We start from the raw sequence: 144,179 nt of genomic DNA, 5'->3' as shown, positions 1-144,179 counted from the left end.
ACACTTTATATAGGTAATCATTGTAATTATTTTCCTCAACTCATAGGATACCTTTACACCTCAACCCATGTAAGTGGACCTAAGTTTATTGTTTCGATGGGGTCCTTGGGGTCAATTTTGTTGAGTTTTGAGTCATTTTTGCAATATCTTTTTGTAGCGAAGGTAAAATCTCTGCGAAATGCGGAAAGCAGAGTGCGAAGCTAAGTAGAGCCAAAGGGGATTTAGTCTCTTATGTGGGTAGGTGATAGAGATGTTTTGAGACACTATAAATAGTTGAGTCATAGAAAGTCTAAGAAATAATGTTTGTCAAAGAATCATTGTAAGGGCAAGGTGCTAAGGCAAGAAAAATCTGTTTACTATACTTAGGCGAAAGGGGAATGCTCCTATAGCTGAGTGCGTGGAGACATTGGTAAGTCTGCAAGGTGAGTGCGTGGGGCCCTGTAGCTGAGTGTGAAGGGAGGAGAAGTCTGTAATTGAACACTTATTCATAATAAAGACTGTTTGGGGAACAATTTTGATACATCTGTTCCTTGTTATTTACTTCTATTTAAATTTATGTACCTTTTCTCTGTGATCCGTTTTATGTGAATTAATGCTTATTTACTACATGAAATGGGTAGATCGTAATATCTATGCATAATAAGTACAAATAAATACCTTCGTGAAGATCTGGAAGTCGTTAGATAGATATGCTATAGTTAGTTGTCTTGAAAGGGTAGATCTATGCGAAGGCAGATCTAGGCCATAAGGGCTCCAGAATACACATCACACAGACCTCTGGATGCATAAACCTGGTATTAGCATCCCCTAATACTACTTTAGGGGAGATTGTAACCTTTGCTATGTGGGTTGTTGTCGAAAGGGCCAGCAATTAGGGTTTTGTTGGTTGGTGCTGCTAAATTTGAACCTGGGTTAGGTTCCCTTAAGCCAACAAATGGTTATATTGCTTGGACGAGGATCTATCTAAGAAATGTGTGATGTTGAATAAGTGGTTTCCTATGAAGAAGGAAATTGAAAAGTGGATCAATCGATAGTTGCCCACGTTTGCAGCTCAGGAGAACAAAAACCCTTAATTATCCAAAGAGTAGTGGTTGAATAGAGACTTGTACACAGACGAGACTGAAAACATTTTCTGTTTCTTCCCTTGCGAATTGCACAAGTCGTTGTCTAGGCTAGCAAACAATCAGCATATGTGGACACTTGATGACCCTATTGTGTAGAATCCAGAGCTGGTGAGGCACTTGGAAACTTCAGAAAACAACGTCGCGTGGGTTGTTGATCACTGGATTGATCGCATAGTCAGAGGTTTTGTCACTGAACTTGCGATTGATACATCTATCAACTATAGTGAAGCAGAGAGTAGGCTCTTCAAGGGACCACGAGGTAAGTACTTAAAATCATTGAAAACTTGGATTAAGATGCTATTGTGTGAAAAATGGGTTATTACATTACCTTGATGTTTGGAACTATGCGAAGTGGAAAACCATTTATAAAGAATAGAGAATCGGGCTCTGAATACAGCCTGTTGTTGGGATCTTCTTCAAGCAACGAAAAAGGGACTATTCTGAATACACCTCGAAGTGTGTTGCAGTTGGTACGTCAAGGTATCTTGTGGGTAACTCATCCATCCACTCCACCTCCACCTCCATCTCCACCCCATACACCTACACCTTGACCTCCATCTCCACCTCCACCTTCACACCAACCATTCAACATGGTGAATGCAATGAAAATGACAATCTTTAAAGGGGTAGGGAGTGAAGACCCTGATCAATTCTAGTTCATTGCAGATGCTGTGTGGACAATGCAGCAGATTATGGATGATAGTCTAAAGAAAGCGCAGCTGGTCACAACACTGCAGGATAGAGCGCTGACCTAGTATATCAAGTTCTATCAAGATAGACCTAGCGCGACATTGGCAGAGACTCAACAATCGTTGAATGGTGAGTTTAAGAAGCCTAAGTCTTAGGTGCAATCCATAACATAGTTTAAGGAGATTCGGAAATCAGTAAATGAGTCTGTGTGGGACTTCAATTAAAGGTTGAAATTCCAGATACAACAGGCTAACATGACAATCACAAATTCTCAGCATAGGGACTGGTACATTGTGTCCCTCCTTCCACATCTAAGATTTCCATTATTGTAGCAAAAGATAGCAACGCAGGCAGAAGCGATGGATATTGCAATGGGACTGGAGGCCTCACTAGTAAAAGATACATGGAAAGCCTGCATATGGAGTTGCAGAGCTTGAAAACCGGAAAGGATGCCCAGTTTGAGGTGCGCACTGAAGTTTGGTGTATGAAATGCAAAGACAAAGGTCATGACAAAGACCACTGCCATGTGTATCAAAATTACTTGATTGGAGGAGGTCTAATGCCATTGAAGCCTAAAAACATTGTAGGACTGAGTGCGGGAGTACCATTATGGTGCATGATTAGCTAGATAACTGGAAAGCATGCTGCGGATAATTGTCACCTCTTGTAGAAGTTTGTGAAAACCCCGCAAAAATCATTTTATACATTTTGTAAGAGCGAAAATGTCGGAGCTATGAATTGATGATGGAACGAACCCCCACATATCAAATGAAGATGGAGAACCGGCCTTAGGATTAGGGTGCAGGTGCAGTGCACGATGGATTCCAAGGCCATGGAAGAGGAAGAGGGGGCGGGGCTGGCAGAGGTCGAGGAAAAATCATTTGCTATAACTGTGGTGAACCAAGACATTTTTCGTGTGATTGTTAGAACCCAACACATCCATCATGTTAGTATTGTAGGAAGTTTGATCATGTGATAGAAGATTGCCCAATGCTAATAGCTAAGATGCAAGAGAGAAAGATGCCTCATCCTACACAAAACATCCAGATGATGAGGGTGGAGCCTCATGAAGAAGACCACAACATCAATATAGTCACGCGAAGTGCTATAGATATAGGAGAAGATAAGGGAAAGCAACTTGAAGTTGAAGGATGGGTGTGCAAGGCTACCAAAAAAGGAAGTTGGATTTGACCTCAACTAAGCTAAAGATGTTGGGTTGTGTTATATTCTTTCCACGACTAACCTACATAGTGAATCGGGGGGTTAGAGGGGGGGCGGAGTCCTCCCTTCATTGTGTCGATTGTGCAGCAGCACCCCCTATCTCGGGGGTTTGAGGGGGGCGGGTAGCCCCCCTCTACGGGGTTCGAGGCAGCGCCCCAGGAAATTTTTTTTGGACCCCATATTAGGTCGGGCAAACCTACCTATGGTTTTTGGTCCATGGTATTGGATGCTTTGGCATGTATATATATGTATTGTAACATTGAAAGGAATATAATGAAAAATCAAGCTAGTAGTCCCGGTTTTAGGATCCAGGGGAAAATCTCTGTGTATATGTGTTTTATGTGTTATGCTCTCACATTGTTTATTTTTTGTGTTTTTAAGAATTCGTATGCAGGTAATTTCTGTACAGGGTTAAAACCTAGATTTGGTATCAGAGCTATTTTGGCTTTAAGGGGACGCCTTTGTTGCTGAGGGGTTTCGCTCGGGCCTGTGGTAGACCCTGTTCAGTGGGAGATCTGGGAGATCGATTTTGGTGGTGAAAGAAGATGGCGAGAAGTGGAAATATAGAGATCAAGAAATTTAATGGTCAGAGTTTTGAGTTGTGGAAGCTCAATATGGAGGATCTGCTGGTGGATAAAGATCAGTGGATCGCGGTAGATCTAGGTACTAAACCAACGGGAGTGTCTGATGAAGAATGCAAGAAGTTGGATCGGAAGGCAAAAAGCACAATACGATTGTGTGTCTCAGATTCAGTATTGCTGAATGTATCAGGGGAAGCTACGATGAAGGCTTTGTGGGACAAGTTAGGGACTTTGTACCAATCTAAGTCTCTAGTGAATAAACTGTTCCTGCAGAAAAAGTTGTATAACCTAAGGATGAAAGATGGAGACTCGGTGACAAAGCATTTGAATGCGTTTGATACTGTGGTAAGTCAGTTATTGTCTGTTGATATCAAAATTTAAGATGAAGATAAGTGCACCAATTTGTTGTGTTCTCTACCAGATTCGTGGGATAGTTTGGTTGTTGCAATAGGTAGCAATGCAACTGCCTTATAGTTTGATGAAATAGTCTCAGCCTTGCTGACGGAGGAGATGAGAGAGAAAAATATGGAGAGCCAGAATGGTGATGCCTTGTCTATATGAGGACAGTCCTAGAACATAAACAAAAATAAGTCATCGAGTGGGAGATCTAAATCTCCAGGAAAACCTGTAAAAGTGGTGTGCTGGAAATGCGAAAAGGAAGGGCACTTCAAAAGGGACTGTAAATATAAATCTCCTGATAAAGGAAAGGGATCTGATGATGCTCTTTCTATAGAGGTGAAAACCACCTCAGATGAAGGTGGGGATGTGTACTTGGCTTCTTCAAGTACACATGTAGATCATGAGGCATGGTTGATTGACTTAGGTGCATCCTTTCACTTCATTCCCCATATAAAGTGGTTCTATGAGTATGAGAAATATGATGGTGGTGATGTCTTCTTGGGGATGACAAGAAGGCTAGAATCATTGGTCGCAGAAAAGTAAAGTTGAAGTTGCAAGGTGGAAGGTTAGAACACTTCCGGGTGTTTTGCATATTCCTATATTGGCTAGAAATCTGATTTCTGTAAGCAAATTGGATGATGCAGGTGTAAAAAAAGTGTTCGAGAAGGATACCTGCAAGATGGTTCGAGGAGCACTGGTATTGATGTGGGGAGTTCGGACTGGAACTCTGTACAAGCTGCAAGGTAGCACTGTTGTTGATGGGTGCAACAGTTTTGTGGTTCCTAAAAGTGGAGCTAAAAATCTACTGGTCTCTGGAGAGAAGACCATGCTGTGGCATCAAAGGCTTGGACATATTGGAGAGAAGGGCCTTCGAATACTTCATGGTAAAGGTATGGTAGAAGGTATGAGTAATAGCTCTCTGGATTTTGATTTATGTGAAAATTGTGTATACGGGAAGCAGAATCGTGTGACTTTCCCCTTTGGTGGTAAAAGGGCGAAATAGATATTAGAGCTTGTGCACAGTGATGTGTTTGTACCTGTGAAGGTTCCATCACTGAGTAAGTCTGTGTACTATGTATCATTTATAGATGAATTCTCAAGGAATACATGGATATATTTCCTTAAGAAGAAATCTGAAGTCTTTGACAGGTTTAAAGAATTTAAGGCTCTAGTAGAAAACCAGACAGAGAAGAAGATAAAGGTGTTAAGGATAGATAACAGTGGAGAGTTTTGCAGTAAGGCATTTGAAGAATTCTGTAAGAAGTGTGGTATAGAACGACAGAAGACTACTCCATATACACCTCAGCAAAATGGAGTTGCAGAAAGAATGAACAAGACGTTGATGGAAAGGGCAAGAAGCATGCTAAGTGGTGCCAAGTTAGGACAAGAATTCTAGGCAGAGGTGGTGGAGACAGCATGTTACCTGGTCAACAGATCACCTTCATCAGTGTTGGAGGATAAGACTCCACAAGAGGTATGGACTGGTAAGAAACCCTCCCTTTCACATCTGAGGGTATTTGGATGTGATGCATATGTACATGCTCCAAAGGAGAAACGAACCAAGTTGGATAGTATATCTTAAAAGTGAATCTTTATTGGGTATAAGGATGGTTTAAAGGGTTATAAGCTTTGGAACCAAACAACAAGGAAGGTTTTGTATAGATGAGATGTGGTGTTCAGAGAGGTGAAAGATGTTATTAAACATGAAGTCCAACCAAAGGAACCTGAGAAGATAGAGTTTGAGCTAAAGGAGGAAGAATCAGACTCTACATCAGACGAGGAATCAGAAGATGAAGAGCCACAAACTTCGGGTGTAAGAAGATCAGTTTGAGAAAGAAGATAGCCAGAAAGGTACAGTCCATCTACTTTCTGTCCAAATTTTTCTTTATTTATCACTGATGATGATCCTAGAATTGTGAAGGAAGCAGTTGATTCAGAGGATCGAAAACTCTAGAAAGAGGCCGTGGTTGATGAAATGGCATCTTTACACAAAAATGAGGCTTGGGATCTGGTGGAGTTGCAGACTGGATGGAAACCCATTGGCAGCAAATGGGTGTTCAAGAAGAAGACAAATGCAGAAGGAAAGGTGGAGAAATACAAAGCTCGGTTGGTAGCAAAAGGTTATTCCCAAGTGCCGGGAATTGATTTTGGTGATCTTTTTTCTCCTATTGCCAAGGTAACTTCTATTAGGTTACTTTTATCTATTGTTGCTGCTTTTGATTTTGAGGTAGAACAGATGGATGTGAAGACAACATTTCTTCACAGGGATCTGGAAGAGTAGAACTACATGAAGCAACCTGAAGGCTTTACGGTGAAGCGTAAGAAAGAACTGGTATGCAAGTTAAAGAAGTCTTTGTATGGGTTAAAATAGTCACCAAGGATGTGGTATCAGAAATTTGATACATTTATATGGGGACTTGGCTTCACCAGAAGCAAAGCAGATCACTGTGTGTATTTTAGATTAATTGGTGACCATGTTATTTATCTAGTCTTATAGGTGGATGATATGTTGTTGGTTGGAAATGACAAAGAAATTATCCAAGATTTGAAGACCCAACTGTCCTCCAAATTCGACATGAAAGATCTTGGTGCTGCAAAATATATTTTGGGCATGGAAATTAAAAGAGATCTGGCAAAGAGGAAGCTCTGGTTAAAATAGAGGAAGTATGTCAAGAAAATACTGCAGAGGTTTAATATGCAGGATAGTAAACTAGTGAAGGTTCCTATTCCTGTAGGTGTAAAGTTATCTGCTGAACAGTGTCCCAAGACACAAGAAGAAGAAGAGGATATGTCCCGTGTTCCATATGCAAGTGCAGTTGGTAGCCTGATGTATGCAATGGTCTGTACTAGACCAGACATTGCACATGTAGTGGGAGTATTGAGCAAGTTTATGTCAAAACCAAGGAAGGAGCATTGAACAGTAGTGAAGCGGGTTTTCAGGTATTTGCGTGGCACTAGTGATTATCATTTGTGCTACCAAGGAAGACCAGGATTGGACAGAGTTTTGGATATTTGTGGCTTTGTTGATGCAAACTGGGCTGGAGATTTGGATCAAAGAAGATCTACAAGTGGGTATGTGTTTAACCTATTTGGAGGTGCAGTCAGTTGGATGATTAAGAAACAATCTGCAGTGGCACTATCAACTATAGAGGCAAAATACATGGCAGCCGCTCATGCAAGGAAGGAAGCAGTTTGGTTGCAAATATTGTGTTCAAGTATGGGGTTAGTACAGGGAGCTATAAGGATAGACTATGACAGCCAAAGTGCAATTTTCTTGGTAAAGAACCCTACTTATTATTCAAAGACAAAGCACATTGATGTTCAGTATCACTTTGTGAGGGATATGATAGAAGACAAAATGGTGTTGCTAGTAAAGGTGGACACTTTGAAGAATATTGTAGATGCATTGACAAAACCTGTGAGCTCTGAGAAGTTCTCCTAGTGTAGAGGAACAATGGAGTGTTTCAGGCCTGGAAAAATGACTAAGCTCTCCTATGGCCCCTTGTGGAAAGGAAACAAAAAGTGGGAGAATGTTGGGTTGTGTTATATTCTTTCCACGACTAACCAATGCAGTGAGCTGGGGGGCTAGAGGGGGGGGAGCCCCCTCTTCGTTGCGCTAATTGTGTAGCGGGGGAGGGGGAGGGTAGCCCCCCTCTATGGGGTCCAGGGCAACGCCCCAGGAAATTTTTTTTTGGACCCTATATTAGGTTGGGCGAACCTACCTATGGTTTTTGGTCCATGGTTTTAGACGCGATGGTTTTCGGTCCATGGCATTGGATGCTTCGGCATGCATATATATGTATTGTAACATTGAAAGGAATATAATGAAAAATCAAGCTGGTAGTCCCGGTTTTGGGATCCAGGGGAAAATCTCTGTGTATATGTGTTTTATGTGTTATGTTCTCGCATTGTTTATTTTCTGTGTTTTTTAGAATTCGTATGTAGGTAATTTTTGTACAGGGTTAAAACCTACAAAAGAGACGTTTATGGAAGCCAAAAAGAGCTTTGCTAAGGCTTCTACATCAGGAAGTCAAGAGAAAACAACTATATAAAGCGAAGTGCAAGATGTGGACCCATAACTATTAACCACCTTTATGAAAACTTGTATGAAGCAGTTGGGAGATCAGAAGGCAGTAGAAGGGTTGCAGGAACTGATAGACAATTGTACGCGTAAGAATAAGATTCCTTTAGAACAACGCTATGAGGAAACTATGTAAGCATAAGAAGTAGACAGGGCACGAGATGAGGTTGACTGCGCAGATAGGAGAATATGAAATGGACCAAGTCATCCTAGATTTGAGTTCTGATGTGAACGTGCTACCTAAGAAGACATGGGAAAGGATGGGGAGACCTGTACTGCAATGGTATCCTATATAGCTACACATGGCCAATCAGCAAAATATTATTCCTCTGGGGTGCCTATATGGGTGAAAAATGGACATTGAAGGAGCAAGCCCTTTGGCTAATTTTCAAGTAATTGAAATCGTGGATGACAATAATCCTTATCGTGCCCTACTAGGAATTGATTGGGCCTTTGATATGGAAGCAATGATCAATATAAAGAACCAAAGGATGAATTTTGAGAAGAAGGTGCTTAGGGTCATTGTGCCACTGGACCCTGCTGAAGGAGCGCACTACACTAAACCAGTATGTGACTACGAGGAGGACAATGATTTGGATCAAAGATATAATATTACTGCACGCGATGAAGATTGGGTCAATCCCACTACAGTGGACGGATCACATGGGATAGAGATAGCTCCTGTACCTCAGATTCAAATGAAGAGCTCAAACACTGGCAGAATAGGTTGCACGAATTATCTACGCTATGTTGCAATATGATGAAAAAATCATTGTGATGCATATCAACAGACATAAGAAAACTTCCACATTATGATGGCTTAAATGGTGTTAATCTCTTTTTGGATGAGTTTGAAAGGGAGGTTCCCGAGGAACATCTATTCCAGGCACTTGAATTGGCACTACACGCTACACATGCACATTGGTGGGGTACGCATAATGAAAGCTTCGTTGACTGGAAGGAATACAAGCGAATGATGACGCTGAGGTTTGGATATGCTAATACCCAAATGATCCACGTGAACACTTCACACAGTGGTCTAAATATTGGGGAGAAGGACTGCAACCAAAGTGGTTGCATATCTTCTGGCACACCTTAGATACTATTCCAATGAATTGGTATTTTGAAACAGAGCTATGTCACGGGATGACTGAATGTGACATCTTGAGGGAGAGCATCTTATTAACTTTCAGCTTTGAGGATGGATTTGAATTCATTGATGAAGCACTACAAGAGATTAAGGACACTATCTTTAGAACACCTAAAGAACGGGTGGAATGGGTACAACTAAACTTGAGTACACAAATATGCTGCACACTGGAATGTTACAATGTGACTACTGAAGAAGAAGAAGAAGATATAAGAAAAAGAAACCATCCAGAGACTGAGGGACAATGCGAGGTTGAAGGACCTAAAGTAGAGAACCCTGATATATCAGAGCCTTTGAAGACCAAGCAAGTAAATATTGGGTTCGAGGCATAGCCTAAGTTTGCGAAGATAGGCGATTACTGGGACGAAGATACAGTTGATAAGGTTGCAGAGCTACTACGCGAGTACCAGGACTTGTTTCCTACTAAGTTCTCGGACCTGAAAGGAATAGTAGGGGATCTGGGTGTCATGAAGATCACTTTAAAGCCTGATGCGAAGCCTGTGAAATAGAGACCCTACCAACTAAATCCTAAGTATAAGGAAAAGGTGTGCAAAGAGATCGATAAGATGCTGGAGGTTGGAATCATTGAACCAGTTGAAGAATCTAATTGGGTAAGCTTGATGGTGGTTCAGGAAAAGAAGTAGCAGGGTGAAATCAAAATATGCGTAGATATGAGAAATTTGAATGATGCATGTGTGCATGATCCATTTCCAACACCATTTACAGATGAAGTTTTAGAAAATGTTGGAGGACAAGAGGCTTATTCATTCACTGATGGGTTCTGAGGGTACCATCAGATTAAGATCACACCAGGAGGAGGTGCTCCAGGAGGGTTGTACCATGGAGGAGGGTGCCACGCAGCTGGATCCAAAAATAGATGTTGAGTGCACTACAACTGATTGTATGGTGAAAATCCCATTAGGAGGAGCAGGTAAGCGACTGTTATGGAGAAAATATTTGGAAATATGCCACCAAATACGCATTTATGATCTGAAATTGGAGGGAACGATCAGATTTGAATTCAAAATCAGCTATAAATATGGCGTGCTGGCCTGCAAAAGAACACTTTTCCTTCTAAAAATCATTTGTGAGCTCTACTGCCTTAAACTTATGAAACAAGAAGATAAGGAGGAACTTCTTTCACAACTAAGGTTAGTCGATTTTCCTGTGTGGAATCGAAAAAAATTCTTAGACAGTATGAGTGGAACCAATCCCGCAGAAGCTACCAATTCTGAAGTTTCTGCCTCTGATGCCAGAACTCTTGAAATTGCGTTAGCAATGGAAGCTACACTATTTATGCCTACGATGCTGAGGTCACCTAGGCGTAAACCAGATGCTGCTAAGGAAAAGCAAAAGAAACCATAGGTTGTACCAGTGAGGCAATCAAGAAGTAAGAACCTCACCGAGGTTCGACAGAAAGGAAAGATGGACAAGGAAAAACAAGCATATGAACCCCTGGATCTGGACAAAGAGAAGCTTTGTGACAGCGTTGAAGAGTTGGATGCTAAGGAGGGCGAGCTTATCACTAGGCTCCCGAATTACATCCCTTTTCGAAAGGGCAAAGAAAAGGTACCCAAAAATCTGAATTCTGGCAAGTTTATGGTCTCCACACTGCTATTGCTGGAGAAAGTCCCATTTGAAGGTGCAGTTAGGATGCATTCCCACACTCAAAATGGAGGACTGGGATCTAGCTAACCATGAGAAATTTCCACATTTGGCCACAAACAAATACATGACTAAAATCTACTATGAAGAAACTGGGGTCACAAGGCTAGAACCTATGAAGTGGGTCATGGGAGTCATGAAGGGTGGGTTGTTGAATATGTTGTACGTACCAAACTTTAGTAGAACTACAATCAATATGATATGTGTGTGCCAGCTACTCGTGCTAGTACATGATGGTTGTCTCTGGCTAGGGGAACCCATCCCCATAATAGACATGCTAATCCACTAAATTACCAGTTTTCCCTATCAAGGGGTGGATCCAGCTGAGGAATTTGGAGGTTGGAGCAAGGAGAAGCAACTCGCAAATAGAATGAATAATGAGTTTAGCTTAGTCAAGAAGTTGCACAGATACTCCATCTGCTTCATCATTGATAAAGTAGTGTAGTTCACTGCTCAAATCGCGCGGATGAAGTGCAGGTGCCAGTAATCTCATTGGCTACATATTAGCAAAGGGGGTGCAGTATAACTGGGCACAATACCTATGCAAATAATTCATGTTGAACTGTCACGAAGCATAAGATGATGCCAAGGATTTTCACTATGCTTGGATTTTCTTATGGATTTTTCTCGTCGCATGGAGACTTCCGGAGGATAGCCAATTCCCTCCACAGGATGAGGATTTACTAGAAGTAGCGAAGTTCGCTTCATTGTGGGCAATGAAGGACCCATAAAGGGTCATGGAAATGAAGGTATTCTAGGTGCTGATGGAGATGGACCTTCACACTGTGATCAATCAGAGGCCAAGGTTGTCACCAACATTGTTTGGACAATTGGAGGCCTACGCGGAGTTTAAAGCCAATTTTCATAATGTATCCATTTGCACGAGGTGAGACCCTAAGAAAATATGGTACAAGTTACCATACCTAGTAATGGACACAGATGTCCAGGAAGTCGTAGGCAAATGGCCAGCTGTGTGGAGGTAGCCATCAGATTTCAGTGCAGGAACAAGCACGACTGAGGAGAGTTCCTCCACGTACGCCACAATAGAATAGAAAAAGAAATAGGTTGAGTAGGTTACAACTCGAGAGAAAGCAGCACAAAAAAAGGAAGTTTCTGCTAAGGCAACTGCTGACAAAGAGTGTACCATGAAGGAAGCTGCTGACAAGGAGCGCACTGCAAGGGAGGCGACATTGGAAGTTGAGGAGTCTTCTTCTAAGTAGATTGTTGCCAAGGAAGGGTTTGCGGAGAAGGAAGGATGTGGTGGCGAGGATAAAAGCACCCTCTTCAAATTGTAGAAGAGGACCAGGGAGACCACTTCCGAGTCCAGAAAGAAGCAAAATTCTGATAAGCAGGCACACGCGGATCCAATGGTCCTCACTAAGGGGGGCTTGGATGAGATCGAAGATAAGTTCCGTGGCACAATGACAGAGTTGTGGGCACAGTTTGAGCAACAATACATGCAGACGTTGGGAAGCATCCAGAAGGATCTATGCGAGTTGTAGATTCAAACAACTAGAATTCAGGTGAGCATGGGACAAGCGAGCGAGATTCAAACGAGCCTATAGCAAGTCAACACATTGGTACTAGACATAGAAAAGACTCTGGACCTCAGAGTCATTCCATTACCAGAGGGATCACTGTGTACAAACACAGATGAAGAAAATGCCTAGCTCAGACAAATCAAGGACGTGTGTATCAACTTAGCTGCGGTGCCTATTCAGACCCTCCATGCACTTCATCAGGGGGTCTTAGATGAGCTTAGGATCAAAGAGCAACACCCATTATCAATCATAAGTGAGGTCAAGATGAAAAATAAGAATATCCTTGCATAAAAGGCGTAGGCACTGAAAGAAAAGGAAGCACTGGCCATGTGAAGCCAGATATTGGAGGCAACAATTACACAGGCATGCAAGACGCCGCAAGAACTTCACATTCCAGAGGATGCAGAAGCAACAACAAAGATTCAGAAGTTGGTTACTGTAGTCAGAGAATCAAAGCATGATATTTTCCAAGTAACCTTTGAATTCCAAATGAATATCATAGAGTTGCAGTTGAAATTTTAGCCAACCACTCCACCAGAGGTCCCGGAGCAACGATTAGGGAGAGCGTGGGAACTTTCGATACAACAGTCATAGGCTGCACATTGATATTTGAATAGGACATGGAGCTATGGATGACTCTGCAGGATGACCCAAACCTACAGAAACTTGGCACAAACCTTCGGCAGACACAATGAAAGTTTGATGAAATTAGGGTGACTACGTGCACTTTGGTGCTAGTCCAGCACCTCGCTCATATGCAGGAAGGAAAACAGCTGTAATTACAAATGGAAGAGCTACATAGGGAATAGTTCATTCTAAAGGCCATAATATAGCCATGGACAGAGGACCCAAGTCATCTTACTTTGTCAGTCCAAGAAAAGTTAAAGACACTTCAATAGACACAAAGAACAATGCGCCTAGTGGTGGAAGGCTAGACTACAGAAAATATGGTAGAGGAAGTATAGTAGGCCACAGTATAGGGTTATTTTGACATAGAAGCATTAGAGGTCAATTTCAGTAAACTACACATCAAGATTGAGGTGCCAGCTGAGTGACTCAAGGGCGAGTCACCGTATTTGTTTTGGGGGCCTGTTAGAATGGGGTCCCTGTGGTCAATTTTGCTGAGTCTTGAGTCATTTTTGCAATATATTTTTGTAGCAAAGGTAAAGTCTCCACGAAATGTGGAAAGTGGAGTGTGAAGCTAAGTAGAGTAAAAGGGGCTTTAGTCCCTTAGGTGGGTAGGCAATAGAGCTGTTTTGAGACCCGCCCATGGTCCGCGGACCATGGTATTGTAAATAAAATGCTATAAATAGTTGAGTCATAGCAAGTCTAATAAATAACCTTTGTCGATGAATTATTGTAAGGGCAAGGTGCTAAGGTAGGAAAATTTTGTTTCCTGTACTTAGGCGAAAGGGGGAGGTTCCTACAGCTGAGTGCATGGAGACCTTTCTAAGTCTGAAAGCTAAGTGCGTGGGCCCCTAAAGTTGAGTGCACAAGGAGGAGAAGTCTATAATTGAATGCTTATTCATAATAAAGACTGTTTGGGGAACAATTCTGATGCATTTGTGCCTTGTTATTTACTTCTATTTAAGTCTATGTATCTTCACTCTACGATATGTTTTATGTGAATTAATGCTTATTTACTGCGTGAAACGGGTAGATATGTAATATCTATGCATAATAACTACAACTAAATACCTTCGTGAAGATCTGGAAGAAGTTAGATAGATCTGTTGTGGTTAGCTGTCCAGAAAGGGTAGATTTGCATGAAGGAAGATCTAGGCCATAAGGGCTTCATAATACACATCACACAGGACCCTCGATGCAGAAACTTGGTTCTAGCATCCCCCAATACTGCTTTGGGTGAGACTGCAACTTGTGCTACGCAGGTTGTTGCCATAAGGGCCAACAGTTAGGGTTTTGTTGGTTGGTGCTGCTAAGTCTGAACCTAGGTCAGGACCCCTTAAGTCAACATTCATGGCACAACCCATCACACTCTAAGATGGTTCCGTTTTCCTCCTCAAAACTAAGGCATAACAAACCTTACGATGTCAAATGGTTAAGTCATCTCTAGCTTGTGGGATCTTTGCCTTCACTAAACACATTCTAGCTAGTGCTCATTAAACACAATGCACTAACTCCACTAACACACACCAAAAGTCCAAGATACCATTAAGATATGGCATGCACCCAAGTGCTTAGACTACACTGCCATAAAATGCACCTTCAACTTTGGATATCCCAAAATAGTAATATCCTAACCCAATATGGCCTATTTGTTGGATTTGTATAATTTTCTCCTTATCAGATCCTTGCACCTGCTTGGAACTCCATGAAAAATCTACTCCAATGGTCACCTTCCAAGTTCCAACACCTCCTTTTGAAACATGACATAACCATCTATATATGTTGCAACAACCTTGCCAACTTCTTTAGTGGGTCACACATGTATTTCACATTTCTTCTTCATCTTGCAAAATGGTTGTGCCAAGGAGAGGGTATCAACATTGATAAAGGAATGTTCACTTAATACCAGTGCCAAGTTGCCTTCATGCAACTCGTCAAATATCTTAAGTTTGCTTCACAACTATTCCACCTCTTCAACCCTTGTTAGAGTCTTCCTAGACATGCACTCTTGCCTCAAGTATAACATAACACTAGCATCCCAAATGTGCATGTTCGTTTCATCTGTTAATGCCTTGCTAAAACTATATTATCACACTGCTTAAAATGAAATGTTCACATCTTAAGGAAAATAACCTATTTTTCTTATGATAGCATAAAATATACGAGTGACTAGGAGAGGACTCCATTTTCTCAAGATGAAACCAAAGGGTCTTACAACCCCACTCACACAAAAATTTGAATTTATCTAACATATAAAAGGATACATACCCTACCCCTTCCAAGTTTGTCCTATGAATTTTAAGAAACTAACACTTTTTTTAACTATTAAATCCACTTACTATATGCTCTCTTTTGTTTGCACCCACCTAATATGAAAGAATACATAAATGTTTTCAGTACAACCAAGTTAAAAGCACTTGTTTCCTTTGAGAGATTTCAAATTCTTCCTAGTAAACTTTAACAACAAAATCATTGCATATAAACCCCAACCTTAAAATTAGATAATTATTGTTATTATGATAAATACCCCTATATGATAAATGTTTTCAATCATAAAACAAAAAATATGTAAGAGTAAGAGTAGTTAGTTTCTCAAATACAACTAAAATTGTATCTATTGTTTTTTGGTGAGGGAAAATTTCAACATTTTTGAAAAAGCTAAGCGCTAATTCATTTATGTTCCAGGACTGAGGATTTGTTTATTTTTCGAAAGGAAAGAGCCAAATGAGATTGTTTTGTAGCTATCATATATTTGTATGAATTCTACATGGTAGTAATGCACTATGGAGTTGCAGCTTGACCAGTTATCACATGTAGGGAAGCAATTACTATGTGCAGAGTTTTGGAGAATATTGATAATTGTTGAGGCCTTTGAGGGATGTGGGTTTTCCCAATTAAGGAAAAATTATTGGAAATATGAGGAAAAATTTGTGTTTAAATAGGGTTTTGAAACCATTAATTCATATATTTAATGCATGTGACAATGATTTGAAGATGGCTTTCAAGAAAAGAGCCAAACGAGATTGCAGAGAGTTGTGAATGAGGGTTTTAACAATAGTAGACTTGGTATCAAACCCCACCATCGGATCTTTAGTCTATTGATGGTGCCAAGGTATGTTCCATTTGTAAACTTCAATGAATTTTCAACCCCCACATTTAGTATTCCACACAGACAGTACATGCATGTCAGGTTTCTAATTCGAAATCTATTGTTTTTTTGTATCCACGCTTATATGTTTATCTCACTTAGCCTATTCATGTCCTGAAGTTGTCGGCCTTCATATAAGAGATGCATAAGGCAAAGGGGGATCTTGGTCCATTATTGAATCATGGCTGCAAGGGAGGAGACTAGATCCCTAGCTTGCGCTTGAAAACATAATATCCCCCTAAAATGGGTCTCACAATAACTAAGAAAATCGAAAGAATTGAATCCTTGATTACAACTTGGGGGAAGGGTGGATTCGACTTCATACAACTCCCCAAAACTACCTGCCACTCACGATTACTAGAGAGAGGGTGACCCTACACCAAGCCTTTTAAATGGGGGTTGTTGATCACTATAACATTGGTAGGACCATGTACAAAGGTCAACCCAACATATATTGCAACATATCCAACCTGAGTGGTGGCTCTCTCATTCGAATTTTGAGTCAAAGTTTTGCAGCATCCCAAGATTTCTTTGGAAACATCAGTCAACAAGGAGACCACTGCTCCATTCTTTATTTTATTTTTTTGATCCCTTCCTATGGTCCCCAACAAATTTATCTCCAAGAATTTGTCTTCTGAGAAGACAAAACTCTATCCCCAAAAATGATAGACAACACGATTGTGATTAAGGCTCCTCCTCCTCCTCCAGCTCACTAATCAACCTGAGAACTGACAGAGAGACCTAGAATCAAGCTAGTGATATGAATAGTCCCTGCCATGGAATTCGAACTCGGCCTGCTTTTCACTACGAAAATAATTCAAGAGTAGCACTGCAAAAAATCAGGTCTGTAGAAAATTCAGCGAGCCAGAACGCATTTCCCTGCATTCTCATTATTTTGGAAGTCACCATCTACACCTCCCCCCATTATGATGATCACTCTCGCTTGCATGAGCCATTTTGTTTGATCGACTTTCCTGATGAGGATGGATGGATGGAAATAAGGATGGAAAGAATGATCTCTACCACCCACATTATTATCCATGATACAATAAATAGTTGACCATACCATTGCAATTTCCTACAATAGCAAAAATCTTGGAAACATGATTGAATCCATTCAATCAATTGTAAATCAAAATTTATGCAATTCAAAGCTCGATACTTTTTACTTTGGTTTTCAAATCCAAATTAGGCCTCGTAATGCTTCAAAATGATGTTCGTATTTTACTAACAAGTCTTCTAGTCCCAAGCATAATTCTAGGGTTCAGAGTTGCATAGTGGCATTTCTGAGACAAAAAATGTAAGATGGTTCTTAGCTTTTGCAGAGATAACTTTTCTTCTTGATATATAGTTGTTTTTCATCAATGAAAAGATTTACCACGAGGAAATAGTATTGCAGTTTGTATTTGACTCAAACTTCATAACTATTTGTTTCCCTGTACAGAGTTATGTTTGAGACCATAGTCTCACTTGATCAAAAACAAAATCAATTGTTGCTTAGATCTCTCAAACGATGACAATGTTTTGATCTCTAATTCAATACCATCATGAGGTTCATTACAGACATCTACAAGAAATGTTATGTTTTGTGGTTTAAATCACTATAGTTTTCTTGTGTGTTATGAAATTGTTCTTAATTATCACTTTTATTTTGTTCAAGGATACAATTCTCTTAGCATTGATGTTCTTTGCATCCTTCTTGAATGAGTAATATGTATTAAATAAGCAAAGATCAGAATTACTTTCCTTTATTTACCCATCTCCATCAGAACATCGTTGCCAATGTGCCAATGAGTATCTTATATTTTTGTGAAAATTTATTTTGTAGGTCCATTGCTGCTGATAAAATCAAATGAATAGTGCTACAAAGAGATACCTTTTCATAAACTGTTATGAAACTTTTATTAATTATCACTTTTATTTTATTCAAGGATATGATTATCTCAACATTAGTGTTCTATGTATCCTTCCTGAATGATTAATATGTATAAAATAAGCAATGCACTAGAAGTCCTTGCGTTTATTTACCCATCTCCATCAGAACATCATTGCCAATGTGCCAATGAGTATCTTATATTTTTGTCAAAATTTATTTTGTAGGTACATTGTTGTTGATAAAATCAAATGAACAATGCTATGAAGAGCTACCTTTTCAAATTTCAGAAAGAAATATTGAAAACATTCAACAAAATAGTAATCTGCCATATGAGGAGCAGGATGATTTTGACGATAGTGTGTTCCTTGTTGGAGAGCCTGACTTTGATTCTGGACCACCTCAGGATGGACTTGAATATCTTCGACAAGTCAAGTATGTAAATTATAATATCTCCTTAGCTTTCTTATATATTTGTCTTAAATGGAAGTATCTCCTAAAATTGTAGAAGTATTAGCTGGTTAGTTCTTCAATCTACTCAAGGATGTTTTTCACTGACATTCTTTTCCATCTATCTTTAGCACAATTTCCTATCCATTCTGGAATTAATGAAGGAAAGGGTTAAGTTTTTCCAAATCTGAAATATGATAGTTGAAGTTAGTCATGGTTTGTAAATGTGAATGCTATTGTTTTTCAAATTTTGGTTTTGTATATCTGTTTTCTCATGCATTAATTTAGCCAAAAAGTTACATATCTTGGATTTTCTTTTATTCATATTTTGAACTAAATGGATTTTTTACAAGAGGATTTATATTTTCCACTTGAAACTTCATGTAAATTAACGAAAATTTTCTAGATAGCTACATATTAAGTTGAATCCTTTGTTGCTGAAATTGTCTAAATCATAGCACAAGCTCAAAGTTTTTTCCTCAGAAAAAATCATAATTTCTATTCAAAATAAAGAATGGAAATCATATTCTTTTTTTGCTCTAGGCATGTGTACAAAACAAGATGAACATAATTTATTTTTTTCATTTTTTCCTTTGGATAAATATGGATTGAAAAGATCACAATTTAAAGAAAATAAACCCCCCCTTACATTCTACTTTTAAGAACTTGAGATTATCTTCTAAAGATAGGTGCCAAAAGTAAGTCTCATGACTATCCTGAGAAATTTACAATGCAGAATTTGCAACAAATAACAGTGAGAATGACTCCTTAGCACTAGCTTTCAAATCAAAAGACATATGACGTTGACTACGTCAAGGCACCAGAGATAGATTCTTCTAAAATATGTAATCCACCTTCAACCTGTTGAACTTCTTTTGAAAGTGCATGAGACACCATATTGTGTTCACATTATACATGAGTGTGTGATATGGAAATGAACAAGGATGTTTCTACTTTTAATTGATTTTCCAAAATAGTCCAGCTAAATACATTGAATTTTAATCTCCCCTTTCATCCATTGAATAACTAGTTAGTTCCCATGTATATGCAGTTTCCTAATCCTTTACCCATGGATTTTTTCAAAAGAAGATGAAGGACCATTATTTCAGTGTAATTGTTTTACCCAATTGTAGACAAATATTGAATGTGATGAGGCGCTCTTCATATGGGAATAAAATACCTCTTGCATTTCTAAAATTATCTTGTCCTTGTCTAGCACCATCAAAGAAACTTCATGGAGAGGATTTGTCAATATATATGTCTCCCACCTACCATTGTTGTCTTATCTTTGAAGATGTTTTGCATTCATGAAAAATGCCATAGACCTGATTGTAAACCTTGGAAGTTTGAATTTGTTTCCCTTCAAATATTTGGGCATCACATACCAGCCAAATACCCCATTTAGCAAGACATAGAATTTCCCTAAAAACTTTTAATTCCTATTTTTGAAACCAAGATCTAAGGCATTCTTCCATTGAAGTACCTCTTCAAGCATTGTCCATTCTAGTTATTTTTTCTAGATCTTTCTACAGATATTAAGCATATGGACAATGAATAACTAAATGAGTAATTGTTTCCACATTCCTCATGTTGGGTCCTTGTCTTCCTCTTTTTTGTAAGCCTTCCCATGTTGGAACCTTATCTCTAATTGTGAGCCATAGGAAGATTATTGTTTCTTAGGTGCCTTTATTTTTTGTATTTTATTCCACCATCACATATATTCTTGACCAAAAATATCCATTAAATATATATAACCTGACTTTATAGTGTACATACGTGTAACATTATTTTTAGCCCACATCAAGGAATCCTCTGAATCCTTCCATTCTCCACCCAAATTGATAGATTATGTTGATTCCCAACCCCACTGCCAAACATTTGTAGCATTAGTATACATAATTTGATGTAAAGTAAAAAATACTTCCCTTTTTCTCGTGAAAAATGGTTTATCAGGTTAGGACCTAGAATAATTTGTTCACTAAATCCTGTAATTGGATTTAAGTCAATCCTTACATTCTTCTCATTTCCATTTTTCCATGTAAAGGAGTTTCCAATGATAGGAAAGGTTAGTGCCATGGATTTCTAGTGATTTGAAACATTCTCAATACTTTTCTAAGGAGTCCTTATCTAGTCCAATAAAGAAGCAGGGGCTACATACTTCTTGAATCTTAATACCCAAAATGAAGCCCACAATTTGGCATTTCATCTTCTAGGGTTAGGTTTTGGGATGTTAAGGGTTTTCCATTGTTTCTCAACAATAAATAGGCCTTCGAGCCTCATTGTAACATAATTTAGAGGCATTTAGCTGCCACATCTCTTCTCAGAGATAAGCTACCATCGCCCTAGCTGGTTTATTTCCATTTTTGTTTGTAAGCATATTTCAGTGTTTTACATTAATGAAATGAAGTATTATTTTTGTTGCATCTTTGTGTATAGATGCAGATGCCGTAGAGAAATGGTTAAATCTGCTAGATGGGTGTTTTTCTGTTCATGATTTTTTGAGTCGGGAAGAGATTGTTTTCGCTCTTCTCAAAGTAGCCCCCCACATCAAGGACTGGTGGCAAACCTACTGCGAGCAAAAGAATGAAAGTACGAGCTCACTATTTTCAGATGCACCCACTTGGGATTCATTTCGGGATGCCGTCAAGGATTAGTACTACCCAGTCAAAATCTATGAGGACAAATACGTCAAATGGACCACACTACGGTAGGGAAGGGACCAATATGTGCCGAAGTTCACAAACATTTTTCATACCCTTCGCACACATTTGGGTATCAAGGACTCTGAGATGCATTTGGTACTCAAATATCGCAGCTGCCTACACAGATACATCCAGGAAGAGATGGAGTTCCTGAACATATCCTCGCATGGCACAATGTACCAATATGCTATCAAAATCAAGCAAAAGTTCAAATAGAAGAAGCGAGACTTCGGATCTACAAATCCGAAGACCAAAGGACAAAGCCAAGGTGGGGTGACCCAAGACAACCCATCGAAGCCGCAAGAAAAGAAAAACACCATGAAGTCGAAGAAGGACACAGGAAAGTGGTGTGAGTTCCACAAGAGTCCCACTCATAACAAAAGTGAGTGTCGGACCAAGCAAATGCTGGTGGCTGAGTTGAAGGCTTCAGAATTAGATGCATGTTCTGACCCTGAGTCAGAACCCGACAAGGGGAATGGAAAAGGGAAGTAGATCGTTGATGCAGAGCCCAACATCACTGTTGCCACTGCCAAGATCCAGAAGAATGAGCCCGAATACCCAAAGGAGGGGGAGCGTCTTTTCCACTCACATATGTGGGTGAAGGGTTCACTGATGCAATTCATTGTTGACAATGGCAGCCAAAAGAACCTCATTTCAGCAGAGGTCATGAAGCGGTTGGGTTTACCGACTACATCACACCCGTAGTCGTACAGTATTGGGTGGCTTCATGAAGGACGAGATCTCAAAGTTCCCAGTAGTGTTGCCTTCCCTACAGCATCAAGCCCTTCACAGATGAGGTATTGTGTGATGTTACACCTATGGATGTTTGTGATGTACTATTAGGCCAGCCATACTTGTGGAGGTGACATGCTGTGTATGAGTGAAGGCCTCGTGCTGTCATTATTTCTTTGGGTAATTCATTATACAGGATACTAGAGGTATCCCCACCTCCCGCCACCTCTTTGATCACTGCCAAGAAAGGCAGCAGGCTCATCTCCCAGACTAGGGAATTCATTTTCTATCTGGTTCGCTCTTAAAGTAAGGGGAAGATCATCACCACATCCATGAACCCCGCGAAGGGTTCCTCCATGCAACAACAACAACAAAGGGATACGGTCATGACAGAACACAGGAACAACTTCTCCTCACCCACAGGGGTACCACACAAGCTTTAGGTGGCAAGCAAAGTCTGGTTGCATCTATAGAAAGAACGCCCTACAAGAGCCCATTAGAAACTCTGACCACGCCGACATGGTCCCTACACCATTACCAAGGTTGCGATAAATAATGGTTTGGAGCACAGAATTCCTCCATTCCTTCGCCTGCACCAAGTGTTCAATGTGTACCACCCTCGACCATGCTTCCCACCATTACTGGACACATCCGAGATTACAGAACAGCTCACCAGGGACCAAGTTCAGCAGATGGAGGAACTCAACGCAATGGGGACCATTGCTTCCTAAGGGGGAGGAATGATCCAAGTGGATGTTGTTGGCCACCCACCTATCCCACTTGGACCCCCAAAACTGTCTCTTTCAATTTTTCAGTTTTCGTAATTGTAGCACAATTTACTATTTTTAGTAGTTTTTCAGGTCCTGAACTTCCGGAGCCGTTTTGAGGCCCTAAACGACGTTTTTTTGGAAATCTAGGTCCATGGACTAATGTTTCTCTTCCCAAAGTTGTAGTGCTCAGATAGATCTTTCTAACGAGCTATTGTATGCGTCAAATGAAGATCAGGTGCAAAAGTTATGACCCGGGGAAGTTGATGTACCAACTTACCCAAAACGGGGCCCACAATTTGGCGTTTCATCTTCTAGGGTTAGGTTTTGGGATGTTAAGGGTTTTCCATTGTTTCTCAACAATAAATAGGCCTTCCAGCCTCATTTTAACACAGTTCAGAGGCATGTAGCCACCACATCTCTTCTTAGAGATAAGCTATCATTGCCCTAGTTGGTTAATTTCCATTTCTTTTTGTAAGCATATTTTAGTATTTTACATTAATGAAATGAAGTATTATTTCCGCTGCATCTTTGTGTATATGGTTATCTTTGTATTTTGCTGCGTTCCTGTTTAAATCCGGATCATAATAATTAATAGATTTCTGAAGGCTTTCCTTTGTAACGAGATTTCAAGGATGTTTTGCAACCATAGCCTTTCCAAATACTTGTATTTGCTTCAAACCTCATATTCCTTGTTTTTGGTAACAACTATGGACTACTAACATGCCCAAGGAATCCCACCATATTCAACTTTACCACTTCATAACAATTTGCAAAAATGTTTCTAATTCTTTCAAGCACTCCAATTGCAATTCAAGCTAGAGAATGTTGTTATAGACATTTTTGTGCCTTACAACTCCAAGCATGAAATGTCCATAAACCAAAGGCTTCGAAGTCCCTAAAAGTGTTGTTCTAACTCCTAAAGGAACAAGGTCAACAGATTACAGCTTCTCCCAGAAGTTCTCCACCAGAAACTGCTCAGAATAAGTCAAAACAGGATCATTTCAGCTGCTCCACTGGCTAGGTGCGTTGCATTTCAAAAGTCCCTTCTGTGGGGTGCGATGGGCGAGAAATGACAAATGGCAGTGTCATTCTGCGAAGTGGAGAGACAATGGAAGCTTCCAGAATCTTCTCCTGTGACACTTGCCTCACTGAATTCGACCAAGGATGAGTAAGAGGCCTTCAGTCTCCAAGTGGAAGCAAGAACTGATAGAGAGAAGACACTAATCAAATCACAAGCTGACTCATCCTCCTTACAGATATCTATATATGGATCCCTCATCCCAGAGATCCAGAGGCTGGAATTTTGCATATTGTAAGGAATTGCTGTTGGTCTTTTGAGACAAACATCAGAGTATTGGGTGATCTATGCTTTGTTTGAGGTGAAGAGGGGCTTCTTTGCTGGGAGGTTGATGCTGGGTCAGGAACCACCGGTTGTAACTCCTCTTGGATCTTTTCTTGTTTATCAATAAAAACTATTTGAGTTTTTCCTCCATGCTTTTGTATCATTGATGCTTGTTACATTTGTATGGTTGTTATAGACATTTTTGTGCCTTACAGCTATAAGCATGAAATGTCCATAATCTAAGGGATCCAAAGTCCCTAAACATGTTGTTCCTACCCCTAGAGGAACAAGGCTAACAACCACAGCAATTCACAGAAGTTCTCCACCAGAAACTGCTCAAAAACAAGTCAATTCAGGATCAATTCAGTGGCTCCACTAGCTGTCTGCGCTGAAATGCAAAGCCAACACTGGCTACCTGCACTGCAATGCAGGTAGAAGCACTACCACGATGCGTTGAGCGAGATTTGACAAATGGCAAGTTCATTCCAAGAGGTGTCAAGACCCAGGAAGCTTCCAGAATCTTCCTCAATGACACTTGCCTCAGTGAATTCGACTGGTGATGAGTAAGAGGTTCCCAATCTCCAAGTGGAAGCAAGAACCTCCAAGTGGAATCAAAAACTAACAGAGGGAGAGGACACTAGTCAGATCTCAAGCTGACTCATCCTCTCTCCAAACATCTATATATGGATCTCTCCTCCATGAGGTTAGAGGCTGGAATTTTGTTATTGCAAAGAATTGCTGTTGGTTTGAGATTGGAATCATTGGGTGCTTAATGCTTTGAAGGGGGTGAAGATAGGAATTCCATTTGCTGGGAAGGAGATGCTGGATTGGAGCCCTCTCGGTTGTATCTCTTCCTGAACCTTGTTATTCATCAATAAAGCTATCTTGGTTTCTCCTATATACTGATGTATCTTTGATGTATGATTGCATTAGTATGTTTAGTTTATTCCTAATCCTAAACTAGTTATGAATATGAATCCATGTCTTGTGTAGTGTTCTCTTCTTGTGATCTTGCAGAAACCTCTTGAAGCTGGGTGAGCGAGAAGGAAAGTAGCTGGAAACCCTCAAAGAGAAGAGAGACCGGATCAAGGGACAAACGGAAGACACCGGTTAGTCCATCTATCTCTCTTCATTCTTAATTCATAAAGGAAGAATACTGGAATAGCTGTCTCTGTTTGTTGCTAAGGCACTGTCACACCTTAGGTGGATAGGATCGTCCTGCATAGGCATTTTTCCCCACAAAAAATTGGCGACTCCGCTGGGGAGATCTGCTTAGTCATTTTATTTGTGTCTCTATCATTGTTTGTTTCATAGACTCAAGAGCAGCAATCGAACTGCATCTGTTATTCTCAGATGCAAAGTAGACAGCAGCTGCTTTGATCCAATCACTGGATTTGTCTATGATCTGAAAAATGGACTCACAAATGATTTTATGATCCTTTGTGATAGATCTTAGCCCTCCCTCAAAGCATCCCTTTGATTGTACCTTGCTTGTTGCTTTGATTTGGCCTGAAACTGTAGATTAAATAGCAAACTGTGACCCAGAACCCAGTGAGAAACTCTCGTTTCTCCTTCAGCACAGACTCTGTGAAGAGGTTTTTCATTTCAACGTAGGTCCCGTTAAGGCTACCTGCGCTGAATGTCAAAACCTCTGTGTTAGGGGTGCGTTGATCCAGTTAGGCCTTGTGTAGCTGGGGTTCTCTGCTCTGTTTTGCCTTGTTTTGATCTCTGTTTTTTGCAGCCTGTAACCAGCATAGGTACCTGTCTGATAACTCCTTTTCTCTGCTTAAATTCCGCCTCCTTTTGTACAAAAATACTATGAGTGTCTTTATGTGTTTGTGGCGTCATTTGCAGTTTTCCTTTGCAAGAGTGAAATAGTCATCCTGTAGCCCTTGATTCAGATCTGTTGATTGTGATCTTAGGAGAGAGTTCATTGGCTGTTTACAGTTGATTATACATTTACTTTTGCTTTTGGTTTGAGTTTGTCTCTTTGAAGTGTCGAAACAAGTGTTCATTTCAAAAATCGTTAAGTGTTGTAATCTCTTCTACCCTTTCTGATTTCGAAAAAGTAAACTTGTTTGTATTTTTCATTTAAAAGCAAATTCAAAGTTGTGCAAAAAGCTTTCTTTTTAGGCATCAATATTAAGAGAGCAGAAAACAAACACCTGCATTGTGCATTTGCATCTTGATAGTTTTCATGCTTGATTTAGGAAAAGTGCATTAGAGTGTGCTGATTGCTCTTTGAGAAAAGATGGTGTCTTTCTTTTCCCTTTGTAGCTAGGATTTTCATTGTTGAAAAGATAGAAAAGCTTGCTTATCATCTTTAGACTGCATTTAGGAATTGTATCATACATCTCGTGGTGAACCTCAAAAGGCAAACTTCTAAAAAGATCAACCTAAAATAAATTGAATGAACTTAACAACGCTTTGTAACTTAACGCACAACATAGAGGTCTAGGCTAGAGACGTGTTCCGGCGTCGTAAAGCCTGGTGACTGTTGATCTTGCTGATGGTGGGTGATTCCTCCTGAGGGACGATAGCACCAGTACAGATTGTGCTCCCACGTACCGTCGAGTATATATTGGGAGACCCCTATAGGCATAAAACCTTTATCCTTAGGAAGCCGTGTCAGCCGCCCTACTGATCGCAATGCACTGAACACAACATTCAGGAAGATCGACCGCCCGTACCTTAAAAAGTATTCTGCGGTGTTGCGAAAAGTTTGGCACACCCTCTACCTAGAAATCCAGAGCAGTTCCTTTTGGCCTTTTTCAGACTCTATAATGGAAAAAGTCCATCCGAGCATTTGTCACTTCAGGTTCGTTAAAACATCGAAGGAGACTAGAGTCATCTTTAGCTTTTTCTCGACTCTTTAAAATTGAAAAAGCAAGTTGTGTCTAAAGCGTCGTTAAAATTGATTTTAAACGGAATAATCATCACCATTCCCTCATTGATCTTCGAAGTTAGTCTCTTTTCATCGTAAGTTCTTGTAGAATCGCTAGAAAATCTTTTGGATAGACTAGATATGTCTGAACAACCGTCGACATCCAGGACTGTGTCATCCGACACAGCAGCGGCAGAGCCTCCTGCTGCTACCCCAACAATGTTCGATGGTATACCATCTGTCCCGGCAAGTTATCAACAACAAGCCGGAGTCCCATCAGGGACTGCTTCGACGACATGGTTAGTTCCTATTTCTTCATCCGGATTATCATCTGGTATTTCTTATGTTGAAACTCAACAAATTGATCCAATGTGTCTTCAAAGGCCAATCTGCCCTTTAAGTACTGGATTGCCACCATATGGAGGGCAGTATGCCTTTTCATTGTTCCCTCCCGGAGAACAACCATATGGGAGTTTACAACAAAGTTCAGGCCAAACTGGAATTACATCTAGCAGTTGGGTACCAATACTGCCTCAACAACCAAGGGTTGTATATTCAATGCAACCAGTCTACCCTGTGTCGAATATTCCCACTATACCTGCTATGGTTACTGCATCGCAAGTACAAGCGCTACCTATTGTATGTCAACCCCAACAGCCTCAGGTTGCAATACAACAACCTCTTGTCTCAACGACTCAATCACAACCTCAGGTTGGTGCCTCCTTATCTGGAGCGACTCAGGATCAAACAAGTACTATGACTCCTCATCTTGGTCAATCATCCAGTATTGGTCAACAACAAATGGTTCAACAACCAGAGCTGGTTCAAACTCAACAATCCCCATTCCAGCAATCATATCAAGGACCTGAGCAACAAGTCTTTGTAAGTAATGGGCAATCGCATTTCCAAAGCGGTAATCAACAACCATATTATAATGGTTATGCCCATCAACCTTGTCAAAGTTGCCAGCATCAAATACATTATGCTGGTATGCAAAGACCCACTGCTCAGGCGACTCCATCTTATCCTGGGTATGCTTCACCTAACCTGAATCAACAGTTGCCCTTTGTAGCAACTCTAGAATTACCAGATCTAAACCAGCTGACGAATGATCCAATTGCTTATGCCCCTTGGTGGCCAGCGATTCCGCATAAATTTCCATCAGATATTCCTAAATTTAATGGAAATTCAGGTGAAGATCCGTCGAATCATGTGATGACATTTCATCTGTGGTGTTCATCAAACACCCTAAATGATGATTCGATTAGGCTTCGCCTTTTTCAGAGGACGTTAACTGGTCAAGCGGAAAAATGGTATATTGAATTACCTAGAGCTTTGTTCAACAACTTCAGTACCTTAGCCACAACTTTCTTAACCCATTTTCAATTACCGATAAGGTATGAAACAGGAACGGAACTCCTAACCAACTTCAAACAGACAACGGCCACTCACATATCTGATCATATACATGAGTGGCGACGTCGTCGTAGGATGGTAAAAACGTACGTTCCCGATCAGCTATTAGCTGAATGGTTTATCAAATCCTTACTTCCTACAATCACGGAAGATTTGGCAAAGGGGGGAGTCGTAACGGAAGAGCAAGTCATCGCTCATGTGCAATATCTGGACTTGGTCTATACTCAGTCTGGCACGCTCTACGACAAAATACCTGATGCCCCTAGACCGGAATTCTCAATTCCTCCTCCTCCTAAATCAAACAATGACTCTCATGCCATCGATGGCGTGATTGGCACGATAGACACGAAATCGACAAAGGCTACATCTAAAAGGGCCCGTAAGATTTCCAGTCAAAATGCAAATGAGGAACTTCTTGCCTCGGAAGTAAATGCCGTGTCGACCGACAAGGGCAAACAACTGAAGCAACCAGGGGGAAAGAAGAAAAAGAAAGGGAGAAAAAGGAAACCCCCTGCGGGGTGTCATATATGCGATGAGGATCATTGGACGAGAGATTGTCCACATATAGCTGAAGTTAAGAAACTCTTTAAGAGTTCAAAAACCTCAGCAGTATTGACTGATCCGTTTCCAAGCCTGGGTACCAAACTGGTTGCTAATCAAAATGCTTCCCGATCCCAAGTGCTTATGTTGTCTATCTCAAAGCAGCAAAATGATGCTTTGGCAAGGAATAAAGATTACGGGAATCCACAGGTGTCGAATAACAAGGCTAATGAACAACCTAGTAGTTCGACAACAACTTTGACCAAAGTTATGCCACCCACCATTCTTGAAAAAATGATAAAGTCGCCAAAGGGAGTAGTGTACAAGTCGACATTTAATCCTCGTGCAAAAATAGCACAGAATTATAATATAATAGAGAACCTGGCCCAATCTCCGTCTGCTATGTCGACGCTTGAGGTACCGCAAAATTGCCTCTCCCAAGAGCAAGCTTTATTATCAGCAATAGGTGAAATTGACCCAATGGACTCCAATCTTGTGTCCTTTGATCATAAAGGATATGACCCTCAGTTACCAGCTCAACTAGCTTTCCTTATTCAAGTGAAAGCCCTCAACAAAACTGTTCATCGAACAATTATTGATGAGGGGGCATCTATGTGTATTATGTCGATGAGTTGCTGGAAGAATTTAGGCTCACCACCCTTGTCGAGATCGTCAACGACGTTAAAAGCATTTGACGGACGATCATACACTCCATACGGGATTTTAAGTAACTTGCAAGTTGAACTAGGGGGCAAAACAGTAGGAATTGATGTTGAAGTAATTGATGGAAACCTCGATTACAACATCCTACTAGGAAGGCCCTGGATATATGCCATGGCCGCAGTTGTGTCGACCTACTTCAAGAAGATTGCATTTCCCTTTCAAGGAGGAATTACAGTCGTCGACCAATAAACTTTCCTCCCCGACAGTTCACAAGTTACGGGAAGCATTCCAATGATCCATGGAAGCAATCATTCGCTTCAAAATATTGGAGTAGGTCTCCTAAAAGACCTTGCCTTAATGGGTACTTTTGCCCTACCGCCTGCAAGTAATCTGGCGGAAGTGGCCACAGTGGAAACCTACAATATGAAATCTTCTATATCTAATGGATTCGGAAGATTCCTAAACATTTTGTCAGCGTGGATCATCGCCCTAATAGAAATACTGTAAATAAAGTGGGCTCCGAGGACGGTTCTAATCTCGTGTCAACCTCGTTAAAAAATGAAACAAGGAGTCATGAGGATAGTTCTTTTACTGTGTCAACCTCATTAAAAAAATGAAACAATCTCCTTTCGAAATCTCAAAGGTAAACCTTCATTCCAACCACCAAGTTGAATGCAATGAAGCTTGGGGGGCATGCACCTCGATTTGCGTTGTTATGCAGGGGGTATGAAAACTTATCATCGAGCAGTTTTAGCACACAGTTCATGCTCGTTAAAAAATAAACGCAAGATCCGAGCAGTTTTAGCGCATAGTTCATGCTCGTTAAAAAATAAACATAAGATTGAGCAAATGTTTCCACCCGCGTTTAAGCTCGTTAAAAAATGAACTATTCTGGTAAATAACCACTGTGAATGTAATATCATCAGCCATTAAAGCCTTGGTCGTGTTTGCCCATCACCTCCACTTTTCCATTGGCCGATCATTCACCTCCATATGATTGTTTACCCATTTTGAGGAACAGCTGCGAAGAGTGATTTCACCTAGCCATCCTTGTGACACTGCCGTGATTTGAAAATTCCAACCTGTACCTGGAATCAGCTACTAACCTGTTTCATCACTCATTCCTCAAAAGACGAGTCTTCTTTAAGCTATTTTCATCTGACTCGTAAAATATGAAAAGATTGCCGAGTCCTTGGCCTTCCAACTCGTTAAAGGGACAGGAAGTGCTATCCCTCCTCTAGATTTTAATCTTTTTGGACCTGAGGGATTATTGCACAAAAAGATCGAGCGCTTGTTTTATTCGGCTCGTTAAAACTATCGAAAACTCATCCCTTCTGTATTGTTTTATACTTTTTCGGACTTAAGGGATTAGATGACAAAAAAGGACTTTCGGAGTTGACTTTACGTACCTTTTCAGACTCTCTAAAAATGAAAAGGACCGAGTTATCTTTGTCATTAGACTCGTTAAATGCATTAAATAGCGACAAACTTGTCTTTAGACGAGAACGAGTTTCACTATCGCTAGGCTCGTTAAAACATAGCGATGGGCTTGCCCGAAGGGCAAGTTATAGAACAAGCATATGTTATCCTCCTCAAGCTTGACAAAAATAAAGAGGTACTGGTCAGCAATGATTGGGGAAAAATTGGGAGAAACTCAAGAAAACTTTGATGGTAGCAAGTCGCTCTTGAACATGACACTTTTCCTCCGTACCACAATCGGGTTGGGTTGTTTCATTCACCGGTCACATCACCATGGTCTCGCCATACCATCCATATTTGGGGTAATGCTATCGATCCATCGCATCAGTGTCGCCATATGTTCAAGAGAAGTCATTCAGAAAAGTCAACCGTGTCCCATCCACTGCCGTACATTATCCTTCATCCTTTCATGACCGCCACCCTGAATCATATGTCACAGATCGTTTTCACCTCCATCAAAATCATTAGCTCCGTTCCGTGTCATTGATGTGGGATTCATTAAGGCCCTCCTTTGACGGATCGCTTCTTGTCGAAATCAACTCATTATCCAAGAAGTTGATCTAGGAACACCCCCTTCAATACTTTGAAGCTTGCATGCCTCAATGGCAAGTTTCTCACTTCCGGCGACAGGTATACATCAATGACCTTCGACCGAAAGATTTTACGTGGTGTTCGACGCCAAGTCCTTTATTCACACCACGTGAATTGTACTGCAGTACCTTGAGGGTCATTATCATTATCGGTGATTCCTCTCGCGCTTGTTAACGGTTTACCTCATTGACCGGTAATCAAGCGATGTCTTTCCATGTTCGACTTCAGAACATTTCTCACATGGATCGACTTGTACTTAGAGTGAAGATCGAACGAGTTTGAAGACCCCGGATCTAGTTTCATCCATCCGGGCTGTGATATATATCCAGGAAAGATAAAGACATTGACATGTACATTATTGCAGCAGATAATCATCCTACCCAAAGGATGATAATTGCATCAAAATTATCAGTCTACCATCAGACGATTGTCTGTTCTATGTACAGGAAAATGAATTTATAAAGCTGAGCATGGGAATGGCCGCCTCAGCTAGATCATGAAAGCAGTATGAAAAATAATGTATTGTAATGTATCTTATTACAGGTCTCCTCCCAGCATTGGATGAACTTCGGATCCTCCTGATAAAGCATTTCACCCGATAAACGGCCTCATACTTTAGGGGGCAACTGTTATAGACATTTTTGTGCCTTACAGCTATAAGCATGAAATGTCCATAATCTAAGGGATCCAAATTCCCTAAACATGTTGTTCCTACCCCTAGAGGAACAAGGCTAACAAACCACAGCAATTCACAGAAGTTCTCCACCAAAAACTGCTCAAAAACAAGTCAATTCAGGATCAATTCAGTGGCTCCACTAGCTGTCTGCGCCGAAATGCAAAGCCAACACTAGCTACCTGCACTGCAACGCAGGTAGAAGCACTACCAGGGTGCGTTGAGTGAGAGTTGACAAATGGCAAGTTCATTCCAAGAGGTGTCAAGACCCAGGAAGCTTCCAGAATCTTCCTCAATGACACTTGCCTCAGTGAATTCGACTGGTGATGAGTAAGAGGTTCCCAATCTCCAAGTGGAAGCAAGAACCTCCAAGTGGAATCAAAAACTGACAGAGGGAGAGGACACTAGTCAGATCTCAAGCTGACTCATCCTCTCTCCAAACATCTATATATGGATCTCTCCTCCATGAGGTTAGAGGCTGGAATTTTGTTATTGCAAAGAATTGCTGTTGGTTTGAGATTGGAATCATTGGGTGCTTAATGCTTTGAAGGGGGTGAAGATAGGAATTCCATTTGCTGGGAAGGAGATGCTGGATTGGAGCCCTCTGGGTTGTATCTCTTCCTGAACCTTGTTATTCATCAATAAAGCTATCTTGGTTTCTCCTATATACTGATGTATCTTTGATGTATGATTGCATTAGTATGTTTAGTTTATTCCTAATCCTAAACTAGTTATGAATATGAATCCATGTCTTGTGTAGTGTTCTCTTCTTGTGATCTTGCAGAAACCTCTTGAAGCTGGGCGATCCAGAAGGCAAGTAGTTGGGAACCCTCAAAGAGAAGAGAGACCGGATCGAGGGACAAACAGAAGACACCGGTTAGTCCATCTATCTCTCTTCATTCTTAATTCATAAAGGAAGAATACTGGAATAGTTGTCTCTGTTTGTTGCTAAGGCACTGTCACACCTTAGGTGGATAGGATCATCCTGCATAGGCATTTTTCCCCACAACAATGGTTAACTTAAATCTGATCCTAAGTTGTTTATGAATATAGATCCATGTCTTTGTATAGTGTTATTCTTGTGTGATCTTACAGGTACTTTGAGAAGCTGGGCAAGTAAGGGAGCAGGTAGCTAGAGACTGTCAAAGAAGAGAGGGATTGGATCAAAGGATTAGCACAAGACACAGGTTCGTTCTTTCTATTCCTCTCTATCTATAGTTCATAAAGGAAATACAAAAGTAGTTTTTCTCTGTTTGTTTCTAAGGCAGCTGTCACAACTTAGTGGGATAGAGCAGTTCTAAATAAACACTTTTCCCTGTAACAAATGCCAATACATGGGGATGGCTTCTAGGACAACCTTGTCAAGGGTTAACTTGCACATCTTGAGAACCATCTGTTACACAAGAAATGAATCATTTTTTCTATTTTGCTCAACAACCATCCCTAATCACCTTTTATGTATCCAATTGTCTTGAGAATGAAACCTAGGTATTTTAATCTCTTTTGTAAGTCAAAGCCTAAAAGGAAACAATGCCTTCAGGAGTCCTTTTGAGTTCACATTCAAACTAGTGTTGAAAACATCCTATTGGTGAAAATATCATCGAGGGTTTGGAAAGGAAAATATTGGGAGCATTAGAAAAATATTACAAAAAAATAAATACAAAAATGACGAAAAACGTTAAAAAAAGGCACATTTATGCACCTCTGCGTGTGAGTGATATTTTTGTTTGTTGTGTGGTTATAATGTGATATTTTTGGGGATGAAAATATCATAATATTTGTGGGAGATATTATCATTTCAGTGAAAAAATTGGAACATTGTGATGTTTGCAGCAGTGATTCAAACCATTGAAACTAATGTATGACCTTTGTACATTCATCTCCATAGCCATAACCACACAATAGAGATTGAGAAGTTTCTGAATTTTCTAGCTTCCCTCTTTAAACCATCGGAGAACAATAATATATCATCGACAAATAATAAATGAGTTAGAAGCACAATTTTTTTTTTTTGACCCCTTTTAAGAATACCAATGGTTTTACTTCCAAAATTGCTTGACAGAGCCCTTCTTTGACCAACAAAAATAGAAGGGGTGAGAGTGGAAAACCCTGTTTTACACCCCTTGGAGGCGTGAAGAATGCAGATGTTGCTCCATTGATGAGCATAACAGAAGAGGCAGTTATGACACATCTCATAATTCACTTGACCGCCAGATAATTGAGCCTCATATGTATTAACATCATACTGAGATATAACTAGTTTGTCCTGTCATATGCTTTGAAAAGGTCCAACTTGATAACCAAAGTTGTCATCTTTCTAGATTGATTTTGTGTGGGCCTTTTTGAGTAAATCCTATGGCTTCATGGATTTTCTTGCCAACTAGGAATCCAAATTGTTTAGGAGAGATTACCTCTGAAAAAGGCCTCATTCAATCTCATTGTTAATACCTTGGCAATATTTTTATAAACACAATTACAAAAGGATATTCTATGTTGTGTGAGTTTCTGGAATGTTGGGGTGTTGGGAATGGGGATACAAATATCTCATATGGTTAGAAGTTTCACCCAAATTTTTAGGAAGCAATGAGTAGGGAATGGCAATAATATATATATTGATATTTTTTTTGTCAAGTTGTCTATGTCCTCCAGAGATGACTAAATAAAAACTGTGACCCAGGGGCATGTAAGCCATCAAAATCATCCAAGGATCGCATCTGGCTGGGGCCACACTACCCCTTAACATGAATAGATTTTTTCCCACAGAGCGTCAAATCGGTGATCTTCACATCACAGAGTGACTTAATAGTACACCCAATCACTGTCTATTTTATGCCCTATAGGCATATACATATTGATATGTTAAATTGAAGAAACAAAATTATATATTATAAAAATGATAAATCTATAAAGTTATATCATATATAATTTCTATTTTATGTCCACTATATATAATATAACTTATGCAGAATACTAAATATCTATGTTCCACCAAGTTTCTAGGTAGGGGAGCATGGGAGCAAGGAGACATACAAGGGGAACATGTGGGAGCATTGCCAAATTTTAGGGAAATGCAGGGGGGATGGGAGGACATAATGGTCCTATTACTCATTATTTTGTCTAGGATGAAATGGCCAGAATTGTTGGGATATCTAGGGCCTGTTGTTTGATAGATATTGTCAACATGCTACAACAATGTCATACTTCATTAATATCTAAAGTGACTAGCATTGGATTTTGATCTGAAAAAGTCTTATGACTGAGGATGGATGATCGAATAACTGCAAGTTTTTGGAGACATATTTACCCTCAAATCCAGGTCCTATTTTATGCTTAGATCAACCAAATAAGACAATGCCAAGTCTGCTCTATTTCAAGGCTAGGAATTGTTCTCCCTGGCATTCAACCAAGATTGACATATATCAGACCAAGGGTTTAGTGATTCAGGTAATGAAGGGGATGTCTCTATCTTGGAAAGCTATGGATGCAAAGGAGAGACAAAAATCTTGAAATTCATCTTGTCATTAGTTTGTGGCACTGTCACAACTTCCCAAATCAATACCTTACATCACTAGAACATAATTTATGGCCTTTGAAATTTGATGATCCTATTGTGTCTTTCCCATAGGACTGTTTCAGTGAATAACTATGCACACAAAAAGATAGTATCAGGTACTAGGTTGTAGTTTTCCATGTCAAATACTCATTTCCTATAGCAAAATTGATGTCCATAGACTTATCATTGTAGCAGTCACATACAAAGGATACTCTGTGACCATGGAAGCAGATGAGCTGAGGATAAGGAGCGCTCCACTTAAATCTCAACAGAATTATGAAATTGAAGCTACCAGCACTTGAAAACTGTCCATTAAGAGTACATAACAGGCTATCTCAAGTTTAGAGCTAGAGCCTAGTTCTGAAGCAAAGTGATTTATTATTGCAGATAGGGTGTGGCACATTAAGTCTGTAATACCTCACTACCTCAGACCTATAATAACAACATGCAATTTGCTTCAGGGTATGATTTCAGAGCTCAAATGGTGAACTTAAGTGAGTGGGTTGTTATACATATGCATATAAACTTCATACACATTAGACAGTTTCTTTTATCTGCTTCCATATATTATTGGTCAGTTCCAAATGAGAGTTGCTATGATAAGGAATTTCATGAAACAATTAGAAATTTGGCCATAATGTATTTACTTCTAATTTCAACTAACATAGACTGGATTCTTGATTTTCATTAGATGTAACCTGTTAAATGTACAAAATAAAAGTTGTTTTTATATATGGTGGAGTATAATTCGATGTTAACATTTCCTTTCCTTTGAAAATTTTGAAACTAGGAGCCTTTACCCTCTTCAAAATTACCATAAAATATTTCTTAAAACCATTATCAAACTATTCCATAGATGCTTTGGAACTAACAAATTGGCTCTACCCTACTTCACACCATCAATACTAAATATATATTTTTGGTAGGTTTTCCTTCTAGTAGCATGTTTCCAACCACCCTTTTGTCCACACTTATGAATATGAGCTTGTTATTATCTAAATTTCTTGCTTGGTTGAATCTGGCCAATTACTTTATAATTGGATATAAAGACCCTACAGGGTATTGTGTCATCTTATTTGGGTTGATGGCAGTTTTATTGTTAGAAAGAAGAAATGTACAGATGCTGGATTGATCCAGGTGGATATTGGTGGCCACCCACCTATTCCACTTGGAACCCCACCATTGTTTCTTTTAGTTTTTCAATTTCCTTATTTGTAGCACAATTTACTATTTTTGGCAGTTTTTCGGGTCCTGAACTTCCGGAGCCATTTTTAGGCCCTAAACGAAGTTTTTTGGGAAAGCCAGGACTATCATGGGTCATCGATTGATGTTGGTCATTCAAAATTTTTATTCCTCGGATATATCTTTCTAACGAGGTATTGTGCGCGTCAAACAGAGATCATATGCCAAAGTTACGACCCCGGAAGTTGATGTACCAATTTACCCAAATGGGGCCCATAGTTTGGTGCTTCATCTCCTAGGGTTAGGTTTTTGGATGTTTAGGGTTTTCCATTGTTTCTTTATAATAAATAGGTCTTTGAGCCTCATTGTAACACAGTTCAGAGGCATGTAGCCACCACATCTCTGCTCAGAGATAAGCTACCATCGCTCGAGCTAGTCTTATTTCCATTTTGTTTGTAAGCATATTTTAGTATTTGGTATTAATGAAATGAAGTGTTATTTTTACTACATCTTTGTATTTATGTTTATCTCTATAATTTTTTGTGTTCTTGTTTAAATCTGGATCAGTGGTATCAGAACGGTCTTCTCTTTCTATGCTTTTCTTTGCATGTACCCAAAAAGGTCGGGATATAAGGATTTAGGGCTCGATCTAGTTGAACCTTTGCAAGATTAGCCTCGCAAACCCTGATGGCCACCCATGGGGGAAGAAAAGAAAGATGAGGGGGCAGGAGATCCTATCAAAATATTTCTTAAGGAGGCCCTTGAAAAACAAAGGAACACAATGACGAATAATTTTGCCTAGATCCTTCAACAGTTTCCCAACGGCAGCGCATCCACATCCAGCAGCCACTCTGGAGGCTCCACTCCTTTTAAGGTACAAGTAAACTTTGGCATTCCCATATTTGAGGGCCAAATAGATGCAGACGCTATAAATAAATGGTTAAATATTCTAGAAGGATATTTTTCTGTTCATGATTTTTCTAGCCAAGAAAATATTATTACTTTTTCTTTTCTAAAAGCCACCCCCATGTCAAGGACTGGTGGGAAACCTACTGTGAGCAAAAGGATGAACGTATGACATCACTTTTTTCAGCCACACCCACTTGGAATTCATTCTGGTATGCCATCAAGGATAAGTACTACCCTGTCGGGAGCTATGAGGATAAATACATAAAGTGGACAACTCTGGAACAAGGAAGGTACCAAGATGTGCTAGAGTTTACCAATGTTTTTCATACCCTTCACACGAAGTTGGGTATCAAGGATTCTGAGAAACATTTGGTACTCAAGTACCACAGCTACCTACATAGGTACATCCAAGATGATATGGAGTTCTTGGACATCTCCTCACTTGGCATGGTGTACCAATACATCGTCAAGGTCGGGCATAAGTTTAAACAAAACAAGCGAGACTTTGGATCTGTGAATTCAAAGCAAGGGAAAGGTGCCCCCAAACCAAAAAACAAAGAACAAAGCCAAGTAGGGGCAGTCCAAGACAACTCGCCAAAGCCACAAGCAAAGAACAAGACGCAAAGCTGAAGGACACGGTAAAGTGGTGTGAGTTCCATAAGAGCTCCACTCACAACACAAGCGAGTGTCGGGCCAAGCAGTCATTGGTGACTGAGCTGAAGGCTTCGGAATTAGATGCGTGTTCCAAATCTGAGTTAGAACCCAACAAGGGGAATGATAAAGGGAAGCATATTATCGATGCAAAGCCCAACGCCACTGTTTCCACCATGAAGATCAAGAAGAAGGAACCCGAAGATCCAGAGGAGGAGGAGCGCCTCTTCCACTCCCAGATGTGGGTAAACAGTTCCCCGCTATAGTTCATTGTCGACAGTGAGAGCCAAACAAACCTCATTTTGGCAGAGGTCATGAAGCGGCTAGGCTTACTGACCACAACACACACACAACCATACACCATCAGGTGGCTTCACCAAGGACGTGATCTTCATGTGAGCCAACAATGCCATTTTCCATATAACATCAAGCCCTTCATGGATGAGGTATTATGTGTTGTTTCTCCCCTTGACGTTTGTGATGTATTATTAGTCCAACCATACCTATGGAAGAAACATGTTGTGTATGAGTCAAGGCCTCGTTTTATTATTATTACTTTGGGAAATAAGTTGTACATGATACAGGAAGTAGCACCACCTACCACCATCTCTTTGGTTACTGCAAAACAATGCAGTAAGTTCATTTCCAAAACTAGGATATTTGTTTTCTTAATGATATGCCTTTAGGGAAAGAATAAGATGGTGGCCACAACCTCCACACAGGGCCCCTCTGCACGGAAAAAACAAATGGACAAGGTTGTGGAGGAGTATGAGGACATATTCACCTCCCCCGCAGGGGTGCCTCTACACTGTCAAGTCAAGCACTCCACCGATCTGACCCCGGGTGCATCGTTTCCTAATAGACCAATCTATCAGTGCTCCATTCTAGAGAATGACGAAATCAAGAGGCAGAATCAGGAGCTGCTGCAGAAATGTCACATCTGATTGAGTTCATCGCCCTGTGGGAGCTCGATCATGTTGGTACAGAAGAAGGACGGGACTTGGAGACTCTGTATTGACTATTGGGTGCTCAACAAGATCACTATCTAGAATAGGTACCCAATCCAATAGATTGATGACCTTCTGGACCATCTCAAGGGTGAAAAATATTTGAGCAAGATCGACTTGAAGTCTGGATATCACTAGGTACCAATAGAACCCTTCGATGTGTGGAAGATTGCCTTTAAAGCCAAGGAGGCCTTTTCGAATGGTTGGTTATGCCTTTCGGGTTGACGAATGATCCTACGACCTTCATGCGGTTGATGGATGACATCTTGCGGCCATTTACAAAATAATTTGTAGTGACATCCTGACCTTCAACTAGAGTTGGGAAGCTCACCTCCACCACATCCAACAAGTTCTCCAAACACTGTGGCAACACAAGCTATGTGCCAATTTGGAGAAATGAACTTTTGGTATGACCCAGGTTCAATATCTGGGATACATTATTGTTGAATGGGGGTGCATGTGGATCCATCCAAGATCCATGTCATTCGGGATTGGCCAGCCCCAACCACTCTAACAGAGCTCCGCAACTTTCTAGGTCTTGCCAATTTATACCATAAGTTCATGTTGGGCTTCTCTCAAATCACTTGGCCCTTGAGTTAAGTCACCAAGGGAGAAGCGAAAGAAAAATTATTTTGGTCTAAATCTCAATAGAAGGCATTCACGGAGTTGAAACATCGTCTCTGCTCTGCACATGTTCTCACATTACCAGACTTGCAACAACCATTTGAGATCAAGACAGATGTCTCTAACTATGCTATTGGGGAAATCCTTACTCAACGGGGTCATCCAGTGGCATATCACAGTGAGAAACTTTCATAAACAGTCTGGAAGTATCCCATTTATGAGAAAGAGATGTATTCCATTGTGCAGGCATGTCGACAATGGAATCATTACATTTTGGGGAAGGAAACGATCATCCACACAGACCACTGACCCCTACAGTTCATACAGACGCAAGGGAAGTTGCAAAATGATCGCCATAAGAACTGGTCCACATACCTACAATAGTTCCATTTGAATATCAAGTATAAGAAGGGAAGTACCAACAATGTTGCAGACTGCCTTAGTCGACCACCAATCAAGGTGTTAACCACTGTGCTCAACTCTTGTGGGCACGAGACTTATGATTGGCCACTTCTCTACAAAAGTGGCCCAGAATTCTTCCACACATACTAGATGTTCTTGGAGGGTCAGCAAGTTCTAGATTTTCACCTATAGGATGCCCTATTATGCCACCTAGGACACATTTGTGTTCCTTCATGTGAGTGTGCCAAGATGATTAGGAAAGTGCACTACATTCAGGCTGTTGGGCATTTCTAGGTCGAGAAAATGGTGGCAGTACTGCAGAAGTATTTCTATTGGCCAAATCTTTGACAGGATGTCGAGAAGTACATCAAATCCTGCACTGCCTGTGCCATTGCCAAACTAAGCATTAAGAAGCAAGGCCTCTATACTCAGCTACCTACCCCTAGTCGCCCTTGGGAATCCATATCCATGGATTACATTTCGGGCCTTCCTTCTACTAAGCATGGAAAGGACTGCATTTTTGTGGTCGTCGACAGATTTTCGAAGATGGTCATTATGGTGGCCAACAAGAAGAATATCACAGTAGAAGCCACTGCTAAACTCTTCTTCGAACGAGTGTGGGTACACTTCGGGATCCCACAGTCTATCATCTTAGATCGAGACAATAGGTTCCTCAGCACATTTTGGTCATGTCTCTAGTCAATGCTCGACACCAAGCTCACTAAGTCCACAACTTTCCATCCTCTAACTAATGGCTAGACAAAGGTTGTCAACAGGATGATCATACACATTCTGTACATGTACAACTCAAAGATTCCACACACATGGGATGCGAGGATCCCCTATGTCCAACATAGTTGTAACCGAGATCTCCACAACTCGACTGGCCACTGTTGGAAATAATACTGAGAGGGGGCGGGGGTGAATCAGTATTTGTAAATCAATAATATTTCATTTCCATAAGAATATTTGTATACGCTACTTTAGCTAAGTGAACCAGCATGTACACGCGACTGTTATTAAAGCAACCAGCATATATGCAGATAACTTTTGATTTACCCAATTTATCATGCATTGAACTTTAACCAGTATGTCAGATATTAATTAGATAGTGCAATAAAAGCAAAATAAAGCATTACACATAAGCATCACACATGAACACCAAGATATAAGGTGGAAACCCAATGTGGGTAAAAACCACCTGCTGCTGTCGTCTCTGTCTTCTTTTAATAATAAGAAAAATCTGTTTACAATTTTGTACTGGTGTAGACTTATACTAGTATGCAGGCTTCTACCTGCAGAAGGTTGCAACCTTCTCTTGTTTTCCAGCTACTACTGGAAGGGAGCTACAACCCCCTAGCTCTTGTACTAGCCAATATGTTTACTAGTACGTAGGTGCCACCCTACAGGAAACTCCACTCTTCTACCAGGGACCACGTTTCATAAATTTTCAGACTGGATACTCTTGGAACACAACACCATAATCTGAAGGCCACGTTTCATCCAATTTTCATACTGGACCCATCAACAACATCATAGCTGCAATACAATCATCAAGTACATAAACCAATCACTGAAACTCCTAAATCTGATCATTCAGAATACTGTCACCAAAATACAATCACCAGAACAGAACCCAGATCTTTGTAATAGCAAACAAAACAACTGAAACATTCTTCACAAGGTATATGCTACTTCCCTATGTCTAACCAGCGTGTGTACGCATTTTTGTCAAAGCCAACCAGCGTATACATCTATAAATGTTAATTCATAATTTTACAGCTATACCAGACTTCAATTATACCTAGATCATACCATTTACAGAATAATATATGTGTCAGTATTCAGATCTAGAATATACATGAGCAAAAACACATAATGATAGTTCATTTTACGCCTTAAGATCCCGATCCATCATTAGATCTAATCCCTCATTATTCGCTAAGGTTCATCCTTGGTTCAGATCCAGCAATGTACCATAACCCAACAACCTGCATACTAGATCTCACACTTCATCAGATATTCGATACTTGCACTACTTGGCCTAATGATCTTCTCCTCCTTCTATAGTTTTAGGCCTTTCTCAATACCATGGACCAAAACCGCTTAGGACCAATACCTTGGACCAAATACCTAGGGTCAATACCTCAGACCAAATACCTTGGAACAAAACCATGGGTCAAAATACCTTGGACCAAATACCATGGACCAAAAGCTTAGTTTTCCAACATATGCACGCTTTTGCTTCTGTGAAAGTACGTGTGTACGTATACGCGACTTGTATACAGTGAACCTACGTGTATATGTAGCTTGGTCAAGGTGAACCTGCATATACCTCTCTTTCTTCATTCTGTGTAGTCTGATCTGCAATTATTTGATGTTAGCTTGTTGTACTATGATCTTTCATCTGAGTGAGTTGCCATCAAGGACAACACCTTTATCATAATGCCAACAATATCCCCCTTTGGACTTGATGACAACAACAACACCAAGTCACTCTCCCCCTTTGACATCAAGGGCAAAGGGTCATGCTCCCCCTGAGTAAATGTTGAATTCTCTGATATGCTGAAGTGTACTGATTGAGCTCCCATGATCAAGTCCATGCTCCCCCTAAGCACAAGCGAAGTCTGCAAATTTTTTTTCTAACGTGACTCTATGTCACCGATGACTTATACATACATCCATCTCCCAACCAAGTGGGGATATACCAATTGTTGATACATGACAAAAACAAGAAACATTACATCATCCATCCCATACATAGTGGGGTTACAAATTGGGTCGTTTCATGACCTTTACATTAAATGATATTCATGACATATATAATAGAGACCAAATAGCTAAGACAAGACCATGATAGTCATCAGCAACTATCATATGATCTGCACCATCAGCAACATCTATCAATAGCATCCAGACTAGCAACCTATATATGTCCATCATTAGTTCCCAAAGTATGTCGGCATATATCAACTCATCCTCTTGATCTCATCAAGATCAATCTTTCTTCGTTCGCTTATCATAACCTTCGATGAATCAACTAGGCATATGTCATATCTCCAAGCAGTAGCACAAAATCATTCACATCATATCATATGTATGTGAAACACCATAGACATCATTATCAAGAACTGCATGATCTTTCCACAAGAACCTTCATTATATCATCACTAGGGAACATCCCACATCATCAACCATGATAATCAACATATGTGAGTATCATCCTATCATCATAAAGTAAGAACTCATCATCATTGATTAGGTACCAAAGACTTCTAAGCATAATGCCAACAATGCTTTATTAAAAGCATAACATGTTCTCCCCCTAAACCTATTCCACCTATTCACTGTCAGATCTGATCATTGCATATGTCAGAAAGAGATATCAAAACATCATCATCAATCAGATATACATTAAGTTACCAACACCTTTATGAGGACAAATATATTTCCACATGTTACCAGTAGATTGTAACCATCATCAAACAGAGCAGATAATTGATAGAACCATAGAAGACCCCTTTTTTTCTGAGTTTGGCCTACTTCTTTTATTCAAACCCACATATACGTGATTGTGCCCTCAGCAATTTGCGTATGTATGCAACTACGCTTCATGAAACTCGCGTATAACAACCTTTCTCTAAAAAATAGTATTATAGGCAGGATGATGCATCAACTACTACCAACTTTTGTCTAAGATATTCAAATGTCTCTCTGGGCAGTGGTTTAGTGAATATACAACTACCTATTCTTTGGAGGGAACATACTCCAATTTGACCTATTTTTCAAGCACTTGTTCACGTAGAAAATTATATTTTATGGGTATGTGCTTGGTCTTGGAGTGCATGAATGGATTCTTTGAAATAATGATGGCACTTGTATTATCACATAGGATGGACATGGGTGGAGTACATGTGATCTGAATGTCTTGCAAGGTTTGCATCATCCAAAGTATTTGTGTGCAGCAAGATGCAGTAGCCACGTATTCTGCTTCAGCTGTAGATAATGCAATTGAACTTTGTTTCTTGCTAAACCAAGGCACTAACCTAGAACCCATATAGAATGCACCACCACTAGTGATTTTTCTTTCATCAACACTTCCTGCCCAATCTGCATCTGTATATGCATGAAGAGTAAGATTTGTATCTCTAGGATACCATAAATCAAAGTTCTGTGTTCCTTGAAGATATTTGAAATTCTTTTGACTGCCTGAATGTGTGATTCCTTTGGATTTTCTTGGAATCTTCCAACTATTCCTACTGCATGCATGATGTCAGGTTGGGTACCTGTTAGATAAAGCAGACTACCAATCATGGATCTGTAAGCTGGTTGATGTACTACTGTTGATTCATCATTTGAGCTGAGACTGCATCCTGTTACCATTGGGATACATACTGGTTTAGAATCTTCCATGCCGTACTTTTTCAATATCTATTTGAGATATTTGGTTTGTGAAAGAAAAACACCATCTTTATTTTATTGAACTTGTAGACCAAGAAAATAGGTAAGCTCACCAAGCAAGGGCATTTGAAATTCTTGCTACATTACTGAAGCAAAATTCTGACTCATGGATTCTTCATTGCTACCAAAGATGATATCATCAACATAAACAACAATTATTAACAATTTACTAGTGTCAATCTTTGTATATAGATTGCTATCTGCCGACCCCTTTGAAAACCCCTGTTGGTGGAGATATTTGTCAAGACGGTAATACCAGGCCCTTGGAGCTTGTTTTAGACAATAAAGAGCCTTTCTGAGTCTGCATACAAGTTTTGAATCATTTCCAAGAATGAATCCTTCTGGTTGTTCAATATAGACTTCTTCTTCTAAGTCTCCATTAAGGAAGGCAGATTTTACATCCATTTGGTATACTTTGAATTTCTGAAAACTAGAAAGAGCAAGAAACATCCTTATGGCTTCAAGTCTAGAAATAGGTGCAAAAGTTTCTTCAAAATCTATACCTTATTGTTGAGCATATCCTTTACAAACAAGTCTGGCCTTGTTTCTAATAACTTCTCCATTTTTGTTCAGCTTGTTTTTGAATATCCATTTAGTTCCTATGATATTCTTATCATGAGGTCTAGGAACTAATTCCCAAGTATTATTCTTTTCAATTTTCTCAAGTTCTTCATTCATGGCCTTGACCCAACATTCATATTTGCATGCTTCATTTACATTTTGAGGTTCGGTGGAAGATAGTAATGCTAGATAGCTTGAGGCTTTTGTAATAGTTCTTCTTGTCTACACACCTGCCTCTTTTTCCCCTAAAATTTGAGTTTCTGGATGATTTTCCTGAACATATCTAGACGGAGTATTTTCTTCTACCATTATCTCTTCTTTTGGTGCTTCATTGGTTTCTTCTTCAGAATTAGTTTGATTTGATGTGGGAAAATAATCCTCATCTTCTTCATTGCCATAATCTTTGGTTTTTATCTGTTTTGGATTTTTGCATGCTTCATCAACCACAACATCAATACTTTCAATAATTTTCCCAAGTATTTTATTATAAAATTTATATCCTTTACTTCAGGAAGAGTAACCAAGAAGAATACCTTCATCTGCTTTGGGTTCAAACTTACCAAGTTTTTCATCAGTCCTTTTGATGTAACATTTTCTTCCAAAAACTTTAAAGTATTTTACAGTAGAAGTCTTACCATACCAAAGTTCATGTGGAGTTTGAGTTCTGTTTACTCGAACATTTGCTTGGTTTAGAATAGTGACAACAGCAAATGCAGCTTCACACTAGAAGGTTGCAGGAGTTCCAGATTCATCTAGCATAGCTCAAGCCATTTGTTGAACAGTTCTGTTCATTCTTTCTACCACTCCATTTTGCTGAGGAGTCTTTGCGGTGGAGATCTACCTTTTTATTCCATGTTATTCATGAAAGTCAAAGAATTCATCTGAGGTAAATTCCCCTCCTCGATCAGATCTAAGGCATTTGATTTTGTGATCTGATTCATTTTCAACCAAAGCTTTGAAGGCTTTGAACTTTTCAAATGCTTCATCTTTACGCTTTATAAGACCTATCCAACACATTTTGGAAAAATCATCAATGAAAAATATAAAGTATTCTTCTCCACGAGGTGACTTTTACCTTGATGGTCCACATGAATTAGTATGAGCAAGTTCAAGAGGCTTACTAGTTGACCCTTCTTTTTCAATGAAGTGAGACCTAGTTTGCTTACCGAACTGACATGGTTTGCATATTGTACTTTCAGGAATGCTGATATCTAGAAGATCACAAACAACCTGGAATCTACATGCTTTTCTTATTTGAGAAAAGCTTAGATGTCCCAATATTTTGTGTCATAGCCAGTTTTCATCATTTTTTCCTAGATAGCACTGTTGTTGTCCTCCCTTGAGTATGTATAATTTGTTTGGATTTCTTGTACCTTTGATCACAGTTTCTCCTGTATCAAGCTCACGAACCACACATCGGTTTGATTGAAACACCACTTCATTTCCTTGATCACACATTTGACTGACACTCAACATGTTATGCTTTAGACCATCGACATACATAACATTCCTAGCTTTAACCTTTTCTTTCAAGAAAATAGAGCCTTTACCTTTTATGATAGCAGGAGTGTCATTTCCAAATGAGACATTCTTTTCCTTTTCTAAGGCATTATATGAGTGAAATTTTTCTTTGTCACTTGTCATGTGTTTTGAACATCCACTATCGATGTACCACTAGTTTTCTTGTACCACATCTTTCTGTTTGTGGTTCTTTCTTTCTCCATATTTTTGGATTTAATGGAGTTTGCTCCTTTTGAATATTTGCCGAAATTTACTCCTGCATTCAAATTCTTCATGGCCAAAGTTGTTACATATTGAGCATTCTATTTCATTTTCAAGAAGAGAAAAGTTACTATAGGAACTTTGACAGCAGGAGTGTCGTTTCCAAATGAGACATTCTTTTCCTTTTCTAAGGCATTAAATGAGTGAAGTTTTTCTTTGTCACCTGTCATGTGTTTTGAACATCCACTGTCGATGTACCACTAGTTTTCTTGTCCTTCTATATACATGGCTATACCACATCTTTCTGTTTGTGGTTCTTTCTTTCTCCATATTTTTGGATTTAATGGAGTTTTCTCCTTTTGATATATTTGCCGAAATTTACTCCTGCATTCAGATTCTTCATGGCCAAAGTTGTTACAGATTGAGAATTCTATTTCATTTTCAAGAAGAGAAAAGTTATTATAGGAACTTTTCTTGATCCCTGTCACATTCCTTTGATTTCGTGCTTCTCTAGTCATGATGGTTTTGTAAGCAACACATTGAGAAGCTTTGTTTCCAAAATTATGACATGAAAAACATTGACCATTAAAGAAGTTCATGCGATTATTGAATCTATTGACCTCGTGATTGTAGTTTCTATACATCTTTGAAGCAAATTGAGTATGATTTACCTAAGGTTGGTTGTGACTTCTGTTCATCCTTGAAGAAAATTGAGCCTGATTTACCTAGTGATATGATTTATGCCTTTGCTGACGATTGTCATACTGTTCACTGTTCTTTGCTACATCAAGATAACTTTTAGTGGAGGTTGATGGCTTTTGTGATTGAGATGATTCTTCAGTATATCCAAGACCTGTCTTTATCAGAGGAGAACACTGCACTTTGATAATTTCATTTAAGGTTTCTGATCCTTTAGCAAATCTAAGATTGAGAGATTTTGTTTTCTCAAGATCCCTTCTTAGACCCACAATTTCACATTCTAGTTTTTCATTGTGTTTTTCTCTTTCAGCAAGTTGTTATGTCAAGGTATCTATAATCATATTCTTTTCTTCTAAACATATTTTGAGTTTAAAGAGTTCTTCATGAAGGTCATCTTCTTCTAAAGCATCCAAAAAATTGTCATCTTCATAAGCCATTAGAATTCTATAGTCATTATTATTTTCATCTTCATCACCATTTGATAAACCATCGCTATCTTCATGAGTATAGTAACTCTTTTTACTTACACTTTGTTTTCTATTCCATTTTGCAGATTCCTTCCCTTTATCATATTTATCTTTATGAGGACATTTGGCAGCATAATGACTGACTCTACCACAAGCAAAACATTTGAAAGGTAGTTTACCTCTAAATCTTCTGGAACCCCGTTGAAGCTTCTTGACAAAGTTTACTTCATCTTCTTTTGAAATATGTCCTGATTCATTGAGTTCTTCTTTTCTTTTTGCTGAAGCTTTAAATGCGGCTTCTCTCATATCTGATGGGCCTCCTTTTCTCATCTCAAAGGCAGTTAAGATTCTGTGAAGCTGTGTCATAGTAGTAATCTATAAATCCTGTTTTTTTTCCATGGCAGATACTTTTAATTTAAATTTAACAGACAAGGATCTTAAAACTTTCTCAACTAAGGTAACTTCCTTTATCTCTTCACCTAGATCTTCATGCAATTAACAACCTCATCTATACATAAGAAGTAACTAGTTATACTTTCATCATTGTGCATCTTAAGAGTTTCATATTGAATTCTGAAAGTTTGTAGTTTAGCATGTTTTACCTGAGAGTCTCCTTTGTAGCTTAGAATGATTTTGTCCCATATTTCTTTGGTTGATTTGAGCTACATAACTTTGACAAACTCTGATTGTGATAGACTTCCCAATAATGTATTGAAAGCCCTGGCATTGGTTTCATATTGCTTTTTACCTGCCGTATCTATAGGAATTGTAGATGGAAATGTATATCCTCCTTCCACGATTTCCCAGACATCTGTTCCAAGTGATTGAAGATAGGTTGTGGTTCTTATCTTCCAATAAACAAAGTTGCTCCCATCAAAGATTGGTGGTCTGATGGATCCCCCGCTTTCTTGATTACTCATGATGATGGATCTTCCTTCAAGCGATCAAGCTTCTTCTGAAGGACCTGCTCTGATACCAGTTGTTGGAAATAATACTGAGAGGGTGGGGGGGGGGGGGGGTGAATCAGTATTTGTAAATCAATAATATTTCATTTCCATAAGTATATTTGTATACGCTACTTTAGCTAAGTGAACCAGTGTGTACATGCAACTGTTATTAAAGCAACCAACGTATATGCAGATAACTTTTGATTTACCCAATTTATCATGCATTGAACTTTAACTTGTATGTCAGATATTAATTAAACAGTGTAGTAAAAGCAGAATAAAGCATTACACATAAGCATCACACATGAACACTAAGATACAAGGTGGAAACCCAATGTGGGTAAAAACCACCTGCTACTGTCTTCTCTATCTTATTTTAATAATAAGAAAAATATGTTTACAATTTTGTACTGGTGCAGACTTATACCAGTACACGGGCTTCTACCTGCAAAAGGCTACAACCTTCTCTCATTTTCCAGCTACTACTGGAAGGGAGCTACAACCCCCTAGCTCTTGTACTAGCCAATATGTGATCCGAATGGAAAATGGCATCAACCCATGGTACTCATCCACCCATATTATTCATCGACCCATGGAATTTACCCAAGGTATTGTAAATGGCATCTGCCCGTGGTATGTAAAATCCACCCATGGTATTCATTCACCCATGGAATTTACCCATGGTATTGTAAATGGCATCTGCCCGTGGTATTGTAAAATCCACCCATTGTATTCATTCACCCATGGAATTGACCCGTGGTATTATAACTAAAAAATACTATAAGTAACAAGTCACATTTTGTAAAAGGACAGATTGTCCGCTACAATGTAGCCTTTACAGTTATTATCGGTTTTAACAAAAAGTTTCTTTGTGGTTTTTGTTTATTGGGCATTCTCCTTATTTTTCTTCTATCAATTCAAGTTTTCAGATCTTGGGGGTCTCTACCCCAAGATCCATTTCAATCTTTCAGATCTTGGCAGCCTCTCCTCCCAAGATCCGGATCAGTGGTATTAGAGCAGGTTATGATTCCATGGGAATGAGGGTTTGATGCATATTTCAGTTTCAAATTTTGCAGCAATATTCAACAAACTTCAGGCATGTGCTACAACCTCCATAGAGCACTTTCTTGGGTCAAGCAAGAAGAATTTTTCTTTTCTCATTTTTTTGCAGGAATTTTTTTTGGGCGGCGACTTTATAGATTAGATCTGAAAATTTTGGTACAAAATTTACAAAATAAAATACCAGATCTGAATTCCTCTCGAAAAATCACCCAATTTCAAAAAAAAAATCGGTCGAATCGGAGTTCGGATGTGGGAGATATCGCTGATTTAAAATCAGCTATTTTATCAGAATTTTGACGGCGGAACTATTGCAGCATGAATCTGAGATCTCAGAGTGTCCAGATAAGGATTTCCAAGTCATGGGAAGATGCAAAATGGTCCTTCTGCTTCTAAAAATAGGTTATAATAAATATTCTGAGTTATATTGACCGAGTTATGCCCATTTTAATTCTGGAGCAGCATTCGAAGTGGGTTCCCATTGGAGACGTGCCCTCCCACCCCACTTTAGTAGGCACCTGCTTCACATTCATCAGTTTCAACATAGCAGCATTCGGCTTGGGTTATTTGGAGACGTGCCCTCCCACCCCAGGCTATGTAGGCACCTGCTACTTCATCAGCAACCAACATCACGGTTATGGGTCATCCACAAACCCACACTTTATCGAAGTCCATTTGCTAGGCCGCACACTGTCAGAATCACAGTTGGTCACAAGCATTACAGGGTATCTCTATCCTCGGATCTTCGTTCATTATGGTTATGGGTTAACCACATAAAACCCTTATCTTCAGTGGCTCTTCATATTCAACAAAGGCTTCGCAGGAGGGAACTTTACGCAATGGGGACCATTGCTTCTTAAGGAGGGAGGAATGATTCGAATGGAAAATGGCATCAACCCATGGTACTCATCCACCCATATTATTCATCGACCCATGGAATTTACCCAAGGTATTGTAAATGGCATCTGCCCGTGGTATGTAAAATCCACCCATGGTATTCATTCACCCATGGAATTTACCATGGTATTGTAAATGGCATCTTCCCGTGGTATTGTAAAATCCACCCATGGTATTCATTCACCCATGGAATTGACCTGTGGTATTATAACTGAAAAATACTATAAGTAACAAGTCACATTTTGTAAAAGGACAGATTGTCCGCCACAATGTAGCCTTTACAGTTATTATTGGTTTTAATAAAAAGTTTCTTTGTGGTTTTTGTTTATTGGGCATTCTCCTTATTTTTCTTCTAGCAATTCAAGTTTTCAGATCCTGGGGGTCTCTACCCCAAGATCCATTTCAATCTTTCAGATCTTGGCAGCCTCTCCTCCCAAGATCCGGATCAATATGCTTACTAGTACATAGGTGCCACCCTACAGGAAAATCCACTCTTCTACCAGGGATCACGTTTCATAAATTTTTAGACTGGATACTCCTGGAACACAACACCATAATCTAAAGGCCACGTTTCATCCAATTTTCATATTGGACCCATCAAAAACATCATAGCTGCAATACAATCATCAAGCACATAAACCAATCACTAAAACTTCTGAATCTCATCATTCAGAATACTGTCACCAAAATACAATCACCAGAACAGAACCCAGATCTCTGTAACAGCAAACAAAACAATTGAAACATTCTTCACAAGGTATACGCTACTTCCCTCCGTCTAACCAGTGTGTGTACACACTTTTGTAAAAACCAACTAGCGTATACATCTGTAAAGGTTAATTCATAATTTTATAGCTATACCAAGCTTCAATTATACCCAGATCATACCATTTACAAAATGATATATGCATCAGTATTTAGATCTAGAATATACATGAGCAAAAACACATAATGATAGTTCATTTTATGCCTTAAGTCTAATCCCTCATCATCCGCTAAGGTTCATCCTTGGTTCAGATCCAGCAATGTACCATAACCCAATAACCTGCATACTAGATCTCACACTTCATCAGATATTCGATACTTTCACTACTTGGCCTAATGATCTTCTCCTCCTTTTATAGTTTTAGGCCTTTCTCAATACCATAGACCAAAACCACTTAGTACCAATACCTTGGACCAAATACCTAGGGTCAATACCCCAGACCAAATACCTTGGACCAAAACCATGGGTCAAAATACCTTGTGCTACCACCCTAAAATTTTTGTTTCTAAGCTTTGGAAATTTTGCCTTGTTTCTAGCCATAGTCTTATAGGTTTTGAGTCATCTCATCTCAATAAGTGTCATTCTCTTTTCCAAAAAAAGTTTCATAGTCTCATTCCATGTCCTAGAAGCCTCACCATGTGTTTTGACATCAGTTTGATTCCAAATAATTGACGTTAGTCTTGGTCTAGTCTTTCCATGGTTGTTTTAGTGTCTAAGATCTAAAAGAGAGTCTTCTTGGTATGGTCAGATAGGTTCAATACTCTGTTCTTGCCTATCACTGGTCCCACATCACACATAAGTTCCATGTATCAAACTTGTGTCAAGGTTTTCGTAGTGCAAAACTAACTCTAGGTGTTTTCGTAATGCAAAACCCAGAATTTGCACTGGCTGCGCTACGAAATCGGGGATTCTGAACTAGGAGTTTTCATAGTGTGCTACGAAACCCTTGAAGCAGCCTATTTCAGCATAAAAGACTCTGTTTTTTTCTTTTACTAGTCAAATTCCAGAACGGTTTCTGAGCAGCTAAGAACTCAATTTTGAAAACTGAAAGAGGCTTTTCTTCCTAACATACTTAAATACCAAAACCTCTTTCGGTTTCTTAAAATTATTTCTGAGGTGGGAGGAATTTATGGTTAAACTTGCGCTACGAAACTACTGAAAGTCAAGTTTTGTCTTCTAGTTTTAGCAGTCTTTTTCAAGATCATTTTCTGGTCACAGGAAAAGGTATTTTGGGATTTTGAAATAGTTTTCTCTTCATCCACTCTCCAGCTTCAATAATCTATCTCAATTTCTTCATAAGTGTTTTCAGTTGGTAGATACTAAGCTTTCTTTGAAACCCTAATTTCAGAGAACAGATTTTCCCTGTTTTACACGTGTTTTTCAAGGACAGATTCTGGATAGCTGGAGAAGTGTTTTAAAAAACCAAGAGAATTTTTTGTTCTAGACAGAATGGAATACAAAAAAATCCTTCAGTTTTGTAAAATATTTCATGGATGAGAAGATAAAGGCTCTGTCCCACGTGCCAATTTTCAAGGATCTTAAACCTAAAACAGGGAAACATATTCCCTAATTTCTAGGGTTTGTCATTAGCAGTAAGGTGACAACGTGGGAGGCTTCATCAAATTCGACTTCATGAGGTTGCAGATGTCAAAGAATGCTTTCAATGTTTAGATAAGGTTGTTTTAATCATAATAAGGAGTTACACTCCTAATTGTATTAGGACTCTAGGACTGCTAGTTAGCTGTCATTTGTATTTAATAGTTTGTTTTATGGTTAGAATAGGTGTCACTCATAGAAAATTCGAATTCTCTTGATGAGGGATGAGGGAATCCATATTTTAAATGCTATATATAAATCAAGAGGTTGAATTAGCAAAGGGTTGAAGACTTTTGGGCCACAGCTGCTACTTTATGCTATGAACTATAATCAGTAATGCAGAGAGGTTTTCCTAAACAGATCCGAGTTCTCATGGGGTTAATCCTTTCTTGATCTATATGTTATTTTAATTACTTGCAGTAGATATTATTGTTAATACTCAGAATTCATAATCTAATGCTTTGACTTCCTTTAACAATAAGATGACTGTGTTTTATATTTGAACCACCAGCACTAGATTACATTGCTATTATTAAGAATTTATTCAGAATTCACAACCATGTGCTCTATTTTCTTTTAGTAATGGAGTGATTGTGTTGAGCAGTAGATCTCATTGGTATTACTCATAATTCATAATATTATGCTCTGAGTTCCTTTAGTAATTAGATGACTGTGTTTTTTTTTAGAATCTTGTGAGTAAACCACCTTTGAACCATCAGCAGTAGATTTCATTACTATTACTCAGAATTCATAACCCTATGCTCTGACTTCCTTTAGTAATGGAATGACTCTTTTGACCTATGTTATTGAGTGAATTGTCTTTGTTTAAGAACCTTATTTGTCTCAGCTTTCATGTCAAGAAACCTTGCCACTAAATTTATTGACTTGTTGACTCCATAGCCCAATGGTAGCAAGCCTTCATCTTTTCAACCTACAAACACACAAAACCAAGATAGAGTTAGCCATCTATATTATCATTAATCAATATCATTAACCCTTGAGAGAGCCCTCTTAGGCTGAGGAGGCTAAGCCTTAGCTAAAATATTGGTTTGAAATAGTTACACCGAGATAGTCTGATCAACAGCCTATCAGGGTTCTATTTTGGTGATAACACCTTGGACTAAATACCATGGACCAAAAGCTTAGTTTTCCAACATATACGTGCTTTTTCTTTGGTGAAAGTATGTGTGTACATATACACGACTTGTATACAGTGAACCTGCATGTATACGCAGCTTGGTCAAGGTGAACTTGCGTATACCTCTCTTTCTTCATTCTGTGTAGTCTGATCTGCAATTATTTGTTGTTAACATGATGTACTATGATCTTTCATCTAAGTGAGTTGCCATCAAGGACAACGCCTTTATCATAATGCCAACAGCCACATCCCTTTTCAGGTGGGCTTGGGATTCGAGCCACTATGTCCCATTGATGTGGCCATACCATTTGCAGCTACTCAGGTAGATTCGGCTCATGTCTAGTCCAAAGTCGATAAGGAAAAAAGCTTCATTGAGCACATCCAACATATTTTCCAGTAGGTCCACGACATTCTAGAGAAATAAATTGCCAAATACAAGCAGCGACATGATCAACATCGGGTGCCACACAAGTTTCAGGTGGGTGACAAAGTTTGGTTGCATTTGCAGAAGGAATGCCTTACCGGAGCCTATTAGAAACTCAGACCACTCCAATATGGTCCTTACACCATTACCAAGGTCGTGGGAGACAATGAATTTGAGCTCAACATTCACCCATTCCTTAGCCTGCACCCAATGTTCAATGTGGACCGTCTTCGACCATACTTCCCACCATTGTTAGACACATCAGACCTTGCAGAACTCACACCTACAGAGTTAAATCTAGATTGCATGGAGCACACTACAATTGATCAGATCATGGACACACATACCAAGAAAACCTAACATAAAAGTATCCAACTATGTCAAGTTGTCAAAGCAGGTCAACTCCTTCACCAGGGCAAGTGGCTCACTAGGACCAAGTTCAGCAAAAGTTTCCTCATCTCATGGAGGAACTCAATGCAATGGGACCATTTCTTCCTAAAGAGGGATCAATTATCTAGGTGGATATTGGTGGCCACCCACCTATTCCACTTGGACCCCCACCATTGTTTCTTTCAGTTTTTTAGTTTCCTTATTTGTAGCACAATTTACTATTTTTGGCAGTTTTTCAGGTCCTGAACTTTCGGAGCTGTTTTGAGGCACTAAACGAAGTTTTTTGGGAAAACCAGGACTAGCATGGGTCATGGACCGATGTTGGTCGTTCAAAAGTTTTATTCCTCGGATATATCTTTCTAACAAGGTATTGTGCGCGTCAAACAGAGATCGTATGCCAAAGTTACAACCCTAGAAGTTGATGTACCAATTTACCCAAATGGGGCCCATAGTTTGGCGCTTCATCTCCTAGGGTTAGGTTTTTGGATGTTTAGGTTTTTCCATTGTTTCTTTATAATAAATAGGTCTTTGAGCCTCATTGTAACACAGTTCAGAGGCATGTAGCCGCCACATCTCTTCTCAGAGATAAGCTACCATCGCTCGAGCTAGTCCTATTTCCATTATGTTTGTAAGCATATTTTAGTATTTGATATTAATTAAATGAAGTGTTATTTCTACTGCATCTTTGTATTTATTGTTATATCTATAGTTTGTTGCGTTCCTGTTTAAATCTGGATCATGGATAGGCATCCCATGTTAGGCACTTTTCATAACTTTTCTAACAACTTTCTGGATTTTATGCAATAGGCTGTTACAAATGGAATGGGTTACATTTTCTAGGTTTTGCAGAGGCAAAATCACAGGACGATAAAATGGATAATGAGTTGCTTAAGCCTTAAACATATTTCTAAACAATGGAAGAATACCCATTATTCAATTTTCGGTATGTGTGCCAAAACAATTTTTAGAAATATGTTTTAAGTAGCTCTTACTCAGTAAAATTGGTAAAATGGAGATATGAGTCGGGGATTAACATTAGGTATTACTTTAATTTACAAATATGGGGACCAAAATTGGCTATTGCTTTAATTTACAAGTATATAACACAGTTTTAACTATTAAGTGCACTTGTGGCAACACTTCTTTTCATTATTCATAATTCAACTTTCATTTGTTCTAGGCTTTAATGCAACGATATGTTCTCATAGGTTATGACACATATACTTAATACTCTATACTGGGAAAACTGAACACTTCCTTAATAAAATTTTAAATGAGGTCATTTCTTCATAATGGGCCAAATTATGTTTTCAAACTATTTTGAAGAGAATTTGCTTTCTTCTACACTTATTTGATGTATGAAATCTTCTGTGATGGGCTTCAAAGCCTTCAATATTGATGCTGTTCATTACAAACATTCTATTTCATGTTGAAGTAACTGCAATGTGCTTGTAAAAGACTGAAATCATGTCATAACAAAGATTTTAACCTCTGGTCTGCAATTCTGTCAATCTAAATTAGATTGTTGCTTGTCTATGTTGGAACTCATTACTAATATGTTTCTAGAGTAAAATAACATAGCCCTATTAGTTTAAGCCTTAAGGTCGAAGTGTTCTCCCTTAGAGGCTCATAAAGTAGAAGAGAAACTGGTCAAGGAATTAATGTTGTAGGGATTAGTTGTCATGAGCCATTTTAAAGAAGTTATAATGTCCAATATTGTCTAGAATGTTGTGGTGTTTGGAAGTATTAGCTTTCCAAAAAGTACTATTCTTTTATGTGGAAAACTATTGACTGGACAAAGTGATTATTTCATTGAAATATTTATATATTCAAAGGGAAAACATCAACAATTATTTTATTTTTTTGTGAATTTTCATCAGTATTTTTATTCTCTTTGAATAATAAAATTAAGGTTTGATTCTCCTTTTTGAGGTAAGTTGTGGGCATTCTATCATTTGGCTTTCTTAAGTGAAGACATTTTGTTCAAGGATGGTTAACTGTTGAATATCTTTTCTCACATTTCTGTGGTCCATTGTTTAAATAAAATGCCTCATATGTTAATTTACTGTAGATTGAAATATGGTGGTTAATGTTTTTAATTTCTTATTGTTTTATCATATTCTTTTTTGAAAGAGAAAAATAAGTTGTCTTTTGTCTTGACAATTTTGTGTTTAGGCATTTGTCTAGCATTTATAACTAGTTTTCTTCTTGTTGCCTATTGGATATAATGGATACTTTCCAACTTTTTAATGAAGCTATACAACATATACAAAGAAAAGTAATTTCAGTACTTGAAGCTCCCATTTTACTAGAGAAATTATTGAAGTTCCATTTTAATTTTTTGTGCTTCAGAATAGTCACTTTCTGGAGTTATGTATATTTGGGAAGCCCATGCTAGTCCCATGCACAAGATCTCATGTCTACTCCAGATGTTCAATTTTTATATGAAATTTACCTACCCTGCAAGATTTTGAATCTTTATATTTAAGTTATAATGCCCATTTTCTTCGTTTATATATTACTGGATTTCTATATTAATTTTTGGAGGATTCAAAAGAGGCACATTCCAAAGGTATGTATATTCATGGAGCCCATATGAGAACCATGCATTGGATTTTGTGTTGCTTCCAACATGTTCAGTCTCTTTGTTGAATTGCCTACTCTACACGATTTTGTTATTTAATCATTATAGCAGTTATAATTCCTATTTTCATTATTTTTTGCTATAGTTGTATACAATTTTTAAGTTTTTTAGTGATTTATTTCATCTATAAACTTGTATTAGAAGAGCCATAAAATATGGGGACTTCGGGTTTGTACTTTGGTTGGTCTCAAGTTTAAACAATCAACTTTGATGGTATTATTTAGGTGGTTGAGCATATTAACCATGTGAAAGTTTCTTCCTTGTTCTAAAACAATTATGTTCTACATCTATTGGATGGTTGTTTGTGCTAGCTAAGCCAATGAAACCTAAGATACTTTACAAAGTTTTATAATTTAATTAAAGTTTTAAAATTTAGAATTTATAAAGTTTTAAGGTCTAATTATTTCAAGGGTGCTAGCTCAATGGAAGAGCACCTACTTTACAAGTAGGTGGTTGGTGGTTCGATTCCATCATGCCCTAATATTCATAGGGAATGGTGACAATCACTATATGTCCCTATATGTGTTAATAGTGATGGTCGTTAAAGGGCCATCATCAAAAGTAATTTTTTATATATGAAATGGTGACAGTTAATGAACGTCGCCATATATATGCATCAATAGTGAGGGTCATGAAAGGTCCATCACAATAAATCACTCTTATTCATATGAAATGGTGACAACCACTATCCTTCATTATAATCTTTATTTGTGACGAACCTTAAATGTCACCACAACACCTATACTTTTGGTGACACGACCTTTGGTGACGTTCAATTTTTAGTGATGGAAGCTATTTTGACCATCACCAATGAGCTTATGGTGACATTTTTCGACCCTCACCAAAATATGAAAAGGTGACGGTCAACGAATGTCACCATATATATTCATCAATAGTGAGGGGCATGCAAGGTCTATCACCATAAATCATTGTTGTTCATATGAAATGGTGACAGTCACTATCCATCATTATAGTTGTTATTCGTGATGGACCTTGAATGTCACCACAACACTTATATTTTTGGCGATGCCACCTTTGGTGATGTTCAATTTTTGGTGACAGAAGCCATTTTGACCATCACCAATGAGCTTATGGTGACATTTTTCGACCCTCAACAATCACCTTTTTTATTGTAGTGGTTTAACCATGCGGTTTTATATTAGCATACATATATTGAGTATAGATCACCTCTCTTTCCCATTATTGCTTCACTACCAACGGGTGTCCATAGCACTGACAAAGGTGTCTCAGTACCATAGAAGCATGGCCTCATTACCACCGAGTGTTCATAACCCCGACGAGTTTACTTATACTTCCCACATGTGTGTGCTTTCAACTCTCATATGCACCACCCTTTTGATCAACTTTTAAATAGAGAATTTCTTTTTGCAATTGGGTGAAGAGAGCGAGGTGATACAAGAGGTGTTGTAGTTAAAGATAATATATGCAATACTAGTTGTGGTTGACTCCATTAGTTTTCTCTTCATCTACCCGAGTATTTTAAATTGTGGAGGGGTACATGAGGGATTCAAAGGTAAAGAATGGAGACAACTCTTTCCTTTATAAAGATGAGTTTATTCCACTTGAATCATAATTCAATGTTACCCATGATCATGGTTAATGCACACGAAAATTGAAAACATAATATGGATGACAGGTAAATATAATCTCATTGTATAGAGAGAGTGAATGTTTCCACATATATTCTGACCAATGTTGGGTGAAAAAAATTCTCCATATAAAGCTTGGTAATATCATCAAAACCAATCCGAAGCAAAGGTAAAATAAACACTCCAAAAATTGAAAATAGAAGAAAGGAGATTAAAACTAAAAACAAAAGTTGAAATCGAAATAAAACTTCAACAAGACAATTTATGAAAAATATCTCAACAAAAGATAAAGTATGAAGAATAAAATTTAAGTTTTTCTTAAGTTGTGATCTTATTAAACTACCTTGCAAAGTTTTGATTGATTAAACTTTTATTCAAACAAAAAATTCTAATTCTAGATAGTAGTTATGACAAAAATTGAAGCCAAATAAGAAGTCTCTCCCCTTGAAAATTTGCTTGTTTCAAAACTAAGCCTGCATGGAAGCATCTTAACAATTTTCTAATAAAAATAGGGCTTGTGAAACAAACTAGAGGTTTAGAAACTCCTTAATTAAGTTGATTTTCCATTTGTTTGACACAATCATTGTTTTCCAAAGATCAAAAGCAAGTGAAACAAGGAGAGTGAATTCCAAATTTGAGCAAGTAGGGGTGCCAAGTTTTTTAAAGAAATTCTTGAAAGCCTGCAAAAACAGAGCTCCAGATCAACAAACATTAGAAACAAATCTGAATAAAAAAAGCATAAAGAAAATGGTAACAAATGAAAGTGAGCATATGAAACTTACGTTTAAAGAATTTTGTATAAATTTACCTAAAAGATATATAACTTCTCCAAAAAGGTAACTTATTTTTTTAATTGAGATTAACAATATGAAGAAGTTGCATTCTATGAAGTTTTCATTTGCCTAAAATCATAATCTATTGAATCTAAACTAGAGTGAGCTCTAAGATAAAAGAATAATGACTCATGTATAAATAAATAAAAATAAACGAATCATCAGATGAAAAAAAAAATGAAATTGTGCTTGGTTATGAATTGAAACAACCATTATTCCTCTTATCATTTTTAATTTAATACCAGTGCTAAGATATTCATAAAAATCCATGGAATCAAATCCACAGTCCCAACCAATTTAAGGATTCATATAAATATAGAGAGAAGACTTGATTCTTAAATGATCATTTAAATGAAGTGATACCATAAGATGAATAGAAATATGTAGAAATCATGGTGTAGATTTGCAACTACTCATGAAGTTTTAATTAAAATTAGAAGACACAAACCTACTCTACTGGTTTTCGGGATTCAATTCACAATTTAGAACATCAATCACAAACACACAATATTTTTCTGGGGAGAAGAAATATGCTAAAAAACCCTATGTCTGCTTGTATTCATCTAATGAATAGAGATGTAATACAATTTCTTTACTCAACTGAGCATAATCTGCAAGTGAATAATATCCAAGTAAATAGTCAGAGGAGTCCGATAGGTGAAGTGAAGTGAAATAATTATCAGTGGTACGAGTGGTTAGAAATGATCGTAAAAATAATAAAGCATGTAAATAGTCATTATGAGAAATGATTTACATTTCAAGATTAATAAAGAAAAATATGTCAAGGCACAATTAAGAATAATGACTACTGGCGTCAACTGATTGGACAATGTTGAAGTGATTCATTTAATGGATTTTCAACAGTCATACCAGTTTTTAGAAGTATAAACACTACTCAACAGTGGTTTCTCCCTTTGGATTAATTGAATAGGAAGTATTAGCATATTGAATAGTTGGCAATTTAAAGTAATACTCTAATACCACAGGCAGAGCCACTACTGCCAGTAAGCGTGTGTAGCCTCGACAGGGTTACCTCTAAAACCCGAAAATGAGCCAATATCCTCAATTTATGACTTTTGATTATTTACACATTCCTGCAAAGAGGCCATTGTGCTAGCATGGTAACCAGATAATCACAATGCCATTCACCAGGGCATAAAAAAGTGAATAGGTCAGCTCGTGATGAGACATCCTATCATTTGAAATTTATAATGTCTAAAATACCATTACCCTGGTGTGGTAGCCATAATGGGAATGTCACTTGTGTTAATTCCTTATAATCATGGTAGGTTGGCTTGTGATTAGACCCCCTATCCTCTTTGAGAAAAAATTATCATATATCTAAATTTACATTGTAGGTTGAGGGAGGCTCACTAACTCGTTAAGAGTCAGGGATGGTGTAAGAAGTAAAAAGAATGCCACAAAAGATATGCCTTAGTTCCTTTAATTATGTCGAAGGGAACTTCCATTTGAAAGTGTAAAAGGGAAAACCAACATGATGTTGAGATAGGTGGTGAATTAAGTGATAGTATATCCAAAAAAAAATCATACAACAAGTCATTTAACAGATGAACCATGTCAAATTTAAAATAAATATAATCAACAAAAAGTTAAAGAAAATCACAATGTAATTAATATGAATGTTTTTTTTTTAAATTTCAATGCAAATTTCCAGCCAAAAGAATGGCTGCATAGACAAAACGACAAGAGGTTTATTGAAAATACAACGTATTTTGCAAATAAAAAAAACAACTGAAATAAATGATCATGTTGTTATATCACACAAGGAACAATGGTTGTTCTATCAAAAACAAAACAACGGTTGTGAATTTAAAAAACAGAACAACAATCGCGCAAATGAGAATAGAATAGTAACTGAGAATTTAAGATGGGACAACAACTGTGCAATAGAAAATGGGACGGCAGTTGTGTGGTTTGGAAAAGAACAATAGATGCACAGTCGAAGATGGGACAACAAATGTGTAGTTGGAAACGGAACAACAACCGTTTGTTTAACAGAACAACAACCGATCTTTGAACGGAACAGTAGTTGTTCGTTTAACGACACAACAAATGTGTGTTTAATAGAACAACAACCGTTCTTTGAATGGAACAAAAGATGTTTGTTTAACGAAACAACAACTGTTCTTTGAATGAAACAACAACTATTCATTTGATAGAACAACAACTATTCATTGGCTGGAACAACCATAGTTCATTTGACAGAATAGCAACTGCACATTCGCCAACGGAATAACAATTACAACTTTGAAGGAAGCAACACCTGAAACACAAAAACATAAGAGAAATCATAAAAGAAACAACACTTTATTTAGAAATAGTAAATAAATAAATTAATTAAGTTACAATATCTATGATGTTGTTTCCTAAGGGAACATCAATTTGTTTCTAGGAACAACAATCTATCAATGGAAAAGAAAATGATCTCTTGGAAAAATGCTTTGGAAGCAGCCACATGAATCTTCAAATGGAAATCAATTTTTCATTTCTTCTGTTATGAATCTATTAGGTATTGAATTGGATCAAATTCCATTGTTTCATTAACATTTCTTTCAAGAATCACTCGTTGATAAATTGACCTCTTTTATTCTCCTAGGACTTGCAAAAAAAAGCGAGTGTCTACCTGTAATAAAAAATGAAATCGTGGAAGAAGAGAGGTGATCAGGCTCTCATAATCCAAGACATGAAAAAAAATAACAAATAGTTACTCTGTAAAACAAATCCACAAAAAGGTAAACAAATAAAAATTTATTTGTCACCTGCGGAAGAGCAGTGGTCGATCATAATAACCAACGGCATTTTAACCATAACTCCTTTGTTTTTTGTCTGCTTTGAGTGATTCCAAAGCCAAATGAGAGCTACTTCAAAGGAATATCACCAATAGAAATAGGTTTTAAAATTTTCATGATATGATATGTCAATTTTACTTAGAACAACCTGCATAATAAAGTCATTTTCGATTTCCCAACTTAGACCAACAATTGATATTTTAAGCATAATTTTTTCGTTTGATGACAGATTCAAATGATTCAAATTGGAGATTAAATTATATTTATTTATTTATCTCCAATAGAAACAGGTTTTGAAGACAAGAATAATTGATGGGTCAAATACGGAAGCGAACAGTTGGAAAACAAAGTTTTAAAAACGTTGATTTATGCTAGACAGTCAATATTTGGGTCATGACTTTCTCATACGATATCGAAATCAGATGACTCAAATTTCCTTGTAAACTATATTCATAGGGGAATATATCATATAAAAAAGTTTTAAAATAATAGTCATTTAGGCCTCTAAATACTAACTACCCCAACTCTTTTCCTGAGCTGCCTGCTAGACACCCTATCAATGTTTTGGTTATAACTTTTTCATTTCAAATCCAAATGGAGTCATTCAAATTGGGTTGGAAATTAGAAATAAAGGGATACTTAGTATAGGAACAAGTTTTAAAAATATTCTCTTTTGGTCCCTCAAAACATGACTGTCCCAACTATGTTTTTAGTAATTTTCTCAAGCCCACATGCCATAAAATATGATAAACAAACAATTTTTCAAATTGGTGATCAAAATGAATATGAGTGTCTGTAGAAACATTATTTTCTATATAAAATGTCTACATACACAAATAAATTCAATCATTTATCACCGATATTAATTTTCATAGCGTGTTGCAACAAAAACAACTATTTTTACATATAAAGAAATTTATTTATTTATGTACTTATTTATTTTATTTGCTAAACTAACCTACTCTATTTGAAAAATAAAATAGGCTTATGTATAAGATCACTTCCAGTGGAGCCATTTTTCAAAACAAGGCCTCAAGTATTTACATACCCGAATTTGAAAAATGCATGTTAATAAATAATATGGTATGAGAGGCCATTCGCCCTTGAAAGGATGGTGTCAAAAATTGACGAAGTATGGGATGATGCTACAAACAAATGATAGAGTGAAACCAATATTCAATATGGTATTTACTCTCTTAATTTCCCATAGTTTTCATTTCTTGAAATTCATGAGTTTCTAATGTCTTATCGATCTCGACGACTTGTTGATGTAGACTAGAAGAAACCCCATTTTCTTCTATAACTTCTGCATTTTTTTTATTTGAAACCTTCCCATTCTCAATATAATTTTTCTGCAATGGTGCATGTGAGATAGAATGGATAGGAAGGGTGGGTAAATTTTCCAGTTCAACACCGTAAGCATGTTGTATTGGTTTATTATGGTGAGGGTGTGGAATGAGTTGAACAAGAAATTATGTAGGGCATGGAGCATTTTGATGATGTAGTTGATTGGGTTGTGTGGATGGTTTTGATAGACAAGCAAGATTTTCTTGAAAAGCTAGAAAAGAATATTGATGATGTGTTTGTGCTACAAGATGTGGGAGAGTATCCATGTAATCATAAGATGAACCATGCCAAACTTGTAGACAAGATTGGTGGGGGTTATGTTGAGATTGACATGGCTTCCCTAACACAGGAGTATTCCATAATGGATTATGCAAGTAAGAAAATGGAGAGGAAGTGTTTTTAACCATACAAGTAGGCCACAATTTCCATGGTTTTGAAATTATATCAGCTTCTCCATCAATTTGAAATGATGTTTCCATCGTAGATAAGAAATAATAACTATCTATGCGATGCTCCTTTTGGCAATGAGGGAAAAAAATTTCTTCAATTTCTTCATTTTTCTGAATCTGCAAAACATCCAATTGTGAATTTACAGAGCTAATAAAATAAATTTTAAAATGTTCAAATAAATCATCAATTTCAACTCCTATATCTCATGCTCTTGTAGTAGATTTGGAAAAGAAAGAATAAACTTCTCTAGAATTCTGACCAGTCTTGGAGATTCCTCTTGAATACCTTATGCATAATTCACAAACAAAATTATATGATAACTAAAAAATATCACCTTTTCCCATTAGCTTTAAGAGTTCGAAAAATTCATCTTTGATTCATTTAAGGAGTGTTTTTAATATCTCTTTTTTCAAATGCTTATGCTTTGATTTTTGAAAGTTATATTTAAAATGCTATACATAGTCCTCCAAGCTTTCATCTTTCCTTTGTATCATACTGAAAATATCTTCACTGGCCTTGCAATAGTCTTAGTACTTCTTCAAGAATACATTCTTCATGTCCTCCCATGTTTGGATGCAGTTTCCATCGAGGCTCATGAGCCATCGAAGAACTACTCCTTTTAGAGTAAGAGGAAACACTTTCAACCTTTGATCATTAGTACAATAATCATACCCTCTACAAAGTACTTCAAACTCAAATAAGAATGTATTTTGGTCTTTGTTTGCCAAACCATGAAAATTTGGTAGAGAAGATGGGGGAATTATGTGCATTTGTTTCACTCCTCTTAGATCTTTGATAGAGAATTCAAAAGTAGCAATGTGAGCCATTTCTTACCATAATAGAATATGTTCTTCATGTGTTGCTTTGAGGCTCCTCCTTCAAATGTTCTTGTTAATTGGTCAGTGGAATGGTTGGTTCTTACATCACCACTTAAGTGAAATGATAAAAAAATCCAAGTTCCTACCTCTAATGTTCCTACTTCTACCAGTGCATGCTATATGACCTAAACCTGACTACTGAGGGTAGACTCATCATTGGTTCACTAGGATGTGTGTGTAGTTTCTTACCTTCTATCTTCAATATCTAGCTCTCACGAAGTTAGGTATACATCTGCAACCATATATTAGTGTGCTGCCATTTGACTGCCTCCCCAGCGATGACGCCAAAATGTTGGGGAAAATTAATTGCTTAATAAAAAAAACTAATCACCTAGACATTAATTATCAACCCAAGTAGCGTCTTTTTATTTCAAGACAATCAGAAAAATATATGCATAACAAACACTAACAACTAACATTGGTTCTATATGATTGTGTTCTATACTATCAAGCTCATTCAATAAGAAATAAAATGTAGGACTTGAATAATAAAACTAAAATTAAAAAGAAGAAAGTAAATGACAGGAAAAAAAATTATGCTAATCACACAAATTGAGTCATTGCTAAATTAAACCACACATTACTGAATTGGAAATTTAATCTATTGCACCCAACATAATTCGAATGCTAATCTAGGGTAGTAAATTAAATGAAATCTAGAAATTGGATGAAATAACAAATCTGGAAAATGCAGCAAACAACAAATTAGTTATAAGAAAGGAAATATACTTTAAGGAATGATAATTCAAATTCAAATAAACAAACACATAACTACACTAATTTACATGTTCAATCCAACACCTTGACCAAGGTAGTGGGCCCTGTTATCACTCCAAGAAACTCTCCTAGGTTGTAGATCAGAGATGCCTGGTAACATATAATCTTCAATATTGTTCTCTGAACTATTGGAATAAATGATGGTTTGGATCAAGTCAGATAATCATTTCAGTGCTATTCTCGCTCAAGACATGCATGAACACTCTCACCAATACAAGGCTTTAGACCACTAATGCTCAATAATTTATAGATTAGATGGATAGATGGAGAATATTGACTATACCAGCAAATTGCATACATAAACATAAAAGAATGACTAGCTACAGGGAGCAAAAGAGAATACTGATTGTACCGACAGATGCATATATGACCACATATGAATGGCTAGCTACAGGGAGTAAATGAGACTTGCAAATCTAATTTATCAATGCAGAGATAAGATGATAGTTATCTGGCATTAGACACAGTAGAAAACCTGAATAACCTATTCAAGTGCAAGCATAGAATAACAAAGAAAATGGACATTGAACATATAATATCAAAAGAAGCTTATATTGCTAGAATGAAGATGAGAAGATTGAATGAGCGGAGGAGGAATAATCTCCAAAAGTTGAACCTTTGTTACATCTAGTTTTCATATATTTATAGCCTTTACAATGATACTAGACCTTTTGAGGCTTGAGAGAGTCTTAATTGGTCACTCTGTCTTGTTTAACTATTTGATTCCCTGAAGGTAAGCATAGTTTGGAGGTTTTTCTCCTTCTGATAGAGGAATAACCGCATTCAGATATTTTGGATAGTCTGCTGCATTGTCTGAGAGCTCTCTCGTGCTAGAGATGCCCCATAATGTTTGTTGGCTTTGGATAAGCTGCATTGTTGATGCCTCATGGCCGATTCTGCTTCAGGCTAGTTGCGCGTGCGCCATAACTGTTCTTGTTCGATTTGGCTGTGTTGCGTTGTCTATGCTCCCTGATCTTTCTGTTTCGAGCTGCAGCGTGCTATGGCCCTTCTCTTACCCTCTCCGAGATCCTATCTCTATCTCTCGGCCTCTTTCAGGTGATGGAATGGCTCTTCGGGCTTATGAAACCCTTTAAAACGCGAACAGTGACTGCGTTCTATTATGAACAGAAAACACAACAAATTTGTAAAAATCTTGCCTTCTCTGTGTATTTAGGACTTCAAAAGTCCTCTAAAAATCATTTATTCAACTATTGGGTCAGCCCTTGCAGTGATAACACATCTCCACCATTGATCTAGGAGTCCTAGATCCAATGGTGATGATCCATTTCGGGTGCCTCTTTTCTACTGGAGTTAACCGCCCGATGAGGGTGGTTCCCTCTCTCCTTGTCTTGGACATGTGGCAGCAGCTATATGGCATCGGGCGGAGCTTAGCCTAAACCACTTACCGCTCACGGCCCACCCGAAATCCTGCCTGTTCTGTGATTTTTCCTTTATATTGGAAATATGTCGAATCGTTGAAAATTTATGAAAAAATAGCGTTGGCGGACTTCAAATATCATATATTCCACTTCCCGAACCCTTTTAGGTCTGGGCTCATCGCAATCGCACTGGCCAATGCTCCCTTCGTATTTTTGTTATACAACGAAAATATATGAAATACAGTAAAAATGGGCCTTCCGCGGACTTGAAAATATATCCACCTTGCTTCCCGAAACCCTTTTGGGTCCGGGTTATATTGCATCGACGTTGTCCCTGTTTCCCTTTGTATTTCGTTACATAACGAAATACACAGGAAAATACATTAAAAATGACCTGGGCGCAGACTTCGAATATTATCAAATATTGTATTACATAACCATCGGGTCCAGTTATCACATGGCAAATATGTATGTGCATAGGCCCCGGCCCTTGGTATAGTGCTGATGTGATATCGGCGATGCGATAAATCACAATCGCGAGTTGCTCAATACTCAGGGTTCTATATATATAACATATGCTCTTGCCGATGGAACCCGCCGATTCAATCATCGGCGATCGTTGATCGACGATGTCATGCACCCACCTTTACATTGTCCCTTATGCTCGACCGATTGCGATTAGCCGCCTAGATCTGGGCCGTTGATTGACCAGATCTAACGGTGGTTGTTCATTCACTATTTAAGCTTGCGTTTGTGGGTTTCTCGTGGTTTTTTAAGCATTTTTTCCTCCCAATAGTGTATTTCCGCCCTTCCAAGGGCTTTTCTCTCTTGCTTATTTCGATCTTGGGATGATCTTAAGCACTTTTGAAGATTCGAAGAGCATTTTTGGATCCCTTTGCATGATTTTAAGCAAACTTTGGAGACTTTGGGAGTATTTTGGATCCATTTTTGGGCCAAACGCCAACAAAGCTAACACTGGCTCCTTCTGGGGATGAAAGCCTCCCTGTGAGGTTTCAAGAACTACAGATCAATGCATTTCCTGTAAAAAACAAGATCAAATCTTCCTCCTAGTGTTGCATTGGGCATGGAGTCTATTTAGCATGAAATAAAAACTCGAAAACAACATATTTACAATATCAAGGTTTGAAAGCCTTAACTGAAATAAAGTTCGAAGAATAGCCCATTGAATGGGCCATCAAAAACATCTCCTCCTTCTGTTGATGCATTCCTTTTGAGAAAACTGTCACCAAACTAAAAATTGACCCTTTTTACCTTTCTATGAAAGGTTTCTTTCTCTTGGTCAATGTGTATATCAGCCAATTCATCAAAGACTTGAAAAAGCCTATTGATTTGATCCTCTACTTCAAAAAAATTCTATAATTTGATATTATCAGGAAGAGATGGTCTATATTTCATCTCCTCTCTGTATGCTTTCAGCCTTGGATGTTTTGATTGGAAGGTTTTGTACACCTGTTGAATAATAAGGTCTGCTTCATACTTTCTTGTGTCATTTGTGACCTGAAAAGTTAATATGAAAGATGAATCAATGCATTCTTGTGTGGGGGACACAAGGACTTCACCTGTTCCTGCAGCTTCCTCAGAGCAAGCCCCATCAAAGAACATGTCCCAAATCTGTGGGTCTTCCTCTGTGATCTGGAAAACTAGTTCTTTAAGCTGCGTAGAGGCCAACTGATAAGGTTTGGTAATGTCAAGACTGAGCTTATCCATGATAGCCTTGGGCATTGAATTATGGTTGGCTCCAGTGTCTAGAGGGAAAGCATGAAGGATTTCATCATGAATAGACAAAGAAACATAGAATGATGGGGAGCTTTCTTCACAATTTACAATCATTGGGCTGAGAAAAACAGTTGGTTGGTCATTTTGCATATTTACATAGGCAATGGAGGCTTGGATGGTTTTAGGCTCAAGAGCCTCAAGTATAGATTCCTTGAAGGACTCATTCTTCACTAGTTCAATCAGAGGCATAGGTATTCTTGGCTTCTGGATTTCTGATTAAAAACTAAAAGAAGAAGGGGACTTGTCAAGGCCTCTTACCTCTATGGTTGGAGCTTTGAGGATGATAGGATCAATTGCTGGTTGCTTCTGCTTATTAGCTTGTTGTTATGTAGGGACAAAAGCTTTATGAACAGGAGTTTCTTTGACATTATTCATCATAGACCTCAGATTATATTGGTGCTGATCTACAGTTTGTAGAATAGCTTCACCATCCCATTCTTGGTTGATTTGGCCATTGAATAATGACTTCTCATAGGAAGCTTTGGTTAAAAAAGTGGCGTTGCCTTTGTCTTCCATACAATGGATCTCATCATCTTCTTCAAACTGCTCTTCTTCCATGACTGCATTTTGAAAAGGGGTCTTCACCCTTTGGTCTTCATTGGCATCTTTGTTTCTTTGCAAAATCTGCAACTGCTCATTTGCTCTTCTATATGGATTTGGATTTGGAGGAGCAAAGGTATTAGGAATCCTTCCTTTCCCAGAATTCTACTCAACCTTTAACTTGGAAACTTCATAGGCTAATGACTCTATCATCTTGGCCATTTTATCAATCTTGGGATCTAAAGATGATGAATGTTCACCTCTTTGTCTCCTTCTATCAGCATTACCTTTGATATTTTCTACAACCATGATGTTTGATTCTACTTCCAGGGCTGCATCTTGCATATCAGCCAAAGAAGCACATCGCCTCTCCCTCAACAGTAAACAGAAGTCATAATCAAAGGCATTAGCATAGATGAGTCTAGCAGAGGTAGTGGTGGGTTTCACTTTAGCTGGTATCTTGTTGTACATGCGGTTAAATCTCTTATTAAAATCAGACAGCATCTCACCATTTTCCCTCTGTAAGTTCCCAAACTCAGTGTGGTAGTAAAGGAGATCCTTCTTATCCCCCCAATGCTTTAGGAATGCATCATCTAAGGCCTCAATATTTGCTATAGATGTTGGGGTCAGTTCCCTGAACGATTTTCTAGCCTCTCCATCTAGGCTTTGGACAAAGACTCTCATCCAAACATCATCTTCACTAATTTATAGGTTATCAGCATCGCTATAGAATGACTCAAGATGTTCTTCAGCTGAAACACCTTCAGTCCTAGTGAACTTAGGCATATACTTATGATATTCTCCAGTAGGCATTGCGTTCAAAGGAGTGGGAAATATTAGAGGTCCATGCCTAGCAGCTATGATTCTTTCCATTTTGGTAGGTGCTTGTGGACCTGCCATAGCTGTGGTGGCTAAAAGAGTACTAGCAATCTGAATGATAGAGGGCTAAGGAGTGATTGATAGGACTGAAGGAGTATGATGGATAGGAGGTGAGGTTTCCTTTGGGCATACAACAAAAGGAAAACCTAAAGAATAAGGAGCTTTATGAATCTCTAAGAGTTTTTCTTCGTTGCTAGTATTAGAAGCTACACTCTCAACATATATTTGTTCTATTACAAGCCTTTCTTGAAGAGATATAGGAGATTGTTTAGGTTTACCTGAACCTGATGCTCCTTTCTGCAATACCTTTCCTTCTTTGATGATTTTTTCAGGGTCAGGTACTGGGTCAGCTTGTAGCTTTTGAGGATTTCTCTGAGTATGCCTCACAAACTGAGCTAGAACTATGAAGTGGGGTCGCCAAGAGGTTCGACCTCTAGTAGAGTCGCCAGATAAATGATTACAACAAAAAATGTGCCCAGAATTTGTCTATCATCAAAGTTGGATCTGTGTCATTTCCCAGGGAAGCTTAGCTTCAGTTTCCTCTCCCCGGTAACGATGCCAATTATGTTATCACTCCAAGAAACTCTCCTAGGTTGTAGATCGGAGATGCCTGGTAACATACAATCTTCAATATTGTTCTCTTAACTATTGGAATAAATGATGGTTTTGATCAAGTCAGATAATCGTTTCAGCTTTATTCTCACTCAAGACATGCATGAACACTCTCACCAATACAAGGCTTTAGACCACTAATGCTCAATAATTTATAGATTCAATGGATAGATGGAGATACTGACTATACCAACAAATTTCATACATAAATATAAATGAATGGCTAGCTACAGGCAGCAAAAGAGAATACTGATTGTACTAGCAGATGCATATATGACTACATATGAATGGCTAGCTACAGGAAGTAAATGAGACTTGCAAATCTAATTTATCAATGCAGAGATAAGATGATAGTTATCTGGCATTAGACACAGCAGAAAACCTGAATAACCTATTCAAGTGCAAGTATAGAACAGCAGAGAAAATGGACATTGAACATATAATAGCAAAAGAAGCTTATATTGCTAGAATGAATATGAGAAGCTTGAATGAGCAGAGGAAGAATAATCTCCAAAAGTTGAACCTTTGTTACATCTAGTTTTCAGATATTTATAGCCTTTACAATGATACTCAGCCTTCTGAGGCTTGAGAGGTCTTAATCGATCACTCTGTCTTGTTTAACTATTTGATTCCCTGAAGGCAAGCATGGCTTGGAGGTTTTCCTCCTTCTGACAGAGGAATAATCGCATTTAGATATTTTGGATAGTCTGTTGCACTGTCTGGGAGCTCTCTCATGCTAGAGATGCCCCATAATGTTTGTTGGTTTTGGATAAGCTGTGTTGTTGATGCCTCATGGTCGATTCTGCTTCAGGCTAGCTGCGCGTGCTCCATAACTGTTCTTGTTCAATTTGGCTATGTTGCGCTGTCTATGCTCCCTAATCTTTTTGTTTCGGGCTGTAGCATGCTATGGCCCTTCTCTTCCCCTATCTAGGCTCCTCTCTCTATCTCTCGTCCTTTTTCAGGTGATGGAATGGCTCTTCGGGCCTATGAATCCCTTTAAAACGTGGACAGTGACTTCTTTCTATTATGAACAGAAAACACAACAATTCTGTAAAAATCCCGCCTTCTCTATGCATTTCGGACTTCAAAAGTCCTATAAAAATGGTGTATTCAACTATTGGGTCCGCCCTTGCAGTGATAACACATCTCCACCGTTGATTTGGGAGTCCTAGATCCAATGGTGATGATCCATTTCGGGCGCCTCTTTTGTACTGGAGTTAACTGCCCAATGAGGGTTGTTTCCTCTCTCCTTGTCTTAGACACGTGGTAGTAGTTGTATGGCATCGGGCAGAGCTTGGCCTAAACCACTTACTACCAAAGGCCTGCCTGAAATCCTGCTTGTTCTGTGATTTTTCTTTATATTGGAAATATGTCGAATCATTGAAAATTTATGAAAAAACAACCTTGGCGGACTTCAAATATCATATATTCCACTTCCCGGACCATTTCGGGTCCGGGGCTCATCGTAATCGCACTGGCCAATGCTCCCTTCATACTTTCGTTATACAACGAAAATATATGAAATACATTAAAAATGTGCCTTTCGCGGACTTGAAAATATATCCACCTTGTGTGAACCTCCCTTACATCCAAGGGATCACGGACAGGATTGCAAGGATTCTGAGGAAGTACGATGTGCCCGCTACTTTTAGGCCTCTTAACACTATCCGTAGCTCCCTCAGGTCTGTGAAAGACCCTATCGATCCCAAGGACATGAAGGGCGTCTATGTCATTCCTTGTTCCTGTGGGACCCCTTATATTGGGGAGACTGGTCGCTCTATCAAGCAACGGATTAGCGAGCATTCGGCGGACTTAAGGCATGGTAGGACCAAGTCCTCAGCCCTGGCTGAGCATGCGGGGAAGACTATGCATCATGTATGTATAGAAGAGGCTCAAGTCATTGCAAAAGTAGCCCATTTTCACCATCGCAAGTTTAGAGAGGCCTTGGAGATTGAGAAAAGGCCGAACAATCTTAATAGGGATGATGGTTGGAAGATTAGCAGTTGCTGGGTCCCAGCCTTGTCTTCCTAGCCTCCTCATTCCCCTTTTGTTAGGTCCTAGGGTCCCTGTCCTCCGTCTCCATTGGTGTGTTTCTGGCGATCCTATTAGTATGGAGTGTATGGATTATTAATTTCTAGCATCTTCAGGCTTATCCCGTTTAATTCTATGGGGTATTTTCCTTCAGATTAGATCTTTATTTTTTTGCATTTGTATTTATTTCTCCCATTCCTTTTGAATTTCCCTTTAACTAATTGCTTTTATATTGGATTATTAGTAATAATCTATTTACCTAAGTGGCTTAGATATCTTTTTAGTGAATTAATTATAGAAAGTGATATAGTTGAAAAATGACCTTTATGTCAAATAATAAATAAGAAATTATTATATTTTTATGTATAATAATCTGATTTTATTATATGATATACCTATAATATTGAGTGAGTTTAAGTTAGTTATATTTGTTGGATATTCTATTACTAATAAACATATTCTTTAAGTATGATAATTACCTAATGTTACTAAGTAATAAAGATTAAACAAGAATATTAAATTATAAATATTGGAATTATACATAATATAAATTATTTAACAAACATAAATTATTATTTTTATCTTTTTACCATTAGCGTTAAGCAATTAATATTAGATTAATACACAATTTACCTATACTCTATTATTAATAAACATTCTTTAATTAGGTATTTACCTAATGTAACTTAATAATAAAGATTAACAAGAATACTAATTTAGAAATATTGTAATTATAAATTATATAGATTATTTAATAAACATAAATTATTTTAGAATGGGCCAATTGGATTTAATTAATTATAATAATATATTAGGGTTCACCTTTGGACCATTAGCTTTAAACAATTAATTAATACACAATTTTCTATTATACTTTAATTTTGTATTTACCTAATGTAACTAAATATTAAAGATTTGTCAAGAATACTAATTTAATAAACTTTGGGCTTATATATTATATAGATCTTTTAATAAACATAAAATATTTTTTGGCTAATTTGATTAAAATAATACAATAAGGGTTATCTTTGGACCTTAGATTTAAACAATTAGTATTAAATTAATACACAATTTACTATATTCTATCATTAAAAAACTTATTCTTTAAATATGGATTTACCTATTGTAACTAAATACTAAAGATTTACCAAGAATACTAATTTTAATAATACTTGAATTACTAATTATATAGATGATTTTATTACAATAACAAAATGAAATCCCTTAATATATAAATTATTTGTTTTAGCGGTTTTTAAGAATATTAATAATATAATTGTGGTTTGACTTGGACCTTTGGTCAAAATTAGCCGTTGGCATTATAGCCGTTGGAATCTCTGCATACTATATTTAAACCAGCTTAACCAGATTAGTCTTCAACTTGTCCTGACGATGAACCACACTGGTTGGTTCGAAACGCGTCGACAAAAGATTGATTATGTGATTTTTGCCGAAGATTTTCTAACAATGTTATGGATCACAGAAGTCTAAATTCCTTAATAATCCACCTTGCTTCCCGAAACCTTTTCGGGTCCAGGTTTTATCACATCGTCGTTGTCCTTGTTTCCCTTTGTATTTCATTACATAATGAAATACACGGGAAAATACATTAAAAATTGCCTGGGTGCAGACTTTGAATATTATTAAATATTGTATTACATAACCGTCGGGTCCAGTTATCACATCGCAAATATGTATGTGCATAGGCCCTGACCCTTGGTATAGCGCTGATGCGATATCGGCGATGTGATAAATCGCAATCATGAGTCGCTCAATATTCGGGCCTCTATATATATAACATATGCTCCCGCCGATGCGACCTGCCGATCCGATCATCGGCGATCGCTAATCGGTGGTGTCATGCGCCCGCCTTTAGATTGTCCCTTCTGCTTGGCCAATTGCGATTAGCTGCCTACATCTGGGCCATTGATCGGCCAGATCTAACTGTGGTTGTTCATTCACTATTTAAGCTTGCGTTTGTGGGTTTTTCATGCTTTTTTAAGCATTTTTGCCTCCTGATAGTGTATTTCCGCCCTTCCAAGGGCTCTCCTCTCTTGCTTATTTCGATCTTGGGATGATCTTAAGCACTTTTGAAGATTCGAAGAGCATTTTTGGATCCCTTTGCATGATTTTAAGAAAACTTTGGAGACTTTGGGAGTATTTTGGATCCATTTTTGGGCCAAATGCCAACAAATCTAATACTTGGTGACCATATTGGGCACATGACACCACCAAACTATTCGACAAACTGTAGATCAGCACCAATATAATGTGAGGTCTATGATGAATAATGTCAAAGAAACTCCTATTGATAAAGTTGTTGTCCCTGCAGAACAGCAAGCTAATAAGCAGAAGCAACCAACAGTTGATCCTATCATCCTCAAAGCTCTAGCCATAGAGGTAAGAGGCCTTGATAAGTCCCCTTCTTCTTTCAGTTTTCAATCAAAAATCTAGAAGCCAAGAATACCTATGCCTCTAATTGAACCAATGAAGAATGAGTCCTTCAAGAAATCTATCCTTGAGGCTCTTGAGCCTAAGACCATCCAAGCCTCCATTGACTATGTAAATCTACAAAATGACCAACTAGTTGTTTTTCTCAACCCAATGATTGTAAATTGTGAAGACAGCTCCCCATCATTCTATGTTTCTCTGTCTATTCATGATGAAATCATTCACAATTTCCCTCTAGACACTAGAGCCATCCATAATTCAATGCCCGAGGTTGTCATGGATAAGCTCGATCTTGACATTACCAAGCCTTATCAGTTGGCCTCTACGCAGCTTAAAAAATCCAGTTTGCCAGATCACAGAGGAAGAAGACCCACAGATTTGGGACATGTTCTTTGATGGGGATTGCTCTGAGGACGCTGCAGGAATAGGTGAAGTCCTTGTGTCCCCCACACAAGAATGCATTGATTCATCTTTCATATTAACTTTCAGTTCACAAATGACACAACAAAGTATGAAGTAGACCTTATTATTCAGTAGGTGTACAAAACCTCCCAATCAAAACATCCAAGGCTGAAAGCATACAAAGGGGAGGTGAAATATAGACCATCTCTGCCTGATAATATCAAATGCTGAAATTTTTTTGAAGTAGAGGATCAAATCAATAGGTTTTTGCAAGTCTTTAATGAATTGGCTGATATACATATTGACCAAGAGAAAGAAACATTTCATAGAAAGGTAAAAAGGGTCAATTTTCAGTTTGGTGACTGTTTTCTCAAAAGGAATGCATCAAAGGAAGGAGGAGATGTTTTTGATGGCCCATTCAATGGGCTGTTCTTTGAAATTTATTTCAGTTAAGGCTTTCAAGCCTTGGTATTGTAAATATGTTATTTTCGAGTTTTTATTTCATGCTAAATAGACTCCATGCCCAATGCAACACTAGGAGGAAGATTTGATCTTGTTTTTTATAGGAAAGGCATTGATATGTAGTTCTTGAAACCTCATAGGGAGGCTTTCATCCCCAGAAGGAGCCAGTGTTAGCTTTGTTGGCGTTTGGCCCAAAAATGGATCCAAAATACTCCCAAAGTCTCCAAAGTTTGCTTAAAATCATGCAAAGGGATCCAAAAATGCTCTTCAAATCTTCAAAAGTGCTTAAGGTCATCCCACGATCGAAACAAGCAAGAGAGGAGAGCCCTTGGAAGGGTGGAAATACGCTATCAGGAGGCAAAAATGCTTTAAAAACCATGAAAACCCACAAACACATGCTTAAATAGTGAATGAACAGTTGCAATTAGATCTGGCCGATCAATGGCCCAGATCTAGGCGGCTAATCGCAATCGGCCGAGTAGAAGGGACAGTCTAAAGGCAGGCACATGACACCGCTGGTGAACGATCGCCAATGATTGGATCGGCGGGAGAATATGTTATATATATAGAGGCCCGAGGATTGAGCGACTCACGATTGCGATTTATCGCATCCCCGATATCGCATCAGCATTATACCAAGGGTCGGGGCCTATGCACATACGTATTTGCGATGTGATAATTGGACCCGGTGGTTATGTAATACAATGTTTGATAATATTTGAAGTCCACGCCCTGGCCATTTTTAATGTATTTTCTTGTGTATTTCATTATGTAATGAAAGACAAAGGGAAACAGGGACATCGCCAATGCGATATAACCTAGACCCGAAAGGGTTTCGGGAAGCAAAGTGGATATATTTTCAAGTCCGCGGAAGGCCCATTTTTAATGTATTTCATATATTTTTGTTGTATAATGAAAATACAAAGGGAGCATTGGCTAGTGCGATTGCGATGAGACCTAGACCCGAAAGGGTCTAGGAAGTGGAATATATGATATTTGAAGTCTGCCAAGGCCGTTTTTTCATAAATTTTCAATGATTCGACATATTTCCAATATAAATGAAAAATCACAGAACAGGCAGGATTTCAGGCGCTCCGTGGGCGGTAAGTGGTTTAGGTCGAGCTCCGCTCGATGCCATACAGTTGCTGCCACGTGTCCAAGACAAGGAGAGAGGAAACTAGTACAAAAGAGGCGCCCGAAATGGATCATCACCATTGGATCTAGGACTCCCAGATCAGCGGTGGAGATGTGTTATCACTGCAAGGGCGGACCCAATAGTTGAATAAACCATTTTTAGAGGAATTTTGATGTCTGAAATACACAGAGAAGGCGAGATTTTTATAGAATTATTGTGTTTTATGTTCATAACAGAAAGTAGTCATTGTCCACGTTTTAAATGGTTTCATAGGCTCGAAGAGCCATTCCATCACTTGAAAGAGGCCGAGAGACAGAGACAGCAGCCCAGAGAGGGGAAGAGAAGGGCCACAACACGCTGCAGCCTGAAACAGAAAGATCATGGAGCATAAACAATACAACACAGCCAAATCAAACAAGAACAATTATGGAGCACGCATAGCTAGCCCGAAGCAAAATCGGCCATGAGGCATCAACAACGCAGCTTATCCAAAACCAACAAACATTATGGGGCATCTCTAGCACGAGAGAGCTCCCAGATAGCGCAACAGACTATCCAAAATATCTGAATGCGGTTATTCCTCTGTCAGAAGGAGAAAAACCTCCAAGCCATGCTTGCCTTTAGGGAATCAAATGGTTAAACAAGACAAAGTGACCGATTAAGACTCTCTCAAGCCTCAGAAGGCTGAGTATCATTGTAAAGGCTATAAATATCTGAAAACTAGATGTAACAAAGGTTCAACTTTTGGAGATTATTCCTCCTCTGCTCATTCAAGCTTCTCATCTTCATTCTAGCAATATAATCTTCTTTTGCTATTATATGTTCAATGTCCATTTTCTTTGTTGTTCTATGCTTGCACTTGAATAAGTTATTCAGGGTTTTTGCTGTTTCTAATGCCAAATAACTATCATCTTATCTCTGCATTGATAAATTAGACTTGCAAGTCTCATTTACTTCATGTAGCTAGCCATTCATATGTGGTCATATATGCATCGGCCGGTACAATCAGTATTATTTTTCGCTGCTTGTAGCTAGCCATTCATTTATGTTTATGTATGCAATCTGTTGGTACAGTTAGTATTCTCCATCTATCCATAGAATCTATAAATTATTGAGCATTAGTGGTCTAAAGCCTTGTATTGGTGAGAGTGTTCATGCATTTCTTGAGCGAGAATAGAGCTGAAATGATTATCTGACTTGATCCAAACCATCATTTATTCCAATAGTTCAGAGAACAATATTGAAGATTATATGTTACCAGGCATCTCCAATCTACAACCTAGGAGTGTTTCTTGGAGTGATAATAGGTCCAACTGCCCAAGACTCAGTTCTGCCTTGAGAAATAATTCAGATCAGATTACAACAGATGTAGAACTCAGTGGATAGCTTCCTTCATTAAAATATATGAGAGAAATAATTGCAACATAATGAAGCTCTTAGCTTTGCTTCAAATTTTACAATTTTTCATCTCCCCTCTCTCATCTCTGATCTCTTTTCCTACATCCTATCTAATAATTGTCTATCTTTTATCTCCTAATTATCCCTCTCTTCTTTGATCTCTGTTTTCATTTAAAAAACACAACGAGAAAAGGGAAGTTACAACAAAGTTGATTACAAAATGGTTTCCACTACAATTTTGGATTGATTACATAATCTCAATAAACAATATCATATCTGAAAGATATTCCCATCATCATTCAGTAGGAACAAGTTGAATCTGGTATTGCAATTGGAAGAATTTGGAAAATGACCACAACCGTGAATCTAAGAAAATAGTGTTCGAAGAACCTTGTGTTTCTCTCAATCCAAACCGAATTTTGGAAAACTGCTCTTCACAAAACTAATTTCGTATGTTCTTCACAAAACCCATGTCTCAATTTTCAAGATTCATCATCATTTTCTCGAAACGTCTTACGCAAAACTTTCACTTCTTATCCCAATGAATTTCTAAGTTGGAATATTTTATTATGAGCTGGAAATCAAATTTGCAATCTGGAAAAGATCTTGGAGGCTAAAATCACGAGTGATAAAATTTCATGAATAAACCATCATTGGAAAAATAATGCATAATAATCTTCAATATATTAAAAATAAAGGAGAAAAAAAAATATTTATCCATAAGAGCATAAATAATTATAAAATGGAATTATATAATAAATTACGATAAATAACATAATAAATACTGGTAGAAATAGATGAAATAGACGTTAAAAATGATAATAATAATGAAAAATTAGTGGCCCAATATGTTGCCGATGCATCACATACATCCTCAACATGTCCTCCAATATCTTGTTGACCCTCTCTATTTTTCCATCTGTTTGCAGATGATAAGTTGTGTTGAAGGCCAAATCTGTGCCCAAAGCTGCAAATAACTCCTTCCAAATTTTGGAAGTGAACTTCACATCCCTATCTGACACAATCTTCTTTGGAACACTATGTATTATAACCACATCTCTAATGAATACCTGTGCCACATCACTAGCTGAGAACATAGACTTCACCGGAATGAAGTGTGCAACCTTTGTTAACATGTTCACAATTACCATGATGGAATCATGCTGCTTCACTGTCTTCGGCAACCCCATGATGAAGTCCATGGAAATGACCTCCCATTTCCATTCTAGAATCGCAATCAGCTGTAGCAATCCACCTGGATGTTTACACTCTGCTTTCACTCGTTGAAAATCAAATCATCTAGCCACGAACTCTACTACAACCCTCTTCAGATTTGGCCAATAGTAATACCTCTTCACAACTGTCAGTGTCTTTTAATAAATTGGGTGACCTAAATATGGTTTTGCATGAAACTCCCTCAAGATCATCTTCTTGAGATCACTTCTATTCAGTACATATATCATGTCTCGAAACTTTACCAATCCATCAGATATAAGATGATGGTCCATAACCTGTTCACTTGTACCTGAACCTGTACCTATACCTATACATGTACCTGTACTGCCACCTGTACCTATACCACTACATGTACATGTACTTGCACCTGTACATGTACCATCACCCTATTGTAACCTTTGCACAATTTCCATATACCTGAGATCATATTATCCTGCCTGTAAGATCCTGTCCTATAAGTCTATCCCATAGGAGCTCACAACTGCCAAGTGATGTACCTATACCCATCTACTGAGAGCATCTGCCACCCTGTTCTCTTAACATTTTATGTACCTGATCTCAAAGTCAAACTTTCTCATCGTGGCGAGCCATCTAGGCTACTTGGCATTCAAATTCAGTTGGTCAAACAAATACCTCAACCCAATGTGATCACTCATAAGAATAAACTGTCTGCCAAGAAGATAGTGCCTCCACATCTTCAGTGCATGTATAATCACTGCTAACTCAAGATCATGTGTTGGGTAGTTCTTCTCGTGCTCATTTAGTTTCTAGGACTCATAACATACCACCTATCCATCCTGCATAAGGACTCCACCAAGCCCTCCCTTGCAAGCATCTGTGCATACCACAAACTCTTTGTCCGGATCTGCAATCTGTAGTACTAGTGCATGTGTCAACAATTGCTTAAGTTGTTTGAAGCTAGCCACACACTCCTCTGTCGATTCGAACTTATTACCTTTCCTTTGCAATGATTTAATGGGATAAGAAATCTATGAAAAGTTCTTGATGAATCTCCTATAATAGCATGCTAGACCCATGAAAGATCTCAGCTCATCCACATTCTTAGAAGCTACTCACTCCATGATGGCCCTTATATTCTTTGGATCTACTGCAGTGCCTTCCTTGGAGACAACATTTCCAAAGTAGTGAACGTTAGTTTGAAATAAATTGCACTTGTTGAGCTTAGCATACAACTGATGCTCTCTCAACAACCTCAATACTGCAACTAAGTTCTTAGCGTGCTCTTCCTCATTTTTAGACTATACCAATATATCATCAATGAACATAAGAACAAACTTATCCAAATATGGATGCAACACAATATTCATCAAACACATGAACGTAGCTAGAGAATTAGTTAAGCCAAATAGAACAACAATGAACTCATAATGCCCATACCTAGTCCTGAACGCAGTCTTGTAAATTTCCTCCTCTTTAATGCATACCTGATGGTATCTGGATCTCAATTCAATCTTCGAGAACATTGTTTCTCCCTTCAGCTGATCAAACAAGTCATCAATCCTCGGAAAATGATATATGTTCTTGATAGTCACTTCATTCAACTGCTTATAATTAATTCATAATTTGAGGGTACCATCTTTCTTCCTCACAAACATGTCCGGTGCACACCAAGGTGATACACTTGGCCTAATGTATCCTTTGTCCAACATTTCCTTTGGTTGTAGCTTCAGCTCTACCAACTTGGGTGTGCTCATCCTGTAAGGTGCTTTTGATGTTGGAGCTACCCCTGGCACTAACTCAATAGAAAATTCTACCTCCCTGTGAGGTAGCAACTCTGTAATGTCCTCAGGAAATACATCCCTAAACTGCTGTAAAATCGGGTACATTTTCAACACATTTTCATTCTCAACCTTATTACCCTTATCACTAGAAATGTGCACTATGAATAACTTGCACCCTTTCCTGTGGCTATGCTTTGCTTGCATAGCTATCACCATCCTAAATGATGTAGCCTTCTTCTTACCTTGTGAGACTCTTAGTTCTTCATTATCATCAACACACTCAATAGCTTTGTCATAGAAGTCAACCTTGGTTCTATGTAGATACAACCAATCCATGCCCAACAACATATTGTATGATCCCAACGGTAACACATTCAAATGTGTTGTTGTAGGCATACCATTTAAATCAAATGCCCAATCTCTTAGCTAATGATGAACTCGCTTCTGTGTACCTGTAGCCAACTGCACTAACCAATATTATGCATGTAATTCCTTACTCAAACCACACTTATCCACCAAGTCAGAGCTAACATAGCTATAATTGTTGGAAATAATACTGAGAGGGGGGGTGAATCAGTATTATCTAATTCTTTTAATAAATCTTCTTTATTTGTTCTTTGAATTATTTTTGCATGTCAGTACCATAAAATAATGAGCATGAACAAAACAAAACAGATAGTCACACCAAAGAACACAAGATGTAAGGTGGAAACCCAATGTGGGTGAAAACCACCTGCTGCAATATGTCTCTATCTTCTTTCAAATTAGGAACTCCTTTTACAATGGTTTTGTACTGGTGCATTCCTTTACCAGTACGCAGGCTGCAACCTGTAGAGAGCTACAACTCTCTCTCTCGTTTTCCAGTCTCTCCTGGAAGGGAGCTACAACCCCCTACTTCTTTTCTTACAAGGACCACTTTTCATAAATTTTCAAACTGGATCCATAAGCATCAAATGATCATCAAGTATAAGAGAATCACCCAATCAACTGTAGCAACCAGATCAACAATAATAGGACCAAACCCAGAACACAACAATGATAAACAAAGATCTTAAGAGAAGTAAGCACCCTGCTCAACTGCTCGCCTGCTTACGTAAGCACCCTGCTCAACTGCTGGCCTGCTTACTGTACTCACCCTGCTCAAGTGCTTGCCTGCTTACAGTACGCACCCTGCTCAACTGCTAACCTGCTTATGTACGCATCCTGCTCAACTGCTAGCCTGCGTACCTCGCTCTGAGTCCATTGAACTGCCTGCGGACCTCCGCACCTTCAACCCTTCTGTGCCTGCGTATGTACACACCTGCAGCCCTTCTGAGCCTGCGTACCTCCACACCTTCAACCCTTCTGTGCCTGCGTACCTCCGCACCTGCAGCCCTTCTGTGCCTGCGTACCTCCGTACCTGCAACCCTTCTGTGCCTGCGTACCGGCGCACCTGAAACGCTTCGTTCCTGCGTACGTACGCACTTTTCTTTCACTGTACCTACGTACCTTCGGGCATAGATGATTTCAAGAATTCAGAAATAACCCAGATAGTCAGATCTACAGATCTGAACATGCGCCGAAGAGATCTCGGTCCATCAATAGATTCGCCTTATTTAGATCTAGACCAGATCTAGCCCTCATAAGATATTCAACCCAAAACATGCTTAAGCCAAATGATCTCCTTTGCTTTATATAGGAAAGCTCTTCCTTAAATCATGGATCAATACCACGAGCCGACACCATAATAACACAATACCATCGGCTAAATACCAAGAGTAAAACATAAGAAAACCCCACATGTGAATTTCTTTGCCTTGAAATGTGTGCACTGGGGGTACGCACCTCCTGAACGAGATAACTGCGGGTATGTACGCACTTTATGTAACACTGACCTGCGTGTACGCACCTTATGCAAGGTGTACCTGCGTACCCCTTATTTTCTTCAATATTTGATAGCTGATCATCAATCTCTGCTGTTGACTTGAAGTACTGTGATCTATCACCTGAATGGGTTGCCATCAAGGACAACACTTTAGCCATAATGCCAACAATCTCCCCCTTTGGACTTGATGGCAACCTCAAAGCTTCAGCTTCATTCTCCCCCTTTGACATCAAGGGCAAAGGGTTATGCTCCCCCTAAGAACATGCTCCCCCTGAATATGAACCAGATTTGCAACGAAGAACCATAATCCACCATGAAAGAGATAGAGACATATTGCAGCTACTTCTAAGATCTCCTTCTGCACATCCTCCATAATGCCAACAATGCATTTTATGCTCCCCCTGAACCTGTACCATCAATCAGAAGAGGTTCAGCAATAATATGATGCATCAACAACCCCCAGCTTTTGCCTGAGGTATTCAAAAGTGTCCCTGGGCAATGGTTTGGTGAGAATATCAGCAACTTGTTCCTTAGAAGGAACATACTCCAACTTGACCTTCTGTTCAAGCACTTGTTCCCGGAGAAAATGATACTTGATTGGTATGTGCTTGGTTTTTGAATGCATAACAGGATTCTTTGAGATGCTGATTGCACTTGTGTTATCACATAAGATGGGGATTGGTGGTGTACAAGTGATTTGAAAATCCTGCAAAGTCTGCATCATCCAAAGGAGTTGGGTGCAACAAGATGCAGCAGCAACATATTCTGCTTCAGCTGTAGACAAGGCAATCGAACTCTGTTTCTTGCTGAACCGAGATACCAGTCTGGAACCCATAAAGAACGCACCACCACTTGTTCTTTTCCTGTCATCCACGCTTCCAGCCCAATCTCCATCTGTATAAGCATGAAGTGTAAGATCTGTATCTCTAGGATACCATAAGACATAATTTTGAGTCCCTTGAAGATATTTGAAAATTCTCTTCACTGCCTGAAGATGAGTCTCCTTCGGATTTGCCTGAAATCTTCCAACTATTCCAACTGCATGCATGATGTCCGGTCGGGTACCTGTCAAATAAAGTAAACTTCCAATCATAGATCTGTAGGTTGGTTGATGTACTGCTGCAGATTCATCATTTGCACTGAGGCTACATCCTGTGACCATGGGTGTACATACTGGTTTTGCATCTTCCATACCATATTTCTTCAAAATCTGTTTGAGATACTTGGTTTGAGATAAAAAGATTCCTCCTTCTTTTTGTTGGATTTGCAAACCAAGGAAATATGTCAGTTCTCCTAGCAAGGACATTTCAAATTCTTTCTGCATGACCAAGGCAAAACTTTGACTCATAGCTTCTTCATTGCTCCCAAAAATAATGTCATCTACATACACAACAAGTATTAGCAATTTGTCATTTTCAACTTTTATATAAAGATTGCTATCTGCTGATCCTTTTGAAAAGCCTTGTTGATGAAGATATTTGTCCAAACGGTAGTACCAAGCCCTTGGAGCTTGTTTGAGACCATAGAGAGCCTTCTTCAATCCGCATACAAGATTTGGATCATTTCCAAGAATGAACCCATCTGGCTGTTCAATGTACACTTCTTCCAAGTCTCCATTCAGAAAGGCTGATTTCACGTCCATTTGAAATACTTTGAAGTTTTGAAAACTTGAGAGAGCAAGGAACATTCGGATGGCCTCAAGTCTTGCAACAGGAGCAAAGGTTTCTTCAAAGTCTATTCCTTCTTGCTGCGCATACCCTTTACAAACAAGTCTGGCTTTGTTTCTAATTACTTCTCCATTTTCATTCAATTTATTTTTGAAGACCCATTTTGTTCCGATAACATTCTTATCTTTTGGTCTAGGAACCAGCTCCCAAGTGTTGTTCTTTTCGATCTGCTCAAGTTCTTCATCCATTGCTTTCACCCAACATTCATCTTTGCATGCCTCTTTCACATTTTGTGGTTCAGTAGAAGAGAGTAATGCCAAATAGCTTGAAGCTTCTGCAACTGTTCTTCTTGTTTGTACACCTGCTTCTTTCTGCCCCATAATCTGAGATTCTGGATTATTCTTCTGAACATATCTGGATGGAGTCTTTTCTTCTATTCGTGTTTGCTCCTTTGGTTCTTCTTGAGGTTCTTCTTGAGGTTCTTCTTCTTCATCATTCTGTCATTGGGGGTAGCCTTCATCTTCTTCGATGTCTTCATGATGTACTTGCCTAGGAATGTATCCCTTCTCATCAACCACTACATCAATGTTGTCAACAATTCTGCCAAGTCTTTTATTGTAGCATTTGTATGCTTTGCTATGTGGAGAGTAACCAAGAAGAATGCCTTCATCTGCTCTAGGTTCAAGTTTGCCAAGCTGATCATCAATATTCTTGATATAGCATTTGCTCCCAAAGATTTTGAAGTGCTTTACTGAAGGAGTCCTACCACTCCAGAGCTCATGAGGAGTTTGAGTGCTGTTCACCCGGACATTTGTTTTGTTGAGAATAACAACTGCAGCATGTGCAGCTTCACCCCAGAAAGTTGCGGGGGTTCCTGACTCATCAAGCATAGCACGAGCCATTTGTTGGACTGTTCTGTTCATTCTTTCCACAACTCCATTTTGCTGAGGAGTTCTTGCTGTAGAGAATTCTCTTCTTATCCCATGTTCTTCACAGAAATCGAAAAATTCATTTGAAGTAAATTCCCCACCTCTGTCGGATCTGAGGCACTTAATTTTGTGACCTGATTCATTTTCAACCAAGGCTTTGAAGGATTTGAATTTTTCGAATGCTTCATCTTTGTGCTTCATAAGTCCTAACCAGACAAACCTGGAGAAATCGTCAATGAATAATATCAAGTATTCTTCTCCTCGAGGTGTTCTTTTCCTGAAAGGACCACATGTATCTGTATGTACTAGCTCAAGAGGCATGCTAGCTGATCCTTCTTTCTCTGGAAAGTTAGTTCTGGTTTGTTTTCCAAACTGACATGATTTGCATATGGTGTTGTCAGGAATTTTGATATCTGGAAGATCGCGAACTTTGATATCTGGAAGATCGCGAACTGCCTGATATTTGCATGCTTTCCTTATTTGTGAAAAGCTTAGATGTCCCAACCTCCGATGCCATAACCAGTGCTCATCATCCTTGCTCAGATAGCATTGTTGTTGTCCTTCTTCAAATATGTACAGATTATTTGGAGTTCTTTTGCCTTTGATCACTGTTTTACCTGTATCAAGATCACGAACAAGACATCCATTTGATCTGAATATAACCTCGGTTCTTTGATCACACATCTGGCTGACACTTAGAAGATTATGCTTCAATCCATCAACATACAAAACATTTCCAGCCTTGACCTTTTCTTTTAACTGAGCAATGCCTTTTCCTTTTATAGTTGCAGGAGTATCATTTCCAAAAGAGACTTTCTTTCCCTTTTCTAGAGTAGAATAAGACTCAAGTTTTTCTTTATCACCTGTCATATGCTTCGAACATCCACTGTCAATGTACCATAGATTTTCCTGTCCTTCTGCATAAAATGCTATCCCACATCTTTCTGTTTGAGGTTCCTTTATTCTCCATGTTTTGGTGCTTGAGGCTTGTTCCTTTTTCTGCTGAAACCTGCTCCTGCATTCAGAGTCTTCATGACCAAAGTTATTGCAAATAGAACATTCAACTTCATTTTCAAGAACCGAAAAGTTGTTATAGGTCCTTTTTGTAATCCCCGTCATACTTCTTTGTTTTTGAGCTTCCCTAGTCATGATCGTTTTATATGCAACACATTGAGCTGCTTTGTGACCAAAGTTATGGCAAGAAAAGCATTGTCCATTGAAGAAACTTCTGCGGTTATCGAATCTACCAGCCAATTGATTGTAATTTCTATTGTCATCTATTCTTGAACCAAATTGAGAAGATTTTACCTGTGGCTGGTTGTAGCTTTTGTTCACCCTTAAGATGGATTGCCCCTGATAGTTTCTGTTTGTAATTCTTCTTTGCTTTACCTGATGATCTTCATTATGCTTTTTCTCATTTCTTCTTGCTGCATCAAGATAACTTTTTGAGGTGGATGCTTGAGAAGTTTCTCCATTATAGCCCAGACCTGTCTTGTTTAGTGGAGACCGCTGCACATTGATAATCTCATCCAAAGTTTCAGATCCTTTGACAAACTTGAGATTAATAGCTTTTGTTTTCTCAATCTCTTTTCTAAGACCAACAATTTCACCTTCTAATTTTTCAAGATGTTTTTCCTTTTCATCAATTTGAAATTGTAGAGTATCAATGATCATGTTCTTTTCTTCTATACATCTCTTGAGTCTAGTAATTTCATCATAAAGGTTATCCACATTTATAGCATCCATATAATCATCATCTTCAAATGCCATTAACAACTTATATTCATTACCTTGTTCATCTTCATCACTGTTTGATAGACCATCACTATCTTCATGAGTGTAGTAGCTTTTCTTATTTGCATTCTGTTTCTTGTTCCATCTAACAGGTTCCTTTCCTTTATCCTTATAAGGACATTTTGCATCATAATGACCTACTCTTCCACAAGCAAAGCATTTAAAAGGTAACTTACCTCTGAACCTTCCAGAACCCCTTTGAAGATTTCTGACAAAATTTGATTCTTCTTCCTCTTCTTCTGGGACGTGGCTCGCTTCATAATAATCTCCTTTGCCTGATGCCTTGAAAGCAGCTTCTCTTCTATCTGATGGACCTCCCTTTCTCATTTCATAAGCAGTTAGAATTCCATGTAGCTGAGACATAGTAAGAATTCGTAGATTTTCCTTTTCTTCTATTGCAGATACTTTAGATTCAAACTTGGGGGACAATGATCTTAGAACCTTTTCAACTACAATAGCCTCTTTTATTTCTTCACCCAAATTTTTCATACAGTTAACAACCTCATCTACCCGAAGAAAATAGTTAGCCATACTTTCATCATTATACATTTTGAGAGTCTCATACTGAATTCTGAGAGTTTGAAGTTTAGCACGCTTTACCTGTTCATCTCCTTCATAGCTCGTGACAATTTTGTCCCATATCTCTTTTGCGGATTTATAGTGCATTACCTTCATGAATTCTGATTGAGATATACATCCTAATAGAGTACTGACTGCTTTCGCATTTGTTTCATACTTATTTTTCTCGGCTGCATCTGTAGGAGTAGCTGAAGGAAAAGCGTAGCCTGTCTCTACAATGTACCAAACTTCTGTACCAAGAGATTGAAGATAGGCAGTAACTCTTACCTTCCAATAATTGAAGTTTGTCCCATAAAAAATCGGTGGCCTGATTGATGCTTCTCTCTCGTAGTTGCTCATGATGAATGATCTACCTTCAAGCGATCAAGCTTCTCTGAAGGACCTGCTCTGATACCAATTGTTGGAAATAATACTGAGAGGGGGGGTGAATCAGTATTATCTAATTCTTTTAATAAATATTCTTTATTTGTTCTTTGAATTATTTTTGCATGTCAGTACCATAAAATAATGAGCATGAACAAAAGAAAACAGATAGTCACACCAAAGAACACAAGATGTAAGGTGGAAACCCAATGTGGGTGAAAACCACCTGCTACAATATGTCTCTATCTTCTTTCAAATTAGGAACTCCTTTTACAATGGTTTTGTACTGGTGCAGTCCTTTACCAGTACGTAGGCTGCAACCTACAGAGAGCTACAACTCTCTCTCTCGTTTTCCAGTCTCTCCTGGAAGGGAGCTACAACCCCCTACTTCTTTTCTTACAAGGACCACTTTTCATAAATTTTCAAACTGGATCCATAAGCATCAAATGATCATCAAGTATAAGAGAATCACCCAATCAACTATAGTAACCAGATCAACAATAATAGGACCAAACCCAGAACACAACAATGATAAACAAAGATCTTAAGAGAAGTAAGCACCCTGCTCAACTGCTCACCTGCTTACGTAAGCACCCTGCTCAACTGCTGGCCTGCTTACTGTACTCACCCTGCTCAACTGCTTGCCTGCTTACAGTACGCACCCTGCTCAACTGCTAGCCTGCTTATGTACGCACCCTGCTCAACTGCTAGCCTGCGTACCTCGCTCTGAGTCCATTGAACTGCCTGTGGACCTCCGCACCTGCAACCCTTCTGTGCCTGCGTATGTACACACCTGTAGCCCTTCTGAGCCTGCGTACCTCCGCACCTTCAACCCTTCTGTGCCTGCGTACCTCCGCACCTTCAGCCCTTCTGTGCCTGCGTACCTCCGCACCTGCAACCCTTCTGTGCCTGTGTACCGGTGCACCTGAAACGCTTCGTTCCTGCGTACGTACGCACTTTTCTTTCACTGTACCTACGTACCTTCGGGCATAGATGATTTCAAGACTTCAGAAATAACCCAGATAGTCAGATCTACAGATCTGAACATGCGCCGAAGAGATCTCGGTCCATCAATAGATTCGCCTTATTTAGATCTAGACCAGATCTAGCCCTCATAAGATATTCAACCCAAAACATGCTTAAGCCAAATGATCTCCTTTGCTTTATATAGGAAACCTCTTCCTTAAATCATGGATCAATACCACGAGCCGACACCATAATAACACAATACCGTCGGCTAAATACCAAGAGTAAAACATAAGAAAACCCCACATGTGAATTTCTTTGCCTTGAAATGTGTGCACTGGGGGTACGCACCTCCTGAACGGGATAACTGCAGGTATGTACGCACTTTATGTAACACTGACCTGCGTGTACGCACCTTATGCAAGGTGTACCTGCGTACCCCTTATTTTCTTCAATATTTGATAGCTGATCATCAATCTCTGCTGCTGACTTGAAGTACTGTGATCTATCACCTGAATGGGTTGCCATCAAGGACAACACTTTAGCCATAATGCCAACAATAATTAGATCCAGGGTCAATCAAAATAGAAATAACTTGATCACAAATCTTATTGTCCATCTCAATGATAGATGCATGGTGTTTGGCTGTCTGTTGTCCATTGTCGCATAGATACATGGAATACTCTGGCCAACGTCCCCAACAGTTTGCGCCTCCTATGAATTTTATATTTGAGGCCTATCACCCTGATTTTGTGGACAATCTCTCTTAAGGTGTTCCTTGCCACATGTCCAACACTCCAACTGACCAGTACCAACACCTTTATGTTGCTGCTATGACTCATGTCCCTGTCTAGCTACATTAAATCTCTTTTATAGTGACACATTCTCTTTGTCATATGCATTCTATGCATGCTAGGCGTTGTCCTTTTAGGATGCCATTTACCTTTACCTTTGTCTTTTCCCTTCCATCCTTGCTGAGATTCATTCTTACACTTTGAATGCTCATAGAAATGCTTCAGTTTCCCAATAACTTCCTCAAGTGACCGAGGCTCATCATGCTCAATCTGATCTCTAAATGCTAATGGAAAACCACTAACAAATCGTTGAACTTTAGCCTTCTCATTCATAAGATATGGTGAATACCTTAATAGTTCCAGAAACTTGGTCATGTACTCTGCATTTGTCATTAATCCCATCTTTAGCTCATAGAATTCTTTTGCCTTACTATCATAGTACCTTTATGACAATTACTTCTTCCTAAAAATCCTCTTGAATTCCTGCCAGCTCAAGTCATCTATCTTGATGTCTCTAACTCGCTTAACATCTTCCCACCAGATGTTTTCTTTACCTTTCAAGCTTAAGATAGCTATTATGGCCTTCATGTTATCCACGTAATCATGCAACTCAAATAATTTATTCATTCCAAGTATCCAAGCCTTTGCATCTTCCGGCTTCTTCATATCTCCATCAAAAGTAGGTGGTTTTTCTTTCTTGAACTCATCTGACAAGTATACCCTATCATTCTTCTTGTAAGGATGATAGCGATGACGATCACGATGTCTATCAGAACCAAAACTAGAATAATACACGTACTCATCGTCCCTCCTTTCCAGAGTATCCAACAACCTACCATCTCTCATTGTATCGGATCTATCTAACCTGTGTCTACCAGGATATCTAATGTCATATGCCCCATTAGTTTTATCCCCATGCCCATGGCTGATTCGAAGTGGCCCTTGTCGTTGCAATTATGACAAACTCTGAAGAAGCATAACACTCACCTCTGCCTACTTCTCTTCTACCTGTATGATCCGGTCATTATCCGCCTTACAACTCCTTATCTCTTCCTTCAAACTTCTCAATGCATTGGCCAAATCAGAAGTATTCCCCACACCACACTTCTCATATGAAGCATAGGGAGATTATATGTAGTCTACCACCTTGCTATCTATTTGATAATTCTCTTCCTGCAATGCATAATATGTCAGATAAACCAAATCACAATAAATCAGCGTACCTTAGTATAGCTCGGGGAGGATACCTTGTCTGCAATATCACTAAATCAACATGATACATGTATAACATAATCATAACATCATATAGACATTCACAACTAATCATATCCACTCATAAACATCACTCTAACTAGGATCTAGTCATCAATGCAAGGCCATATCAACAATGCATGTTATGACCTCATGCATTACAACAATCATTTATCCACTGTACACATTGCTACATGCAATCGATAATATGCATAAGCAATGCCTAACCAACTACACATACACATAAACGCATGTAGTTGATCATAATCAATCAGTTCTTGTAATCAACCTACAAGACTGATACATGTAATCAAAATATTCAAAATGTAACTTAACATACAAGGATGTAAGTAGGTGACATAAATCAACATGTAAGTGAAAAATAACCATATACAGTTAATCACATACTCATGTCAAATACTCTTCACAAAATCAACATCAAATTTTCCATGATAACCATAATATAATGCTAATCCAACATCAAACAATTACAACAAGTATATAGTGTAAGAGACACACATGCAGCTGACATGCATGCATGACCAACACGTTCAACCCATCTAGTTCGAGAGTTGAACCATGCCCTGATACCACTCTATAACACCCTTCTCCCACATCCACCCAAGTAACCATGCCAACTGGGGTAAATATGAGACGAGAGGCTACTATGATTAGATTCAACCTCCTAGGTAACCTTAAGGAAGTGGAATTGATGGAACATCACACACAGTCATCCAACATCATCAACAGAACCATCAGGAGACAAGTTAGCCACTCAGACAACCTATCCCTGGCTCCCCTTTTTGTTTTGGACCTCTGAGGCCATAGTCAATCTCATGTGACCAAAAACCCAAATTCACTCTCATAGGCGTGGCTACTAGTGACTGTGGACTAAATTTTCTAGTTTTGTGCGAGCGACCCTCAGATTTAAGCCACTTTTTCAGGTCCAGATCCTAGGCCACTTCCCAAAATAGAATGAAAGCTCAAAATCAAGAAAATTATAGGGAATCAATGATGCAAAAGCAATAAGTTGATCAAGATCTCAACCAGACCCCTTCTAGCCATGGCAGGAATTTCATCAAACATATCGTCAACATGTAGCCTATAGATGTAAACAAAGGAATTAAGTGTAGGGATCTCATACTTATCTGAGAATCACTATGAACCATTTTTCCCTCATGCCATTTGCTGCCTTATCACTTATTAGGTCAGAGATACCATATCCATTCAATTAAAGGTAAAACATGCTGAGAGCCATACATAGTTGTTGTTACCAAAATGTACACATAACCAACATAATAGGAACAGAAATACCATAAACATATCAGCCATCAAAATCCATATATATATGAGTACATTTTCACATGAAAATCAAGGGAACAAATTTCTCATTAATCAATGTAATGAACCAACTGAAGATGGGACTACCACGTCCCACCCGACCATAGAATGGTTGATCCAAATATCTCTTCAGCCATTCACTCCCATGCCATATTCCAATCATGAATGTGGGACTCAAATAAAAATAACTCAACGAGGGCATACCGAGGCTAAACCACCTCACCCTCATTAATAGAAACTAGGCTTTACCATAATCCATCCTGGACCACCAGGCCAACACAATGAACACATCATAATAGGATTCATCATGATATCCACCCGATCACTAGGCCAAACAAGCATGGATGCCACCGAATTTCTCCACCTACATCGTGAGGAATTTTCCTAACTCCTAGTCTCTCAAGCTTTACCACAATCCAAACCCGGATCACTAGGCCCTAAACTGAGACTCACTCTTCAAGGTTTACTGCATATCCCAAACCTGGGATTACTGGGCCCAATGGAGAGAAAACCACCTCTAGGCTTTATCGTATATCCTGCAATTCACTGGCAAGGATTCCTAGGCCATCTAGGGAAACACAAAATTCAGCTTTACTAAAACCCACAGTCTGGTTCAGGGATTACTAGGTCATGTGTTCTATCATTTCATAGATCCACCTCACTCAGCTTCAAATCCATCTGCAATCTAGCTCAACCAAACATAAGAACCCCATCACACCATTACTATCCGAAAATGGCAAGACTAGGCTGAAAAAGAATTGTTACACTTGGCAAAACCCATGCCATGATAGAAAAGAACCACATGCAATATCATGCATGCCAAATATAGCAAGGAAAATACACATGCAAGTAGATACCTACAATGAAGCCTGTTGTAATTGCTTGATCCTACCTTTCCTTACTTGATCTTTGCTTGATCTTGCCTTCTTTGCCTTTCTTTCCCCAATGCCAAAGTGCTCCAAGAAAACTCTAAGTGTCCAAGAGTATGAGAGAGAGAGAGAATAATGAAAGATCTCCAAAGCTAAAGTGACAAAAAGTTGCTAATTGATCCTCATAAGCCTTTTTATGATTGGGGTCTCTATTTTCTTCATTTTCCATTATTTTACTTCATTTTCCTCCTCACGAGCAACCAATGACCTTTCACCTTCCTTTTCTGCTAATTTCCATTATTTTCATAAATAATTGTGCCAAAAATGCCATTTTTCCTTTCCAAAGCCTTAGCCAATGCCTTTGCCAATTTCCTTAGCCATAAACAACCGAATGAACACCCCCTAGGATGTATTTCCCACCATTCAACTTGGAATAAGTGTCCCATCAACTGTGGTTATTTTTTTTAACTTTTATTACATGGAATTGTCAAAAGGGTCATTACAGTTTTGTTGCATGTATTTTTGTTTTGGGCTCGCGTTTGTGTATTTTAGAGTTTTTCCAGTGAAGGGTGGGGGGTTTGTAAGGAATTTGAGAGTCTAGTTTTGAGTGGGGTTTGTAGGAAGTTGGTTAATGTCTAATTTTAACTCCAGCGGAACTGGCATGTTCGGGGTTTTCTTTGAGTATCTAGTGCTCCTGTCTAAAAAATTGGGAGTTGGGACATATGTGATTTTCTTCTCTTGTTTCCTTTCGCCTTTGAGGGTTCTCTGTAAATGGTGGTTGTTGGGCACCTTGTGGTTTTTTTTATGGTTAATGGTGTTGGCATGTAGGGTTTGGGTGGCAGGGGTTGTCAAGTTTGGGGGGATATCACCAAGGAATCCCTTCTTCAATGTGGTCTGTGTTATAAGTGTTGGAGATGATGTTGTGAGTTGGTGTTTAAGTCCAGGGGGGACTGCATCTAGTATTCCATCATGCTTTTTTGTAGGTAGAGGGATATTCAACGTCTATCACAGGTACGTAGCCTATGTTGCTTCCATGCCTCCTAGACAATGTATGCATCGTTGGAGGGGGGGAGAGGTAGCAGTCTGCAGGGATAGAGGAGGGCGGTACTATTTGCCAAAGATTATGTTGCCATATATTTTAATGCAATGCCACTAGAGACAAGAAGAGAAATTTGCAAGTTGGAAACTCAAGATGGGGTGGAGAGGTAATTCCACTTAGATTCTAAAATCATGGATGATGCATCTACCTAGATTCTTGACCCTAGACACGCGAGGGGAAGGAAGAAGCAGTATTTGAACTTGGTGGCTTTACATGGGAAGATGAAAACTATGTTGGGATGGTTCTGAAGGACAAGCAGGTTAAGCAGTACAATGTCTTTTCCACCTTTGAAGACATTAAGAGAATGTTGAGGAACCAATAGTTCACCCTGGATATAGTGGATGCAAGGCTTGCCCATGTGGAGGGACACTTGCATTGTGAATCTCATAATGTTAAAACTCTGGGATCAAGGGTCGTAGCTCTAAATACTATTTCGTCTTCTGTGTTTGGATGACTCATTTTGTTTGTTGGTTCTTTGGTTTTTTTTGTTATGTTTGTCTGGTGTATTTTTGGATAGCCCAAGAAAATGGGCTTTAGTATTCTATGATGTTATTAGGATTTAGTTGTAATTTGAGTTTCGGGGCCATGGATTTTGTAAGTGTTGGTATTTAGAATTCATGGGAGCTCATATGAGGAATAAAAAATTCCTCTGATGGCTAGCTGCTACAACAATATAATCTTGATTTTTAAATAATGCAAAGTATTAGTTTACAAAAAAAAATTATAAATTTATCTAATATGTTAATAAAATAATTATTAAATAAATTAATAATTTTAAAAGAATACCACACAATTAATCAATGCTTTAAACAATGTTGTCTAACTATTATGTTTTGGAATTTTTGGCTAGAATAGAAACATTTTTTTGTAAATTGTGATCGTTTGTTATTCAAGATGTGTTTTTAACTACATATATGGATTCAACGCCTTGAAAAACCCCTATACCACTTGGATTCTAGAGAGTTTACAACTCAAACTTATGATTCCAATAAATCTCTACCATATTATGAGCAAATTCAACCAAAAAATATATCCAAAATATAGGTATTCCCTACCAATGCAACAATTTCACTCGGAAAATATTTTTTATCATAATCCAATGGTTTTTGGATTGAAAAATCTTAAATTATTAGCATTTCAATCACAATTTTAACACTAGAAATAAATTTAATATCATCAAAAACCCTAAAAACACCCCAAATTTCACAACTTAATAACTGTAACCTGGTTTTTTCATTTTTTTTTATCAAATTTAACTAAAAATATACCCAAAAAAACTATCCTTTTAAAACAAATATTTAAATTACATTCAAAATATATAAGAAATAAACTACACTATTTTAATCCCATGTTGAGGCTGAGATGTATATTAATTCAACGTAATGAGATGTTGAATTCTTATATGTGCCCTCCCATCACCATCAAGTACAAAACCATTTGACTTTGTTTTTTTTTTACACAATACACCCTAAAAACAAACAAGACAATATTATCTGGCCTCTCATTTTAATAATAGTTATAATATTAATATATATAAATACAACATTATCCCTTGCCTCCCCTTTTAATAATAGTTATTAAATATATATAAAAAGTGTGGTGAAGTGCATGCATTTTTAAATGTAAAAGAGATAAGAGTATATATTTTTAAATTTTTAAATAATTATACGAGGGGAGTTTATTCTTAATATTAAAAAAAATCATCACAAACATTTAAACAACCGCAAAACTATAGTATAATACATAATGATAACTTGAATTTTTCCTACTTTCATTATTGTAAAATTATCTCACATATAATAATATCAATATATTTTGTTAGGTTTAGTATTTTTAGTTGCTTTTTATTTAATGAAAAACGTGACGTGTACACTAAAGATGTTGTATATAAAACAAAGGTGAATGTTACAGTAGTTAAGGTCCCAAATGTGTAGTATTTTTATTATTTTATCAATTATTTATACATATTTATAAGTGTTATTTTATTTGTTTCATTAAAAAATTAATATTTGATAAAATTATAATTTGGAATTAAGTTATAATGGCATGTGTGGGATATTTTAAATGGTTCTAATTCACATGCATGAATGATTCCATAAAAACATTGGAGGTTACAATGGTAGTGGGATTGTGGTATTAAGTGGATTGTATATTACAGTGGGTTTTGAATTGAAAAAATAAGAATTATGATATTGGAAAAGTGAAAATTTAATTATTTATTAATTTTTGTAATATATTTATAAAATATTAATTCTATTAAAAATATAAATTAAAAATATTTTAAAACATGATGATACTGAAATTTAACCTATATAAAATATTTTTTAATTACTTTTTAGCAAAAATGAGGTACAAATTAATAAATACAAACTTGATTCTTAATTCTTAATTCATATCATTAAGAAGATGGTGGTTGAACATTAGTACAAGAAGCACAAGCGTTATCCAATAAACACAAAATTAATTCTTAATTCATACCATTAAGAGGATGGTGGTTGACCATTAGTACAACAAGCACAAGTGTTATCCAATAAACACAAACTTAATTCTTAATACATACCATTGTACCACAAGCACAAGTGTTATCCAATAAACACAAACTTAATTCTTAATGCATTAAGACGATGGTGGTTGACCATTAGTACAACCAGCACAAGTGTTATCCAATAAACACAAACTTAATTCTTAATTCATACCATTAAGAGGATGGTGGTTGACCATTAGTACAACAAGCACAAATATTATCCAGTGTATTGCTAATTAGCCAAGTTACACTTCGAGTAGAATTAGGCATGGCTTCATGGTTTGATGTTTGTTTAAGATAAAGTAGTAGTTCTACTATTTAATATTTTTTATTTTGTTCGTGTAGTAATATTTTTTATTTTGTTGGTGTAGTAATAGTAATAATTATTTTTTAAAATTTTGAATTTATTAAGTATGGAGAAGAATCAAATCATTAAAAATGTAAAATTTTAAGAAAGATTTGTTATTGTAAAATTTAAAGGAAATTTTGCATTTCAAAGATTTGATTTTTCGGAAATTTGGTAAATCCAAAGTTAAAAAGATCTATACTGATTCTTAATAATAATATTTATATTTATATAAATTTCACATATCTAAATATAAAATTATTATTATTTTTAGTTTTATTAAAATTCGATAATATATATATATATATATATATATATATGCTCTTCATTTTTCTTTAACATGTCTTATAATTTTAGGGGTGGCGGGAGTGGGAGGGGTAATCTTCTACTTTGATGAACAAATCGAGATACATTATGTCTGGGGGTTAGGCACTCTAACAAACAACTATGCTAAATGTTTGGCCCTTTGGAAAGGTCTAGATATAGCCATCAATAGAGGCATAAAGAGAATGTTGGTTCTAGGAGACTCAATGGTTGTTATAAAAAAAGTTTTTGAATTAAAGTATGGGGGAGGAAATCCTAACTCCACAATATTGAAAAGGATCGCTATGAAACTAAAGAAATTTGAGGAATTAGCCTTTTCATCACATCTATAGGCATCTAAATGTGGAGGCAGATAACCTTTCCAATCAATGTGCAAGGCTGAGGAAAGGAATGTCAAAGTTAAACCATAATCAAAGGTCTATTTCCACAATTCCATGAGGTGTCCTCAATTGGTCTCATTAGAAACAGTTGCGCAAACTAGCCACCAAACTAGAAAAAGAATGAATTAAATTTCTGAAGGAATTACCAAAGTTGGTGATTTTGGTCCCAAGTATTTCACATTTGGTGTCCACCTTATACAACTTCACATGGAGGTCATGTGTAAAGCATGTATGACAACCCCAATTATTTTCGATTGGTGAATGCATTGTAAATATTAAATTACAAATCAAAATGGGTTGAGTCAAGGGAGACAGATTCCAAAGGCTAACGAGGTTACTTGCTTGGGATGTTTAAAGCTTCTTTGCAGCAAGAAATTTGAACTGTTAATGATAGCCATTAAAGCCTAGTTGGTGTGCTTTTAAATGGACTAGTTTTTTGAATTTAATGGAGATGAAGAAGAAGGACGAGGGAGCCATGCTTGGTTTGGAAAATTTATAAGGAATAAAGGACGAAAAATTATGAAGCATGGATTGTGTTGACATTAGGGACATGATAAGTCAATGTGGAAGAAAACATGCGCAAGGGAGACAAACAAGGATTACACACAATCATGCAGAACAACACCAGGGGAACACGAAAAAAAGAAGGAGAGAATAAACAATGAGCTTAGTGAAAGGAAGCACATTGGACAACAAAGGAAACTTATGCATATCCCTAGTCTAGAAATAATTGAGGATATCGATAGGAGAGGAAAAGTTTTGCACATTGACAGCTCTCAGAGAAGATACACATATCTCTGTTGAGCAATAAGAGCACGAGCGAAATTATCTTCATGTGAGGATGAGTATCTACATGCCTTGGGGATTGGAGGGTGGAGATGGTCTTCTCTAGATTCCCCTTGACAACAAGGGGTTGAGATTTGGTCCTTGGATTCTTGGTAAGGGAAAGTTATTATGTCTCCTTCACTTGTTCATCTGGTTTCAGGCAGTGAGTTCTAGATTCCCTTTATTTGATGGAACCATTGTGTTACATGTCTTGAGGGTGTAAGTGAAGCCTCTAGATCCCTTGGAATTCATTGACTATTGAATAGTTGAACGGTGGAGGTAATGTGCCTTTGGACTCCCTATGATTTTGTTGATTATTAAATAGTTTGTGGGTGTAGGTAGGAGAACCTATAGAGTCCCTATTTCAACTATCGTTGGAGTTTGATCCCTTGAGGAAAAACAATCTCAGTATTTGGAATTTGTCTCGAGAGTGATAGTTGCAAGTGAGGACTTGTTGTTGCTTGTTTATGGTTGGGTGGAGAGTTGTTGTTCCAGACTCAATTTCCCAAGTCTAACTCAAGATAAGTATCTTCATATGTATGATGTTCCATGAAGTTTATACTTGGACCGTTAAGCTAATTCTTTATTCATTGCATGAATGGTTCATGGTTCTCCTTTAATTAAAAATAATGAGGTTTTGATAATTGGTTCTTTGTGTGAAAGGTTCTACACTAATATTCTTCATGCACAAATTAAATACAAATGTGCGGTCAGTGCGAGTAAGCATAGAGGGAGGGTACAAAAACTTTTCATAAATGGATTAAATGTTGAGCTAATGAATTGCCATCTAAATGTGTGAATTAGTGTTAACTTGTGTGGATGGATTATTGATGCCCTGTTTAATCTCAAAATGATGATAAAGGCCTGGTAAATGGCCATCTATGTGATCTTCTACACTATTGTGTTCGTGAAATGAGCAATCATAACTCAAACTTTAAATATGATCTAAATGTTGAATTCACCTATTGTGTGATGTGAAACATTCTTATAATGTATGGAATAAGGAATATTAGTGTTGTTGACAGAACAACTATGCATGACCACAAGAATTGTTCTTGGTCCTCAAATGCTTGGCTCCCAATAAAATATACTTGTATCTGAACTCAGATATATGTGTGTTAATACGGTGGAAATGGTTAACCAAATAATGAATAAATGTCTAAATTGTTTAATGAGGACTGTGCACCTCTTTACAATCATGAATACTCCCAGTTATGCTAAGGGGCATGATCAACTGCAATGTTAATGCATAGAGTTTTGTGGGCTGGACAACCTGGGTTCTATATTATATATTGTAATGTGATATATCGTGATGTGATATGTCATAATACAATATATCATATTACACTATCACATTGTGACTTGGAGACCCAAGGCTTGGGCTAGCCATGCACCCATGATTAGTTTCATAACCTAGTAAAGGTACCAGTGGAACTGTGGGGTAAAGGGCATAATCACTAAGGCTTTGGGTTAGGAGCCACGGGCATTGTCATGCACATGATCGAGTGTCAAGACCAGGGTAGTACCGTAAGGCACTCATACCCACCTGTTGCAAGGGGTTGGAGGTCCTATCCTTGTGGGATAGGCCACAAATCCACATAATTGCATTGTGTGACTGAGGGTAGAAGCTAGTTGTAATGGATGGTGGTGATACATCTCTGAAATCAACAGTCAAGAGTAATAACACTACCCTACCCCTTGTAATGTCAGTGAGGGGGGGAGAGGGGAGCGGGGCTTGCATTATTGTGTATGGACTGTTGGATGATTGAATGGGTGGTGGACCATAAGATTTTTTACCCTGGAACCTTGAAGCACAACCAAGATACCAATACACCCCCCCCAGTGAGGGAAGGGTTGAAATTTTGATTATTGACCCTGGATTGAATTCATTTAATGTGGGTCATTGGATGGCAGAGGGTCGCAATTGAACATATAATTATATATAGGTGTAACATCATAGGGATTTCAGTTTGATTGTTGGTTCTGGATTACATTCATTTAATGCTTTCAATAGATGGCATTCAACAGAGGGAAGTATATATATGATTGTGTGTGTGTGTGTGTATGTTGATTTTCACACATGGAGGGGTAATGCAGAGTACGTGGCATCGAGGTAGCCCTCTTGGCTATGTGACATAGTAGAGTGGTTACATGCCATGTGGGCACCACATGGGGGCCACGTGGGTGTCATGTGGAAAAACAATAGAGATGATACCTTTGAATTATTAAAACTTTAGAGGATCATAACTTGTGATCCAGGAATCCAAATCCAGGAAAAATTTTATATCACTTGAAAAGTCTCATCGAGATGTGTGACAGTGACACTGAAATTTAATTCTGGAAACTTGGAGAGTAAAAGAATAATTGTTATTACCCCATTTCTCTAATTGTACCAAGGAAGTTGGGTCGCATAGTCAGCACATCCCCAAGGATAAGGGGGTGTGTTTACAGGTGTTATCAGAGCATCCAAGTTCAACACTTGGACTAGATCAACTATATCATGGGAGAAATGATGGTTAGATTCTTTCCAAGCCTTGGGAATTAGTTGGTACCTCATTACTAGGTTAACAAAGAAAAAGGGTTTCATATTGAATTTTAGAAAATCAATAAAACAAATGTTTAGGTGTTAAAAGTTGGTATGTGATTAACCATTATGTGAGCTAACAATTTGTGTTGCCTAATATATTTTGTTGACAATGCATGCATATGTAGTAATGTTAATGATTTGATGGTTGGTTGATATTGATGTACTAACATGAATTGTTTGTTTGATCAGCTAGCCCTATCATAGCAACTCCACAAAAGCAAGTTCATGGTGATGATTTATTTATTTATTATATTATGATGTATCTAATAATTTTGTGAATGAAAACACATCATAAGAAACAATGGAAAGTTAGAAATAAATGGATGAGTAGCAGGATGGCTCAATACAGTTCTGATAGGTCACAACATGGGCATGAAGAATATTTAGTGTGGAATAGAGGAGGAGCAAACTCTCTTGACTGAATGGATACCTTGAGGAGCCTAAGGGCCAAGATTAGGAGCTTAAAGGAAGAAAAAAAAAGGTTAGTAAGGGCTCAGAAGACGCAAGCTAAGGTAAATGCAATCATCCTGCAAAGGCTCTCAGATTTACAGAGGAAAAGGCAATGTGAACTTGGGGCTATTCATAGAGACAGACAGAGCCCTTTGGAACCAGAAGAGAGAACAAATGAGACATATGGTAATAGGTTCAAGAAGAGGAACAGAAGGGAAACTGAATACACCATGAGAGGGAATACAACATTGAGTACCCTAGAGAAGAATTAGTACTTATGGGCATCACTCTGGTAGACCTTCTAGTTCTACTACAAGGAGGAATCATCATCATCATCATCATTAGAAAAAATATGTAAAGGGACTATATGCCAGAGGAATTTAAGAAGGTCAAACCACCCCATTTGAGGGGAAATAAAGAAATCTGAAGATGCAGAAGCTTGGTTGCTCGGAATGAATAAATTCTTTAGAATCCATAACTATTTTGAGAACATGAAAGAAAAGGTAGTTGCCTATAGTTTGAACGGAAAAGCAGACATATGGTGGGAATATTTGAAGAATATCAAAGGCATAACTAAAGAGGAGTTGACTTGGAGCGAATATGAAAGGCTCTTTAGGAATAGATATTTATCAAGCATGTACCATGACAACAAAGAGAAATTTTTATGAGTTTTAAGGTCGACGCATTTCAAACAACATTTAGAGGTTCATCATCAAGACAAAGATAAACAATTTGATCAAGCGAACAAGTAAATATACTAGAGATGCAACAATTATCCCTAACAAACATGGAAATAAATAATAAAATATTAAAATGAAATGTTTTTTTCTTCTAAGTAGGATTAATCTATTAATATAATACAAAAATGGTAATTACAGAGAGGTTTGGCCTCCGAAGTACTAAGCAACGACCATCACAAAATAATTCGGTTTAGATGTGACTGCCCCAATAGAGGGGAAACCAGTCCATGAAATCAAAAATACCCACATATGGGTTGACAGTTTTGACCAAAAAACAAAATTACATTTCAGACATTGCATTGATCTAATCATACGACATAATTTTAATCGAAAACTCCCAGTTAGCATGAGAATCATCGACCTGGAAAAAACAGCGACACTTGGCTGCCAAGTGTCAGGGCTAGAGGTTGTCCGGGGTCGGTTCCTCTTCAATACTGCATGCGTATTTGTACCAATCATCCTCTTCAGCTGACGTGTCTACTCCCTGAGTTGGATGGTCTGTTTCAACATTCCTTGTGCCCGCATGCAGGCCAGACGTGTCACCTCGTTGGCTGCCAGAAGCCTGAGTGTCACCAAGCATGCTCCCCATAGCTTGTTGATTTCCAACAAATGCTTTGCCATGCAGGGTGGCTCTATCAACATCGGGTTTCATTTCACCTAGGCTGTAAACTCCTCTATTTCTTGGAGCTACCCTATTCAGCTCTTCGTCGTGGGCACTCAGAGATGCCGACTGGTCCATTTTTTCAGTGAAAGTAATTGTAACAGTAGCAGTGATGACGAGCCGGTTCAGAGTGCTAAAAAAATGAAATTGAGTGGTATGGGGTGCTGTATGCGGGGGGAGGGGGAAATTTTCCATATGAACTGCAGCATCCCACCATTCAGAACCTTGAAAATGAGTTCTTCCCCTTCCGCTTCGAGTATCTGGATATCGGCTAGGGAAAGAGACGAATGGATTGGGGTTGTCTGCTGAAGAAGCAGGGGAGGCCGTGGCAGGGCTGGGAGTTGTAGGAGGGTGGATGCTTGCGCCACGCGTGCCTCCCCTCCTGCTTCTGATTCTATGATGAACCATGGCGGGATTGAAGGCAAGGTTATCAGTCGGGGAGGTGGTGGAGTAATTGTGTAGAGGATGGACCGAGGAGGGCTGAGCTAGAGCTAAGTTGCAAAACCTGGTTTGTGAATAGTGAAATCCATTACCCAGGTCAATGTAGCTTAGCAGCCAGCATCGGAAACCAGTGACAGTGCGAGAGCATGGCTCAGAGGCTTGCAGGGGGCAGACACAATGGAGCAAGGGGGGAGGGATAACATAATACTCTATAGACTCCATTGCTATGAAGGAGGTGGAGCAGTCTCGGCTTTGGGACACATTTAATGGCTCCTGCAAGGTGCCTTCATTGTGTCTGAGGCGGGCTTGGGGAAGGACACAGGCGGCCATGTGGCCAACCCATCCGCCGCCCGACCGTCTTGTCAAATTAATTAACCAGATGATCACTCACATCTGGGTAAAATGAAATGTTATAGAAAACACAAAAAATTATTAAAATGCATAAAAGAAAAATATTAAAATAACATGAAAGGGATAAAAATGAAAATAAATTTCAGATGAAAGTTAAAGAATGTATAATTTTTTTTTAAATCAAACCAAAAAAATGTTAAAAAATGAGAAAAATTGTTATGAAACCAGCTCAAGAAAAGATAGAAAAGATAGATCAACACCTTAGAATTCAGCCTCTTCAAGGGGGCAACCTCCTTTACATTACATAAATGAACAATTCTTGGATGATACAAATGAAAAGACCTCCTTTCTATATATAGAAGTCTAAGGGGTCATAACATAATCATAGCCGACATAATAATAATAATGTAAGGGCACAATAATAATAATAGTGGGCTTCTATGGGGAACAATAGTAACAATATGGGCACTACATGGGTACATCAATATAATAAGTGGTTTGTACTAATAACCATAAGGGGTTACACTAGTAGTATAGGGGTCTAACATGCCCCTCTCCTTCAAAAAGCGTTTTCCTCAGCGCTTGAGTAGTTCTTGATGCTTTTGTATAAAATTCTTGTCCTCCCTTGTGGAATCTTCAGTGGGTAAGTTCTTCCACTTGATGAGAAACTCTGAAATTGATCGATTTCGTAGCTATCAGGTTCTTGTTTCTGTGACTGCTCCAGGTTCCAATATGATTTTTCCTTCCTCTTCAATTTCTGGCAATATTGTTTGAATTGGGATCTTTTGCAACTTTTGAATAAGTGGCCATACTTCTTCGTCCTTCTTCCATTCATCCCTTACTCCGTTTATCCAATCTGGTTGGATAATAGAAATAGCACAAAACAATGCTTCCACATCCTCATCCTTGAAGAGTCTTCCCATTCGGTAAGGTCGCCATTTTTTAAGTGCATGTAGTATTTCCAACATTTCCTTCTCCTAAATAGCTTGCTTGAGATGTAGCAATAAAAATACCCAATCACCTACATCAAAACAATTTTCACTACGATGTTGATCTACTTGTTGCTTCGTTTGATTTTGCATCGAAGTGGTGTTATCCTTTAAAAGTTGGAGAACTTCTTGTTGATGCTCGATGTGACCTTTCACTGCTTGAACCTTTTTCTTCTTGATATGTCCTTCTATCTCTAGAGTTTGAGGAGTGGCAATTTCTTCCAATCCTTTACAAGATATGGTTGGATTCATTTCTTCTTTCTCGATGTGATCTTTCACTTCTTGCACCTTTCTTCTTCCTCTTCAAAATCTATGTAGAATAATTTCTTCTCAGCACACTTATGACCTTTAGTGTATTTGCTATCACAACTGTAACAAAGCCCTTTTGCTCTTTTTTCTTCCAATTGTTGTGGTGTCAACCTTATAGGTTGTGGAAGACTAGGGGCAACAACACTTCCGTCTTTATAGTTGTGAGTGGTATGCTTCCTGGTTTCCATAATTTTTCCTTCCACTATGTCACAAAGCCCTTTTACTCTTTCCAATTGCTGTGGTGTTGCTCTAAAGAAGGTGTTGCTCTTTGTATCCTCATAATGTGCTATCATTTCCTCTGTGAAAATTGACCACGTAACAAGTTGTTTACGAGAACAAAGCCCTTCATACCATAAAAATTGATCAGGTTCTAAATATGAAGATGTAATACATACCTTTTGTAACAGTGGTACACCATGTAGATCAAAATATTGCTCCATCTGAAGTATCCAATTTACCGGATCCTTGCCATCAAACTTCCTCATCTTTCTTTTTCTTGATTTTAGGAGCTCGATCTTGAAACGACTGTATCTCTGTACTTTCAGATCTTTAACTTCTAAAATTTTGACTTGTAGTAGCCCTCTGTGTCCTCTTTCCAATGCCACTAGTCTGATCCAAATTGGATTCTCCAAGAAAGAGTTATGTGAAATCTCCCTCAGTGACTTGATTATAGACTACTTCAGTAGAGCGAACTTGTGTGACATGCTACGAGTCACTGTTTCAACCTTTGGATCTAAAAAATGCATAAAAGAAACTACAGTCCGTCCTCTTTCTGTACCTTCTTACAAAATTTCAATCCGATCCCCAGAGAGAAAGTTATGATGATTTTTCCCAGGTCACCTGTTTGGAATGTAATTCACGAGTCTACAAAAAGACCAACTTCCTCAGATCATATCTCCGCAAATATAACACGAAAATCTCTGAAAATTGGACCCGAGGTTCAGCGCGATTTCTTCTCAAATGGGTTTTTTTGTAACTTCTGAAACGTCGCAGAAAAAAAGTTATAATGAAAATGCCACGAAGACCTATTTGGAGCAACAAAACCCTAGAATCCAAAGCTCTGATACCAAATGTTATGAAACCAGCTCAAGAAAAGATAGAAAAGATATATCAACGCCTTAGAATTCAGCCTCTTCGAGGGGGCAACCTCCTTTACATTACATAAATGAACAATTCTTGGATGATACAAATGAACAGACCTCCTTTCTATATATAGGAGTCTAAGGGGTCATAACATAATCATAGCCGGCATAACAATAATAATGTAAGGGCACAATAATAACAATAGTGGGCTTCTATGGGGCACAATAGTAACAATATGGGCACTACATGGGTACATCAATATAATAATTGGGTTGTACTAATAACCATAAGGGGTTACACTAGTAGTATAGGGGCCTAACAAAAATAAAAAATAAGAAACTAATGAAACTAACCATAGAAAAGAAAAATAAAAACCAACAACAACGAAGAAAACAAAAATAATGACATAAAAATAAAAAACACAATTTTATACATACATATATATATATATATATATATTTTATGTATTTTTTCTTATTTTATATTTACAGATCAATATAAAAAGAATAAGAGAGAAATGGATTATATAAATATTATTTATTTATAATGAAAACAAAATCAATAAATATTTAAGAAAATAAAAGAATAATATATATATATATATATATATATATATATATATATATATATATATATATAGGAATACAAATTCAACTACAAAAAGAGAATAAATCCATAGGTAACCAAATGAAATAGATTATTAAAAAGTAATAAATAAATAAAGGAAAATAATAAAACTCAAAATTTGAAAATTTAAAATGATATATGATTTCAAAAATGAATAAAGTAATCAAAAGAAGGGAATCAAATGGAAAAAAATATATTTATTCATAAAAATTAAGGAATTTAATGAATCAATCAATAATGACAAATATAAAAATCTATGAAAGAAAATATAAAGGTCGTACGGATCATCAAATACTATGAAAGAGTCTGTAACAAAAAAATAAGTTAAAAATAATTTTTACTTATTCAATTAGAATAAATAAATGACAATGTAGAAAATAATGACAAGGATCAATAAAACCTACAAACAATAAAAAAGACTAAGGAGAAGAAAAGAAGAGAAGAAAAAAAAGATACACCCAAGAGTAGAGGGAGAGGAATAAAAAAGGACAACATCTAGGAATAAAGGGATGAGATCCAACAACTGCTAATCTTCCATTCATTATCCCTATTTAGCATATTATACATTTTTTCAATTTCGATGATCTCCCTTAACTTGTAGTGATGGAAATGATCAATCCTAGTAATGACCTGGGAATCCTCTATACAAATGTGGTGTTTCATCTTCTCAGCATGTTTATCCAAAGATGAAGAGCAAGTCCTGCAATGTTTTATGTTATCTGCGTACTCCTTAATCCATTGTCTTATGGAATGATCAATTTCTCCAATGAGGGGGTCCCACAGAAGCATGGAACCCAATCAACACCTTTCATGTTTCTAGGCTCCACAATGTATTTGGAATATCTTAAGGAGCTATGAATGGTCCTTAGGGGTCTAAATGTGGGAGAAATTATAACCTCCTCCTCCTACGATTACCCACTTTCAACAGCTTTCCCAGGGCAAATATGATCTAAGGGTCACTACGATAAGATTCAACCTCCTATATGACCTTAAGGAAATGGAGTTGACAACTTCAGACCTTACTGACTTCCCTCAGGTGCTATAAGACCTCCAAGAGAAACCCAACCCCTCAAGGTGTCAAAATCCTGAGATAACTCTCTTTTCCATTGACCTAGAGCCTCAACCACTCCCTTGCCAAGGCACTCCCATAGGCCCAGTGACTATGGAATTTTCTAGCTAGTTCTATGCCAGCGACCTCGAATTCTAAGCCACCTTTTTCGGGCCAGAACTCAGGCCTTTGCCCATAACTCAGTGAAACTTCCAGAAATGATAAATGACATAGAGACAAAGCTTATAAACCAAAACTTCAATGAGACTTGACCTGACCCCTCCCAACCGAGACTGACATTCTGTCAAACACATGGTAAACATGCAACCTATAGGTCATGAATGTGAATCTGAACATAGGAATTTGAAACTTATCTAAGGTTAAATAAGAGGGACCAATGCCTTCTCAATGTAACTTTCAGAACACCAATTCGGTCATGCATTCATTAACCAGATACTCATTAATGGAAATGTGATAAGAGCCATACTTAGAACTGTGAATTAACCATGATTATAACCAACATATAACTAGATAAATAAAAATGATAGAACAACCATTAAAGCCACATAATAACAAGTACATTTACTCATCAAAAGTAAGAGGAACTTAGCTCTTATTAACCATATGAAAAATCCAACCAAGTTAGGGACTTCCACATACCACCCAACCATAGATTGGGCTGAACCAAATCTTTCTTTCAGTCAATCAACCCCTTGCCATATTCCAAGCATGAAAGTGGGATCTCATGGGATAAACCAATCCATAAACGACCAATGGAATCCATAGGTTAAACCACCTCCACCCTCACCATACCGTGATCTCACCTAAACTAGCTCCAAGATCACAAAATCAAACCAGGCTTGGATGCCTCATAATTCTTTCACCATCCCTTAAGAAATTTTCCTGTCTCCACCCACTTGTTGAGGGATTTCCGGAGAAAACCATCTCCATCCCCAACCCTTGGTATTTTCCTAAGACCACCTTACCTAGATCCAAAACCTTTTGGAAATCCAAAGCTCAATCGAGAAATAATCCCATCACACCATGGCTATCGGAAAATGGCAAGGCAAGGCTAAAAACCACTGTCAAAACCCGGAAAAATCCATGCCACTGACAACAATCAAACCAAATGCACACACAAACATACCATTCATGCCATAACCAACTAGGAAATCATACATTCAACCTGCTACCTACAAGTATTCCTTCTAAAGCTTCTTGATCCAACCTTTCCCCATGTGATCCTTACATTCTTTTTATTTCCTTGTCCTTCCATTGATTTCTTACTTTCCTTCTCCTCTTGGTGTTATTATCCTCTCCGAGACCAATTCTAAAAATGAACTGACAAGAGGCCACCAAATGATGCTCTAATGTTTGTTTATTCTTTATATCTCTAATTTCTTCATTTTTCTATTATTTTCTTTCATTTTCCTCCTAAGATGCAACTTGTCACCTTTCACCTATGTTTATATGGAATTTCTTGGAAGGTGTACCAAAACCATTTCACTTAAGTCACTAGTGACACGTGACTTTAACAACAAATTGTGGCTTCTTACACTTCAGATATGCAATAATACGACGAGAAAAACTTGCAACAAAAAGACATATGCGATCCAAAACAAAAAACAACAATATATATCCAGTATAATAACCCAATATGGAAAGACATTAAAATGAATAATAAATATCTATTGGTAACACCTGGTAAAGGAGATATACAAAAGGTTCTGTGAATGTCCCCTGTGGAACGGGTCCTTTGATGTCCTTGATGCTTCAGTAATCGATTCTCTCTCTCAATGTGTGAAAAACTTAAAATAATGTTTATAACTCAAGTGGGAGTTCAAGTGTAAGAAGACGATAATGGTGACGATGATAATGATCATGGTGAAGAATGAATGGAAAACCCTCCTATTTATAACAAAGTATTGGGTTGATCTAAAAAATGGAGAATAATAAAATAATATTGACCAAATAAATATCTAACCATTAGGAATACTTTATTATATTTTTTGGAGAGGGAAAATATATTCAAAACGATCAAATATCTTCATTTAGAAATAATTAACAAATAAAATGATTTATTAATTATTTCGAGAGGATTAAGAATGGTGTGAAATTGAAATGAATATTAAATAGTGATTTAACAGTTATTCCAATAATAGAATTAATGATCTGAATCTGGAATATTATATTTCTATGCTAAGATCCTCATCAAAATATAAAAATGTGTTTGAGGTTTGTACTCCAAAAATAGCAAGTAAATACATGAGTTTTTATGTGTGTTTTCTTAAGTTAGTTTCATGAAAAACTTTAAACATGAAATCAAAAAATTGAATGGAATCATGCATTTGTTAGTAATACACAGCCATTGTTAAAGGAGTTCACCCCTCCTGTGCTACATCTCCTTGGATCAACTCTAAAGGCATGACCCCTTCTCATTATGCTCAATGTCTAAAAAATAAGAGGACATAAACTGTTGAAATGGAATGCTAGTTTCTCCTTCAAAGAAACAAATTCTGTAAGAGCTTTCACTCCATACACATGTTAAACTACAGTCAAACGTGTAAACCTTCAGAAAATATAGGCATCTTACACCAAGATCCCATACGCCAACTTCAAAGAGCATAAACAATACCACAATCCACTTGAAGTACATAAACAAGTCTCTTCTCCAAAACACATATAGAGAAAAGACGAAATAGAGCTACAACACTGACATAATGGTTGTTGCATAAATCACATGGAGGTTGGAAGACCCCTACAAGGTCATTTCCATCTTCAAACTCCTCCATAAACTGAATCAACACTCTGGTTTTCCATGGCACCCATATGCTTCAATTTGTAAAAATCCTATCTAGGAGTGCTTCTTTGATCCTGAGACCTACTCCAATGAGTCCAGAATGTCTCAAAATGGCTATCTAACCTATTTTTGCACCCAATTTGGTTGAAAACTAGAGAAGTTATGACCTCTCCTAGTTAGGCCACTATTCACTCCACAAATTGCTCAAAAACCGACACGGATCATACAATTTAGCCCGAAAAAGCTCTAACTAGGTGAAAATCTCGCTGTGCAACAGGTGAAATTGTAGGACTGTTAAAAATTCCTATAACCCCTGGGCGGTCACAATAATTTCTAGCAATCAGGAGGAGCATGTTCATATGTAGTGGTTAGGCAGGCGATGGCAGTGACTGTGGCGGTTACCATGGGCTAGCGGATATGTGTTCACATGGGGTCGCTTGGTTCGATGGTCATGGTTATTGGCGGAAGTGGCCTTGGCAGTCACATGACTGTTGGTCATGTATAGTTATGGTGGTCACATGGGGGGTGGTTAAGTCTGCCTGCCCCCCAACCTGGTGGTTAATACACTTTAATACAAACCCAAAACCATTGTTTGTTAAGAACCATGGTCCGGGCATATTGGTAAACCGTTGTGTCATGTTGTGGGAGGTTGCAGGGTTGAGCCTAGCCTTCACCCTATCTTGCCAACAAAATTTTAAATGGCCATTAGGAGGACAAGTGGTGGCCTCCAGCTTAGCCACGTGTCACCTCCTGATTGACCCATACCCAAACACATGGACCAATAGGACTTTGCCAATTCAACCTGTATGGTGATGACACTTGTCATCTCCTCATTCACCGAAGAAGATTCATTGACCAATCAAACTTCCATCTCACTTGCCCAGTCAGTAGCACGTCAGCAGTACGGACTGTTGACTAGGTTGTCCCTTTTTTTCTAAAATTGTCTATTTGGAAAAATGAACAGATCACGTTTCTAGGAGCATACGATGTTTGTTTTGCATGAAATGAGTTGCGATAGATTTAGGATGACAAGAACTATGCGGTTGTTCAGGTTCCACACTATCTGACAACTTTGATTTTTGGGCAAATTTTGAGCTCCCAATCACTCTTCCCCACTGAAAAAATTTTGGTGTCCAGAATTTCACTTTCAATTGTTCATCATTTGAAGGTATAGTTCCTTCATTTTTCCAAACTTGATCCAATCGATGTTTGTAGTGCCCTGACTTGCACTTGTCTTGGCTCTTTCTCAAGTTGAGCTTGAAATATAACTTGACCAAAGATTTCAAGTTTGATGTTCTTCTCATCTTGTCCATGTCTCTATGGCCATCCACAACAACATCCTTCCCAAGGAGAATTCCAAGGCGTTCATCTGCAAAATTCTTATCGAGGATAAGATCCCAAAAGACTCTAACAATGAAACAAAACAAGCTTCACATAGTGAATGCTTGTATAACTTGAGTGCTTAACACATTTGTACATACAGAATGTGCTGCAACTACTCATAAACCAGTTTTAAAATTCTTTCTTAAACTACAAATAGAAATGCATTTTACAAAATCGAATAACTTGACTCCCAAATTTTCTATTCAAATTGACTATCGTCAAGTCAAACTAGCATAATAATGCCCAAAGAAAACACTGTTGCATATAAGTGATTTATTTATGAACATCACTTTTACAAGATACCTAGCTATGGGGACATGCAACTAGTGCAAAACAAATATTTACAAACTTCAATTGGACAAATAGTCTGCTCATTTCTTACCCAACCAGGTAAATGAACCCTCTATTTGAAAATTTTCTTCCTCTGAAGTTGCTTCAAGGATGGTTGCATCTTGCACCACTTTTTCTTTTGTCGCTTCCTCTTCTGGTGCTTGCATAATTTTCTTTCCCTTACTGGGATGAAGTTGTGGAAACAATTTTAAACACTTCTCAACCCAATGCCCATTGAGATTGTAGTGAATGCAAAATTTCTTTTGAGCTTCTCTTGGCTCACATGCCTTTAACCTTGGATGGGATTTTCTCTTTTCAGTCTCAATTCCATTAGACATAGACATCTTCTTGATCATTTCTTTTATTTTAAATCACTTATCTACACAATGGTTATATGAAACGAAAAGGGTGCATGGAAACAAATTCGTCAACATGTTATTCAAATCAACATGTTTTTTTCCATTATGAAGAGCATTTGAGTTAATAGGATGATTATACCTTGTTTTGTTCTCCTTTGGCTTACACTTCTTCCATGAAGAAATTGCATGGAAAGAAGAACTTAACTTTGTTTCTTCTTTAAACTTTTCATCTCTCTTTGGAGATGTTTTTCACTTCAAGTCCTACTTATTCTTGAGGAACCAAGAAGGCACCGATTCTGGATGAAAATCCCAACATCTTTCCTCCTCATGTCCTCTCTTATGGAAAAATGAACATGATACCCATAAGCTGTCGCTAGAAGACCATTCTTATTTTGCAACATAGCCTAAGCCTTCAAATTTATGCCTCTCCTTTGTTTCAATTGGATTTTTAATGTCGTGATGGTTTACTCCAATGCCTCCTCCCTTGTAACCCATCTTGGTCAATAGCTTGGATCCAATGCCTTTACTATGTTTTTCAAAGGGTGCAAATGAATTTACATCAACACTTTCATGTAAAGAAGAAGCATGTAAATTCTTACCATTTGCCTCATCTTTTAATTGACATACAAAAATGTTTTCAAACTCCTTTTGATTTTGGATGTGTCCTCTTGGCTCTCTTCTTTCAACTCCTTGAATTTGGGTGCTGATAGAACCTCATCCTCCACATCATGTGGACAAAAGGTACAAACTTGTCCATATTCCTTCTTTGAGGGACTTTCTACACTAGCATCTTGCATAAGAGTTGTAGAAAAACATGAATATTATGGAGAATATGGTGGTTTATCACCATTCTTGTTACCTTCTTCCCTTGGAGAACATTCTCTTCTTGGACGTCTAGAGCTTTCACCTTGCAATTTGGTATTCCTCTCTTCATAAAGGATTTTCACTATTTCTGCCATATCTATGAAAACCTTTCTAAAACCTTCACATCTTGTGACATTCTTGCAGGCTCTCCTCCTTGGGACATGCTTTTCTTGAAGCTTCTTCTACAACTTGAGGTAGAACTAGTGGTAGAGATTGTAATAATATTTCTCTTCTTTCCAAAACCTTCTCCTCACTTGAGCTTCAAAACTCATTCATTTGCAACAACAAAAAATTCCTCCTTGCATAAAGCAAACCAGTGCTCCGATACCAAATTTATATGAATTTGGAATATTATATTTCTATGCTAAGATCCTCATCAGAATATAAAAATGTGCATGAGGTTTGTACTCCAAAAATAGAAAGTAAAAACATGAGCTTTTATGTGTGTTTTATTAAGTTAGTTTCACGAAAAACTTTAAACATGAAATCAAAACACTGAATGGAAGCATGCATCAATCAGTAATACACTAGCCATTGTTAAAAGAGTTCACCCCTCTTGGACTACATCTCCTTGGATCATCTCTAAAGGCATGACCCCTTCTCATTATGATAAATTTCTAGAAAACAAGAGTACATAAACTGCTGAAATGGAATGGTTGGTTACCCCTTCAGAGAAATAACTTATGCAAGATTTCTCACTCCATACACATGTTAATTTATAGTCAAACATGTAAACCTTTAGCAAACATAGGCATCTTACACCAAGACCCCATACTCCAACTTCAAAGAGCATAAGCCGTACCACAATCCACTTGAAGTACATAAACAAGTCTCTTCTCCAAAAAAACATATAGAGAAAAGAGGAAATAGATCTACAATGTTGATATTATGGTTGTTGCAGAAAGCACATGGAGGCTAGAAGACCCCTGCAAGGTCATCTCCATCTTCAAACTCCTCCATAAACTGAATCAACACTCTGGTTGTCCATGGCACCCATAGGCTTCAATTTTCAAAAATCATATCCAGAAGTGCTCCTTTGATCCTGAGACCTACTCCAATGAGTCCAAAATGTCCAAAATTGGCTATATAGCCTCTTTTTGCAATGAATTTAGTCAAAAACTGGAGAAGTTATGACCTCTCCTAGTTAGGCTACTATTCGCTCCACAAATTGCTAAAAAATCAGCACTGATCCTACAATTTCGCCCCAAAAAGTGCTAACTAGGCGAAAATTTCGCTGCGTGGTAGGCGACATTGTAGGACCGTTAAAAAGTCCTATAACCTCCATGTGGCCACAATAACTGCTAGCGGTCAGGAGGAGCATGTTCACATGTAATGGTTAGGCAGGAGGTGGTGGTGACCATGGCAATTACCATTGGCTAGCAGATATGTGTTCACATGGGGCCGCTTGGTCCAACGGTCACAGTTATCGGTAACGGTGGCAGTGACCTTGGTGGTCACATTATTGTTGGCCATATGTGGTTATGGTGGTCACATGGGGGGTGGTTAAGTCCACCCGCACCCCAACTTGGTAGTTAATACACTTTAATACAAACCCAAAACCATTGTTTGTTAAGAACCACCATCCAGGTGTGTCGGTAAACTATTGTGTTTTGCTGTGGGAGGTTGCGGGGTCGAACTCAACCTTTGACCTATCTTGCCAACAAAATTTTAAATGACCATTAGGAGGACACATGGCGGCCTCCAAATTAACCACGTGTCACCTCCTAATTGGCCCGTACCCAAACACATGGACCAATAGGACTTTGCTAATTCAACCTGTATGGTGATGACACTTGTCATCTTCTCAATCACCAAAGAAGATTCATTGCCTAGTCAAACTGCCATCTCACCTCCCCAGTCAGTAGCACATTAGAAATATAGACCGTTGTCTGGGCTATCCCTTTTTTTTTTAATTTTCCTGTTTGGCAAAACAAAAATATCGCGTTTCTGGGAGCATACAGTGTCTGTTTTGTGAAAAACAAGTTGTGTCAGATTCAGGACGACGAGCACTACATAGTCATTCAGGTTCCAAACCATTCTGAAAACTTTGATTTTTGGGTGAATTTTTAGCTCTTGATCAGTTAAGGAATAATAAATAAATAGTTATTTTATTTAATTATTCCTAGGTGATTTTGTCAAATGTGACAACGAAAAGTTATGAAACAATGATTTAATAATTATTCCGAGAGAAAAATAAATAAATAATAATTTATTCAATTATTCTCATGGGGTTTTAAAATTTTAATTCGAAATAAGTTAATAAAAATGGTTTACTAAATTATTTCCCATGGTGAAAGTGATTTTACTATGGTAAAATTAATCCTACACGGTCTATCTTGATCCATCTAGTTAGAAATGGCTAATTGATCATTTTTTGGTGATAACAAACTATCTCCCAAAGTATGACTGTTAGGAGAAAATCATATGACTGAAATACGTTTTAGGTTACACTTCCAAAAGACACCAAAGGGGAGTCAGAGAGAGAGAGAGAGAGAGAGAGAGAGAGAGAGAGAGAGAGAGAGAGAGAGAACTGAAGCAATGCAAGGATGGACAAAGATGGAGGGGGCGAGACCTACTAAACTAATAGAAATATCCTTTTATGTTGGAGTACATCATGTCAAATGAGGCGGAGGAGGCATACCCATGCCTCCCCATACCCATCGAGATAACTGAGTACAAGGAATAATGGTGAGCCCAACAATGTGGGACTAAGCTACAAAGTACATGATATATTGGAATCAATGTGCTAGAAAATAATACAATGAATCCCATTTATATAATGTGCCTAGAAAGGCATAGGCCAAGATTGAATACAATAATATCTTAGTACATGAGACATAATTCCCCTCAAGCTGACATGGTGAGGGGGGATGGAAACCAATGAAGCCCTGCTGAACAGGAAAGGGCATTGAAGATGTGAATGGATCATCTAAATGATACATGCATGTTGTGGGTGTTGCAAGCGACTGAAACCGAACCCATCACATTTGTGGAGCTGCATTTGATGTTGGATTGACATCTGCAAACATCTGGGCATGTGGGCGGCTACCTGAAGGGCCACCCCCTCATGAGGTCTGGAACATCTCACACACACCCGAGAATCATTGGGATAATTGTTTGGATCACCGAACCATCGAGTGTACGATTCTCAGTCATGCAATAATGAGTTGGCATCGAGCACATGAGAAAAAACCAAGTCAAAGGGAAATGATGATTCCCTTTTCTTGATCTGAGGCACATAACAAAGATAAAATATGAGACCAAGGTACACCACTCTCTAGATCACACTTCTAGAATAAATGAGTTGAAGTCGACAAAAGAGGACACACTAGAGTTAAGGCAACGAGGAATCCTTAATAAAGGCATGAGGTATCATAACAGAGTGATTGATGGACTGACACTAGGGATGATGATGGAAAGAAACAAGGTTAATGGAGGACTGATGAATTCCCTTGTTAGAGCATGGTATGCACAATTGACCTAGTAAGGCTAGACTCGATTCCAGAGGGGATGGTCAATTACTCAGATGGGGGATTTTCAAAGATAGAGTAGTGTAGATGGAGGTCAAATATGAACACAATGGAATGGATGCGACATAAATATGTATGGAAAAATGTAACTGGACTCAAGAGGACGTGAAATAGAGTCCATAGATGCAAGGGTGACTTATCTCAGATGCTCTAAACAAGGGTGACTGCATGATGCTGCCACATGGGGGAGGCCTAGAGGGGACCATAAAAACATGAGTAAATGATGGTTACTCATGAAAAAAATCGACACACTAGTCAACGAATGTGTGGGTAAAGTGGTACCAGAGTATAGATTGATCAAATGAAGAAATTTGATTTTAGTAGGGGGAAAGTGAGACCTTGTGGAAAAAATGGTTTCCTGGTAAGTTTCAAATTACCAAAAAAAATGGAGACCCAATATAGAACTCAGTGATAGATTTCCAATGGTGTTGATGGTTCATCAAATGGAGCTATGTTTTGGTCACAATGGGCAACGAAAAAACTAGGGTTTTTCATATAAAAGGGTTTTTTTCCCGCAAATCCAATTCATTTGAATAGTGAGTTGTTGGAGGATTTGGAGAGGAGGAGAAGGATCTAAATCTTGTGGAGATTGTAGTGGAGAAACTAATCACCGGAATCAACATCGCTAAGTTGGAGGTAGGTGGCCTAACCTTACTCATCATTTAGGGTGGATTAGATTTTTAGATTAGGGCCTCAGCTCTTTGGGGGAAACCCCTACTCTTCTTCAAGTTTGAAGCATACTTATGGGGCCTTGATCTATGTTCTAAAATACAAAAGCTAGGCCAAGAAGTCCATCCAATGCAATTTTGAAGGAAAAAACTACGTTCTAGACTGAGAGGAAGAGTAGGATTGGGGGTCTTTGTTGAGCTGAAGCTTTGTACCCATGATGTGTGCCTTTGACTCTAGACTGAAAAAACATAATGGTATGTTGTAGGTATGGAAGAGCTAAAGGTGTCATGGTGAGAAAGATATTTGGAGACCCTTCATGCTGAGATTTAGGGGAATCAAGCAGTCAGAGGGGTTTTGGCACGATATGGGGTGCTAAAGTTCTTAGAGAATCCTTTGATGAGGGATGGTGAGCCCTTGCTACTGAGGATTGTGAGCTACTGGGACCCATATTACAAGGACTTTGTAGTACAGGGTAACAAGATCAAGATCATTATCCAAGGCATATTTTTTGACAGGAATTCCCCCCTTGGAGGTGGTGGGGGAGATACATCCAGTGCTACATCGTGGGAGGCATATAAGAGAGTTTTTTATCATCACTATGTATCAAGTGTTCATGTAAAGGGAGCGACCATTCAGATTAGTGACTTAGATAGGCCTGAGACACAAGTTACAATGGCAACAGTGTTGCAGATCTTGGGTAATCATGCCTTCCATCACATCACTAGGGGGAAGATGATATTGGTGGAGAGTGTGTTGGCAGGGACCTACTATGGGTGGGACCAGATGATGTTGTCGTCATTGAAACGATAGTTGACACTATGTAGGTGAAGGACCAATGATAACTATTCTTTTGGGACAGTGTTATGCTCATTCTTCTTTGAGAAGATCCTGACCATTTGTCCTCATGTACAGATCCGTGATGGGGTCCCACAAGAGCCCAGGATATGTCGCTAGGGGAAGCTACTGCAATGAGGTGGAGGAGGGAGAGTTACACAGGTGTTACGACCTGATTTTTTTGTACATTAGGACCATATGGCACTATAAATATATGATTATCTATATAGTGGAATGAGCTATCAAGGAGATCCTGACTTACCACTTCCGCTGGGATGAGCATGGGGTCTAGATAGTAAGTGAAAGTTGATATATATTTGATGCATTTATAGTTTAAGAAATATGTGTATGTGGTATTGATTTCTAAACTTTGTGGGATGCATATATAACACTAGTGAGGCCGACAATATACATGGTATGAGCCACATCGCCTAGGGCTACAGATCAGGGTGTTTCCACATCACAACAGAGATCAGGTAGTGGTTCTCTACTAAAGGATCTCCAACGTATATTTGATGTGCTACTGACTGGGGTGACAAATTGCAGGTGGCATGAGTTAGAAGATCGGTATACATATAAGTGCACCTCTCTTCCCTCAGAGTAGCGAGGAATCACGCGGAGCATTTCTATGGATGGTCAGGCAGTACGAGACCTACAGGATGGTGGGATATAGCCATTGGCTTGGGAGCCTCTAGATGATAATGATTAGGCATAGGGACATGTGGATCCCCATTTTTGTCTTTTGATAACATGCGAATGAGAATGTCAGATGTATTTAGAGGGTCATATGGTGACCAAGGAAAACTTTGTTTCAGCATAAGTTGATCTTTTAATATCTTATCTGCTTCTTCCCAGGATTCTTCCCTCTTATTGAAGATAAAAGGGCCCAATTGATGGCTTATCTTGAGCTGTGCTTTTTTCCTAGCACCATAGAAATGAGTCAAATCTGAACTATTGAATTGCTGGCAGTATTCCAGGGAAAAGAGTCTCATAGGGACATATTTCAGCAGATTGTAGGGAGCTAATTGACAACCATAAATCCTGATCACTCTGTGGTTTTGGTAAAAATACCAGTCACCAATACTATATTCCTTTGAGAGATGTAGGATTTTTTGCATCTCAGCAGAGAGCCCGACAGGAGGAGTTGTTATCAACAAACAGGTGGCTGGATATATAAACAGGTCAATGAACTCACAGTATGTATAAGGGGAATGGTGGACCTCATGGAATACTGAGGTCCAGAAAATCACAGACCTCCTTTCACCTTTGAGGTCCAATTTTCTAAGAGGAACTTGGAAACTATCAGGTTGATAGTACAGTAGCAAATGATATATGTAAGAAGTGTATTTGAAAACTCTTTCTCTCTCCAGATTCATGAATTGCTCATGGATTTTATTTGTTATGAAGTTAGCATAATCATACTTGATAGCAGGGGGCTGTCCTGGAGTGAATATGGACATTAATACCAAAACAGTTTCATAAACATACTCACTGGTTTTGAATCCTAAGATGTAGGATATCATGTCTATAATAAGTCTCCCTGCCTCATTGAACCAGACTTGGAGATAAGGAGGGGGCTGATCAGGCTGGCAAGTTGGTTTCATAAACAACTGAGCAATTCTTGTTATCTCTGAGCTAGGCAGTTTGGCAACTTGGTCAAGCAAGAATTTCATGGTGAGAGGAGCCAGAGGCTGAGTTGGCTTGAAGTTCAACATCTCATTTATGGATTGAGGAGTGATATAGAAAAGTACAGACCCAGATGGAGCCATAACTGCTCTTTGTGTGGGTTCATAATTTGCACAACATAAATGGATGAAATCAGGGAGCACATTTATTGAGGGGAGGTAATAGATAGGCATGTTGGACTCCCAAATTCCCAGGACATCAGTGCTGCTTCTGTAACTATTTCTAATTTCACAAAAGGCTTGAAGGTGAGATTTGTAACCCATCATATCCTTAATTTGGTAGTCCCTGTCAGGAAGGGGTATCCATTCCAATTCTTTATGTGGGGCATTCAAAGGGGCAATATTCAAGGCCACTGGAGCTTCCATGGTTCAATTTGTTAAATGACCTTTTAACTTGGAATTAGAGCTTTTGTAGCAACAGAAAATGGGATACTGGTTGTGGTTTTTCCTCAGGAAATTGCCTTGCTAGGTGAAATTCACAGAAAAAATAGAGTTTCCAGAGTTTAGTCAGAAGGCTGGATAAAACAGAGGAAAGGGGGCTCCTTTTGCAGGCGTTTTCTGGTAATTTTGCAGGCGGGAATGAGCTCGACTTTCAGTTTAGTGGGCAATTCGCTGAGGACCATAGAATTAGCAGATTTTCTTTGGTAACAATGGTCAAACAGTGACTTAGAGTGCAGAGGTTTGCAGGCAACAATGCATTTGACTTGAATTTAGCTCTTCGGGTGATTTTTACCAGAGAAATTTCGTAAAAATAGGGTTTATGGGAAAATATCGGGTAAATACCTGTTTTACAGGCGACTGGTGCGAAATGTGGTTGCAGACTGGGCTGAGGGGGTCGGGTTTGCAGCGTGAACTCGCCTGGGTGGCGAACTGGAGTGTTGGTGGCGAATTGGACGTAATATGCATGCACAGTTTCCGCAACAGAATGAATAGAAATAAACAAAAAACCATCACTTTCACGCCTTTTTGACAAATTTGGGCTTTTTCGGGCTTTTTGGCGCTTTTCTGGGATAACGTCATCATGACGCAATTTTGTCCAATAGCGGAGTACGGAAGGTGACGTGACAGATGACGTGGTCGCTGACATGGGAGGATGACATGGCGGACAGGCAGAAGAAATGGTGATGAAGGCGCTGGTGTGGGCGGGTGACATGTCTAGCGGAAGGCAGAAGCGGTTTGTGGTTTCTATTGCACCGCCTTCTGTACGGGGGCGGTTTCTGGCAGAACAGGCCCGATGCAATGGGCCGATGAAACACGTCCCGGGGTACGACGGGAAAACCACTTTCTATCGGGCGCTAACGTTCGGTCGTCAGAGCGGCTCTGATATTAACGAGAGTTGTCGGATGGAGAGGGCCTGATCCAACAGTTGACGGGAAGGCAAGGTGGCGGGCGGTTATGGCGCGGGAGCCCACCAAATATTAATGATTTATACGGAGTGTGGGGGTTTAAAAGACTTTGGGTTATGGTATTTTTCGGGCACGGTTGTTTATTTAACCGGGTGTTAAATAAACCCCTAATGGTTTATGAACGCGGAAGGGTTATTATTAAGGTCCCAAATGGACCAATAATTCTCGAAACTTTGCTATAAGGCTATAGTTGCTAGGGGTAGGGATATTATGTATTTTTTGGGTTTTTTATATAGTTTTTATAGAATAGGGGTGGGAAAATGATAAAGGAGCTATACAATAGAGCTAATGTTAATATGAATATATGGGATGAAACTGTATGAATAAATGCTAAGTTTATAGGGTGAAAAAACTTAGGCATAGAGAGATGGAAGGAAAATGGAATGATTATTTTTACACAAGAAATGTGGCTTGCCATGAACAAGTGAACACAAAGTTTCACTTAGTATTTCTCATAAAATGAAATGAGCTAGGACCACTGAGCAGATCCCAATGTCCTTGAGGGGGAGTTAGTGATGGTTGCTTGGGGAAAATGAGAGGGGGAAATCAGTCATGCTTCACTGAACTGTAGCTATTTTGCCATTATGTTTGGGATACCCATGAGATAGATCACTGTAAGGCTGATCACCAGGTTTCTGCAACACCAGAATTACCTACCCATTCTGCTACACCTAACATTTTTTCTTCATTTTTGTTTGGGTGCATTTGAACTAGCAAACCCTTTCTTTCTTTTTCTTTTGACTGCCCTCCTATCAGAGTCTACCCTTATTTCTTCCAAGGGCCCAGGTTAAGCAGTTGGGCTCCTTTGTTTCTCTACCTAGCTAGTGATCTGCCAAGCTTGAACTGTTTGGACAGACCTTTATTCTCTATTCTAAAACAAGAAGTTTAAAAATGGACTGGCCAAGATTGGACTATTGGGCCACCCATCAAGTGTGACCCAATCACGGATTACATGATTTGAAATTCTTTGCAGAAATAAGACAGTAGTGGCATTTTGACTAGCCACTTTCCTGGTCTTTCTTTAGGGTTCATTTTATTTTTTCTTGACCTATTCATTTTTCTTGCCCTTTGATTTTTCTTTTAGGCCATACACTCTTTACATTTTTTTTTTTTTTTTTTTTATTTATTTATTTTTTTTTTCTGTTTTTTGGAAAATATGGAACCTTTGCAGCGTGGAAATGATGATCATATTTGGAATTTCCATAGTCAATCATGAAATATGACAACTATTGGTATAGGAACCTAACAGATGTAGCGAGTGGCTTGTAATATTAGTGTGATCGAGTCTAAAGGTTGACTTGTTTGGTATTGACTTCATCGGAACTGATCATAAGAATTTGATAATCGCTGTGACCATATGGTGGAGGTGGGGGAGTTGCATGAGCTTGTGTAAGTTGAGCAACTAGATATCCTTAATGAGGAAAAGGATTGGTAAGTATAGTCGATTAAGATGGAGGAGGAAGAGGAGGAGGAGATACGAATTGTAGTCCTCTTGAAGTAGTTTCTTGAGCTTCCCATACTTGAAGAATCTCAGGTAAAAGGGGACACTCATGAGTATAATGGCCATATATGCCACAACAGGCACAAGATTTGTTTGTATGAAGAACCTTGTTTTTCTTGGGTTGTCCATCATGTTGTTGGTTTGCGGGGTTAGGCTAGTTTCCCTTAGGTGCATTAGGTAGTCAACCCTAGCTACCTTGAAATTACCTTGAGATTTTTGGTTTCGATTACCTTTCCCCTTTCTCCTTTTCATGGGTATGGAGGGACTGGCTGTAATCTGCTGAGCATACACTTGACCTTGTATAGGAGGTTGTTTCTGTGGCAGAGGTGGAGGAGGCATGGGGGGTTGGGGTGCTAGTGTCGACAGGGTTGGAGCACTATACGGTGCATACATATAATAAGGAGATGGGGAAATATTAGGATAAATAGGTGGAGTAACAATTGGCCCTAACATCTATTGATGTAGATGGGGATATTCATATGATGTGTTGGCACCTAGATAAGCGTTGGCATGTGGAATATTAGGGGAGAGATAGGTGTAAGAGGAGCTGGTCTCTCTTTGGGGTTGACCATAACTCATCGAAGGAGGAGAATATGGTTGAATTTGAGGGTGTGAAATGGTTCCAATAATACCATCAGTGGAATGAGATGCCTGCAGTGTAGTGGCAGCACCAAGTCAAGGAAGATCGGGAAAATCAATATAAACATAACCTGACTGGTTGTAGATCTGATCATATTTCAAGGTTACTTGCAGTGCACCTTCCTCATATTCAGGGAAGTGAGAAGCGACATATTTAACAATGGGGGCCAAAAGAAATCTAAGGAACAAATCCATATAGATGCAGTCTTTGAATTTAGTAGCTTTACATATGCTCCTCCTTCTATGCTATTCCTGAAGATGGTCGGATAGGCGAGTGGCATAAGTATGATGGAAAGAAGTCAATAGTTCGGTATCAGTTACATAATGGAGAGGTAAATGGAAATAGGCAAGAAAATATTTGGCAAGAGTCACGAAAGTGTAATGAGTGGCTTTGGGTTGATCGACATACCACTTAGTAGGAGCTCTACTAAGAGTGCATTGGAACAAGAGAAGACAGATGGAGTGTTCAGTGATAGAATTTGATGAACACCACATATGGAATGAGAAAAAATGATTTGTGGGATCTTCTCTAGGGTTACCTTCAAGCTTGGGGATGTTAGAAGTAAATTTAGTAGGCATTGGTGGCCAATTGGGGTTGTCGAGAAGAGGATCATTGATGAGATGGATGAAATCAGGGAGACTCAAAATATCCATAAAAGGAAGCAATGGAGTAGGAGTGACCATACCAGTGGAGGTTCCACTTGTGTGGTTACCTTGATTAGTACCTCGATTACCACCTTTGTTTCCCACACCAACATTGGTGCCTAAAATGGTGATGGTACAAGGTTGAGAAGACGCAGAATCAAAGGAAGAACTACAAGAATCAGTAGAACCAGGGTCAGAATGAGGACTCGGTGGATGACTAGGAGGATGTACTTTAAATTGACGAGGGGGAGTAATATGCCCTAATGGAAACTGAGGGAAAGGACCTCAAATTATTCATGACAAACACCTAGGGGACACATTGATTTCAAGACAATGATGACTCTAAGGACTAAAGGATGATGATAGGAGTAAAAGAGTAACAAACAATAAGCAAACACCTAGTGCAGTGGTGCTAAGTGTAAACTAACTATATTAATGATGCTACTCTAATACAAGCAAGCACGTCCTATCAAAGAAAAATACCTCTAGCCTATAGGTGGTCTCAATCCTCAAACGATCCTAAATATAATGTTTCATATGGCCTTCCAAAGAAATTCTTACTTGACAAAATTGCATCCCCACAAGCAGAGATTTCTAGAGAAAGGTAGGGTAGAGAACCAACTACTTCCAACAACCAATCCTATATGTTGTTTTCTAAAGATTGGTCACTATGGTTACCTTCGTCCCATGGGGGTGGTCAAGTCACCATTTTTTAGTATGAAATTTCTTGGAAGCTGTACCAAAAACATTCCACTTAAGTCACTAGTGACACGTGACACTAACAACAATTTGTGATTGCTTACACTTCATATCTACAAAATAAGACTAGAAAAACCTACAACAAAAAGACATATGTGATCCAAAAGAGAAAAAAACAATATATATCTAATGTAATAACTCAATATGGAAATACATTAAAATGAATAATAAATCTTTATTGGTAACACCTTGTGAAGGAGATCTACAAAAGGGTTTGTAAATTCCCCTTTGTGGGACGGGTACTTTGATGTCTTTGATGCTTCAGTAATCGATTCTCTCTCTCAATGTGTGTACAACCCAAAACTATGTGTAGAACTCAAGTGGGAGATCAATTGCAAGAAGACAATAATGGTGACGAGGATAATGATCATGGTGAATAATGAATGGAAAATCCTCCTATTTATAAAAAACTATTGGGTTGATCTCAAAAATGGAGAATAATAAAATAATATTGACCAAATCAAGATCTAACCATTAGGAATACTTTATTATATTTTTGGAGAGGGAAAAGATATTCAAAATTGTCAACTATCTTTATTAGATATAAATAAAAAAAATTTAAATGATTTATTAATTATTTCATGAGGATTAAGAATGGTATGAAATTGAAATAATTATTAAATAGTGATTTAACAATTATTCCAATAATAGAATTAAGGAATAATAAATAAAATAGTGATTTATTTAATTATTACTAGGTGATTTAGTCAAATGTGACAAGGAATAATTATCAAACAATGATTTAATAATTCTTCATAGAGAAAATTAAATAAATATTGATTTCTTCAATTATTCTCATGGGGTTTTTTTAATTTTAGTTATAAATAATTTAATAAAAATGGTTTACTAAATTATTTCCCATGGTGAAAGTTACTATGGTAAAATTAATCCTACATGGTTTATCTTGATCCACCTAGTTAAAAATGGCTAGGTGATCATATTTTGGTGATAACAACCTCCCTTTCTCCTACTTTCCTTTATTTCATAAATAAAATGTTTCAATTAATGCCTTTTTTCCTTTTCAAAGCCTTTTCCATTGCCTTTGTCAATTGCCCCTTAGCCATAAACACAACCAGTGATGCCTACAAGGATATTTTTCCCAACATTCAACTTGGAATACATATCCCATGACATTGCTCTTATTTTTCCTTTATTAAATTTATTACATGAAATTTTAACCCGGGGATGTTACAAACCCTTCCTCCTTAAGGGAACATCGTCCTTAGTGCTTTATGGCACCTACAACCAGAAAAACCATTGAAAATCATAACATACTACCCATGGATATTTATAACTCAGCTCATGCGGTATTTACAATGAACAACCTACTCAAAAGAAAAACCATAATGACAAACATGACAACATGACAACCATACCGCTTATTGGAGCTTCATAACACAACTCATTGTGGTATTTATAATAACAACCATACATGAATATGTACAGATACCAAAATTGCTTGGCCTTAACTGACAAACATTGAAGGATACATAGCCCACATATGATCAGTCATCTCCCATGTAGTTTCATCGGGGGGCCAAAGTGCTTCCACTACACTTTTACTTGCTCAATTTCTCTATTCTAGAGCATGATCTTTTTCAATTGCAATATGCAATAAGGTTCTGGCTGGAATTTTCCTTCTAGTTTTAGTTGCAATACAAACCAATCAATAACATGATTAACATCCTTTACATATCTCTTAAGAAATGAAACATGAAAAAAATCATCAACTTTCATTGTCGTAGGCAGTGAAAGTTTTTAGGCCATTGGTCCAATCTACTCAAGGATCTTGAAAGGCTCACAATATTGTGGTGCCAACTTGGCACATGATCCAATCATTAACGAGATCTTCTTGGGCTTGATTCGAAAATACACATGCTCCCCAACCCAAAACTCCTTAAATGCTTTGTGCTAGTCTGCATAACTCTTCTGCCTATCATGTGATGAATTTAGGTTCTTCTTTATAACTTGCACTTCTTGTTCCATTTCTGCCAAAATGTTTGGTCCTATCAATACCCTATTCACTAGATCACTCTAGATGATGGGAGTATTACAACTCCACCCATACAATGCCTCAAATGAACTTATCCTCAGTGACTCCTAATAAGAATTGTTGTAAGAAAACTCGACCAATGGAAGGTACTATTCCCATCTCCTTTTTTGATGCACCACATACATCCTCAGCATATGCTCCAGAAGCTTGTTTACCCTCTCTATTTTTCCATATTTCTATGGATGATAAGATATACTGAAGCCCAACTATGTCCCAAAACTTGCAAACAACTCCTTCAAAAACTTGGAAATGAACTTAGCATCCCTATATGACACAATATTCTTTGGAACACCATGTAATCTCATGATATCCCTAAGGAATACATGTGCCACCTCACTAGTTGAATAAGTAGTTTTCATTGGAATGAAGTGATCTACCTTGCTCAACCTGTTGACCACAACCATGATAGAATCATGCTTCCTCAATGTCCTCAGAATACCTATAATTAAGTCCATGGAAATGACATCCCATTTCCATTTTGGAATTAGAATAGGATGAAGCAATCCACTTGGATGCTTACACTCTACTTTCACCTACTGACAATCCAAACATATAACCATGAACTCTGCCACTTCCTTATTCATATTCAGTGAATAGTAGAACTTCTTCACTACTTTCAATGTCTTCTAGTATCCTGGGTGACCTGAATATGACTTGACATGAAACTCCCTCAATATAAGCTTCTTGAGCCCACTTTAATCTGGCACATATATCCTATCCCTGAGTCTCACCAAGCCATTTTCTCTGAGATGATAGTTCACATCCCGATCACCTATACCTTGTTGCTGTAACCTGTACCTAAGCTCCATGTACCTTTCATCATGTTGTCTTTCCTATAAGATATGATCCTGTAAATATGTCCCATATGAGCTCTCTATTGCAATGTGGTTCATCTTCACTCTCCTATTGAGAGCATCGACAACACTATTCTCCTTACCCTTGATGTATCTGATCTCAAATTCAAACTCATTGAGGGTGTCCAACCATTTACCTTGCATGGGATTCAAATTTGGTTGGTCAAATAGGTACCTCAATCCACTGTGGTCTCTCCTCAATATGAAGCTCCTACCAATAAGATAGTGTCTCCACATCTTCAATGCATGGATAATAGCTTCCAACTCAAGATCATGAGTCACATAGTTCTTCTGATGCTCATTCAGTTTCTTGGAGTCATAGCATACCACTTGTCCATCCTGTACACACCACAAACTCTTTATATGGATCTGCAATCTTAATAACTAGAGAATTTGTCAACAACTTCTTCAATTTCTCAAAACTGGGTGCACATTCCTCTATCCATTCAAATTTATTCCCTTTTCTCTGCAAATATGTAATTGGATATGCAATACCTGAGAAGTTTCAGATGAACCTCATGTAGTAACCTGCTAACCCCATAAATGATCTGACTTCATCCACATTCTCAGGAGCTACCCACTCCATGATAGCCCTTATCTTTTCTGGATTTGCTGGCATTCCTTCCTTCGAAACAACATATCCCAAGTAACGCACCACTGTTTGAAAGAAATTACACTTGCTAAGCTTGGAATACAACTGATGCTTTCTTAGCAATATCAACATTATTTCTAAATGCTTGACATGCTCTTCCTCATTATTAAAATATATCAAGATGTCATCAATGAATACAATAAAAAACTTTTCCACATAAGGATGCAACACACTATTCATCAAGAACAAAAAAGTAGATAGATCATTAGTTAAACCGAATGGAACTACAACAAACTCACAATGCCCATAACTGGTCCTGAAAGAAGTCTTGTAAAAGTCCTCTTCTTTGATTCATACCTGATGGTATACTGATCTCAGATCAATCTTCGAGAACATTTTTGTTCCCTTCAACTAATCAAACAAATTATCAATCCTTTGCAACAGGTACCTTTCTTAATCGTCACCTTGTTCTTTTACCTGTAATCAATGCACAACCTGATATTACCATCCTTCTTCTTCACAAACAATACTGGTGCACCTAAAGGTGATACACTTGGCCTAATATATCCCTTATGAAGCTTTTCCTTTAGCTATAACTTCAAATATACTAACTATGGTGTGCTAATCTTGTAAGGTTCTTTTGATGTTGGTGTTGCTCCTTGTACCAACTCAATAGCAAAGTCCACTTCCCAGTGAGGAGGAAACAATGGAATATATGCCAGAAAGACATCCTGAAACTATTGTAATATAGGGTACCACTTGAATATTTATGCATCCTCAGCATCCTTACCCTTGTCACTAGAGATATGGACTACAAACATCACACATCATTTCCTACAACTGCGCTTAGCCTGCATAGCAATGACCATCCTCGTTGATGTAGGATTCCTCTTTCCTTGCAATATTCTCTTTTCCCCATTATCATCTAGGCACTCAATAATATTTTCATAACAATATACTTTGGTCCTGTGAAGGTACAACCAATCCATACCCAAGAGCACATTATATGATCCCAGTGGTAGTACATTCAGATGTGATGTTGTAGGCATTCCATTCAGCTTGAATGCATAAGATCTTACCCAATGACGAACTCTCTTCTTAGTACTTGTAGCCAACTCCACCAACCAAGACTCTGCATGCACTTCTTTTCTAAATCTACACTTATTCACTAGGTTAGGATTAACATAACTATAATTAGATCCACGATAAGTCAAAATAGAAACAACTCAACCATAAATCTTACCTTCCATCTCAATAATGGATGCTTTGTGATCTTCATGCTTGTTGTCCACAATTGCATAAATTTGAGGAATGTTATGACCAACATCCCCAATTGTCTATGCCTCCTGAGCACTATAGATCTGAGGCCTACCACCCTAGTACAATGGACAATCCTTCTTGCGATGATATTTTCCACATATACAACACTACAACAATCCCCTACCATTACCTATGTTCTACTACTCTCTAGGCTGCGACCCATGTCCCTTCTCAATTGAATTGAACTTCTTGTAAGGAACCACATTTTCTTTCTCACCTGCATCCTGAGGTCTTCCCTGCTTCGGTGGCCACTTCCCTTTAATTTTATTGTTCCCTTTCAAGTCATGCTTAGGCTTAGCTTTGCACTTTGACTTCTCATAACAATGTTTTAGCTTCCTAATGGATTCCTCCAATGATCCAGGCTCATCGAACTTAATCTGGTCTCTATATGTTGTTGTCATCTCACTGATGAAACTCTAGATCTTATCTTTCTCATCCTTGAGATAAGGCACGTACCTCAACAACTCCACGGACTTGCAAGTATAATCATCTTTTGTCATATAACCCATCCTCAACTCATAAAACTCCATAGCTCTATCATCATAATACCTCTCAGACAAGTACTTCTTGAAAAGTCTCTCAAACTCATCCCAAATCAACTCTTCTTCCTGAATACCCTTGACATTCTTCACATCTTCTAACCAAATATTTTATTTCACTTTGAGACTGAAGGTGGTTATCTTGGCTTTCATGTTCTTTGAATAACTATGCAATATCAAGAATTTCTTCATCCCAAGAAACCATGCCTCTGTATCTTCTGACTTGTTCATCTCTCCATCAAATGTAGGCGGCTTCACTTTCTTGAACTCCTCAGGAAATTACTCACCCCTCCTATAAGGATGATGACAATGATGAATGTGATGATGTATCCTGGATGAGGAACTAGAATGATTCCCATACATACTAGTCCTCCTGTCAAGTGCATCCAGTGATCTTCCACCTCTAACTATATCCCCTTTATCCAACCTTTGTCTGGACCGAGACCTGCTACCATGGGCTCCATTAGTTTTCTCTTCCTTCTCTTGACTAATCCTCAATTGTCTTTGCCTTTACAACTCTAACAAGATTTGAAGAATTGTTGCATTGACCTCCTTTTCTTGAGCCCTTGCAAGTCTTTCCTGAGCCTCAACCAACTTTTCATTATCCTCTTTGAAACTTTTGATATCTACCCTCAAACTCCTTAATGTATCTGCTTACCAGGAGAATGCTCTCCTCCTTGTTGCACAAATGATATATAGGGAGAGTCAGGAGAATTATAGTCTACCATTTTGCTCCTTATATATGATTATGTTCTTCTTGCAAGTAGGCCATGTTATATAAACCAAATAGATACCAAAATCAAAGCCATACCTCATTGATGTTTAGGGAAATCTTATCTCATCTGCAAAATTAGTCCACATTAAGCCTCAGGTCTCTCCATAGGCCTACCTACAAATGATTGTGACCTTTTCCAGTTGGTTCTATGTCAGCGACCTCCAATTTTGAGCCACTTTTTTAGGGCCAGGACTTAGGCCTTTGCCCAAAACTCAGTGAAACTTAAAAAATGATAAATTACATAGAGACAAAGCTTACAAACCAAAACTTGAACCAGGACTTGACCTGCCCCCTCCCAACTAGGACTGAAATTTTGTCAAACACATGGTAAACATGCAACCTACAGGTCATGAATGCAAATATGAACATAGGGATATGAAACTTATCTGAGGTTAAACAATAAGGACCAATACCTTCTCACTACAGTTTTCGTAACACCAATTCGTTCATACATTCATTAACCAGACACTGATTAATGGAAATGTGATAAGAGGCATACTTAGAACTGTAAACTAAAATGATTATAGCCAACATATAACCAGATAAATAACAATGATAGAAAAAACATTAAAGTCACATAATAACAAGTACATTTACTCATAAAAATCAAGAGGAAAGTAGCTCTTATTAACCATATTCAAAAGCCAACCAAGTCAGGGAATGCCATGTACCAGCGAACCATAGATTGGGTTGAATCAAATATTTCTTTCAACTAATCACCCCAATGCCATATTCCAAGCATGAATGTGGGATCTCATGGGATAAAAAATCCATAAATAACCAAGGGAATCCATAGGTTAAACGTCCTCCACCCTCAAGCTACCATGATCTCAACTAAAATGACTCTAAGATAAAAAAACCAAACTGAGCTTGGATGCCTCAGAATTCCTTCACCTTCCCTTGAGGAATTTTCATGTCTCCACCCACCTATTTAGGGCTTCCTATAGAAAACCTTCTCTACCCAAAACCCTTGGGATTTTCCTAAGACCACCTCACCTTGATCCAAAACCTTTTGGAAATCCAAAGCTCAACCAAGAAAGAATCCCATCACACCATGGCTATCTGTAAATGGAAAGGCAAGGCAAAAAGTCACTGTCAAAACCTGGTAAAACCCATACCACCAATAGAAATGAAATAAAATACACACATGCACATACCATGCATGCAAAAACCATCTTGGAAATCATACATTCACTGTTACCTACAAGTATTCCTATTGAAGCTGCTTGATCCAACCTTTCCTCGCTTAATCCTTGCTTCCTTTTCTTTCCTTGTCCTTCCTTTTCCTTCCTTTTCTTGCTTGATTTCCTTCTCCTCTTGGTGCTCTTCTCCTCTCTAAGACCAATTTTGAAAATGAAATTATAAAAGGCCACCAACTGATGCTCCGATGTCTTTTTATTCTTGATGCCTTTCCATTATTTTCCTCCTCACATGAAGCTTGTGACCTTTCACCTCCATTTTCTCCTAATTTCCTTTATTTCATAAATAAAATATTCCAATTAATGCCTCTTGGCCTTTTTAAAGCCTTTTTCATTGCCTTCGCCAATTTCCCCTTAGCCATAAACACAACAAGTGATACCCACTAGGATATTTTTCCCAACATTCATCTTGGAATAGGTGTCCCATGACCTTGTTCTTATTTTTCATTTATTAACTTTATTACATGAACTTTTAACCTAGGGTTGTTACATAAATATTGTGCTTCCCAAGAATTTGAGAAAACTTGTTAGCAGTCCCTTGGATAAAGGGAAGTTGAACACTGTAAACCAATTCTCCTAGATCTTTCCTAATCATCATACCTTTTCTTTCTTTTAAAATAACCTTGATGCCTTGGTATTTATTATAGGAATTATTTTCACAAACACTAAGAAGATGGGTTTTCTCACTCTTCTCATGAATCTCATCACAAACCCTTAAATCAAGAGTAGATAATGTGTTGAGAACCCCCAACTTTTAGGCTAGGTAGTGATGGGAGTTAGCATGAATATATTGCTTAGTGTGATTTTTCTTACGAAATGCCTGGTGAGAGAAAGAACATCATCTTTCTTAGAGGAAATAACATCAACAAATAGCAAGCTACTACTAACTTCAGGCTCCATGGTAAATTTGATGGATCTTGATTGATTATGAAGATGTTGAAAAAACAGTTCCAACTTATCATGAGCATGAGGGCACAAGATGAAGGTATCATCTACAAAAATTTCCAAAGCTTTAGTCGTAATTGAGTTTAAGTTAAATCTTTAGACTCAAAATATTTTGTGAACATGTTAGCAATGACGGGAGAGAGTGGAGAACCCATAACAATGACGTTAGTTTGTTCATATAATTCACCCTCAAAGCCAAAAAATGCTTCTATGATGTATAAATTATGAATCACAGAAGCCTACATTCTCATAATTTTATGAGCTCAAAATGGGACAAATGTCAAATGAAGAATACATCACCAGGTTTCTGGAATTCTTAAGATATCTACCATAACTTAAGGATGAGAAGGAAAAAGTCCAAAGGTTCATTAGTGGGTTACCTATAGCATTCAAGGACCGAATTGAAATTTTGGAACCACAAACATTAGACGATGCCATCAAAAAATTAAAACACTACTATGAACAGTCAAAACATAGGTCAGAGTTCAAGGGTGATTGGAAAGAAAAGAGTGACATGAAAGATAAAAATAAATGGCCCAAAAAAATTACATATAATAAAGAAGTATGAGCACAACCACTGCAATTCAACCATAGTAAAAATTCAACTCATCTGACAAGGGTTGTGCACACTAGCCTGCAGTATAGCAACATAGATCTAAGGCCAAGGAACCCTCGTGATATTGGACATATGGAGGAAATCATTGCAAAAGGAATTTCCCAAATAAGAAAAATAGAGAACCAAAAATATATAATTCTCAAGAAACTCAAACTGTGTGATTTGAAAATGAAACTACTTGTATTTTCTGTTCAAGGTATTCATTTCCATTAAATTATTTGTGCAAACTGTTACTCATGTCTTGCAATTGAAACAAAGTGTTTTTGGTAAATTTCTGAGTTTTATGTGTGAAGGAGTATTTTTTCATTTACTGTTTAGCATATTAAATCTGAAAAATAGAACAAGATAAAATCACATAATATAACACAGCAGTTGATGAGGCAGTTCACCCCTCCTAGGCTACATCTGCTGGGTCCAAGGCCCCCAAATGGGCATGTCCTTGCTCTTATTAGATGCTCAAACTGGTTATACAGTGATAAGAAAGCCTAAACAGACAATATAAGCTGCGGAAATGAGTTCAGAACTGTTGATGCCTCGAAAATTGCTGCAACAACATTGGGGGATAAACACCCAGTTCGGACCTTAAAGCAGCTCCTTTTCCGTTTGGTGTGGTGGCTCCGACTGGTTTAACTAGGTCCAGTTACCTTCTCCCTATTGCTATTGGTTTATTATGTATCTTTAACTACCAATAGACAGGGATATCAGATCAATTCTTCTTGCTGATCAGGCAAGAGAATGACCCTTAAGCTGATTTGGGTTCAGCCAAGCCACAACTAAAGTTTTGCCTCTTTGAGGAGAGGACTTAAAAGAATGTAGAATTTACTCTAAATGCAAGCTTATTCTATGATGCAAGCAAAAGAAACTAATCTAAATCCTATCTTAATTAGGCAGATATAGATCTAACCCAACTAAGAGCAAGATAATTAAAGTATTGGGATTTAGATATGTCTTGTTTATAATGAATATCAAATTAATGAAGTAGTTCAATTAACTGACATTATGGATACCAAAACACATCCTATTGAGACCTCTTAACTGAAATAATAAACCAACAACATTCATGAAGTAGTTCACAAAAATGATATTGATTATCAAATCAATAAATCCAATAATTGAATAATGATATGTGGAAATAGTTCACAACACATTACCATTCAATAAATCAGTTTCATAAGACATATTTCTGAGTAAGTAGTTACTCAAAAATGAGAAATTAATCCATAAAAACAGAGATACATAATAACAAGATTGAGACAAATTACTCATATTGACAATAGTGCACAAACATGAATAAAATGACACATTCCTGTCACCATAAAATTAAAACTGATATTTGAAACAATAGTATTAGAAATACCAATTTATTGCATCCATTTCTCTGTCCTTGGTCTCCAACAACCCTTTACATTGCTTGAACTTCTACTTTCAAAGCTAAAGCCACAATAGTGCAAACTTTGCCCTTCATGCATAATTCAAGATACAAAGGGAAAATCCTCAATAATCCCCAGATCTGAGATTTTCTCTCCTCTGTCCTACAACTCTAAATTCCTATTACAGTAGTGCTTTTAGAAGTCTAAAATTGCAGAGGAGAGCAGCCCCTATTCCATTTTGCAATCTATTACTTATACTATTTGTAAAGGAATTCTTGAGAGAAGAGTTTGTTGAAGAGAAATCTGCCAAATACGATTTTATTTGTTTGAAATTCCAACCTTTAATTGCTGAAGCCTTCTCATTGATTGAAATCCTTTTCTTCATATTTCTCCCACTGTTTTCCTGCAAAAAGAAATCAAAATAAATTAAGATGCAATCAAAATATCATTTCTGGCAATTAAATCAAATCCAATCAAATTCTATTTAAATAAATAATTGAAAATAAAATGTAAGATTTCAATTGATGCATGGTATGGTTTGATTCGCTAAAGATATTATTAATCAATGGATTTGCAATTAGAAGAGGTTTGGACAAATGAAAATGAAGAAAATAACTCAGAAAATTGATTTTGTTTCAAAATTCGGAGCTTGATCTTTTGCCTGATTTTCGACCCAATAAATGATTAAATCTGTTAGTGAAACCTCCTAAAAAATATTCTCCTTGATTTTATCTTTCCAATGAGCCGTCCTGGGCCTCATTTGGCCAAGTATAACTCAATCTATGAGCCTCCAAAGTTGATGGATGAAATCTGGAATACATCTGGAAATTTTGTTGCTGGGCTAAAAATTAAAATTTTAATTAAAAATCTAATCCTAAATTAGAATTCTAATTATCTAATAATTAATTCTAATTTAATTGTTAAATTAAACTAAACTAATTAATTAATAAACTATTATTAATTAATCTTAATATAACTAATTAATATAATCTATTTATAAATTAATTAATACTAAATAAAAAATAAATTTTAATTAAATTAAATTAATTAAATTTTATATATTAATTAGTTTTAATTAATTTAAAATTTATTATTAAATATTTAAACTATTTTAAATTAATAAAACAAACTAACCTAATTTGCTTCCTGCTCATTCCACTCACGTATGAGTGAGTTTAAAAACTAAAACAAAAACCAAAGTGTAATAAAACTTATGCTAATGCTTAATGATCGGGGAATCGGCATCGGCATCGGGTGGAGTGTTTAACTTGTTTCACATGAAAGTTCCGATGTGATATAGGACTTAGGTTTAACCATTCCAAAAGCTATCACATTTTGATGATCGGAAATCGGCATCGGGGATGGAAGGTTATCGGGGGTTAATAAAGATGTGTCAAGTCAAAATCCCCGATCCGATATCGCATCGGGGCATGGTATGTATCGGGGGTTCTTAAACTTTGGCATTGAAAAGCCCCGATGCGATGCCTTTTGACTTTGTTTATCGGCGATCGGGGTATGGTGTGGTGTCGGGGCTTTTAAAATATGTTCAATAAAATTTCCGATCCGATTAAAAGCCCCGACGCGATCAGAACAATTTTATTATATGTTTTTTTTATGTTTTAAATTTTAATTTAATTAAATTAATTATATTTAATATATTAATTAATTTAATTAATTTAAAATTTAATTTTAAACATAAATTTTATTTTGGTTTTATTTTTATGAATTTAAGTTTCTAAACTACAGCCACTTTAATGAAAATAAAAATAAAACTACAACCACTTAAATGTTTGGGTTTTCGAGATTAGGATTTGATTTGGAAATGAGAGTGAATTTCTTAAAATCCCGATAATTAATGATTTGGCTGCATAACTAAAAATGGAAAAATGTTAGTAAAAACTCGCTATGGGTTAATATTTAAAATGAATGCGTTATTGAACTAATTTATTTACAAAATGCAATATTGTACATTTTATGCATTTTTAACCCAGGCTAGATAAATGATGAAACTTTCAAAAGAGTGCCATTTTCAAACGAGTTGACCAAATGAGGCGAAACAAGCGTCAATGGGAAGCTTATAAAAAATCGATTTTAACAAAGCAATCAAAACAAGAATTCAAAGAAAATGAAAAATTGACAAATGCGTAGGGCAATCAACTAAATAAAAGTCCAAAAAGGTGTTTAGCCAAAATTTTAATAGAAAGGGTCCCCATTATTTGAAGTGAACACATCAATAATGGGGGGGTTGTGTTTTTACCACAACAAGAACATAGAAAATAGTAAAGAGTGGCTTTTGTTTCACCTCCAATGGTTAACCATAGCCCAGTACAGCTCTAACACTCCTTAGGCCCTAATGGCTCTCCAAGCTTCTCTACTGAAAAAGTACCTAAAGATCAACTTTGTTGGCTCTGGAATGCTTAGAATACCCAAAATAAAATAAAAAATTGCTCAAAAAGGTTCTCCCTAGTGAAAGTTATGACCAACTGAAGTTTTGTCCAAGTTGACCTAAGAAAACTCCACTAAACTTGGGGTAACTATAGTTAACCCTGCTAAAATTGGAAAAAGTGCATAAAAAGGTGGACTCCACCAAGATGACCACCAAATGCTGATCGTAATTGTTGGATTAAACTGCGAGCATGTGATCACAATCTCCAGGTAGTTAACGTTTGTTGAGGCTAGCGGTTAGGGAACCATAACCTCTGGCAAAACTGTGTGCATGTGACCGGAACCTTCAGCGGCAATCACAGTTTGGGTTGGCGGTTAACAAACTGCAGGCTAACTGTGGCGTGTTACCTGTCGGGACCGCTGGCAGGTAACTGCTGGTGGTCTACCCCCAACAGCAAACAGTTAGCACCTTAAATATCACCCGCACCCCTGTTATGCTAAGAACTAATGTGTAGGCGGTCCGGTCGGGCCTGTAGGCTGGCAACCACCTAACCCAAGGTCGATTCTTGCGAACACACAAAATTTTTTCCACCATAAACCTGTAGCCTTTGGGCAATGTGGCAGACTCCAGCCAGGCCACGTGGTGTCTATCAATTGGCCAGTAGAGAATATTCCATGGAATACTCCCAGAATATTAATTTGTTTTTAATATTTGCCAAAGTCAAAAGTCAATCCTAGTCAAACTAATTTTTGAAGGAAATTGTAAACTTCAAACTTGAATAACTTTCACATATAGTGTCAGATTTGAGTGTCATTCACGGCTACAGGATTGTATCGACGAGGCCTATCCTGTCATTCTGGATTCAACCAATTCTAATCAATTCAAAATTTGAGCATTTTTTCCACTTAGGACATGATCACCTCATCACACCTCCCAAATGGGAAGCTTTTGGACCCCAAAAGCCTTCAATTACCTATTAAGAAGATGAGGGTACATCTTCCTCACCTTTTCCACCTCCATCCACTTTTCCTTACTCGATTTGGTGCCTTTAAGACCAACCCGGACATAATCAACATTTCCCCTCCTCGAAGTGCATGTCCTTCTGTCAAGGATAGCATCCTCTTTCAGCTCATCCAAAAATTCTAGTGAGAAATCTTCTATGGATGGCAACTAAATGTCACTTTCATGATTAACAATTAAAGGAGGTTCATACAAACGTAAATTTTCCACATTCACAACGGAATACATTTGCATATATGAAGGCAAATCTAGTTGAAAAGCATTATTTCCAACTTCTTTAAGGATCTTGAATGGAACATAACGAATAGGCTTCAGCTTTTTACCTTCTCCTTGCATTCTTTCCTTACTAATATGCAGCCATACCTCATCTCCTTCTTGAAACTTATGATCAACTCTATGTTTATCATGTCTCTCCTTGTAATTGCCTTGACTTTTTTCAAGCTGTTCTTGAACTTGCTGATGTATGAGCTGAATTCTTTCAATGAACATGCGAGCTTTGTCAATGTCACTATGCCCATTAATGACAACATCCTTCTCAAGAATGAAATCTAAAGGTGACTTACGAAAATACCCAAAACAAGCTTCAAAAGGTGAAGTATTTGTAGAAGAGTGCTTAGCCCAGTTGTAAGCATGCTGAATGTAAGGCAAGTGCTCATCCCAAAGCTTGGGATGCTTGCTGTAATAACCTTTCAAAATATGTACAATGGTTCTATTCACTACCTCTATTTGGTCGTTTGTTTGCAGATGGAAAGCAGTACTCTTCTTCAACTTGGTGTCCATCATCTTCCATAGATTGGACCAAAAATTTCCAGCAAATCTGGAATCCCTGTCACTAACAATAGAAGTAGGCAAGCCATAATGAACCCATACATGTTGAAAATATAAATCAGCAGTTTGTTCAGCAATTATAGTTTTCTTACATAGCATAAGAATACACATCTTGTTGAATCTATCAACTACTACATAAAGATAATCATGCTGCTTTCTAGATAATGGTAGACCGCCTACAAAATCCATAGAAACACTTTCCCATGGTCTAGAAGGTATCGACAATGGCGTATATAATCCAAGATTCCTATTGCTAGGCTTGCTTGTAGCACATAATGAACAACCTCTAATGAAACTTGAAACACTATCTACCATGCGAGGCCAATAACAATACCTCTGTAAATGTGCTACCATTTTGCTTACCCTGAAATGTCCAGCAATAAGAGAAGAATGAGCTTCTCTCATGATACTTAGTCTCTCTCCCTGTGGTATACATAACTTGCCCATATGAAACAGAAAATTATTATGCAAATGATAATCATTCTCCTCAACATGATTCCCTTCACTCAAGTTAGCATACACATCCTTAAAATAAACATCTGATGCATACTGTTCTATGTAGCTCTCATGTACAATAGAATCATTCTTAAGTAAAGTAGTAGCACTAATAATAGGCCTTGAAAGCATATGAACAACTTTATTGAAAATACCTTTCTTGTACCTTATTACCAAGTGAAATTGTTGTTGGAAGCCCATCCATCTGAAATGTCGTGACTGCTACAATTTACTTTGCGACTGCAAGTACTGTAAAGGCTAATGGTCAGTATGAAAAACTGTCTCTTTGCCCATCAAATAGTGTTTCCACTTTTTGACGCTTTGTACCAACACATACAACTCCTTATCATATGTAGGATAATTCACAACAACACCATTAAATGTCTCAGAATGAAATGTGATAGGCTTACCATGTTGTAAGAGAACTGCACCCGTGGCATAATCACTAGCATCGGTCTGAATCTCGAATGGCTGTCTCAAGTCTGGTAATGCAAGAACTGGAGCTGAACTTATCTTTTCTTTCAAAGTCTCAAAAGCTTTCTATTGTTTGCCTCCCCATGGAAAGAACACTTTACACTTGTCACTGCATGCATAGGAGCTGCTATGGCAGAGAAGTTAGAAATGAACTTCCTCTAATACTGAGCTACACCCAAAAAACTTCTTACCTCTGTAATGTATTTGGTAGTAGGCCAATTCACAATAGCTTCTACCTTATAAGGATCAATTCTCAAAGCACGTCCTCCTACTATGTGTCCCAAATAAACCAGAGAAGTCTTTCCAAATTCACACTTTGACATTTTAAGAAATCACTGAGTTTCTTCAAAATATCAAGTACTTTCTTAACATGCATGACATGCTCTTCTCTAGTCTTGCTGAAAATTAAGATGTCATCTAAGTAGAAAATAATGAAATCATGAATAAAAGGACATAATACATCATCCATTACCTGCATGAAAGTCGCAGGTGCATTGCATAAACCAAACGGCATAACAAGCCACTCAAAGAGTCCTTGTTTGGTTTTAAGCACTGTCTTCCAAATGTCACTTTCTTCAATTCTAACTTGATGATAACCACTATGTAAGTCTAACTTAGTGAAATATTTAGCATATTTCAACTTATCTAACAAATCATCTATCCTTGGGAGTGGGTAACGATTCTTTACCGTTATTTTGTTCAATGCCCTGAAGTCCACACACATGCGCCAAGTTCCATCTTTATTTGGAATCAACATTATCGGTGACCCACATGGCGAAGTGCTTGGTCTTATGAAACCTTTGTCCAACAAGTCTTTAATTTTCTTCTTTATTTCAATATTCTCCATGATAGACATGTGGTACATGCCTATGTTAGGAAGAGGACAATCTAGATGTAA

The sequence above is a fragment of the Pinus tabuliformis genome, chromosome 6 (genome assembly GCF_031772625.1).
Source record: "Pinus tabuliformis cultivar Carrire ecotype Pingquan chromosome 6, CPIR1, whole genome shotgun sequence".
Classification (NCBI taxonomy): Eukaryota; Viridiplantae; Streptophyta; class Pinopsida; order Pinales; family Pinaceae; genus Pinus; species Pinus tabuliformis.
This window is presented reverse-complemented; position numbering follows the sequence as displayed.